General features: G+C 46.9%; 2 protein-coding genes and 1 long non-coding RNA gene across 3 annotated transcripts in view; 2 read left to right on the top strand and 1 right to left on the bottom strand.

Moving 5' to 3' along the window:
* Positions 1-25,508: 25,508 nt before the first annotated feature.
* LOC140387544 (uncharacterized) lies at positions 25,509-30,707 on the top strand. Its single transcript, XR_011933894.1, has 3 exons — positions 25,509-25,640; positions 25,750-25,796; positions 30,571-30,707. It is a non-coding gene; the product is annotated as an uncharacterized lncRNA (long non-coding RNA).
* Positions 30,708-37,178: 6,471 nt separating this feature from the next.
* On the bottom strand, positions 37,179-85,399 carry pdia3 (protein disulfide isomerase family A, member 3). Its single transcript, XM_072470782.1, has 13 exons — positions 85,179-85,399; positions 70,791-70,869; positions 69,016-69,133; positions 66,999-67,106; positions 57,930-58,059; positions 55,956-56,072; positions 44,769-44,894; positions 43,585-43,767; positions 41,983-42,091; positions 40,651-40,779; positions 40,455-40,534; positions 40,309-40,366; positions 37,179-37,563 (listed from the first exon to the last, which is right to left on the bottom strand). The coding sequence occupies exons 1-13, from the start codon at positions 85,313-85,315 to the stop codon at positions 37,444-37,446; spliced, it is 1,494 nt and encodes a 497-aa protein (XP_072326883.1). The 5' UTR covers positions 85,316-85,399; the 3' UTR covers positions 37,179-37,443.
* Positions 85,400-117,476: 32,077 nt separating this feature from the next.
* LOC140387545 (cation channel sperm-associated protein 2-like) overlaps positions 117,477-144,179 on the top strand; it is a 120,420-nt gene continuing 93,717 nt past the window's right edge. Inside the window, exons 1-4 of the mRNA XM_072470783.1 lie at positions 117,477-117,542; positions 118,061-118,220; positions 123,982-124,109; positions 129,605-129,786. Of these exons, the coding sequence (XP_072326884.1) occupies positions 129,615-129,786 (172 nt within the window). The 5' untranslated portion in view covers positions 117,477-117,542; positions 118,061-118,220; positions 123,982-124,109; positions 129,605-129,614. The remainder of the gene's footprint in view (positions 117,543-118,060; positions 118,221-123,981; positions 124,110-129,604; positions 129,787-144,179) is intronic.

Below are 144,179 nucleotides of genomic sequence, written 5' to 3' on the forward strand. Positions count from 1 at the left end.
CCAGCATGCCCCCTCCCCCGCTCTGCTACACGGTGTTACGAAGGACACAGCAGGCCAGCACTATGCTCGAGGGACTCCTGGGGCTTTATTAGAGAACCCCACCAGAGCGGTCCAGGCATCGGAAGTGCATCATGAGCACGCCGATGCAACGGTCAGTGACGCTCCTAGTTGCTGCATGGGCATCAATATGAGTCTCCACATTAGTCTGGACAGGTGTCTTTAGCCATGACTCCGGACAGGTGTCATTAGCCATGACCTCATCAGGTAATCCTTGTCAGCAAGAGCCAACTCCTTACCCAAGGGGGTGCCTCGAAGGTGGCATCAACCACAGAATGTGCCTGGATTTAAGTGTCGTGCACGTTGTCTGGTTATCGGGTGCAGACATGCATGATGTGAAGCTTGTGGTCAAATGCCAACTGCACATTCAGGGAATGGAACCCCTTCCCATTGATGAAGGGCAGCCCCAATAAACTGGTGCCCATAGGGGGCATGAATGCCATCGATCACCCACTGGACCTGGAGCAGACCAGCGATGGTGGCAGATCCTGATGCCCAGGCATCCTGATGTGCCTGGTTCAGACCAAGTTATATAGTCCGCTGCCCGGGCACAGAGGACATCCGTCACATCTGTGTGCGGCGCTCGCGAAATCCTACTCAGGTCCCTGCTCAACTCCTGGAAAAATCCAGAGGCTTAAAAGGTTCAGAGTGACCATCACCTTGACAGCCACCAGCAGTGGGTGTCCTCCTCCAAACCCTCATAGTGCCAGGTGCGCCACCATCAGGCACTGGTGGCACACAGTCTCAGTTAGACAAATTCTTCAGCGGCACAGGCGATATGCCAGCTCCGCGATAGACAGGCGGCAACAGTATACTTGTGCCCTGATGTGGCACCTCCTTCGTACCTCCTCCACGGCCTGTTGAATAGTCACTTGAGCTTCACCAGCTGGCCCCTGCTCTTCTGTGACAGGCCTCCCTGAGCAGACCCTGCTCCATCAGACTCCGCTCATTTCCAACGGCAGCTGCGGCCCGGTAGATAGCGAGCCCAGCTGGCTGTCCTCTGAAATCCTTTATCTGCAGTGGGAAAAGGGAATACATGTTAGCAAGGTGATATTCCCTTGACCATCCAACGTCAACAGTTTACATAGTCACCCTGAGTTATACTGCTGCGCCACCCTCAACACCTCCTCCCCAACCCCACCCCTCACACGGTCCCCTTGATATATTGTCGTCTGCAATGCACCACTGTCCCGATCAGTGATTGGCACCGGGCCTGTGATGTGGGGAGCCTCTATCCTCGCCACCTGTCCCTGTCAAGAGGGGTACCATTGGCTGCAGCAACCCATGTCAGCAATAGGCTCTCTGGCCCCTGTCCTGATTCCTCCAGTGGGTCAACTATGGGTGTCCTCATTGGGTGGACCATGAATTATCCCGCCAGCAGGGTGCCACCTGGTTGTGCGGTGAAGAAGGTCAACTTGTGCCACCAGGATGGATGGGAGCAGGGGTGCAGTGGGCAGGCAGGGCTTGGAGACTGCTGGTGGTCCTGAGGGGTGGGCTAGTCGTAGTGTAACTGTTGACACTTCTGCCTTGAGAGGGACAGTGTGCCAGGGAGGCTGGCAAAGGCCATGGTGCATGTGTCCTTTGTTTGGATGAGCTCTTCTATTCTCCTGGTTCTCCAGTAGTGGGGCTGTGCTGATGAGGGCACTGAAGATGCCTACACCTGATGTGCCAGTGGTTGGGCTTGGCCATGGCCATCCCATTGCTGGGTCAGCTGGGATCTGAGGGTTTCCAGAGGGGTGGCCTGAGTGGATCCCAGATGCCCAGAGGTTCTTTGAACAATTACAGGACACACTGAGCAGTCAGAAGAGTGAACAGGCAGGGGCCTCACCAAAGGGGTGCGTTTAAAACACAGGTTGCAGCAATGGTGGTCTGAGCCAGGCCACCCCAATACTGCGGGGAACACCCCGAGTCCACGGACCTGGCACCAAGTCATTCCCCTGTCCTGGGCAGCCACCCCCAGCAAGAATTCTGGAGAGTTTTAAAAGTTTTCTTACCTTCTCACTCCACTTCAGCAGCCATGGCAACCAGGCCCCACTTGTAAATACTTGCCCCAATTCACGCCCTCATGACTGCCACCTAAGAGGGGTGGAGCATGGAGGAAGGGTGGAGCATACTGTATCCAACCTGCGAATGATAATTAAATTCATGCAAATGAGTTTTGCATGGACCCTCTGGCCCCAGCCAACCCATTAACTGGATGAGCGTGCTTCAACCCAACCAGTGCCATCTTCTTGGCTGGGATAAGGGTCGGCATGCATTGGAATCACACGAGTTCCATGTGGCGCCGGAGCTAGCGCATTAAAGGGAACTGAATTGCTCCGGGACCAACACCGCTTTCATGATCATAGAACACTTGCGATTCAGTCCTGGCATCAGCACTTTAGTCGATCAAACAGAGAAACGCGCCCTTTATCTTCCAGCGCTCCTCATGTGCAGGAACCGTGCCAAAGGACTGGAGAATCACTAATGTCACTCTGTGAATCGAAACAGGATGTAATGATAAAATCTGCAACGACAGTTTAACATTGGTAGTGGGAAAACTTACAGAAACAATAATTTGGGAAAACATTAAGTTGTTTGGCCATTTGTGGCATTAATTAAAGAAACCTGAATGTATTTGTTGGAGGTAAATTGTGTCTGACTAACTTGATTGATTTTTGTTTTGAGGTAACAGAGGGTCGTAAGAGTCATATGGTGGACTTGAACTTACAAAGTGTGTTTGATAAAGTGTCACAGATTACGTGCCCATCAGATAAAAATGACATTAAGCAGCAAATCTATCTGAGTGACAGGAAACAGATACTGGTGCTGGACAATTGTTTTCAGTCTGGAGGAATGTGAAGTTCCCCGGGGATCAAACCTGTAGCATTGTTTTTCTTGATATTCATGACCCGCAATTTGATGTAGAGGCCGGAATTTCACAAGTTCCAGGTGACACAAAACTTGAAAGTATCGTGAATTGTGAGGAGGATAGTGACAGACTTCAAGAGGACATGGACAGCCTGCTGGAAATGCAGATGAAATTCAATGCAGATAATTGAGAAGTGATAGATTTTGTTCAGAAGAACAGGGGAGGCAAGAGTACAATTCTAAAATGGGTGCAGGAACATCGATCCACAAAACTATTTCTGCATGAAAACCAGTGGGATATTGCATTCCAAACAGTCGCCTGGTAGTATTGCTGGAAAAAAAATCTCCCCGTCATGTTTCTAGCGTGAGAATCCAGGAAAAGAAAGCTCCATTAAAAACAAATTTAAACAATAGGTTTGAAAGATACCATGAACTAAAGTAAACATTGTTATCTATTTCTTATTTCCTTATTTCTTATTTCCTTATTCGCTCACCCAACACTGAATTACATATACAACCCCGAACTATTTGAAGTAATGGCATTCTGATGCCATTTTGGCAGAAGGGCTTCAAGGAAGTTTTGTGTACCTTCTATCATTGGTTCGTGGAATGTGGCTCCATTGGCAAATCCAGCATTTATTGACAACCCCTATTTGACCTTCAGAAGTTGGTTTTGAGTTGCTTTCTTGTACAGTGACAGACTGTTGGTGAAGTTGCATCCACAGTGCTGTTAGACATGGAGTCCAGGCTTTTTGATCCAGCAAGGATATACTCCCAAGTCAGGATGGTGTGTGGGTTGGAGAGGAAAATGTAGGTGGGGATAATCCTCAACAGTTGCTGTAATGCATCTTGCAAAAGTACACACTGTTGTCACCATGGGTTGGTGATGAAGGGTGATGGATGGGGTGTCAATCAAGTGGACTACTTCGTCCTTGATAGTGTCAAACCTCTGGTCTGTTGTAGGAGCTGCACTTATTCAGGCAAATGGGACAGAGGACATTCCATCACATTCCTGAATTGTGTTTTCTAGATGGTGGACACGACATCACTGCAGGAGTTCCTCAAGATACTGCCTTAGCTCCAACATCTTCAGCTGCTCCATCAATGACCTTCCTTCCATTCTAAGATCAGAAGTGGGGATGTTCACAGATGACAGCACCATTTGTGACTCCTCAGATACTAAAGCAGCCCATGTTGAAATGCGACAAGTCCTGGACAATACCCAGGCTTGGGACAACAAGTGACAAGTAACTTTCACGCCACACAAGTGCCAGGCAATGACCATCTCCAACAAGAGAGGATCTAACCATCTCCCCTTGACATTCAATGGCATTACCATTGCTGAATCTCCCACAATCAACATCCTGGGGGTTACCATTGACCAAAAACTGAACAGGAATAGCCACATAAATACTGTGGCTACCAATGGAGGTTGTAGCCATCTGGGATGGCCACTTCCAGAATACAAAATGGACCAAGATTGCAGGGAAAAATGGACAATGTTGAGAAAGCAAGCAGGCACAGAACCTATCTGCATATTGGAGCCGCAGCTCCCAGACAAAACTGAAACTGCAGGCCCATTAGCATATGGATGGCCCATCTCCGGGAACAAAGGAAGATACTTAAGTAACCGATCTGGCCCCAGACCTCGCGGCACCAGTTCCCCAAACCGAAAGCAGAAAACAAAGCAAGGCCAACGGCCCAAAGACACGCCCAGCCATCAGGGCACCCACCCCTTTATTGGTCAAGATCAATACGAGTGATCCAGATACGGCCCAGCTCGAGGGGCTGTTTAGCACAGGGCTAAATCGCTGGCTTTGAAAGCAGACCAAGGCAGGCCAGCAGCACGATTCAATTCCCGTAACAGGCACCGGAATGTGGAGACTAGGGGCTTTTCACAGTAACTTCATTTGAAGCCTACTTGTGACAATAAGCGATTTTCATTTCATTTCAATTGATTGGGGCCAAGTTCAAGGCCCGCCCAAAAGTGCGTGAAGCCCCTTCGGGTATAAGAAGATGGCCCCAAGAGAGAATCGCTCTCTTGGACTTTGCTCTCACAGTGGAGAGACCCATCCACCAGCTGCACCAGAGCAAGTAACTCCAAGGTCAACGCTCGCTACCAGACGGACGACCTTAGCTGTTACCCTTCACCACTTCGACCCCAGCAGCCTCAGATCCGAATAACTGCCATTGTTCCTCTGATTGAGAGGGCGCCCGAAGGTAAGTATAGGCTTTAGCAGTAGTGATAGTTTAGATAGTGATATTTTGTGCATGAGTAGATATTACTGTGTGTGTAAATAAATAGTATTGACTTTGAACTAACTAACTGGTGTATTGGCTCTTTGATCAGTATTCGGGTTTGAACCTTGTGGCGGTACCAAAAGATACCTGGTGACTCTAGAGCAAACATAATTAGGATTAAGGAAGGCGACCATATTGACCGCCATATTCAGAGCCAACCAAGGAGAGCAACATTTACTGGCGACTCTGACAGGACTCGACCTAGAAGTGGCCTAGTCACTCCGAGAGAACCCAAATTCGAATTGGAATTCAACTGGAAACAGAAAACCACAAGTGTAAGAATAATACTGATCAAATCTCCAAGATTCGGAAGTGTGTTAATGCATGCGTACTAACAGGGACATAAGGTAAACCTGAGAGATTTTGTTGTGCAAAACTGTCGGGAGTTTTGTAGGACGGAAATTAGCATAAGCCGTACCCGTGTTTACATCACCACTTTATCACGCCCAGTTTCAAATTCAGTAGAGAACCCAGAGATAGAGAAAATGGCAATTAAGGCAATGGAACGCCTTATGAACCCCCAGGAATTCGAGGTCGCAGCGACCAGTAGAGTAGGACAGTGTCCCGTATGGGACAAAAAGATCAGAAAATATCTCAAAGGGAAAGGATGGCCCCTTTGGAGTGAATTCTGTGCCAATGATGAAACAGGTCCCGGAAGTATAGGGCATACTTGGTGGGAGAACCTGACAGAGATTCATAAGAAGAGCTCAGGGAAAGCTCACAAGCCGATGGCAATCGTGTCCTGCTTGGCACAATTGTGAGGCACAGAGGAGATCGTTAGGACGCTCCGTAGAGGGATTGAACAGGAATAGTGAAGGAGATGTGAGCGAATTCGAGAAGGAGAACAGGGAATTGAGAGAGCAGTTAGCGGCGAGGGACAAGGAGGTGGCTGATGCCAAGCTGGCACACCAGCCTTGTCTCGCCCATTTGAGTAGTTTTCAGACCCAATATGATAAGGCCTACCAAGACACGCAACCGAACAACAGGTTGAGCAGTTGCAGAAACAGTGCAATGACTTAAAAGCAGCCCTACGAGCGCTCCACACGTCCACGACGGAACAAAGGTAGAGCTCGGTAGATCACGCAAAGTGCCGGAAGCAAATTGCAGAATTGCAATCTCTGCTTTCCGTTCAGAATGGGTTTCAGAGCACGTTTGGACCCCAGTTAGACCAGGAAAATGGCCCCGATTGGCAGGAGTTAAATGAGACTGCCCATAGATATGTACATGGAACATGTACACAGGACAAACCACAAAAACGAAAAGCACCCCCACCCCCGACTGCACAGGCAGAACACAATCCCATGAACCCTGTCACCACACAGCGCAGGGCCACAACAGAAGGAGACCCAGATTTTCTATACACCACCCCATTAACAGGCACTCAATTACGGGATGCGTGCGATACGATTACACCGTTCCTACCCACATCGGACCCCCACCATTACTTTGCAAGAGTAAAACAGCAGGCGACCATGTACGGCCTGGATGAAAAGGAGCAAGTGAAGCTCAGAGTTTTAAGCCTCGACCTTCAGTTGTGGCAGCCCTTCCAGACCCACAGATTGTAGGAAGAGGCACACTCCAAGAAATGCACACAGCGATCTCAGATGCGATCGGCTATAACAAAGGAGACCCCGTAGAAGGCCTAAACAAATGTAGGCAGAAAAAGACAGAGCACCCCACAGTGTTTGCTGGACGCTTGTGGATTCATTTCACAGCGGTATTTGGAGAGTTAGCCCGCGCCCATTTGTCCCCAGATAATATGGCCAAATGGACCCGCATCCTAGTCTCTCATGCGACAGAGGCAGGGCAGAGAGCTTGCGCAAATTACGACCCCTCAGACGAGGCCCACAACAAAAAGATTGTCCCGCACTTGGGAACAGTTCATCCAAGGCAAAACCGCATTTGTTAAAACAGAGGAAGAACAAGCAGACATGCATCCAGTTAGGACGCACCAGAATCCTGCATGGGTAAATGAAGGCAGGAACAGCCCACAGCAACCCAAATCCCAGGAGTGTTACAATTGTGTACAATTAGGACACTACGCACGAGAGTGCAATGCGCCCCAGAAGCAGCAGAGAAACCAACAGACAGGCACCCTAAACAGGAATAGGGCAAAGCCAATTTACAGCATTAGCGCCCATTCTTAGAACGCAGATATGAACAGCACCGACTGACGGTGTTCGGGCTCCCCAACTTGGGTCTGCGACACCCTGTGGGACAAGTCCGGTAGACCGGTAGTGGCAGGCACAGTCTGGGGACACCCCGTAGAATTCCTTTGGGACACAGGAGGGTCCCGCACCACGCTCAATTCCTCCACGATGTTTCAGCGAGACACGTAGCCCATCACCAACACCATTACACTCAGCGGTTTTACAGGCCATTTACAGCAGGGACTCATCACAGCCCCTGTAGCAATCGAGATAGGGAACATTAAAACAAAACACCCCGTAGTTCTGGTCGATCTACCCCAGACAGCCGAACACATGTTAGGAATTGACTTCATGAGCTCCCACAATCTATCATTTGATCCGGTAAATAAATGTGTATGGAGAATGGCAAAGGCAGCACGAACCCCCGCCACGCTCACAGTTGGAGAGTATGAAAATAGAATCAGCGCAGTAGGAGACTTCTGGTTCGACCCTCGAGCCACTAGTCAGGACAAACAAGTTAGGGAATTCCTGCAGCAACACAAAGCAGCATTTGCACAGCACAAGCACGACTGTGGCAAGATAGCTGGCTTAGTGAACATTACAGGTCCCAACCCCAGACCCCAAAAGCAGTACAGTTTTCCCCAAGAAGCAGAGGGAGAAATCTCAAAGGTAATACAGAGTTTGCTTGATCAAGGCGTACTCCGATCAGTAGCCTCCACGAATAACGCACCAATTTGGCCCGTCAGGAAACCCGATGGATCATGGCAACTGACCATTGATTACCGGGAACTGAACAAAGTAACCCCAGTAGCAGCCCCCACCGTAGCCACGAGTCCCGAGACCATGCTCAAACAGGAACTACAGTCAAAAGAAATTTCAGTTTTGGACATTTGCAACGGCTTTTGGTCCATTCCATTGGATAAAGCGTGCCAATATAAATTTGCATTCACATTCCAGGGACAACAATATACATGGACATGACTTCCAGAACTCCCCCTCCATTTTCCACCGACAGCTGGCAAATGGATTAGCAAAATTTTCCTGACCTGATTGTCTGGTCCAATATGTCGATGATCTGCAGACGGACACAAAGGGAGAGCACATTTCACTTCTCGCCGATCATTTAGGACTCCTACAACAGATTGGATGTAAAGTGAATCCCAAGAAGGCCCAGATTTTACAGGGAAAAGTGATTTACTTAGGTACAGTAATCACACATGGTAAACGCGAGATCAAGCAAAAGAGAATTGACTCGATCGTCAAATTGCCCCTTCCCCAAAATGTAACAGCCCTCCGGTCATTTCTAGGACTGGCTGGCTACTGCCGAAACCATATCGACGGTTTCGCCACAAAAGCAGCACCCCTATCCGAACTTCTCAAGATGCAGGCACCTTGGGAATGGCTTCCACAGCACACGGAAGCTATGAATGCTTTAAAAAGAGCCCTCAGCACATTACAGGTCCCAGATCCACTTTCCCCGTACGCAATTGAAGTTGCAAGCACCGACCGAACCCTTTCGGCTGTGCTCCTCCAAGAACGCCATGACCGATTAGGCCCCGTAGCACACGCCTCACGCGTGTTAGATCTGTCGAGCAAGGATTTTCTGCCTGCGAAAGGCACCTGCTCGCAGTTTTTTGGGCAGTACAATATTTCGCCTACATTACAGGACTCAACCCCATCACCATTCTCACTGAACACACCCCAACACAGCTACTACTAGATGGTCGACTTAAGGATGGTACAGTCAGCCAAATCCGCGCAGCCCATTGGACCCTTCTTTTACAGGGACGGGACATCACAGTTAAGAGAACCAAGACCCACACTTTCCTAGCTGATAACTTACAATATGCAGGTACCCCACATGAGTGTGAGATCATCACCACAAATCATAATACAGGACCCTTTATACCTAAGTCAGCTCCCAGGAAAGCAGGTACTATACCCCAGAGACCCCACCCACAGACACGTGTGCACCCCTTAGAATCTATGTGATGGCTCCTCCATAGTTTTAAATGGGAAAAGAATTACCGGTTGTGGTATTTATGTAGAGGACGCGCAGGGACGCGCCCTAGAAATTTCATTAAAATTGCCAGGACACTTAGGCTCGCAGGCAGCAGAACTGGCAGCCATCGCGTACATTGTAGACCACCCTGACTCGTTTCCGACCCCAGCCGACATATATTCGGACAGTTTATATGTCTGCAACAGTTTAACCGAATTCCTACCCCTGTGGAAAACTAGAGGATTTGTTTCCGCAGACGGAAAGCCCCTACCCTCAGCCCCATTACTCCGGCATATCCTAGAGACAGCTAAAGATAGGAAATATGGCATTATTAAAGTTCGCAGTCGTAATCGTCTTTCCCCCCCGGTAACGTTAAAGCAGACACCCTAGCGAAGGCAGGTTCCAGACATGGTCACTTTTGGAACCCCCCCCGAAAGCGCCCCAGTACACGCAGTTCAGGTCTCAGAGACCAACATTCAAGATTTGTCAAAGGCTCAAAAAGAAGATGAGAAGCTCAGGGAAGTTTTGAAAGGCAGCTTCCCAGCCCCTTATGATAAGTTTAAAAACGTGATAACCACACATGATGGTGTGATTTTAAAAGACGGCATTTATGTAGTCCCCAGCCAGGACAGGAACCAAATTACTTGTCAGTTCCATGACAATCATGGACCAGGGCATTGAACCCACCCTAGCTCACCTCAGACCTCTCTGCTGATGGCCTGATTTAAAAGCCGATGTTACTCATTACATTGAGAATTGCTTAATCTGTGCCCAGAACAATCCGGACAGATATGCAAGACAGGCTCAGCTTAGTCACACCCGCCCCGTTAACAGCCGCTGGATGAATTTGCAAATTGATTATAAAGGTCCCCTACCCCCTTGCAGAAATGGTTTCAAGTATGTGTTGGTGGTCATCGACACCTTCACAAAATGGGTGGAAGCTTTTCCATCCAGAACAAACACTGCCAAAACGACAGCTAAAATCCTAACACAGCACATCTTTACATGATGGGGCCTCCCACGCAGTATATAGTCCGATGGTGATGAAAAACGTCCTCACAATTTTCGGAATAAAGCAAAAGTTTCATATAACATACCACCCCCAATCAAGCGGCATTGTAGAAAGGATGAACAGAACTCTAAAAGCCACCCTCAGGAAAATGGGGCAACAGCACAACAGCACCTGGGACACTGTTCTCCCATTTGCTTTAATGTTCATACGAAACACGGTATCCACATCCCCAGGATACACCCCCCACACCCTCATGATCGGACGCCCCATGAGAGGGACAGAGTATTTATTAGGACTGGATTTGGCCAGCCCCACAGTCACCGCCCTCGCGCATGAAAAAGCAGTACAGCAGATTATTGATAATGTAAAGGCAGCCCAGCTCGCAGTAGCTGTTAGACTTGGGACACGGAAGAAGCAAAGCAAGGCCTGCTTTGATAAAACGGTGCACGCCACCGAGTTTGCAGTAGGGCAGCAAGTGATGCTATCCCTATACAACCCCAGTTCATTCCTTTCCCCAAATTTTCCAGACCGTACTCCATCTCTGACAAAGTCAGCCCCTCTGTATACAAGATCACATATCCCAATGGCAAGTCTGCGTGGTTTCACATAAACCAGTTTAAGGTTTATGGCTCGTAGACCACCATGCACACCACATCTCGCTTGCAGCAGCAGATGAGCACGCCCCGCCCACAAATGACGTATCCCTACCCTCCCCCAACCCATGCAGTCCGTCCTCAGACACGACTTCGACCCCCGCCCCCAGAGGCACGACTCCGCCTTTCCCTTCCTTCAACCAGCAGTGACAGCGACAGCGATAGCGACAGCCCCAGCACACCACACTACGATTACACCCCTCCACCAGGCCCCACTCCCAGCGATTCCGAACGTGATTCCAGCGATCCCTTCGAGATAACGTACATTAAAGCCCCTGACCCAGGCCCACCGCCCGACGATTATGGATTAAAACCTTGCAGCTCCAACCTCGACACAAGATTCTGGCACCGAGACAATTCATTCAGGCTCATCCGGAACGATGAGATGGACCCCAATTCACCCCATGCAGTTTTAGCGCACTTGAAATGAAATGAAAATGAAAATGAAATGAAAATCGCTTATTGTCACAAGTAGGCTTCAAATGAAGTTACTGTGAAAAGCCCATAGTCGCCCCATTCCGGCGCCTGTTACGGGAATTGAACCGTGCTGCTGGCCTGCCTTGGTCTGCTTTCAAAGCCAGCGATTTAGCCCTGTGCTAAACCAGCCCCTTACTCCAGTCAAGAGTATGGCAGCCAGGAGAAGAGGATGACATCGAGTCTGACTCCCACCAAATGAATCCCTTTGCGACTCTGTTTGCTTTAGAGCAAATAGGTGTCCAGATGAATGGTAAAAAGGAACCTATGGAGAGTTACGGTGTCCTTTCTGCTGGAACCTGCACCATGTTTGTAATGAATGTTTGTTTGTTATTGTGATTGTTAAATGTTGTTTGTTCATTTAAAGTTTTTCATGGCCCCACGCCACTACTCTTTTAACACCCACTGGTAGTTAATGGAACAAGTCTGTCGACAGACACCCGTTCAGAGGAACAAGTTTCTCCGCAGACAACCAATCATAACTACTCTCCTGATTTGGAGGTAATCACAAGAGGCAGCCCCCATGACGACCACATATTCGTTCCATTCTTGCCGGTCGCTCAGGCAGTGGAGAAACAGCACTGGCTCCCGCCCTGCCTGAGGACCCCCCTCTGGGCAGCTACGCACGGGTAGAGCACACACGGTACTGATCACCGTCCTACCCGGGGATTCCACTCCACAGCCCATACGCAGCCCATTTTGGCTCTTTAAGTTCAAAACTTTTGTTTGTTTATGACAACCCTTAGGTTGCTTCCAAATGCTATTTACATCCTCGAATGCTGAGATGGTTGATCGCACAGGTTGCGAGACGGCTCGCACTGTGTCAGTTTTTTCTCGCATGTCCTGTCCAAAATATTTGGTTTTTAAAAAAATGAGGTATCACAGATGGTGACCAATTATAATGGGTAATTGGCAATAAGAGGACAGACAGACAGACGTACGAGATCTTAAGCAAGATAATAACAGATATTACGCTTGTGTCCATAGAACTTCGGAACCTCAGGAACCTCAGAAGAAGAAAAGAAGAAGACAGAAAGAAGGAAAGACGAAGACAACCATCATGCTCTACAGTTGGATCTTAGCGGGATCCCTCCAGTTGCGCACGGATGCTACCCCCCGACCCCTACCACGCAGGCTGTGAATGTTTCTCACCCCTGCCATACACTAAACCCCGAGATAGTTACCGATACACTGACCTCGTGTGACCAGTTCATCACCTGATATTCCCTATCCGACATTGTGGAATCACTATTAGTACTTGCGATGCTCTGCAGTGTCGTTCAGACTCTAAGACTGAGGAAATGGCGGAGGAAAGCGTCCCGCACTCGCACTCCGATATACACCCTCAGATCCCTCATAAGTGAATTAAAGTGCATCCGTTTTTTTGTGTGTTTTGTTTGTTCCAATAAAAAGAAATGTAAAACTCTGTGCTTGACTGCCAAGCCAGAGAGACCTGTGTTGCTGCTATTGTACGGCTTAAAATGTTGTAAATTCTTTTGATTGTTTGAGTAAGGATAGTTTAGTTAAGGATAGTTAGAGGTTCCAGTTTTTTTATTTTGTAATGCATGCCTGAATGTCATAGCGCCCCGTAGAATTTTATAATGATGTATGTACATAAATATTTAGGTAAAAGTTGAAATTCATAGGACAGAGCAGTGTAGAGCCTATGAAGTGCTTAAGGGTGCCCAACTTGGGAGGAGAACTAAGACGACGCGGTTATTTGATCCTTTGCGCTTTGCGGTGAGGATCACAAGGAGGAAGTGTAGCCATCTGGGATGGCCACTTCCAGAATACAAAATGGACATTTGCAAAGATTGCAAGGAAAAATGGACAATGTTGAGAAAGCAAGCAGGCACAGAGCCTGTCTGCATATTGGAGCCACAGCTCCCAGACAAAACTGAAACTATAGGCCCATTAGCATATGGATGGCCCATCTCCGGGAACAAAGGAAGATACTTAAGTAACCGATCTGGCCCCAGACCTCGCGGCGCCAGTTCCCCAAACCGAAAGCAGAAAACAAAGCAGGCCAACGGCCACCAAAGACACGCCCAGCCATCAGGGCACCCGCCCCTTTATTGGTCAAGGTCAATACGAGTGATCCAGATACAGCCCAATTGATTGGGGCCAAGTTCAAGGCCCACTCAAAAGCACGCAAAGCCCCTTCGGGCATAAGAAGAAGGCCCCGAGAGAGAATCGTTCTCTTGGACTCAGCTCTCACAGCGGAGCGACCCATCCACCAGCTGCACCAGAAGCAAGTAAGTCCAAGGTCAACGCTCACTACCAGATGGTCGACCTTAGCTGTTCCCCTTCATCACTTCGACCCCAGCCGCCTCAGATCCGAACAACGGCCATTGTTCCTCTGACTGAGTGGGCGCCCGAAGCTAAGTATAGGCCTTAGCAGTAGTGATAGTTTAGTCTGTAGTATTTTGTGCATGAGTAGATATTATCGTGTGTGTAAATAAATAGTATTGACTTTGAACTAACTAACTGGAGTATTGGCTCTTTGATCAGTATTCGGGTTTGAACCTTGTAGTGGTATCGAAAGATACCTGGCGCCTCTAGAGCAAACATAATTAGGATTAAGGAAGGCGACCATATTGACCGCCATATTCAGAGCCAACCAAAGAGAGCAACAAGGTCAAAGGCTAGGAATCCTGCTGTGAGTAACACACTTCATAATCCCTGAACGACTGACCACCATCTACAAGGCACAAGTCAGGAGTGTAATGGAACATTCTCCACTTGCCTGGCAGCTCCAACAACACTCAAGAAGCTTTACACCATCAAGGAAAAAACAGCGTGCTTGATTGGCACCCCATCGCCACCTTAAACATTCACTCCCTCTGCCACTTCACACAGTAACAGCAGTGAGTACCATCTACAAGATACACTGCAGGAATTTTCCAAAGTTCCTTAGCCAATACCTTCCATACCCACGACAAATCTCATCTAGAAGGACAAGGACAGCAGGCACATGGGAAAACCACCAACTGGAAGTTCAAGTCACTAAGCATTCTGACTTGGAAACTTGGACTGCAGTGGTTCAAGTAGGCAAGTCTCCGCCACCTTCTCAAGGGTAATTAGTGATGGGCAATAATTGTTGGTCTTGTCAGTGACAGGCACATCCCCCAAAAATTGACAGTCTCTCTTTTGCCTAGTGATTTAGTTGGCATCATTCTACCTGATGTATGTCTTGGCGTGAAAAATGCTTTCTTTGGTATTAATGATACCTGATATTTGCAGAGTATGGGTTCCATCTATTGGCATCAGATTACATTACCTGCCAGTGCCCTTCTCCCAGAGTTGCCTTTGTATCTGCAAGGAATATGTTCATATCTCACATCTTTCCAGTCATTTACTACCAATACTCAGGCACAATCATCCAACAAGATGGCATTAGGGTCACTGACAGATGGCATTAGGGTCACTGAAACCCAATTTTAAAAAGCCAAAATTACACTTTGTGTGGCACTTTTCATATTCCTCAGGATGCCCCAACTAGTAACTTGTATTTAGAATGTAGTCACTGTTGTTATGTGGACAATTAATATTTGTCAACAAAAACCTGCTTGAGCTTCGTCCAATGATTACCACTATTACAGCTTTCTCGTGTTCTCAGTAATTTGCTTCCTCTAGCTTGTATCAGGGCCTAAACAATGCCAACCTCTCGAAGACTGGTTTATACATTCTACTGTTCTTACCATTGCATTGCTCAGGAATGAGCTAGCCACTCATCGACTGGCAACTGGGTCCCAATTGCTGGTGTATTTTGAAGCTTCCAAACCCATTTTTGGTTTCCATCTGCTGGCAACCTGGATCAGCCAAATCATGAAATTTCTCACACTCCAGAGAAAAAAAGTTAAGAGGTGGTAAACTTGCAAATCATTTTACAGATTGCTGCTTAACTCACCGGTAGAATATTCGAGTGAGACGTTAAGCAGGGTAATGAACCGCATACAGGGAGCACAGTGGGCACAATGGAATGGAAATGACTAACTGAACCATTGAGAAAATACCATTTGGGAAAAAAATAATGCACAATTCAAGCTTATTTTCTGTTTATATTCCTTCAGGTGAAACACAAAGGCAAGGTCACTTCAGGACGATATTTCTCTGCTCAGAAAATGAATGCTCTACTTACCCTGATAAATATGTTGTAGTAACTTCAAATCATGTTTTGAAATCAAGATAAATGCCATAAATATTACAACATTTTCTGCAGCAATATGCTAAGATAACTAGTTGCATCAATTTTGTGATTTATTAATGTTCAAGGTGTGATCCTTGGCTTGTTGGTACCACTCTCGCTTCCAAACCGTGCGGTTGCAAGTTCCACTCCAGGGAGTTGAGCATATAATTCAGGTTGGCACTAAAGTCAGAGGTGCCACCTTCAAATGAAATGCTAAACCGAGAAGTCCATCAGCCCTCTCAGATGTAAGTAAAAGGTCACATGGCACTTATTTATATTAAAATAGTATAGAACCTTGTTTAGACCACACTAGAGTACTGTGAACAGTTCTGGTTTCCATATTATAAAAAGGATATGGAAGCACTGAAGATGATTTAGTGTGCTGATACCAGATCTGAAAGGTTGTGCCTATTGGGAAAGAATGAACAGCACATGGATTTTTTCTTTAGAGGGCTGACCTGATGGAGGCTTGATGTGGCAGACATTCAGAAGATATTTCCACTTGGGGGCAAGACCAGAACCACATTCTCTAAACATAAGCTATTGTCACAATCCCCATAGAGACTGGTAACTTTTAAAAGAAATTTGCAGTGGCTAACTTAAAGTGATTACATGACAAGGTTTCAAGTTTTAAAACTTTTACTGCAACAATATTGATTAAATGCTATTTTAATGCTCATATTTTATACTTCAGAAAAATTCCCTTGTTAATGCTTTAACAGAACTAAATATCACTCTCCATGGTTATACTTTACTCTATTCCTTAAGGAAATACTATTCTCCCGGAACTAGTCCAAATTTATTCTTAGCTCTCAAGGGTTTCCTTCCTTTTTTTTCCTTTTCCAGCCAGATCAATTCTAATCCCTGCAATGGCTTTTATGGTGAGGATTACCCTGTAGGTCACTCCTCTATCCAAAGTTAGATGAATCTTCCAGTCTCATTTAAATTCTTGCTAACTTCAATCTGATCATGAGCTCCCACCCATGTTTTTGTGTGATGAACAAAAGAGACTTGCTGTCTTTAGCTCTCTGCTCTCTCACTCTCTCTTGGATTCTTGCAGACTTGTTGGATCATGTGACTTGTTCTGAATTCTGCCCGACAACAAGCCTGGTTGTTAAAGATTAAGGGGGGGAGGGGGGGGGGGGGGGGTGCCTGTGAAATTCAGTGATGTTTTAGGATAAACTGTAACTTAATTCTACAATGGCTTTCTATGGGCTCTTCCTTTTGCAAAGCCCATCTTCATGTAACATGAATTGCCTGGGCCTTGTATTCAGGTAGAACTGCTAATTAGCAATCCTTTGGACTCACAACTACATTCTATCTTGAAATTAAATATATAGTTTAAAGTGTAAGTACTTACAAAACCTGACCTTACAAAACCAAAATCTGGGCAGCACGGTAGCATAGTGGTTAGTACAATTGCTTCACAGCTCCAGGGTCCCAGGTTTGATTCCCGGCTTGGGTCACGGTCTGTGTGGAGTCTGCACTTTCTCCCCGTGTGTGCATGGGTTTCCTTTGGATGCTCTGGTTTCCTCCCACAGTCCAAAGATGTGCAGGTTAGGTGGATTGGCCATGCTAAATTGCCCTTAGTGTCCAAAATTGCCCTGAGTGTTGGGTGGGGTTACTGGGGATAGGGTGGAGGTGTGGGCTTGGGTCGGGTGTTCTTTCCAAGAGCCGGTGCCGACTCGATGGGCCGAATGCCCTCCTTCTGCACTGTAAATTCTATGATCTATGATCTTTCTATCACCTTCCTGAGACTTGGAGACAGTCTATTCACTGTCAGCATAGCTGCCTTTATCATTGTTTACATAGATGAATATCATGCACCTTCTTCCCAGTAAAACAACCAGACACCTCCCCCCCCCCTTAATCTTTAACAACCAGGCTTGTTGTCAGGCAGAATTCAGAACAAGTCACATGATCCATTCAGTCCTCCATTTTCCCCTGAATTAAAGAGACCGTCCCAAACCATAACAATCTTATAAAATCTTCCATTTGTGACAATATTCACTTAGAAATTAAATCGAGAATTCAGGAGAAACGTCTTTACACAGAGAGTTGTTAGATTATGGAACTCACTACCACTTGGAGGTTATTGAGGTAAATAGGATGGGTGCATTTGAGGGCATTGAGGGCAAATAGGATGGGTGCATTTGAGGGCTGCGTACTTAGCCCCCTACTCTACTCCCTGTACACACACGATTGCGTGGCAAAATTTGGTTCCAACTCCATCTACAAGTTTGCTGACAATACGACCATAGTGGGCCGGATCTTGAATAACAACGAGTCAGAATACAGGAGGGAGATAGAGAAACTTGTGGAGTGTTGCAGCCACAACAATCTCTTCCTCAATGCCGATGTAGCCACTTAAAATGGCCACCACCCAATTCAAAATGGCGAACGGCAAAGGCTGATGGGAAAGTCAGCCAACAAGACAAAAACGAGCAGCTGCAGTTTGGTTGCGTATTTACCTCTGGAAAGGCCAGACACTATCAATACCAGCAACCATCAGCATAACAAAACAACAGCCATCTGCATACTAATGAGCAATCCCCGGGAACAATAAGCAACATTTAGACACACAAAGCAAAACCAGGCTCTTCGGCGCCAGCACAAAAGGAGGAGAACGAGCACCTCAAGACCGCCCATCGATCAGGGAACCGCTCCAGCATTGGAGAAAATCGAACCAAGCGAATGGGACAAAGTTCAATCACTTGGGACCAGGTACAGGGTCCGCCCCGAAAGGCGGGAAGCCCCTGGGGACTATAAGAATTGAGCCCCAAGTTCAAGTCGCTCTCTTCTTCTTCGGCTCTCTTCACTCGCTCTTCACTCTTCAACAGTCGCTCAAAACTGTAAGTCTTACTTCAACACTCACTACGAGATAGGTGCTCCTAGCTACCAATCTGTACCAACTTCGAATCCCGCAGGCTCAGAACCCGAACGAAAGGTCATTTGTTTCCCTGACCTGGTGGGCCAGTTCCAAGTTAAGTATTGGCCTGTTAGCTGTAGAAGTAGCTTAGACGTAGAATTTGTACATGAGTAGTGATTACTGTGTATAATAAATGTGCTTTGATTTAAATCTTACTAAGCGGTGTATTGGGTTATTGATCGTTACTCGGACTTGAACCACGTGGCGGTATCAGAAAGATACCTGGCGACTCAAGAGCAAAGGTGATAAAACAGAGCAATTAAACTAAGGCAAAGTTAGCAACACCAGCAAAACTAAAGAGCTGGTCATTGACTTCAGGAAGCAAAGTACTGTACACATCCCTGTCAGCATCAACGGGGCCGAGGTGGAGATGGTTAGCAGTTTCAAATTCCTAGGGGTGCACATCTCCAAAAATGTGTCCTGGTCCACCCATGTCGACGCTACCACCAAGCAAGCACAACAGCGCCTATACTTCCTCAAGAAACTAAGGAAATTCGGCATGTCCACATTGACTCTTACCAACTTTTACAGATGCACCATAGAAAGCATCCTATCTGGCTGCATCACAGCCTGGTTTGGCAACTGCTCGGCCCAGGACCGCAAGAAACTTCAGAGAGCCGTGAACACCGCCCAGTCCATCACACAAACCTGCCTCCCATCCATTGACTCCATCTACACCTCTCACTGCCTGGGGAAAGCGGGCAGTATAATCAAAGATCCCTCCCACCCGGCTTACTCACTCTTCCAACTTCTTCCATCGGGCAGGAGATACTGAAGTCTGAAAACACGCACGGACAGACTGAAGTCTGAAAACACACACGGACAGACTCAAAAACAGCTTCTTTCCCGATGTTACCAGACTCCTAAATGATCCTCTTATGGACTGACCTCATTAACACTACACCCCTGTATCCTTCATCCGATGCCAGTGCTTATGTAGTTACATTGTATACCTTGTGTTGCCCTATTATGTATTTTCTTTTATTCTCTTTTTTTCCCATGTACTTAATGACCTGTTGAGCCGCTCGCAGAAAAATACTTTTCACTGTACCTTGGTACACGTGACAATAAACAAATCCAATCCAATCGAGCTAGGCAAACATACAAAGCAGAACAAAATTGAAAGATCGGCTGATGTGGTTACATGATGAAGGGTGGGTTCATTGTGGGTTCATCTTTGGAGTTGTTGGCTTCTAGTCCAAGAGAAGATCCATCTGGAGGCAACGGTCCTTTGTTCAGAATCATTTATTCACTTATTGGTGATATAAGACCAAGACACTGCTGGAGCTATTCTGTGAGATGCTTCATACTCAGATATAATTCCTAACATGTTAGAGTTAACTCCTTGGGAGGATGCCAGTATAGAGCATAAATGCCAGCTTGGACCTATTGGGCTAAATGGCCTGTTTCTGTGTGCAAATACTTTGTGATGCTCTAAGTACAAGAGGACTGGAATTCTCTGGTCATTGCGACAGCGCAGCCCTGGCAGCAGGTTTTGCGGCGGTGTGGGAATGTGGGAAATCCCACTGACAAGCGGCGGGAAGAGACAACAGTGGTAACTGGGTGCAGTTTTATTTTTACAGTTGAAAATGCATTTATCATAAAAAATAAATAAGAGGGACCAGGCCATCAGCTGTGTGTTTGTTTGATTGTCAAATAATTAAAAATGACTTTAAAGGGCCTTGAACTATTTATTTTAATTGGTCCGCACTTGTCAGTTTCTTAGCAAATTAAATGATTTTCAATTCTTAAAGACTTCAAAAGTACGTCTGTTGAACATGGTGCAGTCACACCCAAAACACAAACTGCTTCGCTTGAAAAGTCTCCTCAAAGAGGCATGAAGCTGGTCACCCTTATCATCCAGTTTGTGGGCTGGGTAGGCTGAAAATGTCTTAAACTGGCATCAAAGATTGCAGAAATTACGAGTCACACCTGACATCATTTACCTTTAGAATTCAGTCACCTTTTTCAGCCGGAAACCAAGTATCTAATTGGCTGTAATGTGCTTGTGGATAGTCTGGTGCCGCGATTGGTGCTGTATAAATACACGTGCTTAGAAAATATCACAGTACTCTAAGAACCCTTTTAATGGTCTCCATCTCGGGAATAACGGCTATCTTAAATTCCTATCGTGGCATTCAGGGTTGTTCCCCACACAGCAGTGTACCTCATCTTTTTCTCTCCCCAAGCTAAAACAGTGGCAACCCACAGCAGCCTTTCATGACTATAGCTGATCCAGGCAGCTGTTTCAAGTTCAGGCTAATTTACATAGCATCAATATTAATAGAGAGTGATTTTTATTTCGGTATGTATTATTGTGCACAGAAATTTCCCGGATGCTTACATTTTTAAAGCGACTCCTCACACAAGCTTATCACTAGAATACTGGAGGAAAGCCCCTAGTCGCCACATTCCGGCGCCTGTTCGGGGGAGGCTGGTACGGGAATTGAACCGTGCTGCTGGCCTGCCTTGGTCTGCTTTAAAAGCCAGCTAATTAGCCCTGTGCTAAGCCAGCCCTGAATGAGTGAATGATAGGAATTGTTTTTATGTATGTATCTACATACTGTGCAATAAATAAATTAACCTAAGAGACGGAAATTATAAGACAAAACTTTTATGTACTCCTGGATGAGTTGCAAAGTTTCAGCCTGTACATACAACTTTCTGGAACTATTTATCATGTAACTATTACCGCAATGTTTCAAAATGAGCAAGTAGGTGCCTGATGCCAGTAATTATATGGTTATAAATTTCCCCAGCCCCTTGCAGGTAACTGCTGCAGAATAAATTATGTGCTAAATTCAAAGTTCCATATGGGTTTGCCACTTTATCTATCCCGTCGTCTTGATTGACTCATGCTTTGAAGTTCTGTAGCTGCAACTCTTGGTCAGTCAATACATGTTGGTAATAAATGGAGCAGTTTTGGGCTCTTTTGGTTGAATCGTGCCCGGTCAATGCGAGTTACTTCTTAGGGGTCATAGCTTCGCCATATGAAATGGAGGTCTCTTTGACTCCTTGGGTGAAATTTTCCTTCCCGTGGTAGGGGTGAGGATGGGAATGAATGGCCTCTTCTGTGCTGTCAGGGAGGGGGGGAGGGGGAGGGGGGGGGATGGGGGGGGGGGGGGGGAAGGGGGGGGGGGAGGGGGGGAAGGGAGGGGGGGTGAACGGTGGGGGGCTGGGTCAAAGGGGGGTGGGAGTCCCGGTGGGTTAAAATGGAGGAGTCTCATGTAGGGGGTTGGAGTTGAGGCCACTGACAACGTCCCTGCGTCCGATGGCTCCGGGCAAGTATTTGGTGAGTCCTGTGGTGATGGCAACTGTGAAGATCTGGAGGCAGTTGAGACAGCACTTTTAGCTGCGGGCCAGGTCGATTAGGGGGAATCATAGGTTTGTGCCAGAGAGGCTGGGTGCAAGTTTTCGGAAATGAAATGAAAATCGCTTATTGTCACAAGTAGGCTTCAAATTAAGTTACTGTGAAAAGCCCCTAGTCGCCACATTCCAGCGCCTATTCGGGGGAGGCTGGTACGGGAATTGAACCGTGCTGCTGGCCTGCCTTGGTCTGCTTTAAAAGCCAGCTATTTAGCCCTGTGCTAAGCCAGCCCCAGAGGGGGATTAAGGTAATGAAAAATTTGTTCCTGAGGGGGCAATTTGGAAGTTTGGAGGAGCTGGGAGAGAAGTATGGGTTGGCGCAGGAGGAAGGGTTTATTTACCTACAGGTTGGAGACTTTGCGAGGAAGGATTTCCCGACCTTCCCAATAGCATTGGCCCCCTCGCTGATGGAGGCGGTACTGTCGACTGCGGGGGGTTGGAAAAGGGGGTGGTATCAGCGATTTATGGGAAGATTCTGGAGGAAGACAGGGTGTCCATGGAGGGGGTTAAGGTGAAGTGGGAGGAAGTGGGGGGGGGGGGTGGACGATGGTGTAAAGTGCTGTGAAGGGTGAATGCCTCAACCTCATGAGCGAGGTTGGGGCTGATACAATTGAAGGTCGTGTATAGGGCGCACCTCACAAACGCAAGGATGAGTCAACTCTTTGAGGGGTTGGAGGACGCGTGGGAGCGGTGTGGGAGGGGCCCTGCAAACCAAGTGTATATTCTTTTCGTATCTGTCTGGAGCTGGAAAGGTATTGGAGGGAAGTATTTAACATATCTCGGGGGTGTTGCATACGGATTTGGAGCCAGATCCCCTCAAGGTCATTTTCGGGATGTCGGAATGGCCTGAGTTGCAGGCGGGTGCAGAGGCAGACATTTTAGCGTTCATCTTGCCAATCGCTCGTAGGTGGATCCTGTTCGGGTGGAGGTCAGCTTCTCCACCCTGTGCCTCAGCATGGCGGGGGGACCTGCTGGAATCTGTGACTCTGGAGAAGATGATGTTTGAGTTAAGGGGGGTGAAGGAGGAGTTCTACAATTCATGGGGTTTCTTTATAATGCACTTTCGGGAGTTGGTTATAATTGGGTGTGAAGGGTGGGGGGAGGGAGGGGGGTTTCTTTGTTGTTTGATTTTGTTCGGGGCCAACAGCTCTTTCTTCATTTCCTTTTTGAGCTCTTCCACACAGCATTTCAAGAACTCTTGTTGTTCAGGGCCCCATGTTAAACTGCCACCTTCCGACGCCATCTTGGTTTTTGCTTGCCTTCCTTGCCACTGTTCTAAAGGATCCACTGCAATCCGGCCACTTTCTCCTCCTTTTTTTCATCCGTATCCAGGGGGGATTCCCTTCTGGTTTACCGCACAGTGTTTTTAGGCGTCAAAATTGCCGTTGGGGCTCCTATCAAGAGCCCAAAAGTCCGTTTCACCGGGAGCTGCCGAAACGTGCGACTCAGCTGGTCATCGCCGCACCCGGAAGCCTGATTTTGTTAACTTGCGAGTCGATGTGTTGGGTTGTATATTGGTGGGGTTGTTTTGTTGTTGTTTTCCAGTTCCTTTCTGTTTATATGGTGAAAATGATGAAAATATGGCAAAGAAAATGATTTTTTTTAAAAGTGCACCTGTGAGGCATCACAGCCAACACCTGCGCCCTCCACTGGTCCGGAAACACAAACCAGTTTGTTCTAGTGTAGGGAGGGTCTCACACTCTGGTGGTCACTGCACTCACACAGCTGGAGGAGGTAGGGTCAGCCACGCTCAGAGGAAGAGGCTTCTATGAGGTCCAAGTCTGTCAATGGGCCTCTGAAATCGACCTTCCAACTGATGGTGGAGAGAAGGCAAGAGGAGGGGAACATCAAGCAGGTGTTGGGAGGCCCTTGACAGGGTGGTATGTGAGGCGGAGGAAGTTGTCTGCCTGCTAGCGGATGAAGTAGTGCTGAGCTGCGTGTGCATGGAGAATCTAGTCCAGCAGATGCTACTGGAGAAGCGCACAGACCTGCACTCCATCATTGTAGACATGGGTGAGTTTCTGCAATCGCTTTAGAACATAGAACATACAGTGCAGAAGGAGGCCATTTGGCCCATCGAGTCTGCATGGACCCACTTAAGCCCTCATTTGAACATGGACACTAAGGGCAATTTAGCATGGCCAATCCACCTAACCTGCACGTCTTTGGACTGTGGGAAGCAATCGGAGCACCCGGAGGAAACCCGGGAGAACGTGCAGACTCCGCACAGATAATGTCCCAGCGGGGAATCGAACCTGGGACCCTGGCGCTGTGATGCTACCGTGCTGCTTTGTGAGGGGGACAGGGCAACTTAACCTTCCTCCAGATGCCCCTTCCCCTCATTCCTCTCCTCCCCGCCATTTGCACCCTTCCTCCATTCTACACTCACTTGCAACCCAACAGTACCTCCTGCAGCCTTCCACCTGCATATGAAGATCCGTACGCTGGCAGAGGATGATGGTTGAAGATCCAAAAGCTGGATGAAGTTGCTGCACTGAGAAAGCTACCTCCTGGATGCTGCTTTACAGAAAAAATCCATCTGGTTGGTGCTACACCCACCCACAGCGGCATGCAGTGTTCCAGGCTCCAGGCATTCAACGCGAGCTGTCCAAGGCCTTCTTAAGGTAAGTGCCGACTCTTGGACATCATGTTGGTGCAGACATTGGACTGGTATGGTTTACCACAGGCATTGTGGATGATCGGGCATGGGGGCGGCAATTCTGGTCAGGCCATCATCTACATCACATTATTGGGGTGCAAATTGGTTTCACGCTGCCTCTGGCAGGAATTGTGTCCTGCCATTGTGGGGAGAGGGGTGGGAACGATAGCGGAGGTTGCTTAGATTCTTTCTTGCTGGAGCTCATCATTGCCAGGCACCTGTGCAGCATGAATGTTCCTTGCTACTTTTCAGCTCAAGCATGAACATTATCCTGGTCTTCCCGTCTCAAGTTGCCTGCCTCCATAGTGAGAATCTGGCCCTTGGTTTAAATTAAGATACTAGGGCAGCACGGTTGCACAGTGGTAGCACTACAGTCTCACAGCGCCGAGGTCCCAGTTTCGATCCCAGCTCTGGGTCACTGTCCGTGTGGGGTTTGCCATTTCCCCGTGCTTGCATGGGTTTCGCCCCCACAACCCAAAGATGTGCAGGGTAGGTGGATTGAACACGCTAAATTGCCCCTTAATTGGAAAAAATGAATTGGGTACTCTAAATTTTTTTTTTTCTAAAAGGGGAAAAAAATTAAGTTACTTGGCAGTACTGTGGAACGAGTGCAAACTGATGCAGAATTTACCATTCTTTTTCTCCTTTTAAAGAATTGAGTAGAATGGTTTATTTATGGCATGTTACATTTATTTCCTGAAATAAATATTTCAGGTTGCTTCGTGTGAAAGATTAATGGAATTTTCTGGTGCAGATTTGGTTTCCGAAGTCCGGAATCTTCCAGTGTTTATAATGTTCGGGATGTGTCATGCAGCTTGTTCACACCCACCTATTTTTATAAATAGCTGTACTCGATAATAAAAATACTTCCGCAGTGTTCCAGGCTCCAGGCATTCTCCAACTGTGTGGTAGACTGTCATATAAGGGACAACAGAAAATATTGGAGAAAGTCAGGTCTGGCAGCAACTGTGGAGAAAGAAACAGAGCCAACACCTCAGGTCTGTACGATTATGGACTAATCAGACTCGAAATGTTAACTCTGTTTCTCTCCCCACCGATGCTGCCAGACCAGCTGAGTTAATCCAGCATTTTCTGTTTTTGTTTCAGATTTCCAGCATCTCCAGGATTTTGCTCTCATTCTGCCCTTATGTGGGGTATGTGCCGCATGCTTCTCAAAAGATTAAGCACAACTTAATCATCAGCCTGGCTGAGCTGTAGTTTCACATTTGCTTTGTGGGTTCAGCTCTGCTCGAGATCTTGAAGCAAGTCTTGGTTGAGCCTGCCCCGCCAGCAATTTAGGTTTTCAAGGGTGCCCCACACCCCAGAACTCCCTCAGGCATCGGGCCCCCCCCGCCCCCATTCCCACTCCACCCCCCCCCCCCCCAAAAATGTGGAAAATCCTCTTCACAATTAAGTGTATAAAAGCAGATGGATAAAATAGGCTTGAAGGGATATGGAAATAGGCAAGTAATTTCAATTAGAGCTGCTTACTCATGTGGAGAGTAGGCCACATAATTATTTCTGTGTAGTAACCTTTATGTATAACCAAGGCTGGCACTCCAATACAGTGCTAAATCATCAGAGGTTCTGACCTTCAGTTGGGGAGGTTAAACCAAAACCTGTCTATCCCCGCTGATGGTTGAGGTGGATGTTAAAAGTTCAATGATGCTGCTCATGTGCAGTTCCAACAGCAGTGTATTCACCCGTCATCGTGGTCAACATTTCTCTCTCTGAAGTAACATCATCACAAAATGGGTCATTTTTGATGCTTAGATTTACTGCACTCAGCCCTTCAGACCTGTCCTGTCATTCAATTTTATTATGACCGGACTTCCGGGTGCGGCGATGACCAGCTAAGTCGCACGTTTCGGCAGCTCCCGGTGGAACGGACTTTTGGGCTCTTAATTGGAGCCCCAACGGCAATTTTAACGGCTAAAAACACTGTGCGGTAAAAAAGAAGGGAATCCCCCCTGGACACGGATGGAAAAAGGAGAGGAAAGTGGCCGGATTGTGGTGGATCCTCTAGAGCAGCGGCCAGGAAGGCAAGCACAAAGCAAGATGGCGTCTGGGAGCAACATGAGGGGTGCAATTACGCTAGAAAGGGATCTAGCGGGGGGGGGGGGTCGGCGGTTAACTGGGTTGCTGCTGCTGGGGAGAAGGGGGAGCTGGTATGGGGTGGGGTGGTCGGGGCGGGAGGGCGCCGTTGGGGGGAGATACGGCTATGTGGGAACCGGGAGAGGAGCTGGATTGAAAAAGGAGATGGCTAGTCGACAAGGGGGAGGGGGGGGGGGGGGGTAAAGAGCCCCCCAACCCGGCTGATCACGTGGAATGTGAGAGGGCTGAACGGGCCGATTAAGAGGGCACGGGTACCCGCACACCTAAAAAAACTTAAGGCAGATGTGGTTATGCTGCAGGAGACGCATCTCAAACTGATAGACCAGGTCAGACTTCGCAAAGGATGGGTGGGGCAGGTGTTTCATTCAGGGCTAGACGCAAAAAACGGGGGTGGCTATATTAGTGGGGAAGCGGGTAATGTTTGAGGCAAAGACCATAGTGGCGGATAGTGGGGGCAGATACATGATGGTGAGTGGCAGATTGCAAGGGGAGGTGGTGGTTTTAGTGAACGTATATGCCCCGAACTGGGATGATGCCAATTTTATGAGGCGTATGTTGGGACGCATCCCGGACCTAGAGGCGGGAAAGTTGGTAATGGGTGGAGATTTTAATACGGTGCTGGACCCAGGGCTGGACAGATCGAGGTCCAGGACCGGAAGGAGGCCGGCTGCAGCTAGGGTGCTCAAGGACTTTATGGAGCAGATGGGAGGAGTAGACCCCTGGAGATTTAGTAGACCTAGGAGTAAGGAGTTTTCATTTTTCTCCTATGTCCACAAAGTCTATTCAGGGATAGACTTTTTTGTTTTGGGAAGGGCACTGATCCCGAAGGTGACGGGGACGTAGTACACGGCTATAGCTATTTCGGACCACGCTCCACATTGGGTGGACCTGGAGATAGGGGAGGAAAAAGAACAGCATCCACCCTGGAGAATGGACATGGGATTATTGGCAGATGAGGGGGTGTGTTTAAGGGTGAGGGGGTGTATTGAAAGGTACTTGGAACTCAATGACAATGGGGAGGTTCAGGTGGGAGTGGTCTGGGAGGCGTTGAAGGCTGTGGTTCGAGGGGAGCTGATATCTATCAGGGCACATAAAGGAAAGCAGGAGGGTAGGGAAAGGGAGCGGTTGTTGAAAGAACTTTTGAGGGTGGACAGACAATATGCGGAGGCATCAGAGGAGGGACTGTACAGGGAAAGGCAAAGGCTACATGTAGAATTTGACTTGTTGACTACGGGTAATGCAGAGGCACAATGGAAGAAGGCACAGGGTGTACAGTACGAATATGGGGAGAAGTCGAGCAGGTTGCTGGCCCACCAACTGAGGAAAAGGGGAGCAGCGAGGGAGATAGAGGGGGTGAGAGATGAGCAGGGAGAGATGGAGCGGGGAGCGGAGAGTGAATGGAGTGTTCAAGGCATTTTATGAAAGATTATATGAAGCTCAGCCCCCGGAAGGGAAGGAGAGAATGATGTGCTTTCTGGATCAGCTGGAATTTCCTAAGGTGGAGGAGCAGGAGAGGGCAGGACTGGGAGCACAGACTGAGACGGAGGAAGTAGTGAAAGGGATTGGAAGCATGCAGGCGGGGAAGGCCCCGGGACCAGACGGATTCCCAGTGGAATTCTATAGGAAATATATGGACTTGCTGGCCCCGCTACTGATGAGAACCTTTAATGAGGCTAGGGAAAGGGGGCCCCCGACTATGTCAGAGGCAACGATATCGCTCCTCCTAAAGAAGGAAAAAGGACTCGCTGCAATGCGGGTCCTATCGGCCCATTTCCCTCCTGAATGTGGATGCTAAGATTCTGGCCAAGGTAATGGCAACGAGGATAGAGGATTGTGTCCCGGGGGTGGTTCATGAGGACCAAACTGGGCTTGTGAAGGGGAGACAGCTGAACAAAAATATACGGAGGCTGCTAGGGGTAATGATGATGCCCCCACCAGAGGGGGAAGCGGAGATAGTGGTGGCGATGGATGCTGAGAAAGCATTTGATAAGAGTGGAGTGGGATTATTTGTGGGAGGTGCTGAGGAGATTTGGCTTTGGAGATGGGTATATCAGATGGGTACAGTTGCTGTATAGGGCCCCGATGGCGAGCGTGGTCACGAATGGACGGGGGTCTGATTTTCGGCTCCATAGAGGGACGAGGCAGGGATGTCCTCTGTCCCCGTTATTGTTTGCATTGGTGATTGAGCCCCTGGCCATAGCATTGAGGGGTTCCAGGAAGTGGAGGGGAGTACTCCGGGGAGGAGAAGAACACCGGGTATCTCTGTATGCGGATGATTTGTTGTTGTATGTGGCGGACCCGGCGGAGGGGACGCCAGAGATAATGCAGATACTTGGGGGTATAAATTGAATATAGGGAAAAGTGAGTTGTTCGTGGTGCATCCAGGGGAGCAGAGCAGAGAGATAGAGGATTTACCGTTGAGGAAGGTAACAAGGGACTTCCGGTACTTGGGGATCCAGATAGCCAAGATGTGGGGTACATTACACAGGCTTAATTTAACGCGGTTGGTGGAACAGATGGAGGAGGACTTTAAGAGATGGGACACGGTGTCCCTGTCCCACCCAGGTAGGGTGCAGGCGGTTAAAATGGTGGCCCTCCAGAGATTCCTTTTTGTGTTTCAGTGCCTCCCGGTGGTGGTCACGAAGGCTTTTTTCAAGAGAATCGAGAAGAGTATTATGAGTTTTGTGTGGGCCGGGAAGACCCCGAGAGTGAGGAAGGGATTTTTGCAGGGTAGTAGGGACAGGGGACAGGTAGTAGGGACACTACCGAGCCTAAACGACTATTACTGGGCCGCCAATGTTTCAATGGTGTGTAAGTGGATGGGAGAAGGGGAGGGAGCGGCGTGGAAGAGATTGGAGAGGGCGTCCTGCAGGGGGACTAGCCTACAAGCAATGGTGACGGCACCGTTGCCGTTCTCACCGAAGAAATACACCACAAGCCCGGTGGTGGTGGCTACATTGAAAATTTGGGGGCAGTGGAGACGGCATAGGGGAAAGACGGGAGCCTCGGTGCGGTCCCCGATAAGAAATAACCATAGGTTTGTTCCGGGGAGAATGGATGGGGGATTTGGAGCATGGCAAAAAGCTGGGATAGTACAATTGAGAGATCTGTTCGTAGATGGGACGTTTGAGTGTCTGGGTGCGCTGACGGAAAAATATGGGTTGCCCCAAGGGAATGCATTTTGGTTTATGCAACTGAGGGCTTTCGCGAGGCAACAGGTGAGGGAATTCCCGCAGCTCCCGACGCAGGATAGAGTGATCTGAGACATGGGTGGGGGATGGTAAGGTGTCGGACATATATAGGGAAATGAGGGACGAGGGGGAGATCATGGTAGATGAGCTGAAAGGGAAATGGGAAAGAGCTGGGGGAGGAGATTCACCAGGCGGTGGCAAGCGTTCGTCGACTACCTCACAGAAAGATAGAGGGAATGGAAAAGAAGAAGACAACAGCAGCAACCCATGGGGGGGGGGGGGGGAGGAGGAGGGGGGGGGGGGGGCGGGGGAAGGAACCGGACGGACTCTCAGGGATGTCATTGTATATGTATAGACACTTGTTATAGGTAATGTGTATTGGATTGTATCTTTGGAGAGTAACTATTTTTGACAAGGCAGTTGCCACTCAGTTTTGTTTATATGTTATTTATTTATTTGTTTAAAATTGGCCACGGTTATTTATATTGCTTTGTTGTTGTTCAAAAGAAAAACTATGTACTGTTATGTTTGGCCACAAAATTTTGAATAAAATATTTAAATTTTTTTAATTATTATGACCGATCTGCACGTTAACTCCATCCTTTTTCTTACTTAACAATAGAACAAAGAGAATGATAATCTATGTTGGGGACGGCGATAAGTTAACATGCCATGTGACAGGAGGAATTAAAAGTCGGAGTGAGGCAACTAGTGCAAGTGTAAAACCAGACTGAAACCTCGTCCTCAAAAGCATTCCTGAATGAAGTCATCGGTGAGTCTTAAAAATACATTTTTCAAAGTCAATCTCATATTAACTTAAGCTTTGAAATGTATGATCATTAATTTGCCATTGTAGCCAGCATTTTCACTTCCACAGCCAATGTCTTTCTCCTGTTCTCATCACATATTCTTGGAACATTTGACTTATTTTTCAATGTTTGCAGGAGGGGCTGTTTAGCACACAGGGCTAAATCGCTGACTTTGAAAGCAGACCAAGGCAGGCCAGCAGCATGGTTCAATTCCTGTAACAGGCGCCGGAATGTGGTGACTAGGGGCTTTTCACAGTAACTTCGTTGAAGCCTACTTGTGACAATAAGTGATTTTCATTTTCAGAAAGATTTATAAATACTTCAAAAATGTATTAAAGATTGCAGTTACAGGCTGCCTTTCCCCAGAGTAGAGACTAATATAATAGTACATTTAAATCAAGTCAATTCACCCTTTCGGGAGCACCTGTGTCCTATTTATATGCATTGTGAATAACAAAATTCCTTTCTCCTAATCCATTTTTCTGTGTTTTGACATGTTTAAATTTATCGTAAACTCTGGACATTCTCTGTAAACATTTAGCATTTTAAAGTATTCTTGAGAGGAGGGAATTATTTATAATTTAAGTACTTAAACTGTGAAGCCAAAACACAAACCTTTCTGTTGCCATTCAATAAACACAATTTATAAAGATACAACTGAATGGCACCAGAGGAAAAGATTTTTTCACTTATCTACAATCAATGCCACGCAGGAACCAATGATCATGTTAAAATTCTAGTTCACAATTGTAGCCATCGCATTCGCCATGTGAAGGCCTTGCATTCACATTGAGGCAGAAATGAAATCAAAAGCAACAAATCGCAAACGGGAGAGCATGTTTTTTGAATGTGGTGTCAGAGCACTCTCTGCTGGTCAGCCAGTAAAGGTGACTTATTTTGAATGGATATCATGTCACTACTGACCAAGCCTTTTGGACCGTGCATCAATTCATGTGTAGTTGAGATTCAATTAAAATGCCTGTAACAGTCAAAAGGCAGTCAAGGTAAAGGATGTGGCTGAGCTAGAGGCCATTTCAAGACCGCAGCATCAGAGCTAGCGCCAATGGGTTTTTACGAGTGTGCAGTAATCGCCAAGACAGGCTTCCGCAGGGCTAACTAGAGCTCTCTTAACCCGCCACTGAATTTTTCAAGGGCATTCTTCAATGATGAGTCATTGATTGGGGTGCACCATAGCTCCGGGTGACCGGCAAGGCCCCACTTTGGTCAACTAGCTTCACAAAGGCATTAGCCAGTGTGGAAACGGTTGAGGAGTGTCCATTATTCGCGAGCCACTATTCAGGTTGATGCATGGGTGGGGTGTGGGATCTGTGATGAGGAAGCATTTTTTATGGTGGTATGTTGGTTCCAATCCTGCTGCTACATGGCCTCGGCTGTTATTCCTTGACATGGTATTCTTAGCTATGTAGGCTGGCATGATGGGAGACAAGCAGCCAATGGCCTGGTACGGTCATTACAGATTTCATAGAATTTACAGTGCAAAAGGCCACTCGGCTCATTGAGTCTGCACCGGTCCTTGGAAAGGGCTCCCGCCCCAAGCCCACATCTCCAAACCCAGTCACCCCACCTAACCTTTTTGGGACACCAAGGGCAATTTAGCATGGTCAATCCAGCTGACCTGCACACCTTTGGATTATGGTTGATACAGACCTCCTCCAAATTTCTTGTTGCAATCTCCCTCCTTTTGTAAGCAAGTACTATGTTACTCAGGAGCGGGAGCCAGGAGAGTGGAGTTGTTCAATCAAATCAAGACCAAGAAAGCCGGTAATACCTCTTCTACTGAACATTTTGATATAACCAAGATTGGGGCAAGATAGAAAATGTCTACAACCCCCTTTCCCTCAAGCACCAGCGGAGACAAACGTGTTCTTCCTTGCCTATCACACCCAGCTGTCCACATCAGAGATCAATCGCCATCACAAAGACTAGGACTACACAAGAGTTTGACACTTATGCCGAATATTTGTCAATGAGCACTCAAGCATAAAGCAGATTCATTGAGGAACCAGCAGGCATTCGAGAAAGGGATTTTTATGCATTCAATGGCAAAGGGACAACATTCACTCCTGACATTAATAACAGCTGCTCAGAGATTCAGTGGGCTCTGGAGCATCGATTTCCTTTGTTCTGCTTCAACTTGGAATCTTGCGCATGTCACAAAGTGAAGTCATAAAGTAGGCTGATCAGCTAGTTTGAAGAATGCTCACACACAGCAAACCAGGACGTTAAAAAGCACCGATTTATAATTCACTTTTTAATCATTTTACAGAAAGCAAAATTAAGATTGGGGCATGCATATGGGATCATGGCAAGCTTTTAAAAAATAAATGAAAACTATTTTAAAAATCATGGATCTTTTAGAAGTTGAGGGAATGACAAATTAGGTTTCTCGGGGCCAGGAAGGTCATTCAGCAGTAATTATGGCTTAGCGAGAATGCGTTGAAAGCTCAATTTACATCTCATGCAACAAGGTTTCACATTTTCAAAGTTACAAAAAGTTGAAGTTCAAGTCAAATTACTGTTAGTGGACGCTGTCTGGTTCTCTGTTGATTGTATCGGTGAAGACTCCAACAGTACATCCTTGAGAGGGGCAAGTTATTACTGTCAGCAACCTCCAGATTGCCATGTTTAACAACATGTCAGCTGCCAGGTGTTGCTGTCAGTTTTACACAAGAATGACAGAATACATCTGCATTTTTGCTTCATTACACAGCACAGCAAATTCCAGGTTAATAGATCATTTATGTTGAATAAAGGTTACACAGCAGGGGTTTCAGAAAGCTATTTATGGACCATAATCAGAACACCATATTAATATTATTTATACAGAAAGAGGCTCAATAATGAAGTGTAAATTTTCTAAACTTTTTCTGCATTCCCTTTAGAATGGGTAACATTTAGCAGGATCAGGAATTGGAGGAAGCGGACCTTTCTTCCAATTTACAGCACCTTTCTGATCACAAGTCCTGTGGTAAGAACCCTGCAAAATGACACTAAAAAGGCCTAAATATTATGCAAATTTAGAATACCAGCTAAGAATACCCAGGTTTCTCAGAAAATCCCTCTTAGCAATCCACAATGGAAGTCTGTATTTTTAAAATTGTCTGCTGGGCAGCGTTTGTCAACAGTTTCAGATTTAGACTCCTGCTTTTGCAGCATGCCCTGCTTTCAGCCTAGAGTATCGAACAAATCTGTTCCCGCATGTGCAGGGGGGGGGGGGGGTTGATGCAGTAGCTTGAAACATATTGGTTCAGTGTAGGTGCTTCCAACCTTCAGGGAAGATATATTGTACAGACTGAACATATAAATTGTACTGGACAGCAAGGAATGTAAAATATAAGGAAACATGATTTAAGAGTACTAGAGTGAAATCAAATTTAGAACCAAAAGGTGATATTAAATATTTATGCTCAAAGATTGGCAGTCTTCTACATCAGAACCACTGAATCAAGCAAACACCCAGAATACAATATTATAAACCTTCAGCACGCCATGTTCTTTGGCAAGACAGTATTTAATATCTGTATACATTTTAATTCCCAATCAGATTATGTAGATATTCAAGCCAGGTTTATTTATCACCCCACAATTGTTTCTTTACTGGACAATTCCAGGTCAGTGTTTGGATCAAATTCTTTCATGCTTGAAGTTTGTTATTTTAATCATCACAATCTCTACTTCTGCATCCAATCCCAAGTTTGCAATTGTTACTCATTCTACCCAACTTTAAAAAATGACATATCTAATGTCACTTTTTATTTTGCAAATGGAGGAAAGTGTCTTTCTTCATGACTAGTAATTCCCAAAGCCTACACTCTTCTTTGAGCATTGTGACTTAATATTTTGGAAATGTACCAAATATTGCACACATCAATTGAGGAGAGGGGGGAGGTCTCAATATTTGTACAAGTTTACAACAATAATAACTGGAGTCAAATACCATCAAGGTGCATCCTCATAGATTGGCCTTAATGTTTCACTGCATATTTAGCAATTTTGTTTTAATGAACATTCCTACATGTACATATCTCTCATTCCAAAATGCACACTTTTAAATCTATATTAAAAATCCAGGCCAGTCCTTGCAAATCCTTTTTGGCATCAATCTCAGGTTTATAATTTGGTCAAATGGCCTGGGGTTTAAAGCAAGACTATGTTACAAGCATTCTCTTTTAAGTCATCGATATCACTGTCAATATAAAGCATACCCCGAACAAATCCATTGATTTATACCGAAAAGCCAACAATTCTTCCATTTATTATCTTTTAATTTGTATTGCTAAAGTTTTAAAAGTACAGTGAACGTTTCTCTTCAAGTAAATGTCAAATGTAAATGTCGCCACAGTCCCAGAGAACCATAAGCTGCTCTCTCCTTTTGAGAGGGAGCTGACTGGTGGTGATTTAACCGGAGGGTCACCACATCTCAGGAGAAGGGCAAGGTTGAGAAGGAGAGGCCTTCACGAATAATCTCAGCCGGTATGGGAATTGAACCCACGCTTGAATCATGAACCAGCTGTCCAGCCAACTGAGCTAGGTGCTAACCAGTGGTAAAAATGGGCATTTCTGAATAGGAATCCATTCAGTCCCTCAAGCTTTTCTGCCACTCGGGTCTAGGCTCAACTGTGCCTAATCTCCATTTACCAGTCTGATCTATCTCCTCACTCAATACCTCACCCAATAAGAATCCAACTTTTGAATATTTCAATCCTTTTTTGGGGGGGCTGTGGGCCCAGGCTTTCAATCTGTGCTTTCAGATTTCACGCTCGAGTGGTGTGGCTCCAATTCTAAGCTGGTCTTTTATTCTGCATTCCCCTGGCAGAGGTAATATTTTTCTTATTTATCTTAACCCATCATCAGTTTCAACACCTCAACTACACTGCCCCTTAACCACCTGGTTTCTTAGAATCATTGGTCATTTGGTTCATTATGGCGGTGCCAACTCAAGCTTTCTATTGGTCCCACTCACCTGCACTTCATCCTTTTAAAGTAACTTACTGAATCTGCAGCTGCCACCCTTCTAGGCAATGCATTCCAGAAATGTTTTAAAGTTTTAATCTTCCTCCTGGACTTTTTTGACAATTATCTAAATACTTAATTACCAACTGTCCTGAGAGTGGAAAGTTTTTCCTCATCGACACCTCAATTTCGAGCTCCTAATATCCTTTAACCATCTCTGTTCTAAGAACACTGCCGGGTTCTCTAATCTTTCCCCATCACGGGAAAATCATCCCTACATCCTTTCTGAAGGGTAATGCTCCGTGTTGGAGACCGTTATTCCGCTTAAGGTCTAACTAATGATTTATGACTTTTTATCTTAATGATTGAATCCTTCTCTGACCCCCTCCCCACCCCCCCTACAGATTGTGACACCTGACAGCATTCAGATTAAGAAATGTAAGGGAACAAAGTTAAGGGGCCCTGAGGGATTCTGGAGCAGACAATGCATGAATAAAGAGAAGCCAATGCTAAAGTTTTCCTGCTATCAAATACTTGAAAGCAGAACTAAGCAAGTGAAATTGAGAGGTGGGTCAGTGCATCAATAGTTGCAAAAAAGGTCAAGGACAAAGTCACCATATCACTCATAATTTTGGGGCCATACTACTGTTGGAGTGGGAGGGTGGTAACAGCTGGATTGGAGTAATTCAAACAAAGGGAGTTGAAATGTGTATGTTAGTCTGAGAGGTAACGTATTGTAGGATCTTGAAGAAGAAACAATTACCACCCTAACTAGGCTTTACAGACAATACTTAAGTCATTCTCAGGATAGGCAATTATTCACTACCATATATTCACAACAGCAATGGGAATGGTAACAGAACAGAATGATCTATAATCAGCCCCATTGAAGGCAATATAGGCTGCCCAATTGTGAAGATGTACAAAACCATGAAAAATACAGTCAAGGGCAAAAGGCTAAAAACAAAAAATAGGGCATCAGGAAATGTGGCATCCAGGCAAATTCCAAAGTAGCAGCAGCAGTGAGTGACCTGGTCCATTCAGGACATTTTCAGTTCCATTGGGTCATCCACAGACCGTGGGGCCCATGCAGGGGGAGAAATATTTTAACAAGGTTGATAATATACACCTGGAGTTGTCAATACATCTGGGTACTCACCCTTCAGATCAGTCAAGCAGAAAGGAAAACGAACAGGATACCTGTAGTTTTCTCACAAGAGCCGTTACTTTCTTTTATCCCCAGCCTCCCAAAGGTAGGTTAAACTTGATTATTGTAGTTTAGCTCCTCACTTTTACAACTCAAAAGTTTTCAGAAGATTAAAGTGAGCAGTTAAGACTGAACTAAGTATGCCCAATGAAAATACAACCCCTAGATAATGGGAGTAAACTGAAAATAAAATAAATGGAGTGCTACAAATTTGGTGTGCAAATATTGCAGTGCATCTGGTTTGGTTTAAAGGGGTTTATTGTTCCAAAATGTACAAAAACATTCACCAGTACAAAATAAGACCAAAACAAAACCTGAATTTCTGCCCCTTTTGATTCAATAACTCCGATAGTGCATCTTAAAATTGATACAGAAATGGGACCGGTATGGCAGACTGTGAATCCTCTTAGAAAGTGACTATACCACCACCAAATCTCAAACCCAACCCTGGCTCCAATTACTCCTTGCGTATCAACATGTTAGAATTAGAGGTGCTTCTATTAATTTACAGATCTTCCTTGTCCTTCTTCTTCTTCTTTGATTTCTTTTCTTCCACTGGTACAGCCAGAGGGTTTGTAGATTCTTTCTTCAAGTAATTCATGAAGTCATCAACTTCACGACCTCCCTGAAGTAAGAACACAATTATTAGTACACAGGGGGTCAACAGCTATTGTGACAAATCAGGAATTAAGAGACGAGAATCATTTTGCTCAGTATGGACTCAAAGGAAAACTCCCCTCGGTCAAATCCAAATTAAGGTTGGGATGCAAAGATTTTGAACATGCAAACATTACTATGCTCATCATTTCCTTGCTACGAGATAAACGACTAAGCAGCTACTAAAAATAGTACATACAGGAGGGGGACAGACTTTGTTGATAATAGATTCTTCTCAGATGACCCTTAGTTGGCCAATTCATATTGCAGTATTAGTTTGTTCAATCATTTTTTATAGCTGCTTGCACATTCTTGGCCGTGTGCAAGTCTAAACAATAATGCATAGCCTAATTGAGGCTCCAACAAAAATTGGCCAGCAGCTCATTCAAAAAGCATGCTCAAAAGGAAATGGCTGCATCTTTTCCTGCTATTTCTTTTCAAAGAATTTCCAATGTATATTTAAGCATTTGATACTTTCTGTCAATACAAATGGTAACAGAGGGAAGACAACAAGAGGACCAGATGACCGGTGAAGTATACGTGCTGCTAGATGTTGCTCGTCCTCTTTGGTATTTCAATACCCACACAAAAGAGGCAGCTATGCACTACTCCTAACAGCAACATACATTGCATGCGCTACATTGATAGTGTGGCCATTGATAAGGACCTATAAACCATTTGCATTTCTTTATCTTGCAAATCTCTTAAGCAATCTGGCAAAGACAAGACTACTCAATTGTGCCAGGCCCAGGTAGGCACCCAGAGAACTGCATCCTAGTGTTATCTTTTGAACTGTTAGACATCTAAGACTCACCCATGCAAAGCAGTCACAAAAACATAGTCCTTTCACTGTAACAAATGCATCTGTTAAGAGATTGCACATTCAAGCTAGTGTACAATTTGAACCCTTGCCAGATTCAGCTTCCAAGGACATCATACTTCACGCCATTAATATAATCAAAATGCATTGGGACCAATCAGGTTGGCATATCCTCATCATGCTCTCAAACACCAGCAACTCAAGTGTACTTTGTTTTTTATCAAGGTTGAGAGGGTTGTTAAGAAGAAGGCCTATGGTGTGTTAGCTTTTATTGGTAGAGGGATTGAGTTTCGGAGTCATGATCATGTTGCAGCTGTACAAAACTCTGGTGCGGCCGCATTTGGAGTATTGCGTGCAATTCTGGTCGCCGCATTATAGGAAGGATGTGGAAGCATTGGAAAGGGTGCAGAGGAGATTTACCAGGATGTTGCCTGGTACGGAGGGAAGATCTTACGAGGGAAGGCTTGAGGGACAGGAGGCTGTTTTCGTTAAGAGAGAAGGTTAAGAGGTGACTTAAGAGGCATACAAGATGGTCAGAGGATTAGATAGGGTGGACAGTGAGAGCCTTTTTTAGCGGATGATGATGTCTAGCACGAGGGGACATAGCTTTAAATTGAGGGGAGATAGATATAGGACAGATGTCAGAAGTGGGTTCTTTACTCAGATAGTAAGGGCGTGGAATACCCTGCCTGCAACAGTAGTGGACTCGCCAACATTAAGGGCATTTAAATGGTCATTGGATAAACATATGGATGAGAAGGGAATAGTGCAGATGGGCTTTAGAGTGGTTTCACAGGTTGGCGCAACATTGAGGGCCGAAGGGACTGTACTGCGCTGTAATGTTCTATGTTCAAAAGGGTGGTGCAAACAAGCCTCAAAGAAAAGTAAAAACACCACATCACTGATGAGTTTCAAGTGGTAAAATATATCCAAATATTTCTGTCTGTGCCTGTGGGCACATGTGCTTAGTTAATGGCAGCTCGAGGAAGACCATCCGACAGGCAGGTGGTCCTGCCTTTAAAAGTCTTTGAGTAATTCACCCTTCAGGGCAAGCAAGGTCCATTCTCCCAAAAAATATCTAAAGTTTGAAAATTGGGGGTGGGGGGGGGGGGGGGGGGGGGGAAGAGGAGGAGGAGGAGGAGGAAAGAGAGGAGGAGTGCAGTTATGCCCCAAAAAGGGTCACTCCTAAAACAAGTCCCTATACTTGCAAGACATTTTCCATAAAAAAGTGGTATTTTTTCATCTGGTGTGAATCATGTAAAAAGAGACAACTGCTAATTCCTGTTCCCTACATAATCTGAATTGCAATGTGCCTAGTGTTGAGCAGCACGACCTGGAAGAATTTTTTTTAGTCTTAGCGATCCATGTGCCAAGTGAAGGCAAGACTTACTTGTGGGGATTACTGATCTCTTAGCGACAGGGGACACTTCATATTCTTTAATGCAAAGGTTATTTTAGATCATGTAAAAGCTTGAACCCTACTTCGCACTTGGCTGTCTTAGTTTCTCAGATTTTGACTCCAGGTAGGACAAAAGAAAAAGCCAAGATGGATTGCGAAATAAACGGATTTCAAAGTTGGAGAGGCTTTTGCTGCTGTGAGTACAGACATCTAGGCTGAGGAAATAATACAGAATCCTCAGTGGATGGCAGTCTCATGTGATACCCAATTGTTGAAACCACCTTCTCCCCGAGAGTTATCTGGCTGGCATACAGTTCCAATGAAGTTTTCTGCTTGAATGGTGCACCCTTTGCCAACAGACCAAGACCAAATGACAATTTAAGTATCAATAATGCCAGGTTAAATCTTTAGATCATTGGGTTGGGTCTTCATATTTTTGGTACAGAAGCTGATCAACAACCGCCCGGTTGTAAATAGTACAGGATTTTACATACCTCGTATCTCTTTGGACTCTGTTTCTTACCCATCGGGGAGAAATAAAGTGTGGGAAACCTAAATATTAAAAAGAAATTCAGAAGAGTTCCAAATCAGGGAATTAATTTCAACAAACAAATGACAAGTTTCCTCTGTTCTTACTTACCCTTGAACTTCATATGGTGAAGGCACATCATTGGCTGTAGCATCCATCTTGGCAATAACAATGTTAGAATCGCTGCTCAACTAGCAGGGGGGGGGGGGGGGGGGAAAGAGAGAGAGAAACAAAAAGTCAAGAATATTACAGAACAATTTCTCTTTTAAAACCAAGATCCATTTTTACAATCAGGATACAATCTAACCTTTTCTCCAAGTTCCTTATACTTTGGCTCCAGACTCTTGCAGTGGCCACACCATGGAGCATAAAATTCAATCAAGACATCCTTTGTTTCATCATTTACAATGTCATCAAAGTTCTCAGCTACTACAACCTGTTAAAACAAAACGTTTGCATTAGCAATTGAGCAGTCTAAGACAGGAACACGAAAATCTAACGAGGTAACATTCATGACAGCAAGAAAAAGCAAACTTTTTTTTTTGAAAATCATTCATGCTGGAAGTCATTTTTAGCAATTACAAAATACTGTCCCATTTCATTTCTACAACTCATTTTCCTCTCACAGATGTACAAACTGAATTATTTTCCAGATTTAAGTCTATGGCCACTTACACAAATTCAAACACCTGATGCTGAAAAAAGATGATCAGAAACTTTGCCAAGCATAGTCAATTTTTTTTAACCACATGTGTAGTTTAGCATGACATCTCAAGTGTGGCACTCTTGGAAGGAACTGGTGATCATCAACCTACCAATGCAAAGGTTTCACCAGTTTCCTTGCCTCATGTCCAGGTCTATGTTGCCATAATTACTCAGTAATTTCATTATTGTACATTGAGGCTACCTGGATGGTAGGAGTGACTTTATATTAAAAACAAATTACATGTTTCTCTCTCAGAAAACCCACAAAATGGGGCCAAAATAGTACAGAATCACAAGTCTTTTGAGCCAACATTTCCCTCCTAGAATGAAAACGTCAAAAAAAAACACACTGAATAACATTAGCATGATATTATCCCATGTCGCTATACAAAATGCATTAATAGACATTTACGGGGCAGCACGGTAGCAGTGGTTAGCACGGTTGGTTCACAGCGCCAAGGACCTGGGTTTGAATCCCAGCTTGAGTCACTGTCTGTGCAGAGTTTGCACATTCTCCCAGTGCCTGTGTGGGTTTCCTCCGGGTGCTCCGGTTTGCTCCCACAGTCCAAAGATGTGCAAGGTAGGTGGATTGGCCATGCTAAATTGCCCTCAAGTGTCCAACAAAAAAAAAAAAAGGTTGGGCGGGGTCACTGTGTTATGGGATGGGGTTGAGGTGTGGGCTTGGGTGGGTGCTTTTTCCAGAGGCTGGTGCAGACTCAAAGGGCCGAAAGGCATCCTTCTGCACTGTCAAATGCCATGATTCTATGATGTACAATTATTAGAACCCAACACTGACACTTCAGTGAAGACACTTAGCGAATAAAGGAAGGGTTGTGCAATTGCAGCAGAATAATTAGAGTAACGAGCTACTTCAGCCGAAAGTATCTTAGAAAATAGCTCAACAGTAAAGAACAATAATACCCAAGAGACCAACCTTCACAGGACCATCATTGCTCTCTGGAATTGGTTCAGACTTAAGGTAACGTTTCAGTTTCCCTGCGAAATAGTCCTCTAAAAATCGTTCCAGTGCTTTGCCATCACGCCTGGCAACAGAGAAAAAAAATCAGATCCTCAGCAAAGAAAGTAGGTACTTGGAAACAATGGGCAGCCTGAATGAGAAGGAAACAAGTACAACACTTCTGAAGAAAAAAAAGGTTTGGTTAAAAGGACAGAAGTTTTTTTTATTTAAAAAAATCATATTTTTAAACTGTGCCATTACAGTACGTCTCTTTACATAGAGGTTAGTTTTGTACCTGCACCCTGCATTCATGCACAGATCCAAAGTTACTTATCTGAGGTATGCATCACTTAAACAGTCATGAACAACCAAATGGTGAAGTCACATGGGATCAGAGGAGAGCTGGCAAATTAGATACAGAATTGGCTTGGACACAGAAGACAGAGGGTAGCCGTAGAAGGGTGCTTTTCTGAATGGAAGGCTGTGACTAGCGGCGTTGCACAGGGATCAGTTCTGGGACCTTGGTGTTCGTGGTGTATATAAATGATTTGGAAGAAAACGTAGCTGGTCTGATTAGTAAGTTAGAGACAACACAAAAATTGGTGGAGTTGCGACTAGTGAAGAGGATTGTCGGAGGATATAAACTGGTTGGAGAAATGGCAGATGGAATTTAATCTGGACAAGTGCGAGGTAATGCACTTTGGAAGCTCCAATGCATGTAGGAATGACACAATAAATGGTAGAACTCTTGCGAGTACTGACAGGAAGAGATCTGGGCGTGCATGTCCACTGATCACTGAAAGCATGTGGATAAGGTGGTCAAGAAGGCATATGGTATGCTGGTCTTCATCGATCGGGTCACTGAATATAAACATTTGGCAAGTCATGTTGCAGTTGTCCTGGCCCTTTAGTTAGGCCTCATTTGGAATATTGTGTACAATTCTGGTCGCAAAACTACCAGAAGGATGTGGATGCTTTGTAGAGAGGATACAGAAGTGGTTCACTGGGATGTTGCCTGGTATGGAGGGCATTAGCTCAGAGGGGAGGTTAGATAAACTCAGTCTGTTCTCACTGGAACAACAGAGGATGAGAGGCGACCTGATAGAGGTCTACAAGATTATGAGTGGCATGGAGAGAGTCGATCGTCAGGTGCGCTTTCCTACGGTAGGAGAGTCAAGTACGAGGGGACATAGATTTAACGAGCATGGGGAAAAGTTTTGAACAGATGTGCGAGACAAATTTTTTTTTTTTTTTATATACAGAGGGTGGTAAATATATGGAATGCGCTGCCTGGGGAGGTGGTGGGAGCAGCATTTAAGGGGTATCTAGACAAATACATGAATAGGGTGGGAATGGAAGGACTCTAAGTGCATACTGTTTTAGTTTAGGCAGATACCATGGTTGGCACAGGCTTGGAGGGCCCAAGGGCCTATTCCTGTGCTGTTCTTTGTTCTATTCTAATATCATTCCAGTTCACGAGAATACCACAAATACATTTTCTCACCATATTAGTCTCAGTTCCTCTTTTGACAAAGATGCTGGAATGTGCCAAATAAGAGCGACCTTCAAGGTACTTACGAGAACTCTTCCTGCATCACATATTTTTGATCTTTTGCAGTTTTGATAGCGACCACAGGAACTTCACCAGTAGCGGTGTCCAGGCCAAATTCTGAGAGCTCCTGACCGAAGGCTTTGTGGTTCGCAACAGCAAAATGCAGCTTCTCACCAGCATCCACGAATTTCTGAGCAACCTTCATCACTCTGTACAATTAGAAGAATGAACAGAAACAAAAATAGTGAACAGTACGGTTAATAAACAAACGGAAGGAAATACGATGATCAATTTCCAAAGAGTCGGCTTTTAAAAAAGAATTAAATCTCCAGAGCTCACTGGTTCCCCCATAATATTTGGGATAAAGAAACAACTTAGTGGGTACGGGTTACAGATGCTGCCAATTCCTTTCTTGCAGTACATTAACACGTTTACTTGCCGTATTTAGGTAGGTGCACTTCTATTGCTCGTGTGTCCATTTACTTCCATTTCATATTTATTAGAGTGCCCCCAACCAAGCGGGAAATAAAAATATATTTTTTGACTCCAGTGCTCAGTACAACACAGGTAACACAGCCAAGATGTCACGTCATGTTCGAACTGGCCGAGATTCCCAACCAACAGTGTCAAATTGGCCATGGTTACAGAAATTAACAAGTGGACGTCTGCCCTTCATTCAAAGCCGTCAGCTGTGCTGAATTTTGGATACTACTGCACTGAGCATGCGCCTTCAGTAGCATCAAATTAAGACAGTACGTATTAATTTGCTTAGAATTTAAGAGCAGAACACTCGGGACATTTTCCAAGTGTCGCATATATGCTAGATATTGTCACTGATGGCATAATCACAGCTAAACCTAAGCTCCAGCAGCACAGCTACTGAAATACAGATATTGCCACAGAAGGCAAAAACGTGGGGGACAAACCCATGGGATTAAGACTTTAGCCATCAGCAGCCACTGCTGCTATCGTGCTGCTTTGCTATTAATTGCTATCTAACTGATTCGACTAATACAATCAGACTGTTCAAAATTGCCAAGTTGGAATCTTCAATAAACATTTCTACTGTTCTGAAGATGACAGTAGTTTAATAATAATATGCGTGCTGTGCGTGGACCATGCAATAAAATAACACAGAACATTAGACGTTTCAAATATCAAACAAGTCATCATTCATAGCATTTAAATAGTTCCACCATGCAGCCAGTACCTATTTCTCCAGTAGTTCGAACCCTTTGGATTCTTTTCATAATCCACGTCATAGTAAGCTACCAGCAGATCCTTCCCTTTAAACTGGTCTTTATTGTCTTCAGTCATATGGGCACAGATACCAAAGCTGAATAAAAAGAAACAAAGTTACAAAAATTGACCACAATACTTACTACAACATTTTATTAGACAACACTGAGCAGAGACCATTTAAATTGCCCTTGGCTGAAGCCAACTACATGTAGCTAAATACAATTGGGGTGGAGAGGGACCAAGGGGAAGATTGCTGACTAAAACTTGTGCTGCAGCTCAACCACCTTATAGAATCATAGAATCCCTACAGTGGCAGAATGAGGCCATTTGGCCCATCTGGTCTACACCAACCCTCTGAAAGTGCACCCCACCTAGACCTACCCTATCCCCATAACTGAATCGAACCCTTGGTCACTAAGGGGCAATTTAGCATGGCCAATCCACTCAACCATCTTTGGACTGTGGGAAGAAACTGGGGGAAACCCATGCAGACACGGGGAGAATGTGCAAACTCCACATGCGACAGTTACCCGAGGCTGCAATCAAACCTGGGTCCTGGCGCTTGAGGCAGCTGTTCTACCAGTGTGCAACACCCCTTATAGAAAATTAACAAGTTGAAAATTTATCTGTGTGGCACTACACAACAGAATTTTCTATCCCAATTAGTGTCCATCACCCGGTTACAATCCTAGGTGATGATATAACTGGATGGGAAGATTCCAGAGTGGAATCCTGGCTCTAAAGACGTAACATTTTTAATTACAGAGTCACAGGACCGCTAATTAGTTTAAACATCTAGAAAAAAAATTAAACACGAAGAATTAGATGGAACTACAATACTCCATAACTCTCAGCTTAGCTTAAAGACAGATTTAAAGATTAACATGTATTATAAAGTACATCTCAAGCTACAATTGTCTCATTAACACAAAAAAACCATTTCAGCACACAAAATGACTGCGGTCAAATACACGCACATGCTCTGCTCTGAACCGAAGTTAGTGTCTGTGCATGTCTTCTCCAAATCTCCTAAGATGATTTGTCACCGGAGAGTTTCCAACCTCCACACCCAAAAAAAGGCTTTAAAATTCCTTTAAACTTAGTTACAGCAATTGTCTCTAACTCCGAACACTTTGTTTCAACACTTCCTTGTATTGTTCTGAACAATACCCTGGCCTCTGTTCTCAACTCCAGTCGTTTTAAACACTCTTTTCTGCCCCAATTCCCTGGTTATCTGGACTATAACTAGCACTTTAGGAACCCTGCCTCTTTGCAGCTGCCACCCTGTCCAGTCTTTCTTCTGGTGGAGTGGAGAGATGTTCACTCCCCAAGATCCTGTCTCCAACTGCTCTCAAATTACTTCAACTAAAAAGGACCTCTAGTTGCTCAGCAACAGCTACATGTAAAATACCCTTTGGCTCAGTTGGTTAGACAGCTGGTTTGTGACGCAGAGTGAGGCCAGCAGTGCAGGTTCAATTCCCATATCGGCTGAGGTAATTCATGAAGGCCCCACCTTCTCAACCTTGCCCCTCGCCAGAGGTGTGGTGATCCTCAGATTAAATCACCACCAGTCAGCTCTCCCTCTCAAAGGGAAAAGCAGTCTACGATCATCTGGGACTATGGCGAATTTACCGTTACCTTATGCTTCACACTGTCGCCCTCTCGAAGCACATAGAAACATAGCTGGAACTTATCAACCCCCACACGTGCAAACAACTTTATCCAGTACGAGTTAAACTATAGGTTTTACCCTTCCAGGCACAAAAACATAAATTGAACACACCTAACACTATACCTTATTTCTAATGTTTCCCATTACAAACATAAATCCTTTAAAACTACCTTTGTTTCCTTAACACTCCGTAACCTCAATTCTACATTTAAAAACTAAAGACTCCCACTCCAATACCTGAAAAGAACCCCCACCTGCACAGTTCCAACAGGGAACAGGATATAACATAGAACCATAGAATTTACAGTGCAGAAGGAGGCCATTCGGCCCATCAAGTGTGCACTGGTCCTTGGAAAGATCACCCGACTCAAGTCCACACCTCCACCCTTTCCCCGTAACCCAGTACCCCCCACCCATCCTTTCTTTGGACACAACGGGCAATTTAGAATGGCCAACCTGCACATCTTTGGACTGTGAGGAAACCGGAGCATCCGGAGAAAACCCACGCAGACAGAAACAGAACGTGCAGACTCCACACAGACAGTGACCCAAGCCGGGAATCGAACCGGGTCCCTGGAGCTGTGAAGCAACAGTGCTACCGTGCTGCCCTAACATGCGAGAACATCAGTCTCATTACCAATTTAAGTAACTAATTCAAAGGGAAACAGGAATTGCACCAAAGGATTAAACCTGTATTTTATAAGGAGGAAGGAATAAGTCAAATAACTGCAGACTAATTAGCTAAATGCCAATAGCGAGAAGGCGGTTTGCAGCCCACAATAATGAGTAGCATTAGTGAATGCTTAGAAAGCATGGAGCAAGTGTACACAGTCAGTGTGGATTAATAAAGAGCAGGGCAGAATTGGGGAGGCGGTGGCATAGTGGTATTGTCACTGGACTAGTAAATCAGAAACCCTGGGCAATGCTCTGGGGAACTGGGTTCATATCCTACCACTGGACATGGTGAAATTTGAATTCAATAAAAATCTGGAATGAAAAATGTAATGATGACCATGAAACTATTGCCAATTGTCGTAAAAATCCATCTGGTTCACAAATGTCCTTTAGGGAAGGAAATCTGCTGTCCTTACCTGGCCTACATGTGACTCCAGACCCACAGCAATGTGGCTAACTTTTAACTCTCTCTCCCCCCCCCAAAAAAAGAGCAATTAGGGATGGGCAATAAATGCTGGCCCAGCCGGCAACGCCCACGTCCCATGAACAAATTAAGGAAATTACAGAATTTAACCGGACAAGGGACTCAGCATATTTTCACTTCCAAGGTGGCATTAATAAAATGAGACTCGTTAGCTTTAATAGCATGGGTCTTCATTTCAGAGAAGCGTTAATATGAATAATGAGGTATCTTGGATCATTTCCGACTGAAGTGAAGTTGCTGGAATGCCTCAGGGATCACAAAAAAAGTGTTGGAACATCACAAACCCTCTATCCGTAAGTGATTTGGAGAAGGACCTATCAAATTTGCTGACACCACGAAATTGGGCTGGAAAATTAGACTTCAGAACATACCGAATCCTCATCTACGGATGTGTGACTGACAGTTGCACCTTTAAGTGAAATGACTTTCAAGTGAGCCACAGGTTCTCATAAAAATCGATAAAGCCGGGGAGTTAGGCTCCAAAAACCAATGTAGAAATTGAAATACTGTGCATTCCTAGCTGAAATAACTTGCAAAACACAATACATGGGTGGCACGGTAGCACAATGGTTAGTACTGCTGCTTCACAGTGCCAGTGGCCAGGCTTCAATTCTCGGCTTGGGTCACTGTGCGGAGCCTGCACGGGTTTCCTCCCACAAATCCCGAAAGACGTGCTTGTTAGGTGAATTGGACATTCTGAATTCTCCCTACGTGTACCCAAACAGGCGTCAGAGTGCGACGACTAGGGGGATTTTCACAGGAACTTCATTGCAGTGTTAATGCAAGCCTACCTTGTGACACGAAGATTATTAAATACTAAAAACATTCTGTTAAGTACTTTAGAACCTTTCTCAGCAGAAAATGCTAAAGCATTCCTAGAAAAATACATTCATAAGTATAATAACCTTCAAAACAATTTAAATAAAACACAATATAAATGCTATATCAATTACTTGTGTACACAGCCACTCCAGTTTTAGACTGACCAGGCTCCACCTAGTGGCAGAGGTTAATTGGTGCAAGACTACGTGCACTGATCAACTTCTGGCACTAGATGGAGCCCAGCACCTTGGTGTGAATTCAAAGCAGCTGAAAGCAGGCAGACCGTCCAGGCTGAAGATAGAAACTGAGAAGGGGAAGCAAGAAGAGGGATCAAGAGCAAAGGCCGCAGCAGGGGTCATGAAGGATGCAAGGCCAGGAGCAGGAGGCGTAACTGAAGTCCCCAATGGTCACGACAGACACCGAGGACTTTTAAGGTAACAGAGGAAGGGGTGGGAGCTGGGCAAAAGAGAAACTTCAGCACCAAGAGCAGGAGTGGAAGCACTGGGGAAAAGGCCACGTGAGCAGACAGGCCATATAACAGGAAGTGTCTGGCAAACAAAGTTAAAGTGAAACTCACACCGCAAGGACAGCAACTTTAATTGATTACTTACTGTTCACTTCTGATATAGCAGAATTATAGTTAGAAAAATCCATTATGCTGATAATTGAATTTTTGTTTTTTATGTTGAGAAGCATTTAACACAAAGGCAAGGTAATACTTCTACACAGGCATTAGTTAGAATTTCGGCATATAACAGGTAAATCAAAAGGTGTTGTGATTTCCAGATCGTTGAATCTAACTGGTCCATCCCCGTTGGTCACGAGTGGGTTGTAACAACTTAGTTAAGTCAATTGGAATCAGAGGGGAAACTCTCCACTGATTGGGGGCATACACAACACAAAACGAAGTTGGTTGTGGTTGGTGAAGGCCAATCATCTCAGTCCCAGAACATGACTGCAGGAGTTCCTCAGAACAATGTCCATGGCCACCTGAGGAAGGAGCAGCGCTCCGAAAGCTAGTGACATCGAAACAAACCTATTGGACTTTAACCTGGTGTTGTAAGACTTCGTACCATCTCCAACAAGAGAGAGTCTGTCCTTTGATATTCAATGGTATTACCTTTGTTAAATCCCTAACCAACAACATTCCCAGGGCTTGATTTACTATCAACTAGAAACGGAACTGGACTAGCCATATAGATACCGTGGCTACAAGAGCAGGCCAGAGGCTGGCTAACAAGTAACTCACCTTCCATCTCCCCAGAGCCTGTCCACCATCTACAAGGCCTAAGGAGCATGACGGTATACTCTCCACATGCCTGAATGAGTTCAGCTTCAACGCCACTCAAGAAGCTCGATACCCACACCCCCCAGGACAAAGCAGCCAGCAACTATGGCACCAAAATCCAATACACACTTTTACGGTCACCGCAGGCACTCAAATGGTAGCGGTGTATACTATGAAACCCATGACCTCTACCAGCTGGCAGAACAAGGGCAGCAGATGTGGTGTTTCCACCTGCAGGGTCCCCTCCAAGTCACTGACCAAGCGGACTTGTAACTATACCACCATTACTTTATTGTCACCAGGTCAAGATCCTGGAACTCTCTCTCTCCGACAGCACTGTGGGTTCACCTGCACCACCTAGACAGCAGCAGTTCAAGTCGGCAAGTCAAGGCAGCCTTCAAAGACAATTGGGGGTAGAAAATGTTGGCCTTGCCAGTGATGCCTATCCCACGAACAAATAGAAAATCCTTTACAAGACATGAATAATGCCATTTATTTGACATTAATGCATCAGCTCTGAAGTCTGCTAGCATGACCACAAATGTGATTTGAATCATTTGGTTGCCTTAAATTTAATATGCTTACTCTCTTCCCACCCGGAAAGCAGCTTCAAGGAGCACTGTGAAGCATCAAGATCCATATTCAGGAGAGACTTCCGGGTGCGGCTATGCAGAGCTAGGTCGCATATTCGGTAGCTACCGCTTGGGATGGACTTTTGGGCTCTTTTACAGGGCCCCCACGGCATTTGTTTGACATTTCCCGGTGTGGCAAGAAGACTGCAGCATTCCCCTGACAGTGTCACCCAGGAATATTATGTCTTTTGGCTGCCAGACCCGGCAGAAACAGTAAAGGATTTGGCTTTGGCTGCAGGTTTAGAAAAGGGCCTCTTCCAGCATGCAGGCGGGGGAAGGGCAAGCTTAAAGCTGCAATCTGACTTGACTCTATCAAAGGTGAATTCTAGCAGCAGAGGTAACAACTGTGAAAGGATTTACCAGGGCCATTGAAGAAGCAGGGACGAGGCTTCCGGTGGCGGCCATGGAGTAGGTTGCGCATTCGGCAGCTCCCGTCTGGAACTGACTCAGACCCTTTTCAGGAGTTTCCATAGACTTTTTAAACGGACCAGAAGTGTAACGGCCAAAGGAGCGGCGCTGGAGCAACGGGAGAAGCGAGGGAAAGAAAACAAAATGGCGGCGGCCAGGGACAAAGGGGAGCTGCAGGAGTTCATCAAGCGCTGCTTCGAGGAGCAGCGCGAGGAGATGCGCAAGGAGATGCGCAAGGAGATGTTGGCGCCTATGCTTTCGGCAATTGAAGGACTAGGGATCACCCAAAAGGTCCACAAAGCTAAGATCCAGGAGGTACAGAAAAGAGTCAGTCAGAACGAGGACGAGCTCGTGGGCCTGGCGGTGAGAGTGGAGCAGAACGAGGCGCTGCACAAGAGGTGGGCGGGAAGACTCGAAGACCTGGAGAACAGGTCGAGGAGAAAGAATCTGCGAATCCTGGGTCTCCCTGAGGGAGTGGAGGGGGCTGATGCCGGGGCATACGCGAGCACGATGCTTGAGGCGATGATGGGCACGAAGGCCCCTTCGAGGCCGCTGGAGTTGGACGGGGCACATCGGGTGCTGGCGAAGAAGCCCCAGGCAAATGAGCAGCCAAGGGCGATGGTGGTGAGGTTCCACCGGTTCACGGACAGAGAGTGGGTCCTGAGATGGGCCAAGAAGGAGCGGAGCAGTAAGTGGGACAATGCAGAGATCCGAATATACCCGGACTGGAGCACTGAGGTTGCAAAGCGGAGAGCGGGCTTCAACCGGGCCAAAGCGGCGTTGCACCGGAAAGAAGTGAAATTCGGAATGCTGCAGCCAGCGCGACTGTGGGTCACATACAAGGGCCAACACTATTACTTCGAAACGCCTGAAGAGGCGTGGACCTTTGTACAAGCTGAAAAGTTGGACTCTGACTGAGGGTTTGTGAGGGTAGGGGGGATGTTTGAGGTTTGATGTGTGATGGTTGTTGTATATAGGGGGTCAATCACGCGCAAGAAATGTTACATGGGCTGGGGGAGAGAGACAAGGCCGCGACAGGTGGAGCGGGCTTTGGAAAGCGCGGGGTGTTTTCCCGCGCGCGGGAAGAAAGGCGGGAAGGGGAACGAAGGAATGCATATGGATTGGGAGACTCCCACGCGGGGAGGTCAATGGGACAGCGGGGGAAGCCGGGGTCAGCAGGCGTCAGCTGACTTACGGGAGTGACATGGGGGGAGCAAAAAAGCTAGACAGGGGTCTAGCAGGGGGGGGGGGGGGGGGGGGGTTGCTGCTGCACTGGCCAAAAAGGAATGGGACACAGAAGAGGTGGTCGGGACGGGGATCCCCCCTCTGGGGGACTGGAGGGTGAGGGAGGCGTGGACACGGGACTGGCCCAGAACAGGAGATGGCTAGTCAGCGGGGCATGGGGGGGGGGGGGGGTGAGAGCCCCTCCAATCCGGCTGATAACGTGGAACGTGAGGGGCCTGAATGGGCCGGTGAAGAGGGCTCGAGTGTTCACGCACTTAAAGGGACTGAAGGCGGACGTGGCCATGCTCCAAGAAACACCTCTAGGTGGCAGACCAGGTCAGGTTAAGAAAGGGATGGGTAGGACAGGTATTCCACTCGGGACTGGACGCGAAGAATAGAGGGGTGGCAATATTGGTGGGAACGCGGGTGTCATTTGAGGCCAAGACTATTGTAGCGGACAATGGAGGGCGATATGTAATGGTGAGCGGTAGGCTGCAAGGGATGTGGGTGGTGTTGGTAAACGTATACGCCTCGAACTGGGATGATGCAGGATTCATGAAGCGCATGTTGGGGTGCATTCTGGACCTGGAGATAGGAGGCCTGATAATGGGAGGGGACTTCAATACAGTGTTGGATCCAGCACTAGACCGCTCCAAATCAAGGACTGGAAAGAGGCCGGCGGCGGCCAAGGTACTTAGGGGGTTTATGGATCAGATGGGGGGAGTGGACCCATGGCGGTTTGCAAGGCCGCAGGCCAGGGAATTTTCTTTCTTCTCCCATGTACACAAAGCCTACCCCCGGATAGATTTCTTTGTTCTGGGTAGGGAGCTCATCCCGAGGGTGGAGGGGACGGAGTATTCGGCGATAGCCGTTTCGGACCATGCCCCACACTGGGTGGAACTGGAGCTGGGAGAGGAGAGGGACCAACGCCCGTTGTGGCGGCTGGATGTGGGACTGCTGGCGGACGAGGTGGTGTGTGGGAAGGTGAGGGGGTATATCGAAAGGTACTTGGAGGCCAACGACAACGGGGAGGTACAGGTGGGGGTGGTATGGGAGGCGTTGAAGGCGGTGATCAGGGGAGAGCTAATTTCCATTAGGGCTCATAGGGAGAAGACAGAGGGTATGGAAAGGGAGAGGTTAGTGGGGGAGATTTTGAGTGGACAGGAGATACGCAGAGGCCACGGAGGAAAGATTACTTGGGGAAAGACGACGGCTCCAGGAGTTTGACCTGTTGACCACAGGGAAGGTGGAGGCACAGTGGAGGAAAGCGCAGGGGGCGACCTAAGAGTATGGGGAAAAGGCTAGTCGGATGCTGGCACACCAGCTCCGTAAGGGGATGGCAGCGAGGGAAATAGGGGGAGTCAAAGATGGAAGGGGAGCCACGGTTCGGAGTGCGACGAAAATAAACGAGGTATTCAAGGCCTTTTATGAAGAGCTGTACAGATCCCATCCCCCAGCGGGGGAAGAGGGGATGAGAGGATTCCTATATCAGCTGAGATTCCCAAGGGTGGAGGAGCAAGAGGTGGCTGGTTTGGGGCCACCAATTGGGTTGGAGGAGCTGAGCAAGGGTTTGGGGAGCATGTAGGCGGGGAAGGCCCCGGGACCGGACGGATTCCCGGTGGAGTTCTACAGGAAGTACGCAGACCTGTTGGCCCTGCTACTGGTGAGGACCTTTAATGAGGCGAGAGAGGAGGGGACCCTGCCCCCGACAATGTCGGAAGCGACAATTTCTTTGATCCTAAAGCGGGACAAGGACCCACTGCAATGTGGATCGTACAGGCCGATCTCGCTCCTCAATGTGGATGCAAAGTTGCTGGCAAAAATGCTGGCCACGAAGATCGAGGACTGTGTCCAGGGGGTAATCCACGAGGACCAGACGGGATTTGTAAAGGGCAGGCAACTAAACACCAATATGCGGAGGCTCTTAAACGTGATAATGATGCCATCGGAGGAGGGAGAGGCGGAGATAGTGGCAGCTATGGACGCGGAGAAGGCCTTTGACCGAGTAGAGTGGGAGTACCTCTGGGAGGTGATGCGCAGGTTTGGGTTCGGGGTAGGGTTTATCAATTGGGTTAAGCTCCTTTACAGAGCCCCGATGGCAAATGTAGTGACGAACGGGCGGAGGTCGGAGTACTTTCGACTGTACCGAGGGACAAGGCAGGGGTGCACCCTGTTGGTCGCATTGGCGATCGAACCATTGGCCATGTCATTGAGGGAGTCTAATAAATGGAAGGGGTGGTCCGAGGGGGAGAAGAGCATCGGGTGTCGCTATATGTGGATGACCTGTTGCTGTACGTGGCGGATCCAATGGAGGGGATGGTGGAGGTCATGCAGACTCTAAGGGAGTTTTCGGGCTATAAGCTCAATGTAGGGAAGAGTAAGCTCTTTGTATTACAGGCGGGGGACCAAGAAAGAGGGATAGGGGACCTACCGCTGAGGAGGGCGGAGGGGAGCTTTCGATATCTGGGGATCCAGATAGCCAGGAGTTGGGGGACCCTACATAAACTGAATCTGACGAGGTTGGTGGAGCAAATGGAGGAGGATTTCAAAAGATGGGACATGTTACCGCTCTCGCTGGCGGGTAGAGTGCAGTCGGTCAAAATGGTGGTCCTTCCGAGGTTTCTGTTTGTGTTTCAGTGCCTTCCCATCGTGATCACTAAGGCCTGTTTTAAGAGAGTAGGCAGGAGTATTATGGGGTTTGTGTGGGCGAATAAGACCCCGAGAGTAAGGAGAGGGTTCCTGGAACGCAGTAGGGACCGAGGAGGGTTGGCGCTGCCAAACCTGGGGAGCTACTACTGGGCAGCAAATGTGGCGATAATCCGCAAGTGGGTTATGGAGGGAAAGGGGGCGGCATGGAAGAGGATGGAGATGGCGTCCTGTAAAGGAACGAGCCTGGGGGCGTTGGTGACGGCACCACTTCCGCTCTTGCCGACAAAGAATACCACGAGCCCGGTGGTGGCGGCAACGCTAAGGATCTGGGGCCAGTGGAGACGGCATCGGTGTGGTCCCCGATCAGGGGTAACCACCGGTTTGTCCCGGGGAAGATGGACGGGGGGTTCCAGAGCTGGCATCGGGCGGACTCAGCCTGATACAATTTAAGGTGGCCCACAGAGCGCACTTGACGGGGGCGAGGTTGAGTAGGTTCTTTGGGGTAGAAGACAGATGTGGAAGGTGCTCAGGGAGCCCGGCGAACCATGTCCATATGTTTTGGTCATGCCCGGCACTGGAGGGGTTCTGTTCTGGAGAGGAGTGGCGGGAGCAATATCTCAGGTGGTGAAAGTCCGGGTCAAGCCAAGCTGGGGGCTAGCAATATTTGGAGTAGTGGATGAACCGGGAGTGCAGGAGGCGAAAGAGGATGGCATTCTGGCCTTTGCGTCCCTAGTAGCCCGGCGAAGGATCTTGCTAATGTGGAAGGAGGCGAAGCGCCCCAGCCTGGATAAATGATATGGCTGGGTTCATAAAGTTGGAGAGGATTAAGTTCGCCTTGGGAGGGTCGGCGCAGGGATTTTACAGGCGGTGGCAACCGTTCCTAGACTATCTCGCAGAGCGTTAGAGGAAGGTCGGTCAGCAGCAGCAGCAACCTTGGGAAGGGGGGGGGGGGGGGGGGGGGAACGTCCTGGGAGGAGGGGGGGGGGGGGGGGGGTAAGGAAAGAGGAGGGGGGACTGCCTGGGAGGGTGGATGAGCAAGAGATAACATGAAGGGTTGGGGAAACTGGCACGTACGGGTGAGGGCCAGTGTACAAAGCTGTGTAAATAAATCATTTTGCCATGTATATATCTTGCTCTGCGCGATTTCACGTTTTTTTTTGTTAGGGGGGGGTTATTGTTTGTAAGGGAGAAAAATTGTGTTAAAAAACTTCTAATAAATATATATTTTTTAAAAAAGATCCATATTCAAAACACTGAAAAGTCATGTTAGTTATAAAATTTGTCACAGAATCTGCACTTACATGTTGTCTAGAACAAATTTCTTTACTTTCGTATTTGTGAATTTCTCTTCTGTGTACGGTACACTGCTGCTCTCAAACTTGTTTGCCAGTCTTGGAGGTCGGAACAAGATAATGCCCCTATTAAAAATAAAAGCCAGCATTAGGAAAATTGTTAGTAAAAAGGTTCAATTTTAGTCTTCACTGCTTCTCCTGTGTTATATGTTCTCCTATTTCCCCAGAATCAACATTATCTGGGATTAATGCAAACCCATTTGAGATGCTTCAGAATCAGCATTTACTGCACTAATGTTACAGCATGCATTTATCACAGACATTAGCTGCTGGTGTTCCACACAAAGCACATTTCACTGGGCAGATTGCATACGTGCATGATGGGGTCTCTCTCTCTCAACAGGTGCTAGGATAGGCAGGGTTCAGGAGAATTTGGAATCGGTCATTTCCATTTTTAAAAAGTATATGGTCATCAAGCGGCCAATAGGTTTTCATTCTGTAGAATTTAAATCCTAAATGTTAACTCTGTTAAAAGATAGAAAGCTTTAACAAAACTCCCGTGCTATTTCTATTATTCTTGATCAGAGCTGGCACATCCCCAGAAAAGCACTCCGATACATCTGCTTTACCAAACAATGCTGTCAACTGCTTCTCTCATTCTTTCCGTTTCCCTTTTCATAGATCTCGGTGCATGATGAAATGGTGGGAAAATAAGACTTTGTTGCCCATATGGCCAGCAGCATGCTTTTCATGGCAGGTTGCATCTTCCCTTGAGGTAGCTATCCAGAATTACAATTAAGTCGGAAGTCGGTTTCTGTCACCAATAGGGTAAAATTTCAAATACAGTCACTTCCTGCAATAACATAGGAACATGGTGATTGGAGCAGGGGCAGACCAGTGCTCCCTCAAGCTACCTGCACTACTCCAAAAAGATAATGGTTTAAAGTTTACAAACCACTTTCTCACCCACAGTAATTCCATATCCCTCAATTCCCTTAACTCGGTCTTGAGCATACTCAGTGACTTGAGTTTCCACAGCCTCTGGGATAGAGAATTCCAAAGATTCACAAAGCTGCGAATGAAGGAATCTCTCATCACTCCCAAGTGGCTCACCCCTTACCCCAACACCATAACCCCTAGTTCTAGCCGCTGCAGCCTCTCGGCATGCGCTCTGTCAAGTCCTCATGATCCAAGTATGAAGAAAGAATAAACAACCGCTTTTAATGAAATTTTGTCCCAAGTTCAATATCTGTAGAACTGTCCAAATTCTGGCACGGTTTTTAAATGCTTTCCTCAAGATGTCCAGGAAATGGAAAAACTGGATGAATGCTGACTTGGATCAAAGTTACACATGTTTAATCAATATTTCTAGTCTTGGGTGCAGCTTGCATTTATACTTGGAACAGGAAACAACCAAAATATGGAAATGGATTAAAAACTAAGACTGGAGAAATAAGTATAGTTTAAATAGCAATTTGAAAATGACTTGCGAACTTTTCTTTACATAATAAAGCCTCAAACTCATATCATTAGATGTTCAAATACTAAAGTGTTAGTATGGAATTCCCCCGTCTACTCCATAAAACAAAAATATATACCAACTGAGTTAATGTGTCTGCTCCAACTGCAAGTGTTTACATGCCAATATATTGCAGCTTAACAGCACAGCCTTAAATAATTCTTAGCTCATCCATGAAAAGCCACAGTTGAAAACAGAACAATCTACAGAATCAATTTTTAAAATGCAGAGGATAATGCACTATTTTGGAAGTGAAAATGAAAAAAAGGTTTCACGGAGGACAATCTCTTGCTGCAAAAGGATTTATATAAAACAGAAAGGATGGAAAGAGATGGTTGATTTATTGAAGTCCGCTAAGTCAGGAGCCAAACCTCGGCATGATATAAAAGCCCTCATGTATCACTGCTTTGTAGCCAAAAGACAGGGTTAAGACTGGATGGTTCCAAACACGTTTCAGTACATACTTGCTCTTGATGTCATATTTTTCAAGGAGTTCTTCTGTATTGGTGTGTGCAAAACGATAGTTCTCTCTCATTGCACTGGCTGCTTTAAGGAAATCAGCCTGGGGTGTGCTGGCAGAGTCTGCAAAGAAACCTGCACAACATATACAAATCAATTAGTTATTAAACATCTTGGCAAATCAGCTTCAGATGAAAACTCACCCGGAACACAAAGCTGAGAACTCTTCTTTTCCATAGCATTCCCCCTCCATCCCGCCCCCAAAATAATTCAACCTCAGTTCCTGGTCATGAAAAAGCATGTTCAGTTCTGGATGTAACATTTTCAATAAACCTATGCTTTAAAACCCAAGGTCAGAAATATTATAAAGACGATTTGCAATTTACCCAGCAATGTGGAAAATTGCCCAGGTGTGTCCCGTCCACAAAAAGCAGGACAATCCAACCCCGACAACTACATTGGTCCACTATCAATCATCCACAACATGATCAAAGGTGTCGTCAACAATGCAATTGAGTGCCACGTACTATGTAATAAGCTGCTCAGTGACACTCGGTTTTGGTTCCGTCGGGGCCACTCAGCTCACTCCCATTATTGATCCAATCATGGACAAGAGTTGAATTAAAGAGCAGAGGTGAGACATCAAAGCAGCAGTTGAACAAGTATGGCATCAAGGAGCCCTAGCAAAACTGGAGTGGGGGAGAAATACTCTCCGCTGATTGGAGTCATACCTAATGTCTTTGAAATTCAGTCTCTCAGTTCCAGGACAACACTGCAGGAGTTCCTCAGGGTCGTGTCCTAGGCTCAAACATCTTCAGCTGCTTCATCAATGACCTTCCTTCCATCACAAGGTCAGAAGTGGGGACGTGTGCTGATGACTGCGCAATGTTCAGCATCATTTGTAACTTTTGACAGTCAAGCAATTCAAATGTCCATATGCAGCAAGACATGGTTAACATTCAGGCCTGGTCTGATAAGTGGCAAATAACATTTGCATCACCCAAGTGCCACATAATGACCTCCAGCAAGCGAGAATGGATTAGGCAAGTTGCAGCCCTCAGGACACAACAGAGTTCAACAACTTCAGGTGGTGACTTTTCTCGTGCCTCTTGACCCTCCTTTTTAAAAAGTACGCAGAAATTATTGCAGTGCTAAACTACCCCCTTGCTCCATCTCCGGACCATCGGTCACTTGTTCAAGTTTCCACCAAGCATGGCTCTTTACTCTCCCATTAACGCAGTCTAATATCTTACCTGCCACTAACGCTTCCTCGGTCTCATGACCGACACATCTTTGTTGCATCCCAACAGTCACTGAGCTCCAGCTTCTCCACCGCCTAAGTGTAAAATCCATCACATTTCTCCTTCTCTTTTAGCTCCAAGAGTACTTCTCTTTTGCTCCAAGAGTAATCAGTCTCAAAACATTAACTGTTTCTCTCTCCCCAGATGCTGCCAGGCCTGCTGAGTTTTGTTGTGGAACAAAGAATCGAACCAACTCGCCTCGACATTCAATGGCAGTACCATTGCTGAATGCTCCTATCTACATCCACATACTAAGAGACCACCACCACCAACAGATTCCCCTCCCAGTCACTCATCACCCTGACTTGAAACTATACAATCACTACATCAAAATCATGAAACTCCCTTCCCAACAGCACTGACCCCAGCAGTTCAAGATGATGGCTCACCACCACATTCGCATGGCAATTAGGGATGGTAATAAATGCTGCCATCCCCAGGGATTTGGGGGGGGGGGGGGGGGGGGGGGGGGGGGGGGGGGGAAGAGAGAACCGGCCAATTAAAACAGTGGGTGAAGGGAGAGCAGCTTCAGAGTGAGAAACAAGAGAGCAGAGAGGCAGACCCGGCCAATTAGAACAGCGTGGGAAGGGAGCTGTGGGGAGTAGCTCACCATAAAGTGGGAAAAACAGTGACAAATGTCACTGGTTGGTAAGTAACTCCTAATTTGACTACAACCCGTTCTAAATTGCTTTCAGATTAAAGGGAAATTGTAGAAATATTTTACAGATTAAAAAACTGAAGACCAGTCGAAAGTTAAAAATTAAATTAAACAAAATAGGTTGCAGCGCCAGGTGATGTGTTGTACCTGCATGATGTGGGAGCTGGTGGACCCCATTGTTGTTCCTAGCGACTACACCTGTAGCAAGCGTTGGTTGCTCAGGGAACTCCGGCTCAGAGTTGATGAGCTGGAGTCTGAACTTCGGAAACTGCGACACATCAGGGAGGGGGAAGAGTTACCTGGGGAGGCGGTGGCATAATGGTATAGTCACTGGACAAGTAATTCAGAGACCAGGTTTGAATCCCGTCACGGCAGATGATGAAATTTCAATTCAATAAAAATCTGGAATTAAGAGTCTAAGATGACCACAAAAGCATTGCCGATGTTCATAAAAATCCATCTGGTTTACTAATGTCCTTCAGGTAAGGAAATCTGGCATCCTTATCTGGTCTGACCTAGGTGTGACTCCTGGCCCACACAGCAATGCGGATGACTCTTAACTATCCCCCACCTAAATGGCCTAGCAAGCCACTCAGTTCAAGGACAATTAGGAATGGGCAACAAATGCTGGCTCAGCCAGCGCCACCCACATCCAAGAATGAATTTTTAAAATGCTGCATTTCAGGAGACAGTCACGCCCCTTAGATGAACTACCTTGCGTAACTATGAGTGAGGCAGGTGGAGGGGTCTAGAACGCAGGGTTGCAGGAGCCTCATGTTTGACATTCTTGCTCCCTGTGTGGACGAGAACTGGGACTGCAGGGAGGGTGAGCAAACTGTGCTACAGGAAACCATTCAAGTTGGGGGGAGAAAAGTGAAATATAGTTGTATTCGGGGATAGTATAGTCAGGGGCAGACATTGCTCCAGGATAGAGAGCCCGAAGGCTGTATTGCCTACCCAGTGCCAGGATTCCGGATCTCTCATCTGGGCTCCAGAGGAACTTGGGACTGGGTGGGAAAAGATCCAGTTGTCATGGTCCATGTAGGTACCAGCGATATAGGTGGAACAAAGATAGAGGTTCTGCTGAGCAGCTAGGAGCAAAATTAAAAAGTTGAACCAAGAAAGGTAATAATCTCCAGATAGGATTTGGTGGCGATCACAGAGACATGGTTTGGGAGTAACATCCAAGGGTACTTAGTATTTCGGGAGGATAGGCAGGAAGGAAAAGGAGGCGTTGTAGCTTTGTTGGTAAAGGCAGAGATCAGTGCTCTAGTGAGTAATTATATCTGCACTGGAGATCAAGATGTAGATTCAACTCGCTTTAGATGCCAGAGGGTGCGGTTGCTCGGGAGTGGGGGTGGGTCCTTAGGTACAACATTTCTGGTTTGGTGGGGAGGGTGAGAGCTGATCTGGCAGGGTGGGATAGTCTCCCTCTGTCACTGGTGGGTCGGGTGCAGGCAGTTAAAATGAACGTCTTGCCACAATTTCGGTTTATTTTCCAATGCCTGCCGGTTTTCCTGCCAACAGCATTTTTCAGAGACATTGAAGGAGATGACCTCATTCATATGGGGAGGGTAGGTGGCCAGAGGTAGAAAGGTGCTGCTACAGAGGTGAAGGCAGGCAGGAGGTTTGGGTCTTCCGAACCTGATGTATTATTACTGGGCGGCGAATCTGGAGAAGGTGCGGAGCTGGGTCAGAGGGGTTGATTCCCAGTGGGTCAGAATGAAGGAATGTTTGTGTAGGGGGTCGAGATTGAAGGCGCCAGCAACAGTGCCGCTCCCGCTGGCCCGGGGAAATACTCAAGAGTCCGGTAATAATAGCTTCATTGAGAATTTGGAGGCAGTTTCGCCAACACTTTGGGTTGGGGGCAGGGTCAAGGGAAATGTCGATTCGGGGGAACCACAGATTTGATCCAGGGAAGTAGGACGTTAGAGAAGGGGATTAAGACACTAAAAGACTTGTTTCTTGGGGGTAGGTTTGCTGGACTGAAGGAGCTGGGAGACAAGTATGGGCTGGAGCAGGAGGAAATGTTTAGATACATGCAGGTTTGAGATTTTGCCAGGAAGGAGATAGAGCTTCCCGGAGGAGCGGGCCTCCACATTGCTGGAGGAGGTTCTGACGACAGGGGGACTGGAGAAGGGGGTAGTGTCGACGGTTTATCGGGCTATTTTGGAAGAGGAGAAGGGATCAAAGTAAAGTGGGAGGAAGAGTTGGGAGAGGGTATAGAGATGGGGTTCTGTTGTGAGGTGCTCCGGAGAGTGAACGCCTCCACCTTGTGCACGAGGCTGGGGCTGATACAGTTGAAGGTGGTATATACAGCACACCTCACAAGGACAAGGACTAGCCGGCTCTTTGAGGGGGTAGAAGGTGTGTGAACAATGAGGGGCAGGGGGAGCACAAATCACGTTCATTATGTTTTGGTCCTGTCCAAAGCTGGAGGATTGCTGGAAGGAGGTTTTTAGGGTAATCTCTGAAGTGGTGCATGTGAAATTGGACCTGGGCCCTCAGGAGGCCATATCCGGGGCGTTGGACCGGCCGGGGCTGGAAACGGGTGCGGAGCCAGATGTTGTAGCCTTCACCTCGTTGATCGCCCGAAAGTGGATCCTGTTGGGATGGAGAGCAACCTCTCCACCCTGTGGCCTGGTGTGGCGGGGGGACCTATTGGAATTCTTGAATCTTGAGAAGGTTAAGATTGAACTGAGGGGAAGGATGGAGGGGTTCTACAATTAATGGGCGTTATTCATTAAGCACTTTCAAGAATTGGATAACATCGAACATTAGTTGGGGGAACGGACTGTATGTGTTAATGGTGACTGGGTGATTCCGGATTCCCTTTTGTTATTATGTTAACATGCAGGCAGTTGTTTGGGGGTTGGTGGGAGGATGGGATTGTTGTTCTTGATATGGGGATTGACATTTTATTCGTTACTGCTTATTGTTTATGGGTGCAAATTTGGGAGAAAATGTGAAAAAGGGGAATAAAAATATATATATTTTTTAAAATAAAGGATATTTACTATCCGACACTTGCTGGAAGTTTAAATTTTTAAAAAAAGATGTAGATTCAGTCTGGGTAGAAATAGCAAGGGAAAGAAGAACCTAGTGGGGGTAATCCATAAAACAGTAGTTCTGCAGTGGGGTACAGTATAAACTAGGAGGTTCACGGGATTGATTTCAGAGATGAAGAAAGATTGAGCGGTTTAGACCGATATGTTCCAGAGTTTAAAAGAATGAGAGAACTAATTGGGGTGTACAAGATGATAGTCAGGGATAGCCGGCATGGCTTTGTTAAAGGAAGGTCATGCCGTACAAATTTAATTGAATTATTTGAGGAAGTGACCAAGGAGGATTGATGAGGGTAGTGCAGTGGATGTTGTCTACATAGACTTTAGAAAGGCATGTGACAAGATCCCACATGGCAAACAGATCAAGAAGGTAAAAGCCCGTGGGATACAGGGTAATGTGGCTAATTGTGAAGGTGAGTTACTGAGGACACATCTGCATGGGTTACTTAATGCTAGTTTTAATTCCAAATATAACAAACGGGATACCATTTCAAAAAATGTGAATCTACACGCTCTTTTCTGCCACCTATTTCCTTCGCTATCTTCTATTTACAGGTAGTAATAACAAAATTAAAATAGTAAAAACAGACACATCCCATCCCCTTGCCAGAGGAAATGTTTCTCGAAGTATATGGGTAACTAGAAAGGTGAATTTTGGACTAGTTTATATATATTGCATCATGTATCAGAATTAGTTGTAATTAATAGTTACGCAATGTTTTAATTGCTGAGATCTTAACGGGTGGAGTTACCAAGTGTTGGTATATGACTAAAGTGGAAATTAATGAAAGAAATGCAAATTGGGAGCAATTTCTGGCACGCCCAATAGTTGTTTCAAGCTACAAAGTGGCAACCCTTAATCTGAAACTGTTAAGACACTAGCATGGTTTGGCAAAGATAGACTGCATTTAGGCATTAGGTTGGAGAAGTGTATGGTTCCTTTAAGATCCGGAAGAGGTGGTAGTCGTCCCTTATGAACAAGATTACATCGGGGAATGAATCTACTATGACCGCAGAAACTCACGGAAGAACATTTTGAATACCAAACTCGGCTGGAGGCTCAGAACCAGGCGTTCCAGAGGGTGGAGACGATGGTGGGTGAGCGCACGGAGAAGCTCACCTCGATGGCGGCCAAGATGGAGGTGATGCAGGATACTCCGAGGTGGCTGCAGGAGAAGGTGGAGGATTTGGAGAACTGGTCCCAGAGGCAGAACCCGAGGATCGTGGGGCTGCCGGAGGGCAGCGAGGGAGCAGATGCTGGCTCGTACTTGGCTCAGATGTTTGAGAAGTTGCTGGGAGAGGGGGCCTTTGAACCGACCCTTGGAGGTGGACCAGGTATACAGAGTGCCAATGAGGAAGCCGAAGGGGAACGGGCCGCCAATGGCGATGGTGTTTCAGCTGCACTGGCTTTTGGAGAAGGAACAGATCCCGAGGTGGGCTAGGCAGATAAGGCAATGTACCTGTGAGGGCAGCAAATTTTGAGTGTACCAGGACCTGGGTATGCCAAGAGGAGAGCGGGCTTCAACAAGGTGAAGACTGCCCTCTTTAAGAAGGGAATGAAATTTGGAATGCTGCACCCAGTCGTCTCTTGGTGACTTACAATGACTGTGAACTTTATTTTGGGACGCTGGAGGAAGCAATGGACTTTGTGAGGGACAATTGGAGATCTTTGTTTTTGTTCCTTTTGGGTTGTTTGCTCTGGGGGCCATTGTCCTGTGTGCTTCTGTTGATGATGGGTGGTTGCTCTTTTGTTTGTTTTTGGGTTTTGAATGTTGGTGTTGTTGTTTGCACCGGGATAGTGTTCGAGTTGGGGGGGGCGGGGGCCTTAGGAAAGGGTGGGTAGGGCAGGTATTTCTTTTTTGACTGGACTGTAAGACGAGGGGGTACCAGTATTGATAAATAAACAGGTAGCTTTTAAAGTGGGGAGCATAGTGGCGGACTCTGGAGGGAGATATGTTATGGTGAGTGGGAAATTGGAAGGTATGTCGGTGGTATTGGTGAATGTTAATGCCCGAACTGGGATGATGTAGAGTTCATGAGGCGGGTGCGGGGTAGATCCCAGACCTGGACTCGCACCGATTGAGAATGGGGGTAGGGTGCGTGTGTGATTTTAATACAGCTCTGGATCCAAAGTTGGATCGGTCGAGTCCGAGGACGGGGAGAGTATCGGCGGTGGCGAAGGAACTAAGGGGGGCTTATGGAACACATGGCGGGTGGATCCGTGGAGGTTTGACAGGCCAAGGACGAAGGTATTTTTGATTTTTCTTCCACATGCATAGAGTGTGTACTCCCGAATCAACTTTCTTGTGTTATTGGCAGGGGTGGTCAGTTCGGAGTACTGGCCAATTATAGTATCGGACCATGCGCCACACTGGGTGGATTTACAAGTAAATTGGTTTTTGGTGTTGGGGGGGTCCGCCCGCAGCAGAGGTTGGATGTTGGCAGATGAGGAGGTCTGTAAGCAGGTGAGGACTGCCATTTGGGGATATGTGGAGCTGAACGACACAAGTGAGGTTTCGGTTGTGGGAGGCACTAAAGGCAGTAGTAAGGGGGAAGTTTATTTTGATACGGGGACACAGGGATAAAACAGAGCAGGCAGAGATCGCAAGGTTAGTGAAGGAGATTTTGCAGGTGGATAGGAGGTATTCAGAGACCTCAGAGACGGGGGTGTTGAGGGAGCAGCAAATTGCAAATTGAGTTTTGAGTTATTATCTACGGGGAAGGCAATAGGGCAGTTGAGGAAGGCAGCTATGAATATGGGGAGAAGGCGAGTAGGATGTCGGCACATCAACCGAAGAAGCAGGAGGCAGCGAGGGAGATCGGAAAAGTGAAGGATAGGGGAGCGGAAACACGGTCTTGGATCTGGTGGGGGTGATTGAGGTGTTTGGAGATTTTTACAGGAGGCTGTATGAGTCGGATCCCACAGCTGGGGGGAGGGAATGAGGCAATTGAGGGGTTGGAGTTTCCAAGGGTGGAGGAGGACCTGCTGGAGGGGCTGGGAGCCCCCATTGGGCTGGTGGAGGGTCTTGGGGCGAAGGAGACGGGGAATGCCCCGGGCGTAGATGTGTTTCCAGTGGAATTTTTCGAAAACTTTCGGGGGACCTGGGGCCTTTGCTGCTGAGGGCGTTTAATGAGGCGAGGGAGCAGGGGGTGCTCCGGGGTGGGGGGGCTTTCCAGGGGTGATATCATGCGGGGATTGAGCGATTTGGGGATCTGTTCATTGACGCGGCTTTCCTAGCCTGGAGGAGTTGAAGGAGGAATTTGAGCTGCCCATCGGGAATGTGTTCCAGTATTTTCAGGCGAGGGATTTTATTCGGAGGCAGGTACAATCCTTTCCTCATCTGCCGGATAAGATGGTGTCAAAAACAGGGGTTGTGGAGGGGAAGATGTCAGAAATTTAAGAGGAACTGATGGACTGGAAGGAAGCCCTGATAGGGGTAGTGAAGCGCAAGTGGGAGGAAGAGTTGGGTAGGGGGTTTGAGGCTAGGCTGTGCGAGGATGCCTCGAGGAGAGTGAAGCTAGGCTTAGCCTCATCCAGTCTAAGGTGGTCCACAGGGCACATGACTGTGGCCAGGATGAGCAGGTTTTTTGAACGGGTAGAGGAAAGGTGTGCAAGTGGGCCTGCGAATTGTGTTATGTTTTGGGCCTGTCCAAAGCTTGGGGATTCTGGCAGGGGTCTGCTGACGTTATGTCGGAGGTCCTGAAGGTAAAGGTGGTCCCGAGTCCAGATGTAGCCATTTTTGGTGTGTTAGAAGACCAAGGAGTCCAGGGGACAAGAGTGGGCAATGTCTTGGCCTTTGACTCCCTGGTAGCCCAGAGATGTATCTTATTAGAATGGAGGGACTCGTGGGCCCCCAAAACCGGTGGGGTGTGGGTGAGTGACATGGCAGTTTCTCAGGTTAGAAAAAATAAAGTTTGCATTGAGGGGTCCTGTGGATAGAGGTGGCAGCCTTTAGCGACTTCTTCGAGATAAGTTAAGATGTCAGCAGGTTGCGGGGGGGGGGGGGTGAAAATACTTGCGTTCCATTAGTTTTACTGACAGCTACTCACCAACAACTGAAGCATCGGCGTCATTAATGAAGTTCTCCAATTCGTCAGCAGTTTTAATTTCTACGGAGCTTGGTCCTGCTTGTTTCTTCAGCTGGCTGACAATTCCATCTGTGAAAATATAGCAGATGGATGAGTTACTGCAGAACTAAAGACATTCTTACAATCAAGTTAGTGTTCTCAACTCGAGTGACGCCAAGCCAAAACTATACAACAATTATACAGCAGCATCGGATGAGTCAAAGGACATGATACGCAAAACTATTTGTTGTTCAGATAATTGGCAAGTAAGAGGCCAAAGTCAAAGGAAAGCAGAGTTCTGGAGTGGTGGCAGGTGATGCAAGGCTGAAGGCAGTAGAGATGGGGATAGGAGAGGCCATATAAAAATTTGAAATACACGGTTGAAATGGTGGCATTGGGAGATCTGAAGCCAATGTACTGGTAAGCAAGGAGTGTGAGAAATGAGGATTGTGAGCAAGCTGATGCTCTGGAATGGACATCTGGTGGTGATAAGGCACAAGGGGTTTAATGAGCAGAAATTTAGTTATTGGGATGAGTGTGTCACTGCAGCCGACGTGAATTGTCCATTCTTAATTGTCCTTGAAACGTTGATGGGTGAGCAAGTCACCTTCATGACAGTACGTGGCATGGCTGCTTTTTTTCTATAATGGTTTAAAACAACAGAGTGGCTTTCTGTACCACTTCTTGGGCAATTAAGAACTAACCACATTGCTGTGGGACTGAAATCACGTGTAGGCCATATCAGGTAAGGACGACAGATCTTCTTCCCCAAAGGATAACGAACCAGATAGATTTTTACCACAATCCATGTTTCATGACTATTAATGAGATTATTTAATTCCAGATTTTAATTAATTGATTTAAGTTCCCCAAACCGCCATGGTGAGTTTGAACCCATGTCTCCAGAACACGAGTCCAGGCCTCATTACTACTATGCTACCATCACCTGGGCGTGGAGCTGACAGGCAAAATTACTAAGTCTTTTGACAATGATAAGCTGGTAAAGTTCAGGTTGGAGTCAAAAGAGATCAAGGTTTCAAACAGCTTGGCTATACTCAAGATGGTGGCTTGGGCAGCACATGGAATCAATGGAAACGATATGGAGCTTGTGGTAGGGCGGAGCATAATGGTTTCTGTCATCCAAAAATGTTTAACCCTGGCTCATCCAAGATTTGATGTCAGATAAGCAGTGAGACAAAAAGGCAGTTGAGGAATTGAAATCGGTGATGGAAGCATAGAACTGGATTCAAAATACAAATCGCTCCATGTTTGATGATAACACTCAGGAGCAGCATGTCGATGTGGGCCAGGAAGGAGCTACGAATAGATGGGCTTTTGAAGGTCAGCACGGGTAACTATACTGGGACAGGAAGATATGCTCAAGGGGTTATGTGACAGACATGAGCAGAGATAGGGTATTTTCACTAAGCTGAATAACTGAAGGGAGGCTTTAGAGGATAGAGTGGCATTAAAGGCTGCAGCAGATTGAGAAAAGAGTTTTTGTAGGGTTAAGACAACAGGATATGAAACCCATGGATAAAACAGAAGCACACAGGGAGATGAAAGAAATTAGAGAAAGAGGTGACATCAAAATGAAAGCCCGAACAATAGATAAGCTTGATCCTAGGGTTAGCACTGCTGCCTCGCGGCGCCAAGGACCCAGGTTAGATCCCGGCCCTGGTCTCTGTCCTCGTGGAGTTTGCACATTCTCCCAGTGTCTGCTTGGGTCTCACCCCCACAACCCAAAGATGTGCAGGGTAGGTGGATTGGCTAAGCTAAATTGCCCCTTATTTATTAAAAAAAGCTTGATCTAATCCTTAAAGAACTTGATAAGTAAACCTGATTTGTAATAAAGAACTCTCAGACGCTGACAATTTTAAATCCATCAAGGTACAAATAGTGGTCTGAACTACCTCCTCGGTGGTGACATTAGCTGCCAACAAGTATTGTAAACTTATAGCCACTAATGGGGAAGAATTCTCACCATATTAGTTCTTACCTGCGGTTCTAGGACCGTCATAGGAACCAGATTCCTCACCATCACGGAATATCTTCAAAGTTGGGTATCCACTGACTCCATACTTGGTACATATGTTTGTATTTGCAGTGCAGTCAACCTGGTTGAAGAGTTTGCACAAAATATCAGACCAGAATGGCAGCTGACTTCCAGCTACTTCAAAAATACAAATCTTACAACACTTAAGTGGTGTCTCAACTGTTACAAGAAAATGAAAAGGAAATTTAAGTAGTTTTCCTATTTCAAAGACTTTCAGCAGGGTATCTGCAATTTATATTCATGTCAAATAATTAAAAACTGATTTAATACAGGAACACTGCTGTTTTTTGCTTCCATCGGTATTCAATGTTTTATAGGCATTAGTACATGAGAAATGATCCGATTAATAATTTAGGACAAGAACCAGCAGTAGTGATATACAAGTGATTTGCCCAAGTTCTCTTAGTTTCTCATCTCATCACATTTCTGAAGACTGTACTTCCAATGTTTTACTAATCCATGATGAATCAACGGTAAAGTATTATGAGTGTAAAACCACAAAACTTCAACCCAACCACGTAAACCCTTGTAACACTGACACTAAAATGCAGACCGAGTTTGGCATTCAAAATGTTCCTCCGTGTGTTTCCACGGTCATAGTCATACCAAACGAAGATTCATTCCCCGATGTAACCTTGTTCATAAGGGACGACTACCACCTCTTCCGGATCTTAAAGGAACCATACACTTCTCCAACCTAATGCCTAAACGTAGTCTATCTTTGCCAAACAATGCTGGTGTCTTAACAGTTTCAGATAAGGGTTGTCACTTTGTAGCTTGAAACAACTATTTGGGCATGCCAGAAATTGCTCCCAATTTGCATTTCTTTCATTAGTTTCCACTTTAGTCATATACCAACACTTGGTAACTCCACCTGTTAAGATCTCAGCAATTAAAACATTGCGTAACTATTAATTACAACTAATTCTTATACATGATGCAATGTATATAAACTAGTCCGAAATTCACCTTTCTAGTTACCCATATACTTCCGAGAAACATTTCCTCTGGCAAGGGGATGTGTCTGTTTTTACTATTTTAATTTTGTTATCACTACCTGTAAATAGAAGATGTTTACTACTGCAGTGATGTCAGAGTGTGGGTGGAGCTGGGCTGTCTGTCAGCTTTTTACTTTCGTTTTTGCGCAGGCTGTGTTTTAGTTTTGTTTTCAGTGTTGGAGCTGAAGCCAGACCAAGCAGGTATACTGCTCTTCTCTCTGCCATCAAAAGACTATCTCTTTGTACATTCAGAATTATAATTGTTTTCAGTAGTGACTTTAACCTGATGTCTTCTGTTAAAAGGTATTTCTTTTGTAAGTCTTCTGGATGTTAAAAGGACAGCGTAAGCATTACTGAGTGTATTCTTTGGGGGTTGTATTTGAATTGATGGTTGCTAAGATGTTCACTATGTTTCAAAATGGTTAAGGGGAGTTCATAGAATAAACATTGTTTTGCTTTAAAAAATACTTTTCCATTTCGGCTGTACCATACCTGTAGAGTGGGCCGTGTGCTCCCCATACCACAATCTAGTAAAAGTTGAGGGTCAGGTGAACTCCATGATACACTTTGGATTTCTCTAAACCCTGGCCCATAACAGAAGGAAATAGGTGGCAGAAAAGAACGTGCAGATTCACATTTTTGAAATGGTGTCCAGTTTGTTATATTTGGAATTAAAACTAGCATTAAGTAACCCATGCAGATGTGTCCTCAGTAACTCACCTTGGCAAGAGGAACTTTGCCTTTCAACCTAGTGGCAGCAGCTTCATACTCTGGGGCCAACCGCTTACAGTGGCCACACCTGCAGAAAGGCGGACACAAATGATTAGAAAACAGTATGCCAGAGCAGATCTTACAACTATTGCACTAGGCTAGACTGGATTCTTTCACGGCGTGTGGGCGTTGTTGGCTAGGCCAACATTTATTCCCCATCCCTAATTGCCCTCAAAAAGGTAACGAGCCGCCTTCTTAAAATGCTACAATCCATGTGTTGTAGGTACACCGTACTGTTAAGAAAGGAGTTCCAAGATTTTGACTCAGTAATTGTTACTAGGAATGAGGAATTGGTTGCGAAAGAAGAGTCAAGAAATAGTTTTATGTTAAATTAAAACGGAGGAGGGTTAATGATCTGATAGAAGGGGCTGAATTGTCTGCAGCACGACGCCAAAATAGCATTCGCCGCTGGGGCAGAGAATCCAGTTCCACGCACGGAATCGGGACCAGCGTCGGTTCCTCGATTCTCCGGTCCCTGAAAAGCGGCATACCCAGGAATCGCCCACCTGCGGCCATTGCTTGAGGCCCGCACCACTATTCTCCACCCCCGACCGGCCGAAGTCCTGTCGGCGTATTTCTAACATTGCCCCAGCCATTCTGGAAACTCACGAGGCGCCATGGTCAGGCCAATCGGACGGCAGGGGGGGCCTCATAAGAGACTGGGGTATTTTTGAGCGGGCGGTCTGGGCGCGCGGCCGATCGGGAGCACTAATTCCACCATGGTGCACAGTGCGGCCACAGTGTGCATGGGTGGCCCCTGACCCGGACGTGCGGGGTACAATATCTACAGCTGGAGCTGCGAGCTTCACAACGGCTCCCTGCTAGCCCCCTGCAGAGCTGTGAATATGTGGCCTTTTGACGCCAGTTTTTCTGGCGTAAAAGGCCAGAGTTTTCACAACGGCGTGGGGACATAGTCCCTGAAATGGAGAATCCAGCCAAGGTCTCCACAATTACAAGGGTTACGATAGAGTAAATAGTAACACATTGTTTCCACAGGTCAATAAAACAGATCACAAATTTAACATAATTACAAAAATAATTAATAATTTGAGTTAGAAAAGGTCCTTTCATTCAGGGAATTTGCAATTCTATATCACCAACTGTTATAAAAGAATCCACTTCAACTGCTTGGACAGACCAACCAACCACATTACAACATTCTATCTACACACTGCAGTTTATGACGTTTATTGCTGTCTACAGGCATTACATTTTCAGTACCTTGCCACTGTTATAATGCGGCAACCTTATTGCAACATAAAGAATCTTAAATAACTTTGCTGATTTCCACAAGTTATTATACTGATCACTTTACAAAACTAGCTGACGGCGCATGTAACATTTAATCCACTTCCATTATTTGCCACCTGCCATACTGAATTTGTAACTGTTATACCACCATTCAGGTGGTTTCAGCAAAGGTGGAGGAATGCAAGTTGCGACCAATTGCCTGTTAACAATTTTACACCAAGTGGAACTAGACTTGAAATGATTTTTAAAAAAGGACATTTTCCTGTGACTTTCTTCAGCCACTTCACAAGATATCAAACATGTTCACGAGACAAGTAGGCTGAAGAATATCAGTAACTAGTAGGGTAGACATTTCAGTTTCTGTGGCAATTTTATCTGGCATCTGCCTACAAATTTTCCGATTATCAAATTCATTTTCATGGTAGGATTTGAATTCATTACCTCTGGGTTGCTGCTCCAGTGCCATAATTGTACACACTGGTACACAAAAGTTGATTTAAACCAAAAGCCTTCCCCAGTTATATTGTTATACTAATGCAAAGGAATTGAATCACAGCTAAAGAATTCAAGTCAGTAACACAAGGCCTTGAATACAGAGCCTGATATGGGGTTACATTTTTACAATACTGCAAATTTCACAAATTATATCAATCTGTTACTTAAAAGATCAGGGAAAAGACTTCCGGGTGCGGCGATGACCAGCTAAGTCTCACGTTTCGGCAGCTCCCGTCGGAACGGACTTTTGGGCTCTTAATAGGAGCCTCAACGGCAATTTAAACGGCCAAAAATACTGTGCGGTAAACCAGAAGGGAATCCCCCCCGGACACGCATGGATAAGGGAGAGGATAGCGGCCGGATTGCGGAGGATCCTCTGGAGCAGCGACAAGGAAGGGAAGCTCAAAGCAAGATGGCGTCGGAAGGTGGCCGTTTGTTATGGGGCCCGGACCAACAAGAGTTCCTGCGGCGCTGTGTGGAAGAGCTGAAAAAGGAGTTGAAGAAGGAGCTGTTGGCCCCGATATTACAGGCGATTGAAGGGCTAAAGGAGGAGCAGAAGACCCAAGAGCAGGAGCTTCGGGTCGTGAAGGCAAAGGCTGCTGAAAATGAAGACTAAATACAGGGCCTGGTGGTGAAGACAGAGACGCACGAGGCACAGCACAAAAGGTGTGTGGAAAGGCTGGAAGTACTGGAGAATAATTCGAGGAGGAAGAATTTAAGAGTTCTGGGTTTTCCCGAAGGCGCAGAAGGGGCGGACGTCGGGACATATGTGAGCACGATGCTTCACTCGCTAATGGGATCGGAGGTCCCGACGGGCCCTTTGGAGGTGGAGGGAGCTTATCGAGTTTTGGCGCGAAGACCGAAGGCTGGAGAAATACCTCGAGCTACAGTGGTGAGGTTTCTCCGCTGCAATGACAGAGAAACGGTCCTCAGATGGGCGAAGAAAACACGGAGCTGTAGGTGGGAGAACGCGGTGATCCGCGTATACCAGGATTAGAGTGCGGAGGTGGCGAGAAGGAGGGCAAGTTTTAATCGGGCTAAGGCGGTGCTTCACAAAAAGATCCAGTTTGGAATGTTGCAACCGGCGAGATTGTGGGTCACACACCAAGGGAAAGTGTGGTGATTATGTGGGGCGAGGAAAAAAAAGGGGGGGGGGGGGATGATTTTTCAATTTGTTCATTTTGCAATCCTGTAATTTTTCTCTCTTCCCCATGTTTTTGGGGGGTGGGGGGAGTATGAGGAACTGTGGGCGCCGGCCATTAGGGGCGGAGTGGGAAACGCGGGCTTTGTTCCCGCGCTATGGTAATTATGGCGGGAACAGGGACGCAGGAAGGAGGGTGCCTCGCACAGTGGGCGCCGAGGACAAGGGGGGGAAGCCGAGGTCAGCCAGAGTTCGCTGACTTCTGGGAGCAACATGGGGGGTGCAACTACGCTAGAGGTGGATCTAGCGGAGGGGGGGGGGGGGTTTAACTGGATTGTTGCTGCTAAGGAGAAGGTAGAGCTGTTATGGGATGGGGTGGTCGAGGCGGGAGGGCACCATCGGGAACCGGGTGAGGAGCTGGGTTAAAAAAGGGGATGGCTAGTCGACAAGGGGGGGGGGGGGGTGAAGAGCCCCCAACCCGGCTGATCACGTGGAACGTGAGAGGGCTGAACGGGCTGATTAAAAGGGCACGGGTACTCGCACACCTAAAGAAATTAAAGGCAGATGTGGTTATGTTGCAGGAGACGCATCTGAAACTGATAGACCAGGTCAGACTACGTAAAGGATGGGTGGGGCAGGTGTTTCATTCGGGTTTAGATGCGAAGAACAGGGGGGTGGCTATCTTAGTGGGGAAACGGGTACTGTTTGAGGCAAAGACCATAGTGGCGGATAGTGGGGGTAGATATGTGATGGTGAGTGGCAGATTGCAAGGGGAGGCGGTGGTTCTGGTGAACATATACGCCCCGAACTGGGATGATGCAAATTTTATGAGGCGCATGTTGGGACGTATCCCGGACCTGGAGGTGGGAAAGTTGGTAATGAGGGGAGACTTCAATACAGTGCTTGATCCAGGGCTGGACCGGCAGAGGTCCAGGAACGGGAGGAGGCCGGCAGCGGTCAGGGTGCTCAAGGACTTCATGGAGCAGATGGGAGGGGGTAGACCCCTGGAGATTTAGTAGGCCTCGGACTAAGGAGTTCTCATTTTTCTCCCATGTTCACAAAGTATACTCACGGATAGACTTTTTTGTCTTGGGAAGGGCACTGATTCCAAAGGTGACAGGGACGGAATATACGGCCATAGCTATTTCGGACCACGCTCCACATTGGGTAGACCTGGAGGTAGGAGAGGAAAAAGAACAGCACCCACTCTGGAGAATGGATATGGGCTTATTGGCGGATGAGGGGGTATGTTTAAGGGTGAGGGGGTGCATCGAAAGGTACTTGGAGCTTAATGACAATGGAGAGGTTCAGGTGGGAGTGGTCTGGGAGGCGTTGCAGGCAGTGGTTAGAGGGGAACTGATATCCATAAGGGCACATAAAGGAAAGCAAGAGAGTAAAGAAAGGGAGCAATTGCTGAAAGAACTTTTGAGGGTGGACAGGCAATATGCGGAGGCACCGGGGGAGGGACTGTACAGGGAAAGACAAAGGCTACATGTGGAATTTGACCTGCTGACCACGGGTAAGGCAGAGGCACAGTGGAGGAGGGCACAGGGTGTACAGTATGAGTATGGAGAGAAGGCGAGTCAGCTACTGGCCCACCAATTGACAAAGAGGGGAGCAGCGAGGGAGATAGGTGGGGTCAGAGATGAGGGAGAGAGATGGAACAGGGAGCGGAGAGAGTGAACGGGGTGTTCAAGGCATTTTATGAGAGGTTATATAAGGCTCAGCCCCCGGAAGGGAAGGAGGGAATGATGTGTTTCTTGGATCAGCTGGAATTCCCTAAGGTGGAGGAGCAGGAGAGGGCGGGACTGGGAGCAGATTGAGATGGAGGAGGTGGTAAAAGGGATTGGGAGCATGCAGGCGGGGAAGACCCCGGGACCGGACGGATTCCCGGTGGAATTTTATAGGAAGTATATGGTTCCTACTGGCCCCGCTTTTGACGAGAACCTTTAATGAGGCTAGGGAAAGGGGGCAGCTGCCCCCGACTATGTCGGAGGCAACGATATCGCTCCTTTTGAAGAAAGAAAAAGACCCGCTGCAGTGTGGGTCCTACAGGCCCATTTCCCTTTTTAATGTAGATGCTAAGCTCCTGGCGAACAGACAGAGGTCTGATTACTTCCGTCTTCATAGAGGGACGAGGCAGGGGTGTCCCCTGTCTCCGTTACTGTTTGCATTGGCGATTGAGCCCCTGGCCATAGCACTGAGGGGCTCCAGGAAGTGGAGGAGAGTACTCAGGGGAGGAGAAGAACACCGGGTACCCTTGTATGCAGATGATTTATTGCTGTATGTTGCGGACCCAGTGGAGGGGATGCCTGAGATAATGCAGACACTCAGTGAGTTTGGGGAATTTTCGGGGTATAAATTGAATATGGGTAAGAGTGAGTTGTTTGTGGTGCATCCGGGGGAGCAGAGCAGGGGAATAGATGACTTATCGCTGAGGAAGGCAACAAGAGATTTCCGGTACTTAGGGATTCAGATAGCCAGGAGTTGGGGAACCTTACATAGGCTTAATTTAACAAGATTGGTGGAACAGATGGAGGAGGATTTTAAGAGATGGGACATGGTGCCCCTGTCGCTGGTGGGTAGGGTGCAGGCGGTCAAAATGGTAGTCCTCCCGAGATACCTCCTTGTGTTTCAGTGCCTTCCGGTGATGGTCACGAAGGCTTTTTTCGAGAGAATTGAGAAAAGTGTCATGAGTTTTGTGTGGGCCGGGAAGACCCCGAGAGTGAGGAGGGGGTTCTTGCAGCGTAGCAGGGATAGGGGGGGGCTGGCACTACCGAGCCTAAGTGAATACTGCTGGGCCGCCAATATCTCAATGGTGTGTAAGTGGATGGGAGAAGGGGAGGGAGCGGTGTGGAAGAGATTGGAGATGGCGTCCTGCAAGGGAACCAGCATACAAGCAATGGTGACGGCGCCGTTGCCGTTCTCCCCGAAGAAATACATCACAAGTCCAGTGGTGGTGGCAACACTAAAAATTTGGGGTCAGTGGAGACGACATAGGGGAAGGACGGGAGCCTCGGTGCGGTCCCCGATAAGAAATAACCATAGGTTTGTCCCAGGGAGAATGGATGGAGGATTTGGAGCATGGCAGAGAGCTGGGGTTGTGCAACTGAGAGATCTGTTCGTAGACGGGACGTTTGCGAGTCTGGGAGCGCTGACGGAAAAATATGGGTTGCCCCAAGGGAATGAATTTCGATACATGCAACTGAGGGCTTTTGCGAGGCAGCAGGTGAGGGAATTCCCGCAGCTCCGGATGCAGGAGATTCAAGATAGAGTGATCTCAGGGACATGGGTGGGGGATGGTAGGGTGTCGGATATATACAGGGAAATGAGGGACGAGGGGTAGATCATGGTGGATGAGCTGAAGGGGAAATGGGAAGAAGAGCTGGGGGAAGAGATTGAGGGGCTGTGGGCTGATGCCCCACGTAGGGTAAACTCGTTGTCCTTGTGCGCCAGGCTAAGCCTGATACAATTCAAGGTTTTACACAGGGCGCATATGACCGGAGCAAGGCTCAGTAAATTTTTCGGGGCAGAGGATAGGTGTGGGAGATGCTCGAGAAGCCCAGCAAACCACACCCACATGTTTTAGTCATGTCCGGCACTGCAGGGGTTCTGGGTGAGGGTGGCAAAGGTGATTTCGAAGGTGGTGGGGGTCCGGGTCGAGCCAGGCTGGGGGTTGGCTATATTTGGGGTTGCAGAAGAGCCGGGAGTGCAGGAGGCGAAAGAGGCTGACGTCTTGGCCTTTGAGTCCCTAGTAGCCCGGCGAAGGATATTGCTGATGTGGAAGGAAGCCAAACCCCCGGGCGTGGAGACCTGGATAAATGACATGGCAGGGTTTATAAAACTAGAACGGATAAAGTTCGCACTAAGGGGTTCGGCTCAAAGGTTCACCAGGCGGTGGCAACCGTTCATTGACTACCGCGCAGAACGATAAAGGAAATGGGAAGGTAACAGCAGCAACCCAGGGGGGAGGGAGGGCCCAGGCAGGTCCTCAAGGATGTTTGTGTATAGATATTTGTACTAGGTTATGTATATTGGATTGTTTGATTTTATTTTTGGAGAGTTATTATTTTTGATATCGCAGTTGCCATTTAGTTTATATATTATTTATTTATTTGTTAAAACGGCCACTGTTATTTATACTGTTTTATTGTTGTAAAAAGGAAAACCTTTGTATTGTTTTGTTTGGCCAAAAAATTTTGAATAAAATATATATTTTTAAAAAAGATCAGGGAAAAGAAGCATATTACATTTTCAAATGTCTAAGTGAGTTACTGAAAGTTTAGAAACACGATATCAATGAGAAAACTTGAACATATCGAATTAACCTAGAAATATTTTGAATTTTAGCAGTATAAATACTGTAGGTCTAAGAAATTCCAAAGCAAACTAAATTGGTAAGTTACAGGACAGGGACTTACCCCCCATGCCAGTGTTGGATGCAACCCTATGGCGGAACGGTAGCACAGTTGCTTCACAGCTCCAGGGTCCCAGGTTCGATTCCCGGCTTGGGTCACTGTCTGTGCGGAGTCTGCACCTTCTCCCCTGCGTCTGCTCGGTTTCTTCCCACAGTCCAAAGATGTGCAGGTTAGGTGCATTGGGCATGCTAAATTGCCCTTAGTGTCCAAAAAGGGTAGGTGGGGTTACTGGGCTAAGGTGGAGGCATGGGCTTAAGTAGGGTGCTCTTTGCAAGGGCCAGTGCAGACTCGATGGACCGAATGGCCTCCTTCTGTACTGTAAATTCTATAATCCATGGCTGTTCATTCACATTTAATTTAAACTTTAAAAATATTAGTACAGATATTTCTCAGATAATAGTTACAGATTAACTGAAACGACACACGTGCCAAGAGTGCCCTGAAAGATGGACCAAAGTTATGCTGCTATCAAGATCAGGGTACCTTCACAACGGCTTTAGTCTCCAAGTGAGCCAAGTACTTTTACTCGCTTGAGGCAATTTAATAAAGGGAACAAAGATGAAACATTTACATTTGAATAAGGTTCACATTTAATTTCAACTCAGTTTTTAAGTACAAATTGAAAGACAAGTCATACTGGCCATGCCTATAATACATCATTAATAAAATGATTTGCAATATTGTTGCAGTGCTGTCATTGTTAGCTTCCAGTAACTTAAATTAACTATTATATGATACAGCATTTGCTCCATTGCTTTGGGTTTCCTACTAGAAAGCAATCAATACAGCTGATCACAGACACCAATGCTGCACTGAACCCATCTGCCAGGAACAGCTCAAAGTCACTCTCTACAGACTTTTTTTTACTGCTCATTGTCACTTGTAGTGATCTGAGAAGAGGCTCATATCTCCATTATTCTTCACTGTGATTCCCACATACAAATTTACACCCTAAAGCTACTGTATCCCTTGTCCTAATCCACCTGATATCAGAGCCAAAGTAAATACTGCCATTTTGTGCTTTCCCTTCAAACTCTTACACCCAATATCCTTATAGATAATTACCATTTTTCTATTGACTCTCCTTTCCACAGCAAACATAAAGAACATTCCATGGACCATCACAGTGGCATTACTGTATAAAACAAAACATGACTCTGGGCTGTACAAGAAAATATTAAGTCAGATGACCAAAAACTTGGTCAAAGATGTAGGTATTCAAAAGTGTCCTAAAGGAGAAAAGCATAGCAGAGAGTTGCAGGGAGAGGGGGGGGGGCGGGCTCCCTGTGAAGCCATGTAGGTCAGCAAGCACAGGAGTGACAGGGACTGAGACTTGGTTCAAAGTTAGGGAGGCTGCCAGTAAAGCAATGTAGGCCAGCAAGCACAGGAGTGACAGGGGCTGGGATCATCCAAGCCGCAATCACGCTCGGCGCGGAGAATGGGACGCCAGACCTGCGATCGGCCATGTAGGCAGAGTTCCCGCCAGCGTGGTTCACGTATGGTTCCACCCGGCGGGAGCTAAGAGTTGCGGCTGCAGTGGCTGTCCTGGTGGGGGCAGGGGAGAGAGGCCACCAATCGGCACGTGATCGGGGGGGGGGGGGGGGGTGCTACTTCTTCAGCGCCAGCCCACTATGTGGGTCCGCCATGTTGCGTGAGGCAGCCACGCGCACGTGCGGCCCCGCGGCCGGAAGTGCAGGGCCCCGTATCGGCAGCCGGAGCTGCGAGCAGCACTTCGGGGCCCTGCTACCTCCCTTAAAAACAGAGAATCACTCCGGACTTCCTCGAAAAAGGTCCAGAGTGATTTACACCCATTTTCTCGCGGGCTTGATGACATAGCCCCATTATTGGAGAATCCCGCCCAGGCACTTGGTTCAAAGTTAGGGGTCTCCCAGAAAAGCCATGTGGGCTCCCAGAAAAGCCATGTAGGCCAGCAAGCACAGGAGTGACAGGGACTTGGTTCAAAGTTGGTGGAGGGGGGTGCAAGAGTTTTGGATGACATCAAATTTACAGTTTGTAGAATACTCAAGACCAGAAAGATGAGCACATGAATAGTTAAGACCAGAGGTACTAGGGACATGAATGAGGGTCTCAGCGGCAGATGAACTGAGACAGATATGGTGTTACGGAGGTGGAAATAGGTGACCGTGTGATGCCGGTCTGATAATTTGGCAACAGTGGAGAAGTCAATGAGGTGGCAGTGAGATAGAGCTGTGGGTCATCGGTGCACAAGTATGCCATTGGATGATGTTACTAAGTGGCAAAATATCCATAAGGTGTAAGAGGAGACCAAGGATAGATCCTTGGGGGACACCAAGGGAACTGAGCAAGAGCAGGAAACAACGGATACTCTCGGTATGACGAGAACAAAACCAGGCAAGAGCAGTCCCTCCCATTAGCAGAGGACGGTGTGGTCAAACATGCAAAAGCTGTAGGCAGGTCAAGAAGGACAAAGAGAGAAAGTTTACCTTTGTTACAGTTACATAGGTAAAAGCTGTTTTAGTACTGGGAAGGGGCAGAAAGCTGACCTGTGGGATTCAAACATGGAGTTCCGGGAATGATGGGCACAGATTTGAGTGGCAACGACATGTTCAAGGACTTGAGGGAAGGAGTTTGGAGATGGATGGCAGTTTTCTAAGGACAATAGGTCAAGCATTTTTTTTTAATTTTTTTTCGAGAAGCGCATTGACAGCAGATCTAAAAGAGTGGGACACAACACCTGAAGTGAACTGCTATCAGCCAACATGGGAGACCAGAGGGAGGAGGTTGAGAGGCAATAGGGTTAAGGGAACAGAAAGTAGATCTCATGGACAAGATGACCTGAGGAGACATTGGAGAAAAACTAAAGGTTGCGAGTTCAGGGTTAGGGCAGGAAAAGCTTTAAAGTGGGTGAGTGGAAAGGAGGGAGATGCTGGCAGCTGATGGGGTGGTTTCCATTTTCCTCTGGCATTGTTATTTATTTCAACTGTTAAGCCTTGGCTTCGGGAAAATTGGAAAGGTGGTTAGCTGAACTCAAACTGGTAGCATCGTTAATCAAAGGCACTAGCTCCCACATGATTTCAAACCTTGTAATCCACCCAACACAATGATTGCATGAGACAGGAATTCACCACTTATTCTGCATTGAATCAGAGCTGCATAGTCTGCCTGAATCCAGAACCCCTTCATGGATAAGTATTTGGTTTAGCCCAGTGGGCTAGGCAGCTGATGTCATGCAGAACAAGGCCGGCAGCGTGGGTTCAATTTCCGTACCAGCTTACCTGAACAGGTGCCGGAATGTGGCGACTAAGGGCTTTTCCCAGAAACTTCATACTTGTGACAACAAAAGATTATTATTAGTGTTTCTTTGGTGGCCTTATTAGGAGAGGGCACTGTGCCAGAGCATTTGCAACTTGGTCTGGCGTAACTTACACTGGTGCTGCCCCCCACTATCAGAGTTGAGAATGAGTTGCTCACTTTCCATCTCTATTCTCACCTGATTTACATTTTTACACAGTTCCACGGGACGGTTTAAAGTGTATTGTATATTTTGTCCCAGTTCATTTTCGAATGAGTCACCGTCATAAAAAGAAGCGCCGAGATTTCAAAGGAGTTGGTTTAAAGGCTCTTGCAAAAAAGCTGGCTGTACTCTGTACTCAAGTAAGTGCTGACCAGGGACAAAATTTAGTTTGAAATCCCACAGCCCAACATATCCGTTATTATCACATGCAATGAGGAATCCAATAAATATACTCTCTGTTGGATTAGCAGCAAAAAATTAAGAGCACTGTAAAAGAAATGCATGACTGACACCTGAAATATATCAAGTGTCATAACAACTGCCAAAATAAATATTTAGTTATCTATATTAGACATACAGGAAATATCATGCCAGCAATCAGATTAATCCATTTGTAGGACATACAGTAAATGTTTTCCTCGACTCTGCATCAAGTACTGTTGCTCAAATAAGGTTTATGTTCCGACCACATCACTGGGTGAGAATAGTTTGCTCATTTGTAAATTACCACTCATGATGCAAGATATTAAAATCAATTACTGTATCATATCATCTAATTGCAGTCTTTATATTTGAAAAGTAAACATGTAAAATCCAAAAAAAGCTGCATATGCCACAGGCTTCTTCAAATCTCAGAAGACAAGTTTCAGTTTCACAATTATTCTGCATTTGACTGTTCAGGAAATGTTGATTATCTGATAGCATAGTATCAGCTGAGTCCAGTTAGAGCATCTAACCCAAGTCAGAAGGTTGCCTGTACACCCCATTGCAGAACTACCAAATCATCTGCGCTGATACTCAAGTACAGCATCTTTCTGATCATTGTTTTTCTCTTATGAACATTACATAGTAAAAACATTAGTAACCTGGATGTGAGGATTGAATCATGAACTGCAATTACACAAATTGGGCATGTTTGCATCGGAAAAACAGAAGGCTGAGAGGGACGTGCTTTATTTGTAGCATTTTAAAATGACCAAAAACAGGCCGTGACAAGTTGCATTACCTCACCCAGCATATTCAAAGCCGGCACTTCGTGGTGTTGGAAAGAGAGAAGCTTAAAGCCAATCTAAAAAATCTCAAGTGAGAAAACGGGAATGGAATCATAGAATTTACAGTGCAGAAGGAGGCCATTGAGTCCACACCAACCCTCCAAAGGAGCACGTCACTGTTCCCGTAACCCCACCTAACCTTTTTTTTGGACACTAAGGGGCAATTTAGCATGGCCAATTCACCTAACATGCACATCTTTGGACTGTGGGAGGAAACTGGAGCAGGAGGAAGCCCACGCAGACACTGGAAGGATGTGAAAACTCCACAGATAGTCACCCAAGACCAGAATGGAACCTAGCTGTGCCAAAGTTGATTTATTCAAATGCAAACAAGATAGAATGATAGATTTTTCAGACAATATTTTGGGACACTATGAATAACCAGAGCCAGAATTGGGTGGACCTCTCCCACACCTCTCGCAAGTATCCTCCACAACCTCAAACAGGCATCTTATCCTTGACCTCGTCGGGTGCACCACCTTTAACTGTATTAACCCCAGGGCCAGCACGGTGGTTAGCACCGCTGCCTCACGGCACTAAGGACCCGGGTGTGATCCCAGCCCCAGGTCACTGCCATGTGGAGTTTGCACATTCGCCCCGTGTCTGTGTGGGTCTCACCCCCACAACCCAACGATGTGCAGGTTAGGTGGATTGGCCATGCTAAATTGCCTAATTGGGAAAAAAATTGGGTACTCTTAAATTTATTTTAAAAAACTATTGGATGCTTTAAAGGACTATATAACTTGGCTTCCCAAAGCTTGCCATCATTGACAGTTTCACCACCTCATGTTTGGATCTGCTGTAATATAGAGATTGACTGCAATGACATCTCCATAATTTTTGTTTTACATGACCATTGAAATGATAGAAAGTGAACTAGATAGGTTGTAGCCTCTTTGATGAGCAATTTCAACATTATGTGAAGGGAAGTTCTGTAAAATGTGTTTCTACTAGATGCACAATTAAATGAATCTCTTGAACTTCCCCATATCATTTAAGATACAGAGTTTGGGGATTTAAATTGGACTCAGTTCATACTCCTCCCACACATGGTCCACAAAGAGATAGAGTAAACTTGTTCACCCAATCATCTGACCTGAAACCACCTCTCCATTTCAGAGTCAAAATCCTGAAACTCCTTCCCAAACAGCATTGTAGATATACTTTCAGCAGTTCAGCACCCTCTCAAGGTTGAGTATGGACTGGCATTAAATGCTGGTCATGCTTCATGAACAAATTAAAACAAACCAAGGATAAGTAGTTCTGGTTTAGATGTGTGATCAGATGTAATGATAAACAATGACTATAATCTGCTTGTTCAACTGGATGTAATAGTTATGTCACAACATTATCCATACAAGACCGAGTCAACCTGATGGGAAAGCCTTTGGGATGCAAAGAAATAAAAAATATGCTTTTAGTTACTAGCAGCTAATGGTTAAGATCACTAATCACAGGAGCATAACTATGTCATTGAGCACATCGGGTCCACTCAACCATTCAATGAGATCATGGCTGATCTGATTCACACCTTATTCCCATGACCTTTGATTCCCGTACTAATTTAAAATGTCTATATCAGCCTTGAACATCCTTAACGACCCAGTCTCTACAGTAAAGAATTCCACAGATTCACTTCCCTCTTGAGAAAATAAATCTCCCCCCTCATCTTGGTCTTAAATGGGCGACCCCGTACTTTGAGAGGTTATGCCCTCTGGTCCCATAAAGGGAAACACCCTCTCAGCATCCACCCAGTCAAACAAGTGGCAAACATATCCTGGGATCTGCAAGCTCCCCTTCAAGCCACACAACATCCCGACTTGGAACAATGTCACAGTTCCTTCATTGCCACTGTGTCAACATCCTACAACTCCCTCCCTACATGATAACTTCCCTTTGTTTCTGATTCCGGGTGCTTGTTGTTTACCCACTGTCAGCAATGCACAACTAGGTAACATTTCAGCAGTTGCTATGGGCTCAGGCTGATCCATCCCAAGCACAGGCCTGGCACCAGGCATCATCACGTGCGGTGTAGGAGCGACAGTGGGCCAATCAGCGCCGGCCACCGGTTCCTCGGGAGCCAATCGGCCGGGGCCACGGGGCGCGTGCCCACCATTTCCGCTTCCGATCGCACAGGGAAAGGCACCATGGGAGTTGTAGTCCCGTCCAAGGTGGCGTAAACGGAGGAGGAGGGGCAAAGACTACAAGACCCGGAGAACCCTGCGCGCCCAGCCGCAAGAGTCCCATCAAAATCATCAGGTCGGCTAATAAATTGGCCAGGTTTTGGGGGGGGTGCGCTGGACATCTCAACTCGCCGCACCCTCCCCCCACCCAACAACCCAACCCAAGTCAGTGCGCCATCGGCACCCGGGACTCGGTCGAGCTCTTTCGCGGGGGCCGGCCAGGCTTATTTAACGCCGCGCGCTGTGGGCAAAAGGGCGGCCTCGGTCTCCAGTTGGAAGCTACGTGGGGATGGGCACTCACCAGGGGGCGAAAAACTCCACCAGGACCATATCGTGTTCCCCGACCCGATCCTCGAAATCGTCGTCCGTCAGCTCAAGCACGTCGCTGGCCGACGCCACGGCGACAGTGCAGGCAGCGAGGAGCAGGAGTCGAATCATGGCTGGGTGGGTCGGGGGGGGACTTTGACGCTGCGCTCCGGGCCGCCGCTCACTCCGGCTGTTCTGGGGCGAAACGGCGAAGTGGAAAGAGCCAAAGCCAGAGCCGGAGCCGAGCCGCCCGAGTGTGGCGCCCGGCCATTGGACGGCGCTCGCCTCACGTGGGCGACCACCTGCCAATCAGGGCCGCTGGCGGCTGGGCACCTGGACCAATCGCGGCGGCGATCGGGATTCTGCGCAGTCAGGCCGGAGGTTAAAGCTGCCCCGTCAATGCGACTTGTGCAATGCTGCAGGTTGTCTTGGTCACCACCACCCACCAATACCTGAGACTGAAAGCAACACTTAGAAAAGTTTTGTTGCAAATAGAAAAGACCCTTCTGGTGCATGGAAGTAGGTTTAAAATAAACTTCGATTTGGCAATCATCCAATATTAATTCCTGGCAGGTGAAAATAGCTTTATTATTTCTTGCAACTGTCCATGTAAAAAGGTGCAGATTTTTAAAACGGCTGCCATTAATTGTTCACCCTGCCGAAAAATATTTTAAAATTGCAAAGCGACACAAAACTGGCAGAACCCCCCATTCGTTATAATCAGCAAAAAATTAACAAACTAATAAAATCATCTTGATTTATTACATCAGCAAATAGCTTACTGGCAGTCGAAAGTTGAAAAGTGCTCTGCAGCGAAGAGCGAAACTGATCAGAATTAATTTTATTACTTTCCGTGTTATGATGATGACTCCAAGCTCCTGACCTGGGTTCGATTCCGGCCTTGGTGGCTGTGTGGAATTTGCATGTTCTCCCCTTGTCTGCATGGGTTTCCTCCGGATGCTCCGGTTTCCCCTCCGAGTCCAAAGACAGTCCACTGTTAGATGGATCACCCAAGATAAAACTGCCCATGGGGTCCAAATATGTGCAGGTTAGGTGGGCATACAAGGTTGCGGAGATGGCATAAAGGAGTAGGCCCAGGTAGGGTGTTCTTTCGGAGGGTTGATGCAGGCTCGATGGGCTGAATGGCCTCCTGCACTGTTGGGATTCTTGGAACTCTGCCCCATAGCAGCAAACCTGTTTTCCATCTTTGAATTTTTAAAAATTCATTCATGGTATGTGGGCATAGGTCGCAAGGTCAGTATTTGTTACCCATCCCTAACTGCCCTTGAGAAGGTGATGGTGAGCTGCAGTCCGAAACTGCTGCAGTCCTTGTGGTATAAGTACACCAACAATGTTGTCAGGGAAGGAATTCCAGAATTATGACTGAAGGAACAGCATTATATTTCCAAGTCAGGATGGTGAGTGAGTTGGAAGGAAATTCCAGGCGGTGGTGTTCCCGTGGGTCTGCTGCCCTTGTGCCTGCTGCCCTTGTCCTTCCAGATGATTGCAGTTGTGAGTTTGGAAGGTGCTGCCAAAGGAACTATGGTGAATTACTGTAGTGCATCTTGTAGATGGTCCACTCTGCTGCCCTTGTGTGTCATTGGTGGAGGGAGTGAATGTTTCTGGATGGGGCGCCAGTCAAGCAGGCTTCTTTGTCCTGGATGGTGTCGAGCTTCTGGTGTTGTTGGAGCTGCACTCATCCAGGCACGATTTCTGACTTGTGCCTTGTAACTGGTGGACAGGCGTTGGGGAGTGAGTTACTCGCCACAGGCCTCCTGACCTCTGATCTGCCCTCATAACCACAATGTCACAAATTCCATTAAAACTTGCAGGAAAGTATTGATTCTCAATATGGTGCGGCTTGAAAAAACAATTACCAATTATGGGATCTGCAACATTGGCATTTCAGACGCTGGAATCTATATTTTCATATATAGAAGCCTTGAGTGTTAATTCTATTTGAATTGCGTATATATCTGTGGTCCACAAGTGATTGAAGCCTGGACATAAGCTTCATAAAAGGCCTGATTACAGCACTAATAAGGGAATCATCTAATAAATTCTGTTCCTGACAATCCCAAAAGGCAACCCATGGTGCATTAGTTGGGTACTTGCTAATGGTGTCTCTTAGCAATTCACTCTTTGACTCTTTTCCAATTACGATGACCCAGGTGTCATCAATCAAAATTAACTTGACAAAAGTGCCCCTTTTTAAAGGGACACCAGCTATAAAAATACAGGAAGCTGATGAAATCATGCCATTAACATGATTTTTACAATTGCAGTTCATCTACAGTCCATCAGACCTAAAATAACTTTACAAGCACTGAATTAAAATCCATTGGCATTTGCTATGTCAGTTGAGCAGAGGGAGATGGTGATGTTGAATCTAGATTGATCCGAAATGAGAGAGAATTATCCAGAATTATTATCAGCCCTCCAATGTTAACACTTAATAAAATGTCAGTTGATAGACCAATTTGATTAATACTTGAAATATCTAGATAGAATATTTTCCCTGGATCTCAGAGGTGCCTTCATGCTTTTGGGCGGCACGATAGCACAGTGGTTAGCACTGTTTCTTCACAGCGCCAGGATCCCAGGTTCGATTCCCGGCTTGGGTCACTGTTTGTGCAGAGTCTGCACATTCTCCCGGTATCTGCTTGGGTTTCCTCCGGGTGCTCTCGTTTCCTCCCACAAGTCCTGAAAGACATGCTGTTCAGTGATTTGGACATTCTGAATTCTCCCTCTGTGTACCCAAATAGGTGCTGGAATGTGGCGACAATGGGCTTTTCACAGTAACTTCATTGCAGTGTTAATGTAAGCCTACTTGTGACAATAACGATTTTTATTATATTATTATTATTCCCTCTGCCTATACCTCGGTCATTCTGGTGCCCATCAGTCATGAAAGGCCTCAAAACATTCTAGCAGTCACCACATCTATCCAGAACGACTTAGGGGCTACAGGATAAGGTGATGTCCAAAACGGGTCGGGGAGGGGAGGGTCTCGGAAATATACAAGGAACTGATGGAGTGGGAAGGGGTCCCAATCGGGGAGGGGAAGAGGAAGTGGGAGGAAGAGCTGGGAGTGGAGTTGGAAGTCGGATTATGGGAGAAGGCCCTGAGGAGAGTCAATGCATCCTCGTCGTGTGCCAGGCTTAGCTTGATCCAGTTCAAGGTGGTCCACAGGGCTCATATGACAGTGGCCCTGATGAATAGGCTTTTTGAGGAGGTGGAGGACAGGTGTGGGGGGAGTCCTGCAAACCATGCACATATGTTCTGGGTGTATCCGAGGCTGAGGGAATTCTGGCAGGGATTTTCAGATGTCATGTCAGAGGTCCTGGAAGGGAGGTGACTCCGAGTCCAGAGATGGCAATATTTGGAGTGTCGGAAGATCTGGGAGCCCAGGGAGGGGAAGAGAGGCCGACATTTTGGCCTTTGCCTCCCTGGTGGCCCGGAGAAGGATTTTGCTGGGATGGAGGATCTCGGAGCCTCCAAAGTCGTGGGTGTGGGTCAGTGACATGGCAGGGTTTCTTAAACTAGAGAAAATTAAGTTCGCCTTAAGGCGTTCGCTCGGAGGCAGCAGCCGTTCATTGACTTCTTCAAGGAAAATTGACCGTTGGGAGGGGGGGAATGGGAGGCATGGAGGGGTCGGATAAGGGCAAGAATCTAATGTCTGGGTAGTTGAGGTTTAGGGATGGGGGGAGTTGGGTGTGTGAGAAACACCGCTCACTTGATAATAATTTACACTTAGCCAAATTCTGAAGAATTCAATCGATCTTGCAAGAACGGGTGCCGCCTGTCAACATTAGCAGACACACAGAATTAACACAGCATTGTTTTTTATATACAATCTCTGAGAAACACGCCCCACTCTCTGCCTTGATGGCAGTTTCCTTATCAGTGATTCCTTATTTGGACTTGTTATGTTCATTTTGGCTTCCACCTTGCTTTGCCTAGCAGTGGTTTCTGTTAGCTCCTGGTACATCCTTGAACCGTCAATTAAAATGATGTAGAATGAGGCCCCCATCTGCACCTGCATCCTGTTATTGTACGTCCTGTTCATTCCCGACGGTCAGTCACGTACACAATTACAACAACTTGGGCACTGCAGCTTACACAAAACTCCACTTGACATCTTATTTCCCATCAAGCACTATTGTTGACAGCTTATTTGTGAACCAGAGTTATTCATGTAAAAGCAACATGTAAAAACAACATAAAATGCTCATTTCTCATAGGTGTGTTATTGCGGGGTTCTTGTGTGTGTTGGATCTCTGTTTAAAATGTTAAATATGTAAAATTATAAGTGCCTCAATAAAATATTTTCTATCCAGCACGACTTGAGCATAGATCCAGCCGAGAAAGAGAACCACTCAGCCAGAGGAAACAGGCCACTTCCAGCCAATCTAACTGTTCACATTCCACATGTACACTGACAATACACAGCCACTACACATGACCACCTCTCTCAACACACCAGGATGTCTGCAAGTCTGACATCCTGACCTCGAATAGAGATTTCCTGGAAATAACTATTGGGAAGACCTGAAACATTACTCTTGTTTCTCTGCACTGAGGCTGCCTGACTCGCTGAGTGTTTCTAAAATTGTCTGTTTTAATTTAAAATTGCCATCATTCGCTATTGGCAGGGATGAAGAAATCTGAATATTCAGCGGGGGTCATTTCTGACCATGCCCCACGTTGGATGGACCTAGAGTTGGGGGTAGGCAGGAGTATTGAAAGAGGTGGCGGATAGATTTGGGTCTGTTAGTGGACATTATGTTCTCAGACGCTATCCAGGATAACATTTTGAACAATGACAATGGGGAGGATTCTCCCTCATCACTATGGGAAGCGCTGAAGGTTGTAATTACAAAGAACAAAGAAAAGTACAGCACAGGAACAGGCCCTTCGGCCCTCCAAGCCTGTGCCGACCATGCTGCCCGTCTAAACTAAAATCTTCTACACTTCCTGGGTCCGTATCCCTCTATTCCCATCCTATTCATGTATTTGTCAAGATGCCCCTTAAATGTCACTATCGTCCCTGCTTCCACCACCTCCTCCAGGCACCCACTACCCTCTGTAAAAAATTTGCCTCGCACATCTCCTCTAAACCTTACCACTCGCACCTTAAACCTTGCCCCCTAGTAATTGACCCCTCTACCCTGGGAAAAAGCCTCTGACTATCCACTCTGTCCATGCCCCTCATAATTTTGTAGATCTCTATCAGGTCACCCCTCAACCTCCGTCGTTCTAGTGAGAACAAACCAAGTTTATTCAACCGCTCCTCATAGCTAATGCCCTCCATACCAGGCAACATCCTGGTAAATCTCTTCTGCACCCTCTCTAAAGTCTCCACATCCTTCTGGTAGTGTGGCGACCAGAATTGAACACTATACTCCAAGTGTGGCCTAACTAAGGTTCTACACAGCTGCAACATGACTTGCCAATTCTTCTACTCAATGCCATGGCCAATGAAGGCCAATTAGGGGGGTAAACTATATCTTTCAAGAGTCATGTAGAGGCAAGGAGTGGGAAAAGCTAGCAGACAATATTATGGAGGTAGATTGTATAAATGCGGACAGTCCATACCCAGAACTATTAGCGGAGAGGAAAAAACTGCAAACGCAGTTTAATCTGATCACTGCAGGTAGAGCGGTACGACAGCTGAGGCGAGCTATAGGGACTCTTTCCGAATATGGGGAGAAAGCAAGTCAGCTCCTGGCATTTCAACTGAGGAAACAGGAGGCTGAGAGGGAGATTGCCCAGATTAGGGGATGGGAGGCTGGTCTCGGATCAGGTAAAGATAAATGAGGTATTTAAGACCTTTTACCAAAATCTGTACAGAACCGAGAATCCATGGGATGGAAAAGATATGTTGGAATTCCTGGGTGAGTTGGAGTTTCCCAAGGTGGAGGAGGAGTTACGAGAGGACCTTTAAACTCTGCTGGAGTTGGATGAGATCAAGCAGGCACTGAAATTGATGCAGTGGGGGAAGGCACCGGGGCCTGATGGATTCCCAGTGGAATTCTATAAAACATTTATAGACCTATTAGCCCCTGCATAGTTAAGGAAGTTCAGGGACTCCTTTGAAAGTGTCTTCAATTTCCCAGCTGAAAAAAGACAAAGACCCCTTAGACTATGAGTCATATCGACCGATCTCCATGTTAAATGTGGACGCGAAGCTGTTAGCTAAGGTGTTGGCATTAATACTGGAACCTTGTCTGCCGAGGTAAGGTAAGAACGGTAGCATAGTGGTTAGCACAGTTGCACTTTAGTAATATGATCAGCTCCATTTCTTAAAGGTACATTGTTTAAACATCCATTTCTTAAGGGTACTCTCACATGACACCTCCCCCCAAGAAAAAAAAACCCATCAACTTCAAGATGGTTTCATTTTTCACCTTTGCACCATCAATTAAGAAATACACACAGTAAAAACACTTTACCAGTTCAAAAAAACAACATGCAAACAGGTATAATAATATATTCCCAAAAGAATTTCCATTCTTCTTCCTCCAACCGAAATCCTTTTCGATTGACAGTCTCTTTGAACAAGAAAGTTTCTGCACGATCCATCCATTCCTCTACGCCTCGGCATTTCTCTTTAAAGTTAGCTATTTCAGTTCAATCTGATCACAGATTCCCTTCCTCCAATAGAGGAGCATCGGTTACCACAGCTTTCAGGCAGTCAAATGCATGTTGAAACTCCGCTGTCCATTGAAATTTTTGACATTTCATCAGCAAGTCCATCAGTGGGGCAACCACGCTACAAATCTTTTGCACAAAGGTTCGATCAAATCCACTCATGCCAAGAAATCACATTATTTCCCTTTGTCTTGAGGAAACTCCTCAAGGAAAGTGATTTGGGCTTTTCCAAACCCGCCACCTGAAGTCGATCGAATAACTCCATTAGATGATGTAAATGTTCTTTCCATGTCTGGCTGAAAACTACCAGATCGTCGATATATACCGCACAATTGGGTAATCCTGAAACAACTTTATTAGTTAACCGTGGAAATGTAGCTGGGGCGTTTTTCATGCCAAATGGCATAACTTTGAATTGGTATATACCATCTGGAGTCACAAAAGCTGAAATCTCCTTCGCCCTTTCGGATAAAGGTACCTGCCAGTAACCTTGAAGTAAATCCAATTTGGAAATAAAAGCGGATTGTCCCACTTTCTCAATGCAATCTTCCAAACGTGGGATAGGATAAGAGTCTGTTCTTGTAACTGCATTCACCTTTCTATACACAACCGTTGGGTACCATCTGGTTTAGGTACCATCACTATGGGTGAGCTCCATTGGCTGCAACCCTCTTCAATTATGCCATTTGTTTTTTAACAAACAATTTTATTGAGGTATTTATGGCATTGTAAACAGTTACAGATAACTGAAATGTGCAAACATCAATATAAAACCAATACTTCAATCAAACCATACTGCACATGCCTGCTCCTCTCCCATAGACACTACCCGCCTATTTATCCCTCCTACTCTACTCTAATCTCCCCCCCTTCCTCCCCCCCGCCCCCCCTGTTGATGTTCACTCTCCCGCGAAGAAGTCGATGAATGGTTGCCACCTTCGGGCGAACCCCAGTACAGATCCCCTCAAGGCGAACTTAATTTTTCCATACCCAGAACACTTGACAAGTCCGAAAGCCATAGTTCGGTCTTCGGGGGTTTTGAGTCCCTCCATGCCAGCAGTATTCGCCACCGGGCTATTAGGGAAGCAAAGGCCAGAACAGCTGCCTCTTTCTCCCCCTGGACTCGATTTCGGCGGCGTGAGAGCAGCTGGTTAGTCAGTTTCAGCGGGAGCATTGCGGAAGGAGGGTGCTGGGAGGTAAGTCAACCTTTAAAAGCACTTCTCTTTGCAGGGGCAGGCCAGTCGATTTCGGCGGCGTGAGAGCAGCTGGTTAGTCAGTTTCAGCGGGAGCATTGCGGAAGGAGGGTGCTGGGAGGTAAGTCAACCTTTAAAAGCACTTCTCTTTGCAGGGGCAGGCCAGTCGATTTCGGCGGCGTGAGAGCAGCTGGTTAGTCAGTTTCAGCGGGAGCATTGCGGAAGGAGGGTGCTGGGAGGTAAGTCAACCTTTAAAAGCACTTCTCTTTGCAGGGGCAGGCCAGTCGATTTCGGCGGCGTGAGAGCAGCTGGTTAGTCAGTTTCAGCGGGAGCATTGCGGAAGGAGGGTGCTGGGAGGTAAGTCAACCTTTAAAAGCACTTCTCTTTGCAGGGGCAGGCCAGTCGATTTCGGCGGCGTGAGAGCAGCTGGTTAGTCAGTTTCAGCGGGAGCATTGCGGAAGGAGGGTGCTGGGAGGTAAGTCAACCTTTAAAAGCACTTCTCTTTGCAGGGGCAGGCCAGTCGATTTCGGCGGCGTGAGAGCAGCTGGTTAGTCAGTTTCAGCGGGAGCATTGCGGAAGGAGGGTGCTGGGAGGTAAGTCAACCTTTAAAAGCACTTCTCTTTGCAGGGGCAGGCCAGTCGATTTCGGCGGCGTGAGAGCAGCTGGTTAGTCAGTTTCAGCGGGAGCATTGCGGAAGGAGGGTGCTGGGAGGTAAGTCAACCTTTAAAAGCACTTCTCTTTGCAGGGGCAGGCCAGTCGATTTCGGCGGCGTGAGAGCAGCTGGTTAGTCAGTTTCAGCGGGAGCATTGCGGAAGGAGGGTGCTGGGAGGTAAGTCAACCTTTAAAAGCACTTCTCTTTGCAGGGGCAGGCCAGTCGATTTCGGCGGCGTGAGAGCAGCTGGTTAGTCAGTTTCAGCGGGAGCATTGCGGAAGGAGGGTGCTGGGAGGTAAGTCAACCTTTAAAAGCACTTCTCTTTGCAGGGGCAGGCCAGTCGATTTCGGCGGCGTGAGAGCAGCTGGTTAGTCAGTTTCAGCGGGAGCATTGCGGAAGGAGGGTGCTGGGAGGTAAGTCAACCTTTAAAAGCACTTCTCTTTGCAGGGGCAGGCCAGTCGATTTCGGCGGCGTGAGAGCAGCTGGTTAGTCAGTTTCAGCGGGAGCATTGCGGAAGGAGGGTGCTGGGAGGTAAGTCAACCTTTAAAAGCACTTCTCTTTGCAGGGGCAGGCCAGTCGATTTCGGCGGCGTGAGAGCAGCTGGTTAGTCAGTTTCAGCGGGAGCATTGCGGAAGGAGGGTGCTGGGAGGTAAGTCAACCTTTAAAAGCACTTCTCTTTGCAGGGGCAGGCCAGTCGATTTCGGCGGCGTGAGAGCAGCTGGTTAGTCAGTTTCAGCGGGAGCATTGCGGAAGGAGGGTGCTGGGAGGTAAGTCAACCTTTAAAAGCACTTCTCTTTGCAGGGGCAGGCCAGTCGATTTCGGCGGCGTGAGAGCAGCTGGTGAGTGGTGAGTCAGTTTCAGCAGGAGCTGAGACTTTTTCTCTTTTCTTTAAATTAGTTTTTTAGGCGGGTTCAGGAAGTCGACCCGCGGACGTCTGGGAAGACCCTCACCAATAAATTCTGGTGGAGAGGAAACCCGAGACACTACACGTGTAGTGTCTCCCACCCGCCCTCCTCCTCTAACCTAATAATAAAACCCATTGGTCTGAGGTAAGTACCATATTTTTATTATATTATTATTATTTTTTATAAAAATTTAATTTAGTTGTTAGCCAGATCTTGGTAGAAAGTTAGAGGAATGGCAGGGAAGGGAGTACAATGTTCCTCCTGCAGGATGTTTGAGGTGAGGGATGCAGTTAGTGTCCCTGCTGATTTTACCTGCAGGAAGTGCTGCCATCTCCAGCTCCTCCAAGACCGAGTTAGGGAACTGGAGCTGGAGTTGGAAGAACTTCGGATCATTCGGGAGGCAGAAGGGGTCATAGATAGCAGCTTCAGGGAATTAGTTACACCAAAGATTGGAGATAGGTGGGTAACTGTAAGAGGGACTGGGAAAAAACAGTCTGTGCAGGGATCCCCTGCGGTCGTTCCCCTGAGAAACAAGTATACCGCTTTGGATACTTGTGGGGGGGGGGACTTACCAGGGGTAAGCCATGGGGTACGGGCCTCTGGCACGGAGTCTGTCCCTGTTGCTCAGAAGGGAAGGGGGGAGAGGAGCAGAGCATTAGTAATTGGGGACTCTTTAGTCAGGGGCACAGATAGGAGATTTTGTGGGAGCGTGAGAGACTCACGTTTGGTATGTTGCCTCCCAGGTGCAAGGGTACGTGATGTCTCGGATCGTGTTTTCCGGGTCCTTAGGGGGAGGGGGAGCAGCCCCAAGTCGTGGTCCACATTGGCACCAACGACATAGGTAGGAAAGGGGACAAGGATGTCAGGCAGGCTTTCAGGGAGCTAGGATGGAAGCTCAGAACTAGAACAAACAGAGTTGTTATCTCTGGGTTGTTGCCCGTGCCACGTGATAGTGAGATGAGGAATAGGGAGAGAGAGCATTTAAACACGTGGCTACAGGGATGGTGCAGGCGGGAGGGTTTCAGATTTTTGGATAACTGGGGCTCTTTCTGGGGAAGGTGGGACCTCTACAGACAGGATGGTCTACATCTGAACCTGAGGGGCACAAATATCCTGGGGGGGAGATTTGTTAGTGCTCTTTGGGGGGGTTTAAACTAATGCAGCAGGGGCATGGGAACCTGGATTGTAGTTTTAGGGTAAGGGAGAATGAGAGTATAGAGGTCAGGAGCACAGATTTGACGTCGCAGGAGGGGGCCAGCGTTCAGGTAGGTGGTTTGAAGTGTGTCTACTTCAATGCCAGGAGTATACGAAACAAGGTAGGGGAACTGGCAGCGTGGGTTGGTACCTGGGACTTCGATGTTGTGGCCATTTCGGAGACATGGATAGAGCAGGGACAGGAATGGATGTTGCAGGTTCCGGGGTTTAGGTGTTTTAGTAAGCTCAGAGAAGGAGGCAAAAGAGGGGGAGGTGTGGCGCTGCTAGTCAAGAGCAGTATTACGGTGGCGGAGAGGATGCTAGATGGGGACTCTTCTTCCGAGGTAGTATTGGCTGAAGTTAGAAACAGGAAAGGAGAGGTCACCCTGTTGGGAGTTTTTTATAGGCCTCCTAATAGTTCTAGGGATGTAGAGGAAAGGATGGCGAAGATGATTCTGGATATGAGCGAAAGTAACAGGGTAGTTATTATGGGAGACTTTAACTTTCCAAATATTGACTGGAAAAGATATAGTTCGAGTACAATAGATGGGTCGTTTTTTGTACAGTGTGTGCAGGAGGGTTTCCTGAAACAATATGTTGACAGGCCAACAAGAGGCGAGGCCACGTTGGATTTGGTTTTGGGTAATGAACCAGGCCAGGTGTTGGATTTGGAGGTAGGAGAGCACTTTGGGGACAGTGACCACAATTCGGTGACGTTTACGTTAATGATGGAAAGGGATAAGTATACACCGCAGGGCAAGAGTTATAGCTGGGGGAAGGGCAATTATGATGCCATTAGACGTGACTTGGGGGGGATAAGGTGGAGAAGTAGGCTGCAAGTGTTGGGCACACTGGATAAGTGGGGCTTGTTCAAGGATCAGCTACTGCGTGTTCTTGATAAGTATGTACCGGTCAGACAGGGAGGAAGGCGTCGAGCGAGGGAACCGTGGTTTACCAGGGAAGTGGAATCTCTTGTTAAGAGGAAGAAGGAGGCCTATGTGAAGATGAAGTGTGAAGTTTCGGTTGGGGCGATGGATAGTTACAAGGTAGCGAGGAAGGATCTAAAGAGAGAGCTAAGACGAGCAAGGAGGGGACATGAGAAGTATTTGGCAGGAAGGATCAAGGAAAACCCAAAAACTTTCTATAGGTATGTCAGGAATAAGCGAATGACTAGGGAAAGAGTAGGACCAGTCAAGGACAGGGATGGGAAATTGTGTGTGGAGTCTGAAGAGATAGGCGAGATACTAAATGAATATTTTTCGTCAGTATTCACTCAGGAAAAAGATAATGTTGTGGAGGAGAATGCTGAGCCCCAGGCTAATAGAATAGATGGCATTGAGGTACGTAGGGAAGAGGTGTTGGCAATTCTGGACAGGCTGAAAATAGATAAGTCCCCGGGACCTGATGGGATTTATCCTAGGATTCTATGGGAGGCCAGGGAAGAGATTGCTGGACCTTTGGCTTTGATTTTTATGTCATCATTGGCTACAGGAATAGTGCCAGAGGACTGGAGGACAGCAAATGTGGTCCCTTTGTTCAAAAAGGGGAGCAGAGACAACCCCGGCAACTATAGACCGGTGAGCCTCACGTCTGTAGTGGGTAAAGTCTTGGAGGGGATTATAAGGGACAAGATTTATAATCATCTAGATAGGAATGATATGATCAGGGATAGTCAGCATGGCTTTGTGAAGGGTAGGTCATGCCTCACAAACCTTATTGAGTTCTTTGAGAAGGTGACTGAACAGGTAGACGAGGGTAGAGCAGTTGATGTGGTGTATATGGATTTCAGCAAAGCGTTTGATAAGGTTCCCCACGGTAGGCTATTGCAAAAAATACGGAGGCTGGGGATTAAGGGTGATTTAGAGATGTGGATCAGAAATTGGCTAGCTGAAAGAAGACAGAGGGTGGTGGTTGATGGGAAATGTTCAGAATGGAGTACAGTCACAAGTGGAGTACCACAAGGATCTGTTCTGGGGCCGTTGCTGTTTGTCATTTTTATCAATGACCTAGAGGAAGGCACAGAAGGGTGGGTGAGTAAATTTGCAGATGATACTAAAGTCGGTGGTGTTGTCGATAGTGTGGAAGGATGTAGCAGGTTACAGAGGGATATAGATAAGCTGCAGGGCTGGGCTGAGAGGTGGCAAATGGAGTTTAATGTAGAGAAGTGTGAGGTGATTCACTTTGGAAGGAATAACAGGAATGCGGAATATTTGGCTAATGGTAAAGTTCTTGAAAGTGTGGCTGAGCAGAGGGATCTAGGTGTCCATGTACATAGATCCCTGAAAGTTGCCACCCAGGTTGATAGGGTTGTGAAGAAGGCCTATGGAGTGTTGGCCTTTATTGGTAGAGGGATTGAGTTCCGGAGTCAGGAGGTCATGTTGCAGCTGTACAGAACTCTGGTCCGGCCGCATTTGGAGTATTGCGTACAGTTCTGGTCACTGCATTATAGGAAGGACGTGGAGGCTTTGGAGCGGGTGCAGAGGAGATTTACCAGGATGTTGCCTGGTATGGAGGGAAAATCTTATGAGGAAAGGCTGACGGACTTGAGGTTGTTTTCGTTGGAGAGAAGAAGGTTAAGAGGAGACTTAATAGAGGCATACAAAATGATCAGGGGGTTGGATAGGGTGGACAGTGAGAGCCTTCTCCCACGGATGGATATGGCTGGCACGAGGGGACATAACTTTAAACTGAGGGGTAATAGATATAGGACAGAGGTCAGAGGTAGGTTCTTTACGCAAAGAGTAGTGAGGCCGTGGAATGCCCTACCTGCTACAGTAGTGAACTCGCCAACATTGAGGGCATTTAAAAGTTTATTGGATAAACATATGGATGATAATGGCATAGTGTAGGTTAGATGGCTTTTGTTTCGGTGCAACATCGTGGGCCGAAGGGCCTGTACTGCGCTGTATTGTTCTATGTTCTATGTTCTATGACTCCCGGGTCTTCCGAAACCTCGAAAATTGCCACACCTGGACTCATCACCACCCTTGTTTTCAGCACCCGGGACATGACACCCCCAAATCCCTTCCAGTAACCCCTAAGTTTAGGACATGCCCAAAACATGTGAACGTGGTTCGCTGGTCCTCCCGCGCATCTAGCACACTTGCCCTCTATCCCAAAGAATTTGCTCATCCGAGTCATATGGACCCGGTGAACGACCTTAAATTGAATCAGGCCGAGCCTGGCACATGTTGCGGTTGAGTTTACCCTACTAAGGGCTTCGGCCCACAACCCATCCTCCATCCCGCCGCCAAGCTCCTCCTCCCATTTGAGTTTCAGTTCCTCCATCTGGGACTCTTCCCCCTTCATGAGCACCTTGTAGATGTCCGAGACTCTACCCTCTCCTCCTTTTCCTTTGGAGACTATTCTGTCCTGGATTCCTATTGGCGGAGGCGTGGGACGGATGGGACCTGGCTGTGTACAAAGTCCCGCATATGTAAGTACCTAAAGTCATTTCCCCTTACCAGCCCAAATTTCTCCTCCAAGCCCCTCAAACTCACAAAGCTCCCCTCCAGGAACATATCGACCACCCTCCCCACCCCCGCCCGCCGCCATGTTCGAAACCCTCCATCCATGTTCCCGGGGTCGAATCGATGGTTATCACATATTGGAGCCCAGACAGACGCACTCACCTCCCCTACATGCCTCTTCCACTGGCCCTATATCCGCAGGGCCGCCCCCACTACCGGGCTGGTGGAGTACCTGGCCGGCGACAGCGGTAGGGGAGCCGTGACCAGGGCTGCCAAACTGGTGCCCCTGCATGAAGCCGCCTCCACTCATCGCAGATAGACTCCATACCCACCATCCACTTCCTTATCATGCCTATGTTAGCCGCCCAGTAGTAGTTGATCAGACTCGGCAATGCCTGTCCCCCTCGCTGCTGCTCCTTTCAAGCATCGCCTTCTTCACCCGCGGGGATTTTCCCGCCCAGACAAAGCTCATGAAGATTTTGCCTGTCCTTTTGAAGAAGGACCGTGGGATAAAGATTGGGAGGCACTGGAAGATGAACAGAAATCTAGGGAGGATTGTCATCTTTACAGTCTGCACCCTCCCCGCCAGTGACAGCGGGAGTGCATCCCATCTCCGAAACTCCCTCTTCATTTGTTCCACCACTCTAGTCAAATTTAACTTATGCAACCTGCCCCAGTCTCGTGCCACTTGTATCCCCAAGTACCGGAAACTTTCCTCCACCAGCCTAAATGGCAGCTCCTTCAGTCTATTCTCCTGGCCCCTTGCCTGCACCACAAACATCTCACTCTTGGCCATATTTAATTTGTACCCTGAAAACCGGCCGAACTTCCTCAATGTTTCCAGTATATTTTCCGTCCCCGCCAGTGGGTCTGACACGCACAGGAGCAGGTCGTCCGCATAGAGAGAAACCCTATGTTCCACCCCTCCCCTAGTCATTCCCTTCCACCCCTTTGCAGCTCTCAACGCAATCGCCAACGGCTCTATGGCCAACGCAAACAGCAATGGGGAGAGTGGGCACCGCTGTCTGGTCCCGCGATGTAGTCTGAAATAATCTGACATTATCAATTATGCCATTTTTAAGCATACTCTCAATCTCTTTGTTAAATTTGCCAATTTTAAAGGATTACGTCTATATGGATGTGGTTTGATAGGAACAGCATTTCCCACATCTGCATCATGTATAGCCATTTTAGTACTTCCCAATTTATCTCCACAAACTTGCCCATGTGATATCAATAACTCTTTCAGGTCAGTTCATTTTTCCTCTGGAAGATAACTCAACAATTTTCCCAATTTTTAAGAACATCCTCATTTTCCACTTTAACTTGAGGTATGTCAAATTCACAGTCACCTGGATTTGGTTTGTCACTTTGAGTTAGAATCATTAAAACATCATCCTTTTTCTCTCCTTCCCTTTCAAAGTACCCTTTAAGCATATTCACATGACACACTCGGTGAATCTTCCTTCTATCTTGTGTTTTTACCATATAATTCACCTCACTTAATTTCCTTTCAATCTGATAAGATACACAAAACCTAGCTTTTAAAGGTTCACCTACCACTGGTAATAACACTAAAACTTTACCTCCACTGGCAAAACTACGAACTTTGGATTTCTTGTCCGCTACCTGTTTCATCACCTTTTGTGCAACTTTCAAATGTTGCCTAGCCAATTCTCCTGCTCTACTTAATCGTTCCCTAAAATTTGACACGTAATCCAATAGTGTACTTTCCGATTTCTCACCCACCAATTTTTCTTTAATCAATTTAAGTGGTCCTCTTACCTCATGACCAAAAATTAGTTCAAAAGGCCTAAATTTGGTTGACTCATTAGGTGCATCCCTAATTGCAAACAGTACGAATGGAATTATTTTATCCCAATCCTCTGGATAATCCTGACAATAAGCCCTCAACATTGTCTTTAATGTCTGATGCCACCTTTCTAACGCTCCCTGCGATTCTGGATGGTATGCAGTTGATTTAAATTGTTTTATTCCTAAACTATCCATAACTTCTTTGAATAACTTTGAGGTAAAATCTGATCCTTGATCCGATTGAATTTCTGTGGGTAATCCATATCTAGTAAAGAATTTAAGTAACTCCTCCACAATCTTTTTAGCTGTAATATTACGTACTGGAATGGCCTCTGGAAACCTAGTAGACACATCCATTATAGTCAAAAGATATTGATTCCCACTTTTTGTTTCAGGAAGCGGTCCTACACAATCAATTAGGACCCTTGTAAAAGGTTCCACAAATGCTGGAATGGGTATTAAGGACGCTGGTTTTATCACTGCTTGAGGTTTCTCTATCACTTGACATGTGTGACGTGATTGACAAAATTTAACTACATCTTTATGTAGTCCAGGCCAATAAAAATGTTTCTGGATTTTAGCTTGAGTTTTCCTTATCCCCAAATGACCTCCCACTGGTACCTCATGTGCCACTCGCAACCCTACCGGCAATACTACTTGATGAACTTCTGCCCACTTTTCATCCGCCTGCATATGTACAGGTGTCCATTTTCTCATCAAGACATCACTTTTACGGTAATAACACTCTGGTATACTCTCAGACTCCTCTTCCGTATATGCTTTCTGATATATCCGTTTTATTTCTACATCTTTCTGTTGTAACTCCGCCAATTTTCCTGAACTAAAAATATCCGCCTCATCCTCCACCTGTTCTTGTTCTTTTTCAACCATCTGATCAAAAATCGTTTCTGATAATTGCACTTCAACTTCATCTTCACTCTTTGATTTGTCCTCTTGTCTTAACCTGTGACTTTGCGATCTTGTTACTACACAATCCGGAAAAATCCCAGGATATTTGTCCTTCAACACTTCAGTTGTCTGATTTTCCACTGGCTTATCAACCACAGTAGGCATCACTCCCACCTGCGATCCAGCTATATCATTACCCAAGATAAACTGTATTCCTGGACAAGATAGTTTCTCTATTACTCCTACTACCACTTCACCACTCTTCACTGGACTTTCCAACTTTTGCCATTTCCAATGGATCAAACTGTATCTCAGGCAACTTTAAATGCTTAACCACCGCCATAATTACCTCATCTTTTCGTATTTTGTCAGGTAATGTTAACTGCAATGTTTTGCCAAATCTAACAGTCTGCTTTTAGTCTCTGTCCATAAGGTACTGCATGTGACCGTCTCCACCCCCAAAAATTTCTGAGCCTCTGAAAGAGCCAATGTCCACAACACACTCCCCACTTAAACTAAAATACCACACGTGAAAAGCAACCACAATGTGCTCACCCCTCACTGTCTTTAAGTTGACTAAGCCAATCCAATAGATAGACTTTTATCCCCCTCGAGCCCCCAATTGTTGTGGGTCCGGGTTGACAGAAGACCAAAGTGTTTCATGGAGTTCAACCGACCCACAACTTTTAATAAATTGTGGTGTGGGAAGCACACGGTGTACTCTCCAGGTGTGATACAGCAATTATGGACAAATGGTTTTTAAAACAAAACAATGTTTATTCTATGAACTCAAGTTAACCTTTTAAAAACAAACATTGAATATCTTAACCCCCATTACTTCAAAGATAACCCCAAAAGACTACAACACTAAATAATCCTTCAAACTGTTCCTTTAAACATCCAAAAGACTTCAAACCTTCAAAAACAGACATGAGGTTACATTCAATATATGTATAGTCCTTGGATTGCAGACATCAACAGACCAGCTCTGTGTTTCTTCCTGCAGCTCTCAGCAAAAACACACAAACACTCCCAGCTGCCTTCTCAAACTGAAAACTCAGAAAAGCAGAAGTGAGCTCAGCTCCCCCCACCCTCTGACATCACTTCAGTAATATGATCAGCTCCATTTCTTAAAGGTACATTGTTTAAACATCCATTTCTTAAAGGTACTCTCACATGATACTATTCTTGCGGCATCTGTAAATTTGGCTATAGAACCTTCTTTCCCTGTATCCAAGCTATTAATATAGATTGTAAATAGCTGGGGCCCAAGAACCGAACCCTGTGGCACCCCACTAGTTACATCTTGTCATCCAGAAAAAGACCCCTTGATCCTGACTCTGTCTCCTGTCCATCAGCCAGTCTTCTATCCAAGCTACTAAATGACCCCTAACCCGATGTGGTCTCACCTTGTGAATTAACATTCTGTGCGGCACCTTATCAAACTCCTTCTGAAATTCCAGATATACTACATCTACAGGATCCCCATTATCCACTTTTCTTGTTACATCTTCAAAGAACTGTAGCAAATTAGTCAAACATGATTTGCCCTTCATAACGGCATGCTGACTATGATGGATAGCACTTTGGCTTTCCAAACGTCCTGATATTACGTCCTTGATAATTGATTCTAACAATTTTCCAACAGTAGATGTTAAACTAACTGGTGTGTAATTTCCCACATTCTGCCTCTCCCTTTTTAAATGAGGGCACTATATTAGCATTTTTCCAATCCACTGGAACCTTTCCCATGTCCAGTGAATTTTGAAATATTATAACCAATGGATCCACTATCTCCGCTGCCACTTCCTTTAACACCCTAGGGTGTAGGCCATCAGGCCCAGGGACTTATCTGCCCTCAATCCCAAGAGTTTGTTGAGTACCGTTTCCCTATTGATGATGATCAAGTTCCACCCTTTCTATTATCTCTGAATTACCCGTTCCTCTTGGCAAAGTATTGATTCAGCATCTTTGCCATTTCTGTGTTCCCACTATTACCTCGCCGGTTTCATCTTCCAAGAGACCAACATTCACCTGAGCGACTCTCTTCCCTTTTATGTTCCTGTCGAAGCTTTTGCTATCCTTTTTGAAATCTGTGCTAATTTTTTTTTCATAATTTACCTTAGCTCTTTTTATTATGTTTTTAGCATCTCTTTGTTTATGTTTGAAGGTTTTCCCATCTTCCAGCCTGCCACTGGCTTTTGCAATATGATATATCTTAATTTTTGTCTTTATAATGTTCTTGACTTCCTTGTTCAGCCATGGATGTTTTTTTTTAACCAATATTACCATCTTTCTTCCTCACTGGGCTATATTTTAGTTGTGAGGAATTGAGTATCTCCTTAAACAACTGCTACTGCTCATCAGCTATCCTACCTTTACGCCTTCCTGCCAAGTCTTTGGCCCAAATCTGTCCTCATACCTATGTAATTTGCTTTGTTTAATTCCAGAACACTAGTGTGGGCCTCCACTTTCTCGCTCCCAAACTGAATCTTGAATTCTACCATACTATGGTCACTACTCCCCGGTGAATCCTTAACTATGAGATAATTAATTAATCCCTCCACATTACACCATACCAAATCCAGAGTAGCCTGCTCCCTGGTTAGATCCCCAACATACTGCTCCAGGAAACAATCTCTAATGCATTCAATGAACTCTGCCTCCAGGCGACCGTTGCCAATTTGATTCCTCCAGTCTATGTGCATATTAAAATCACCCATTATTATTGCCATACATATCTTGTAAGCCCCCAGTATTTCCTGGTTTATACTGTGCCCCACTGTAGAACTACTGTCTGTGGACCTATAGATGACTCCTAACAAGGACTTCTCCCCTTTGTTATTTTTTATTTCTACCCAGACTGATTCCACATCTTGATCTCCAAGGCTTATGTCATTTCTCATTACAGCACTGATCCCTTTCCTCACCAGCTATCTATCTCCTTTCCCTTTCAGCCTATCTTTCCGAAATACTGCATACCCGTGGATATTCAATTCCCAGACCTGGTTTCCCTGTAACCACGTTTCAGTAATACCCACCAAATCATAACCTTTTATTTTTATTTGCACCGCTAACTCATTAAGTGTCTTATGAATACTTCTTGAATTTAGATACAAAGCTTTAAATTTGTTATAGTGTTAAATTTCCAACTCTTCTATAATTCCTTGGGGCATAAAGACATTCACCTGTTCAGTCCCGCACTTTTATTCTCCGGTAACCATCTGCCACATTGTTAACCTGCACTCTTACCTCATCCTTTTAATTGGGGTTTATATTTTCCCCTACAACTGAACTCCCCCCCCCCCCACTTATTTATTTTAAAGCCCTACCTACAGCCCTAGTTACGCGATTCGCAAGGACTCTGATCCCAGCATGATTCAGAAGAAGACCGTCCCTTCGGAACAGGTCCCTCTGTAGTGATCTCTCTTTATGTTAATACATGTTAATACATGATTAGTTAATATGCAGTCAGTACAGTCAGATGATCACTAGATGGCAACACTAACAGGAACTATATAAGGAGTTTCCCGCTCTTTCTTAGCTGGTGTGTTAGTGTGTGTATTGCAGCTAGAGGATAGAAGTGACCAGTTCAGAGTGTAGTGTATTATATTAATTGTTAGTTTAATCTAATCTTAGTTCATTCTATTACTAGTTAAAGTATTAAAGTATAAAAACTCACAAGTATATTATTTTGTTACTCAATAAATAATTTGTCATCAACTGGAAGACTTTGACTGTTTATCATCAAGTTAAATACAACTCGGCAAGACAAATGAGTAATATGTATATATTACATCTCTGTAATATAACGTGGTACCAGGTAAAAAAGGTTTTAAGAACAGCTAGTAGTAAGATTAGGAAAGAAAAGAAAAAGTTCCGATACCAGCTTTGACTGTGGAAGTCCTCGCAGCAAACGGATCCCCGACAACAAATCGATTCAATGGACCACGTTCAAGCTCCATGGCAGCTGAAAACTACCGGTAACTTAAACTATTTGGAAGCTCATGACTTAAATACAGCTTCTGAATAGCACTGCTACTGTCAATGACAGGTCAGCAAGCTATAGAAATATATAATTCATTTATATACGCCAAAGGCGAAGACAAAAAAAAATTTGGAGTGATTGTTGCAAAGTTTGATGACTACTGCAAGATGCAGACAAATTAAATACGCGAGCGTTTCAGGTTTCATAAGAGGTTACAGAAAAACGGCAACCTTTTTTGCCGGTCCCTCAGCATCCCCACCTCCATCTCCACCGCTGTCTGCTGTTCCTCCTGTTCAGCTAGCGCCTTCTCCGGTTTCTGGATCGTCTGGTCCTGGGCATCTAGCCTTCGCTCCATCCTCAAACGCCTTCTCCGCATTCATTGCCACCACTACCTCCACCTCCTTTCCCTCTGGGGCATCATGATCACATTGAGAAATCTTCTTATATTTGCCACCAGTTGCTTACCTTTAACGAACTCTGTTTGACCCTCCCTAATAAGACTCGGCACACAATCCTCAATCCTAGTGGCCAAAACCTTTGCCAGCAGTTTAGCATCCACGTTAAGAAGGGAGATCGGCCTATAAGACCCACACGACTCCGGGTTCTTGTCCCGTTTTAAAATCAAGGAGATGGTAGCCTGCGACATCGTCTGGGGCAGCACCCCTCTGTTCCTTGCCTCATTAAAAACCTTGAACAGCAGCGGCCCCAATATCCTGGAGAACGTTTTATAAAATTCTACCGGGTACCCATCCGGCCCCGAGGCTTTACCTGATTGCATGGCCTTTAAGCCCTCAAATATCTCCTCAGCTTTGATTGGGGCGCCCAGCCCTTCTACTAGCTCCCTACCCACTTTTGGGAATGTCAGGCCGTCTAAGAAGCGTCTCATCCCCACCAGCCCCACGGGGGGCTCCGAGCTATAGAGTTTGCTATAAAAGTCCCTGAAAGCCCTGTCGCATGCCCTACCAAGTTACCGCCTCCATCCACCACTTTACCTATTGCCCTAGCCGCCTCCCTCTTTCTGAGCTGCTGAGCCAGCATCCTGCTGGCTTTCTCTCCGTGTTCATATACCGCACCCCTCGCCTTTCTGAGCTTCTCCACTGCCTTACCCGCATACCTCTTGTCAATCTGCAGGATCTCCGCGAACAGTTGGTCCATTTCTGCCCTGTCCATCTTGTCCCTGTGAACCCGGATTGAAATCATCTCCCCTCTCACCATTGCCTTGAGCGCCTCCCACACCACCGCTGCTGAGACGTCCCCCATATCGTTGACCTGCAGGTAGTTTTGTACACACTTCCTCACCCTCTCGCACACCCCTTCGTCTGCCAGCAGTCCCACATCCAGCCTCAACTGCGGGCGCTGGAAGCTCTCTTCACTCACCTGTAGCTCGACCCAATGCGGAGCATGGTCAGAAACGGCAATTGCCGAATACTGCACATCCACCACCCCTGTCAGTAGATCCCTACTCAGTATAAAAAAACCCTATGGACGTGCGAGAAAAAGGAGAACTCCTTGCCTGTTGGCCTTCTAAACCTCCACAGGACGACCCCCCCACCTGCTCCATGAACTCACTCAGCTCTTTTCCCATTGCTGACACTCTGCCCGTTTTTGAGCCACGACCGGTCCAGACCTGGATCAATAACTGTATTGAAGCCCCCTCCCATAACCAGTTGTGGGAATCCAGGTCAGGTATCTTCCCCAGCACCCTCTTTATGAAATCCGCATCATCCCAGTTTGGCACGTATATGTTGACCAGGACCACCTTCCTCCCTTCCAGCTTATCGCTAACCATAATGTAGCGACCTCCCCCATCCGAAACAATACTCCCCACCTCAAAACTGCACCCGCTTGTTCACCAGAATCGCGACTCCCCTGGCCTTAGTATTGTTGCTTGTTTTAGCCTTAGTTTAATTGCTCTTGTTCTATCACCTTTGCTCTTGAGTCGCCAGGTATCTTTCTGATACCGCCACGTGGTTCAAGTCCGAGTAATGATCAATAATCCAACACACCACTTAGTAAGAGTTAAATCAACGCACATTTATTATATACAGCAGTCAATACTTATACATTAATTCTACTTCTAAGCTACTTCCTACAACTAACGGGCCAATACTTAACTTTGGAAATGGCCCACCAGGTCAGGGAAACGAATGGCCTTTCGTATGGGTTCTGAGCCTGCGGGATTCAAAGCTGGTACAGGTCGATAGTCAGGAGTGCCTATCTCGTAGCGAGCGTTGGCGTAAGACTTACTGTTTCTTGCGGCTGTTGTAGAGGGTCAGCAGAAGGGTCTCGAAGGGTGCGGAGAGGAGAAGAAGGGTGAAGAAGGGTCGATTTGAACTTGGCCCCTATTCTTATAGTCCCCAGGGGCTTCCCGCCTTTCGGGGCGGACCTTGTACCTGGTTCCAAGTGATTGGACTTGGTCCCAATCACTTGGTTCGATATTCTCCAAAGCTGGAGCGATTCCTTGATAGAGGGGTGGTCATTTACCTCTCTTTGTGTAAGCTCCTACTGGCGCCGAAAAGTCTGGGCCGGCTTTGTGTTACTAATTTGTAGCATATTGTCCCCGGGATTGCTACTTACTATGCAGATGGCTGGTGTGTTGTTGTGTTGATGGCTGCAGGTATTGATTCTGTCTGGCCTCCCCAGAGGCGAATACACAGTTTTACCTGCAGCTGTCTGTTTGAGTCCTGTTGGCTGATTTTCCCATCAGCCTCTTCCATTCGCCATTTTAAATCAGGGTTTGGCCATTCTAATCGGGAGTTAGCCATTTTACATAGCTACAATATCTAGCCCTGAGTGAAATACCTGACTAACCTAGCTCTTCCTCAACCTAATCTGGTCCTCTACCTTCAGGTGCGTCTCCTGCAACATTATCACGTCCACCTTTGGAGCCCTAAGATGCGCGAACACGTTTGCCCTCTTCACCAGCCCATTTAGCCCTCTAATGTTCCACGTGACCAGCCTAGTTGGGGGGCACCCCCCCCCCACCCCCTTTGCCGGTCAGCCATCCCCTTTCCTGGGCCTGCCACCAGCCCCTGCCCCGCGCCTCTGTAGCCCCGCCTCCTGGCAGCGCCCATCCCCGACCTCTTCTCCACTTCTAAAATCAAATCCCTCCCTCGTCAGCCGAACAACCTCCCCTCTCCCCCCTAGCAACAACACTCTGTAACCTAACCCCACCCCTAATCTGATTATATACACCCCTCCCACTGTGCTTCCGCAGACTAGTTCACCCAGCTAGCCTGGTGGCCCACGGCTCCGGCGCCAGCATGCCTCATGCCTCCCACCTATTGTTACCTACCTGCCCTCCCCCCGCCCATCGAAACCATCGCCCTCATCAACCCAGCCCCGACAAGCGCCCACTTTAAGAAACAGACACCAACCAAAGTCAGTATAAAAAAAAACAAAGCCAAACTCTCGCCATAATACAGATCAAATAATACTACTCAAAATAATACAAAGTCAAAAATCCTCAACACCATCCCCCTCACAACTCAGAAAACCCACTGAAATTGAATAATTTTTAAAAACTACTTTCCCCTTCTTAAGCAGAACTCAATTATCGGAGAGAAAAGCCAAGAACAAAACGAACGAACGAGTAAATCAGTGCAAACAGCATTTAACATGAACAGGAAAAACAGTTTCTCAAATTTAGAGCAGAGTGTTCTCAAGTTGGCACCAGTCCTTTCCTCCTGGCGAACTCCATAGCATGTTCTCACCGTGTCTATGTGGGTTTCCTCCTGGTGCTCCGGTTTCCTCCCACAAGTCCAGAAAGTCGTGCTTGTTACGTGAATTGGACATTCTGAATTCTCCCTCAATGTACCCGAACAGGCGCCGGAGTGTGGCCTCTAGGGGATTTTCACAGTAACTTCATTGCAGTGTTAATGTAAGCCTACTTGTGACACTTCTAAAGATTATTATTATTAACCCCATGAATATGAGTTATCAAGCAGAGTTTAATAGGCTAAACCATTATTTCAATACCTTACACTTCCATAAAAGAACAGTCACCACTGCATTCCCAAACTCTTGACTCATTAAATATTGATCCAATTGAGCCCAATTCCAATATTGCTGTATCATTCTGTTCCAATGGCTTTCACTTACCTCACGTCAAAACAACTGGCAGGGTAATTGTTATAACCTCTTTGAGGACCACAGGGAAACCATACTGATATCCCCATGGGATTCGTGGTGTACAGATAAGGGGCGGAGGCCACCCGCTTGGGTCTTGTTATGTACTAATATAAAAGCAGGCCCAAAACAGGGCCTGGGGTGGCTACTTATCCCAGCAAGGGCTGCACTGTGAGCGACAGGCTACTTTGAGAAAAACTCTGAAAATAGTTAATAAACTAATGTGCATTTATCACCAGCAGCTTCAAATTGCTAAGTTGGGGACGAGGATTAATGGAAACTCCGGACTCGCTCGTTTCACCTGATGGCCAGAAGTTGCTGAAATGTATGTAACATCGTAACTATTTAAGATGCCATTCGGAAAGTTGGAGGCCTTTGATACCAGATTGGAACCAGTATGCGGAGCCATGAGGTACTTTTTCCAGGCAAATGTGATTTGGCGGAAGACTGACAGAAGGTCCTCCTACTGACCGCTTGCGGGGCCAGGCATTTGGGATCATAAAGAGTTGGACATTTCCAGCAATGCCAGACTAATGAGCTGGTCACATTGGTTTGGGAACACTATGACCGCAAACTTTCAGTAATTATGCAGCGGTATCATTTTAACACAGCAGTGTGGTCTCTGGGCAAATCAATTACAGACTTCTTGAGCCATTTAAGACGTCTGGCTGAACATTGTGAGTTTGGGCTGTCCCTCTCTGAGATGCACATTCATTTATTAACTATTTACAGAGTTATGCTCAAATCAGATTGTTGAGTCCCTATGTGATAGCAATCACAAAAAGGTTATCCAAGATAGTCAGTACAAACTGCTGTAGATTGGAGAACAGAAGGGTCACCTTCTGCACATCACATCTCTTGCAAATCTAAATTTGCTCCTCCTGTTCCACATTCTTCATCTTCAACTCACATGTGCGTTTTCAGTAAGATACATCTTGAAGCAACTTTGTATGGCAAGGTATTTGTTTAATTGCATTAAATGCTGCATAACTACTTGTGTAAGGGAGTGAATGAAACAGGAAAGAAAAATTGAAAAGTAAGGTATACAAGCCTTTGGGTAGGCTTCCGGATTCAATATTCCCCACTTCCTCCGTAGCCTCCGTGATCATAAACTCTTTGCTGTCTTCACCTAACCAGTTTAATATTGTAGCATTAATGATCACACACTCTCCTCATCTTGTCTTCATATGCTGGCCACTGTTATGTGAAGACTTCTCCCTGCAAACTTTTAAAGAAGGGTTTTATGTTGGAAAAGAAATAAGAGAGGTATGCTAGCCAAGTATGCAGAACGCTATCCACTTTATGTGGGTATTCAGAAATACAACTTCAAAGCATCTTGTTGGGACATTTACCCAGATTTTAGACACAACAGAGACCCTTTCCATCATGGTGACAATGGTGGATAAACCTGGAAATCCTAAATCTCGGCGTTGAATATGGCTCTCCCTATTTTTGTGGGCCTTGTGTTGGGCCGGGGTTAGCCCATGCTCGCTTTACGGAGGAAGCTGACGATTTAAATGATCAGCTGCTTCCACTGAAGTGGGATTTGGTAGACCAGAAGTGTGACACCTGATGTTTACAGATTAGACCAGCAGAGAGCTACTCTGAACTTGGTAGATTCAATTGGATAGCCAGGGTACCCCTCTAGAGAGGTACGGTTCCAACAAAGAACAAAGAAATGTACAGCACAGGAACAGGCCCTTCGGCCCTCCAAGCCCGTGCCGACCATGCTGCCCGACTAAACTACAATCTTCTACACTTCCTGGGTCCGTATCCCTCTATTCCCATCCTATTCATATATTTGTCAAGATGCCCCTTAAATGTCACTATCGTCCCTGCTTCCACCACCACCTCCGGTAGCGAGTTCCAGGCACCCACTACCCTCTGCGTAAAAAACTTGCCTCGTACATCTACTCTGAACCTTGCCCCTCTCACCTTAAACCTATGCCCCCTAGTAATTGACCTCTCTACCCCGGGGAAAAGCCTCTGACTATCCACTCTGTCTATGCCCCTCATAATTTTGTAGACCTCTATCAGGTCGCTACTCAACCTCCTTCGTTCCAGTGAGAACAAACCAACTTTATTCAACCGCTCCTCATAGCTAATGCCCTCCATACCAGGCAACATTCTGGTAAATCTCTTCTGCACCCTCTCTAAAGCCTCCACATCCTTCTGGTAGTGTGGCGACCAGAATTGAACACTATACTCCAAGTGTGGCCTAACTAAGGTTCTATACAGCTGCAACATGACTTGCCAATTCTTATACTCAATGCCCCGGCCAATTAAGGCAAGCATGCCATATGCCTTCTTGACTACCTTCTCCACCTGTGTTGCCCCTTTCAGTGACCTATGGACCTGTACTCCTAGATCTCTTTGACTTTCAATACTCTTGAGGGTTCTACCATTCACTGTATATTCCCTACCTGCATTAGACCTTCCAAAATGCATTACCTCACATTTGTCCAGATTAAACTCCATCTGCCATCTCTCCGCCCAAGTCTCCAAACAATCTAAATCCTGCTGTATCCTCTGACAGTCCTCATCGCTATCCGCAATTCCACCAACCTTTGTGTCGTCTGCAAACTTACTAATCAGACCAGTTACATATTCCTCCAAATCATTTATATATACTACAAAGAGCAAAGGTCCCAGCACTGATCCCTGTGGAACACCACTGGTCACAGCCCTCCAATTAGAAAAGCATCCTTCCATTGCTACTCTCTGCCTTCTATGACCTAGCCAGTTCTGTATCCACCTTGCCAGTTCACCCCTGATCCCGTGTGACTTCACCTTTTGTACTAGTCTACCATGAGGGACCTTGTCAAAGGCCTTACTGAAGTCCATATAGTCAACATCCACTGCCCTACCTGCATCAATCATCTTAGTGACCTCCTCGAAAAACTCTATCAAGCTAGTGAGGCACGACCTCCCCTTCACAAAACCATGCTGCCTCTCACTAATACGTCCATTTGCTTCCAAATGGGAGTAGATCCTGTCTCGAAGAATTCTCTCCAGTAATTTCCCTACCACTGAAGTAAGGCTCACCGGCCTGTAGTTCCCTGGATTATCCTTGCTACCCTTCTTAAACAGAGGAACAACATTGGCTATTCTCCAGTCCTCCGGGACATCACCTGAAGACAGTGAGGATCCAAAGATTTCTGTCAAGGCCTCAGCAATTTCCTCTCCAGCCTCCTTCAGTATTCTGGGGTAGATCCCATCAGGCCCTGGGGACTTATCTACCTTAATATTTTTCAATATATTCTCAGGACACCTTTGGGAGAAGTAAAACGCCTTTTGCGATTGTTAAAAGGAAACAAGATTGTGCATAAAAGGTGCATAAATTCATTTAAATGTCAAAGAACGGTCAGAGATGTCAAGTAACGGTCAGGATGTCAAAAACGAATTGGAACTGTCAAAACTCATTGGAACTGTCAAAGCTTACATTGGATTTAACTGTGCTTGGCTTTAAATTAAGACAAAACAATCTGGCGGGAAGAAAAGTTCAAAGCTTAATATTTCATTCTGACTGGACATAAGCCTGCGGATTATAATAGGATTTCTCCTGCAATGGCTGACTAATTTTACAAACCAACATTATCAAATGAAGTGTCTGTTTAGTGAACAGGTTGATTATAGAATGACCAGTGGTTAAAGAACAGAAATGTTTGTTTTAACAAGGGATCACTTGAAGGAATTTCTATGCATTGCAAGTTTTTTTAAGATCAATGAGTGTATTTTTGTTTAAAAGAGTGATGTCATCAATAGACAAATAACTCTCTTTGTGTCAGCATGGTTCCTGAGGTTTTCCTGTGGTGGATGCTAGATGAGTTGGCATGGATTGGATAAGGGAAAAGGGTGGTAGATGGGGGTGGGAGGGGCATGGTTTGGCACAAGTGGCCACTCAATTGACATGAGGGTTCTTAAGGGCCACAGGGATGTTTTTTTTTAAATTTGTTCAAGGGATGTGAGCATCGCTAGCTAGGGCAATATTTATTGCCAATCCCTGAGGGCATTTAGAGTCAACCACATTTCTGTGGATCTGGAGTCACATGCAGGCCAGACCAGGTAAAGACGACAGATTTCCTTCCCTAAAGGACATTAATGAACCAAATTTTTTTAGTTTAATGACAATTGACAATGGTTTCATGGTCATCATGACTTGGCATAGGAGGTATGAGGGACCATCAGACAGAGTGTCATGTGGGGGAATGAAGTGGCATAGGTAGTTTTGCGTAGGGCATGAGAAGTATGTAGGTCATTGCGGGATTTAATACTTTTTTACTTAACTCAACAAAGTACCGAAGCACAGAAGCAGGCCTTCCACCCAGCCTGCCTCAGCAATGGGGAATCTGTTCTGGGGGTAGCGGGCCCAACTTTTAATCCAGCCCGCCCCTCCCCCGCACCCACAGAACAAAATAGCAACTGTGGGCTGCCATTTTTAAAGGCCAGTTCACAGAACCATTAATTCTCTCGTCTCTGCGCTCCCAACCCAGGAGTGAAAGGCTGTGCCATTGTATTTGGTGCTCGTTACTTGGCAAATATAGTGAGTGATGTGGCCTGCAAATTACATGCTAACCTTACATGATGTTGTGAAAGAATAACAGCCATTTAAAAAGGCTGAGTGCACTGCATTCTCTGGCAACACCTTTAAATATTTAAATTAGTTGCCCTTGCATTGAATAGAACATACAGTGCAGAAGGAGGCCATTTGGCCCATCGAGTCTGCACCGACCCACTTAAGCCCTCACTTCCACCCTATCCCCGTAACCCAATAACCCCTCCTAACCTTTTTGGACACTAATGGCAATTTAGCATGGCCAATCCACCGAACCTGCACATCTTTGGACTGTGGGAGGAAACCGGAGCACACGGAGGAAACCCACACAGACACGGGGAGAACGTGCAGACTCTGCACAGACAGTGACCCAGCAGGGAATCGAACCTGGGACCTTGGAGCTGTGAAGCCACAGTGCTAACCACTTGTGCTACCGTGCTGCCCTATGGAGAATTAGCTATTAATCCCACAAACATGGCAGTAATAATTCCACGAGGTACAGGCTAAAAGACAAAGCAGGTTAATTCTCCAATACAGCGTACAAAACAAATGTCCTAGCCTGTGACTAGCGGGAATTGCCGGACCAGACCTGGGCGACAATATTTAAGGCCCTGTTGCTGAGCCCCTTCCTACTCAATATGGGAACTCATATTCTACGAATCCCATGTTGAGACCTATCAGCTATCCGCCTGTGGTCCTCGTGAGGATTTTACCAATGGCCATAGGTCATTCAATGACTAGTGAGCTACCAATGAAAAATTAATGGGTCTGAGGAGTAAGAAGAGAAGTGAGGTAGAATGTTGAAGGACTTCTACAATAAGTTACTGGGAAAGACAATCAGCACTGGTCAAAAGATAGATAAATCTGTTTCCACAGAAATAATAGGCTGACAGATGTAAAGAGAAGAAGGTGAGTCGGGTTGGTTTCTGAAGAAATCAGTCTTCAAGAAATGAGTGTGTTAGCCAGGGTTGAGTTGGAAGTGGCTCCAGCATTTGAACATAAAAACTGCCAGGGGGTGGCACAGTGGCGCAGTGGTTAGCACTGCTGCTTTAGGGCGCCGAGGACCCGGGATCGATCCTGGCCCCGGATCACTGTCCATTTGGAGTTTGCACATTCTCCCTGTTTCTGAGTGGGTCTCACCCCCACAATACAAAGATGTGCAGGGTAGGTGGATTGGCGACACTATATTGCCCCTTATTGGGAAAACAAAGAATTGGGTACTCTAAATTTATTTTAAAAATGTTTGGAAGAGCCATTTTTCAATGAGACATTAAGCCAAGGTCCCTTATGTCCTGTCAGGGGGATGTAAAAGCCCCCATGACATTATTTCAAAGTAGTTATTCCTGGGTCTGGCCACATTTGTGCCTCAATCAAAGGCTGCATTTTATGTGTCCCTGCTGGGTATGTTTTCAGTAGGACGGGCACATAAAATAGGGCAGGAGCCTACCCTATCACTTTCCCACCACCTCACCCTTTTATTCCGGGGGTGGGAAGTGAGGTGGACAGGTGCCAAAATTGGCAACCTGCCCGTCACATTTAAATAGATAATCAAATGTCCATTGGGCTTGTTAGCAAGCCAGTTGATCCTGATAATACACTTCCCATTCCATAAAATGTTTGGCTTAGGAGGTTGCGCAGGAGATGGCAGTCAAATGTTTAAAATAAATTCTTCGAAGGGTGGGTAGAAAGCAAGGGTTCTATCTTTGAGTGCCGGCTCTTGCCAATTGGGGAGTAGCCCCCTCATCCCTCCCTTTTCATCCTACCCACCCAAACCCTTAAACCCACTTCCCTGCTGACCATCCCCCTTCCCTGACATGTCCAAACCAACCCCTTCCTCGTACCCTCCACATCCAAGGCCCCCAATATCCCTGGCTCTGGGAACCATGGCCACCTTCGTCCTCCTCTTGCAGTCCCAGCAGCACCCATTAACAGGTTCTCGGCGCTGCTAGAACTGCTGAAGCTGCTGTTCAATTGGATTGGCAGGCACGTACCAAGGGCGGGACTGGATCACAAATTGGCTAGCTGGAAGAAGACAAAGGGTGGTGGTTGATGGGAAATGTTCAGACTGGAATCCAGTTACTAGTGGTGTTCCACAAGGATCTGTTTTGGGGCCACTGCTGTTTGTCATTTTTATAAATGACCTGGAGGAGGGCGTAGAAGGATGGGTGAGTAGATTTGCAGATGCCACTAAAGTCGACATATGGACGATAAGGGAATAGTGTAGATGGGCTTTAGCGTGGTTTCACAGGTCGGCGCAACATCGAGGGCCGAAGGGCCTGTACTGCGCTGTAATGTTCTATGTTCTATGCCCCGGAAGTCTCACTTGGCCCTTGTTTAGCCCACTCACAGCGTGTTAGGGCAGGCTGGAATGAAATGGGTTGGCTCCACACAGACTTCACTTCCCAGATGGTAGGGTGCAATCCGCCCACCCCCATAATATTGAACCGAATGTCAGTACAAAAAACAGATGATCTGGTCATTATCACTGATATTTATGGGAGCTTGTATGTGAAAAATGGTGACTGTGTTTACTGCAAAAGTGAATGCATTTCAAAGTTACTTCCAATGCACCCTGCAGCATGAAAGGCCCTATGTAAATACAAGTGTTTCTTTTACCTATTGGGCAAAGTGGACTTTTTCTGAGAGGTGTTATATTCATGCCAATTGGTTCGGAATTCTACATACTATTCACATTTATGTTGCTTTATGATGTCGTCTACAAGTTACTGTGACATCAGAAAAGTAATCATGATATCATGAATAAAGTGTGGATAGTGAAGCATAATTCACTCCAAAACAACCTCTCTTCTTACATATGGAAAGGACCCTGGCAGTGGTGGTAATTCAGAGAGAGAACTCTGCTTCTCTTCAAAGGAAATTTGTTGTCAGGATATTGGTAAGCAGATAAAACAAACATTTAAAAAACATTTTTTTTCAAGAGTTCGCAATTCTTTTTTCCAATTAAGGGCAATTTAATGTGACCAATTCACCTACCCTGCACATCTTTTGGGGTTGTGGGGGTGAAGCGCACGCAGACACGGGGAGAATGTGCAAACTCCACAAGGACAGTGACCCTGGGGCCGGGATCGAACCAGGGTCCTTGGTGCTGTGAGGCAGCAGTGTTAACCACTGCACCACCGTGTTGCCCATGTAAAACAAAAATTACCTGAACCACTACCTGTAGGCCAAAGGAATCTAGGGTCAGGAGGATTATAATACCTTTTTTAAAATTCATTTTTAATGGGGTGTGGGCTTCGCTGGCTAGACCAGCATTTGTTGCCCATCTCTAATTGCGCTTGAGAAGGTGGTGGTGCGCTGCCTTCTTGAACCAATAAGTGAACTGAATTTTTCCTATCATCCAGCTTGTACATTAACTATATTTTTCTCACATACTTTTCTCCCCTCAACCCAAAGATATAATGAGTTGGGCTTTTGTGGTCAGAGGTGGAGCAGCTGACCTTGAAGAAAGCAGCCCCCAGAGATTTAGTGATCTCTGTTTTATGGATTTTCCTTCCTCGTCTGCAGTTTAAAGCTGGTGCCAAGTCAAGGGGATTTTCATGTGTCTGCAGGCAGGGTAAGAAGCCAGATTCATTGGATTATTTTTACAGAGAACAAACCAGCAAGTTAAAAGCACTAAATCCCTTCACCTTCATATGTAATATTTCATGTAATGGAATAAATGATGAGGATTGGATTAAGATAGAAACTAAAATACCACAAGCAGATATATTAAAATCATGTGGAATTTTTGTATCATAATGGATTATACAGCAAGTACAAAATAAGCCTTTTAGGGTCAGGGAAGATGTTTAATGGTAATTATGAGTTTATAGTGGCATGTGTCCGTCTGTCTTGGGAGATGATGGACTTCGCCCAGGGTGTATATCAGATCTGTATTGAACATTGCGTGTTGTGCAGCTGGCACAAATGAATAGCATTGGCCTCAGGTCAATTGATGTGTTTTCCTTCTGGCAGAATCTCTTTTCTGCCATCTGGTCATTTATTTTGCCCTCTGCTTTTCCAGACCCTTCCGGATTGCCTGTCTCCAGGCACTCTGGTCAGCAGCAAGAATTTCCCATGCATTGACCCCGATGCCGGTCTCCTTGAAGTCTCGCTTGCAGACATGCTTGCATCACAAATGTCTCATGCCAATAGCAAGCTTGCCAGAGAGCATATCTTCAGGGGATGGGGCCATGATCCATTTTGCTTACATGACCCAGCCAATGGAGTCACCACTGACTCGAGGGCATGCATGCTGGGGATCCCTGCACTTTGGTATACTTCCATATTCAGCACTCTGTCTTGCCAGGGGATTTGTCTGAGGCAGAGGAGGGGTAAGCTGTTCAGCCGCTTTCCTCGGCTTGCATAAGTTGTCCAACTGTAACACAGTAAAGGAGGCTGCTGAGAACGCAAACCTGGTACACATGGAGCTCTGCATTTTTGGTGGTCTGCTGTTGGTCCACGCTCGACTTTCAAATTTCACATGACAGCTATGGCCTGGGAACCCTCGTGCTGATTTCTGCATCGAGGGGCAGGCTGCTGGTAATTGTTGATCTAAGGTACATGAAGCTGTCAACGGCCTCCAGAGAAAGGTTGTCAATGCTGATGAAAGGGAAAGCGTCAAAGTCCTAACCCAGAACTTTGGTCTTCCTGATGATGATTGTCAGTGCTAACTCTTTGAAAGCTGATCTACAAGTTGTTGCTCGTGAACTTCATGATGGGATGCCAGTGTGGCAGCATCAACAACCAGCAACTCCCAAACTAGGACATTACACATTTTAGTCTTGACACGTAGTCTTTCCAAGTTGAAAATTTTGCAGTCGGCTCTGGCATGCAGGTAAACACTGTAGTATAATGCAAATGCAAATTACTGCGGATGCTGGAATCTGAAATAAAATTGGAAAATGCTAGAAAGCCTAACAGCATCTGTGGAGAGAGAACAGAGTTAACATTTTGAGTCTGGATGACTCTCAAAACTAGATAGAACTGGAAATAGGATGAGAGTTATATTGTTGTGGTGGGAGGAGGGGGAATGGAGCTAAAGGGCTGGATAGAGGGGCAGGATGGAGAGCGATTGAGAGATGTCGTGGACAAAAAGACAAAGTGAATGTAAATGGTGGTGATCATGGCTAAGAAGGGTGCTGCTGGTGGCACATTAAGAGATCAGGATGTGTTAATGGCAGAATAATGGTAAGCAATGTGTCAGTGGACATCTGGAACAGGGAACAGATGGCCCTAGTGGGGTGGGGAGGGGAGATGATGGTAAGAGAAAACCAAGATGGAAAGCAGGGTGAAAGGGGGATGAAAGAAGTAAAATAAATTGATAGAAATAAAAATGGTGTGAAGGTGGAGGAGAGAGTTCACAGACTGAAGTTGTTGAACTTCAGAAGGCTGTAATGTGCCTAATTGGAAGATGAGGGACTGTTCCTCCAGTTTGCAATGGGCTTCACTGGAACATTGTAGCAGGCCAAGAATGGACATGAGGACCTGACAGCTGGACAGTGTGTTAAAATATCAAGTGACAGGAAGGTCTCAGTCCTGCTAGTGGGCGGACCAAAGGTGTTCTGCAGAACAGTCACCCAATCTGCGTTTACTCTCCACTGTAGAGGAGACCGCATTGGGAGCAGCGAATGCAATGGACCAGATTGAAGGAGGCGCACATGAAGCACTGCTTCACCTGAAAAGAGCGTTATACGTAAGGGTCTGGCACATACAGGGTTAATATGCGACTATGTGTATAGTACCCATCCACACAGTGATGCAAGAAGACACATGACCCAGATATTGGGTCAGTGTGCTGTTGAGCAGAGGCATGCTAAGAGCTAGACAGGGAGATAGCTACTTGCCTGTACCATTTATTGTATATATGTATATGTAATCAGTAAGGACTTGATGTTAATGTACAGAAGACTAGAAAGACTTCTGTAGCAGGCACGTTTTCTTACCAACGCCATCCAACATGGTGGCAGTTTGGGATCAAAAACCCTCAACCTCACAGAAATGCTGAAAGACTAAGAAAAAACCTTCAACGAAAATTCTGACCTGAAAGAAGCTCCCAACTGAAGCAGAAGGCTCTATGAAAATTCACCAGAATAATCTCCAGAGAAATGAACCTTGAAGCTGAAGGCAAAATTTTGCTGCAGCAAAAGACTCCACAGAACCTCCCTTGGAAGTCTAGTTTCAGCACGTAGAATCCAGAGTCTGCAAGGGTGAACTAAATCTTTTTAAGTTCTAGGCTGCAGCATGTCCTGAGAACCCCTTTTACTCATCCTGAGTCAGATGTGCCATTTGACAAAAACATGTTGCTAAACCCAATTCCAAGCCTCAACAGCTAGCCTCCGAATTGAAAAAGAGAAAAAATCATTAACTAAACAATTCAGCATCTTAGGAACATCGTGGCTGTCTGATTCATAATACAGAAAGCCTGCAATAAATTTGAATGCCTCACTCCTCACAACAGTACATCACTGAATGGAATAAGTCAGCAGACAGCCAAGACATGCATCCATTGTTCAGAGAGTTCCTGCCAAAGCTGGCGAACATGGTCAATTCTTTTTACTGCAGTGAACAACAACGCCATCTTGAAAGCCTTCAAGCTCTTAATGCTGTACCAACACTTTAAGCATCTTTAACATGGACCACCATTCCACAATTCCAGCTCCACTTGGACTCACGCAAGGCCCAGAGCAGTCACAAAATTGGGATCTCTGGAGAAAAAGATTTTTAAGATATGGCATCACTTCTGTTTTAAATAAAAAGCCAGAAAAGAGCACGTAAACACACTTCTTTACTTAAAGGGCCAACTGCAGATGATATCATTGCATAACAGGAGATTAATGAGTCATCTACCAAACTTGATGAGGTTCTAAAACCTTTTGCCATTTATTTCAACTTGTCATCCAGCAAAATATTGGAGAGAGCCAAATTCAATAAGAGAGCCCAACGTCCTGGAGAACCTGTCAATTCCTTCATAAATGGACAAGTACGGTAGCACAGTGGTTGGCACAGTTGCTTCACAGCGCCAGGTTCGATTCCCGCTTGGGTCACTGTCTGTGTGGAGTCTGTATGTTCTCCCCGTGTCTGCGTGGATTTCCTCTGGGTGCTCCGGTTTCCCCCCACAATCTTGAAAGACGTGCTGTTAGGTGAATTGGATACTCCCTTTGTGTACCCGAACAGGTGCCTGAGTGTGGCGACTAGGGACTTTTCACAGTAACTTCATTGCAGTGTTAATGTAAGTCTACTTGTGACAATAAAGATTATTTTTAAAAATTAAAATAAATGATCGCTACAGGATTACAGAGAGGTGTGAATCTGGAGATTTAAAGTCATTAGAGACAGAATAGTGGTGGGTGTGGCCGACAATTCACTCTCTTACCTCCTACAAAGAAAAGATGATCTAACCCTGGACAAGGCAGTCCAGATAGTTAAACTGCCTGAGCCACGTGAGCAACATGAGACAGTCCCAAGGGGAGAGAATACAACATGGGGCACAAGCTAATCCCCAGTCCATCTTATCAGGTCGCAAAGGCACAGGGACAATACAAGTCAGGGAAAAGAATACCACCCAGGAGAGCGACATTCCCTGCACTGAGGGTGGTGAGCCTGTGGGATTCGCTACCACAGAAACTGGTTGAAGCCAGAACATTGTATGTTTTCAAGAAGGAATTAGATATCGCTCTTGGGACAAATGGAATAAAAGAATATGGGAGGAAGGTAAGAGCAGGCTATTGAGTTGGATGATCAGCCATGATCATAATGAATTGCGGAGCAGGCTTGAAGAGTGAATGGCTTTCTCCTGCTTCTATTTTCCATGTTTCTATGTTACTAGTGTTCCAGTTCATGGGCTGAATTTATTGTTAACAAGATGAATCTTGCCTATTGGCTGGAGGAAGCCCAGTGTAGTCTCTGTTGGGAAAGCCTGCCAAAATGAGGTGCCCATTAGGCACTTAACTGGCCAGTGACAAGCCACGAATCGGCCAGCAATTCTCCATTGCCCATCAGTGCTACCAGCGACTGTATCACCTAATGATAGTGTTCCCTCGTGATCCAGGCCACAAGTGAGTGACAGTGTAATGGGAGTGCAAGTGAGGGGGTGGCTTTCTATAGGTGGGAGTGTGGTGGTTAGAATAAAGGGAAGGCGGTGGCTTTTAGCAGGAACCAGATGCCTGGAAGCCTACATCAGGCTTCGCTCATGTAAATTCCCCCGCCCAACTCTGCTTGAACACCAGTGGTGGTGGTGCGCGTGTGTGAAGGGGTGGGGGGTGGCGTTTAATTTTCCACTCAAGGGTCTCAATTATCATTTGCACTGATGCGCCTTCGGGGGGAGGCGGGGACCCCACCTCGCACTCTCCTACCCCATTAAATGGTTCCCGCCTCCAAACCTGCGACTGGGCTGAGGGGGATGGGGCATTAGATTATGCCCAATATTTCTTTCTTCATCAGAGCACCAAAAAGCAGATTTTGTTTTTATTGGTTCATGGGATGTGGGCTAATTGCTCTTGAGGGGCAGTTAAGAGTCAACCACATTACTGTTGGTCTGGAGTCACATATAGGCCAGATTGATTGATTGATATTTATTGTCACATGTACCGAAGTACAGTGAAAATTATTTTTCTGTGGCCAAGGGAACGTACACAGTGCATACATAATAGACAAAAGAATAATCGACAGAGTACATCGACAAATGGTACATCAACAAATACAAGAACAGGATAAGCAGCAAAGGGCGTCATGAATAGTGTTCTTACAGGGATCAGGTCAGCCGAGGGAGAGTGGTTGAGGAGTCTAGTAGCTGTGGGGAAGAAGCTGTTCCTGTGTCTTGATGTGCGGGTCTTCAGACTTCTGTATCTTCTGCCTGATGGAAGGGGTCTGGAAGAGAGCAAAGCCTGCTCGTGAGGGGTCTCTGACAATGCTGTCTGCCTTCATGAGGCAGCGGGAGACCAGATAAGGATGGCAGGTATCCTTCCCTGACGGACGTTAGTGAACCGGATGGGCTTTTACAACAATCGACAATGGTTTCATGGTCATCGCAAGACTTTTAATTCCAAATTTTTATTGAATTCAAATTTCACCATCTGCAGTGACGGGATTTGAACCTGGGACTCCAGAGTACTCTGGATTACTAGTTCAGCGACAATACCACTGTGCCATCACCTCCCCTAACTACTCTATCATTATCTTTGCTGTTTGTGGGATTTTGCAAAAATCGGATGCTACCCACATAGAAGTGAATGCACTTGAAAAAGTAATTAATTAAGCTTCAATAATGATAAGGACCAACATAAATGAAAGTCCTCTCTTTGTACTGATTTCTTTTTTTTTGTGTTTCTTTTCAGCCTTCAAGCCACATGGAAATATTGTGGGTTTTTGATTGACAGAAGAGTTGTTCTTTTACACTGGATTATTTATCATCTAGTGATAATTTTACATTAGCTTTTTGCAAACAGCAGATTGCTGTTATTTGGTAAGTATTTACGATTTCCTGACACAGGGTTTGACAGGATGGAAAATCTTTTACATCACTGGACTAAAAATTTAGTTAATCTCTAAGTAGAGGGACAGCTTTGGTTAACACTAGCCATGATGCATTTCTGAACAGTTGAGTAACACAAAATTATCGTGCAGCATGTGGTAATCACCACTGTTGTACATATTAGAAGATGTGTGGTAAGACCCTGTACTACAGGTACGGTGGTAGTCCTGCCTACTGGCTCCGCCCAGTAGGCGGAGTATAAATATGTGTGACCCTATACAGCAGCCATTTTGCCAGCTGCTGTAGGAGGCCACACATCTTTGAGTAATAAAGTCTCAGTTGTATTCAACTCTCAAGTCTGTGCAATTGATCGTGCATCAATTTATTACTCTAAGATTTTCAGAAGATGGACCTCCGCATCAAGCCGGATCGCCTGCAGCTGGATCCGCAGTCAAGCAACGCCAGAAAGGACTTTCAACACTGGCTAGCTTGTTTCGAAGCTTACATCAGGTCTGCACCAGAAGCTCAGAAGATCCAGATACTCTACTCGTGGCTGAGCACCAACGGTTTTCCGCTTATCCAGGACGCGCCGACCTATGACGAAGCCATGGCACTACTGAAAGAGAATTACGCCCAGCAGACAAACACGCTCTTCGCCAGACACGTACTCTCTACTCGCAGTCAACTCCCTGGTGAGTCCGTAGGAGATTTCTGGCGTGCTTTAATTCCTCTGGTCAGAGCCGACTGTCAGGCCGTCACGGCCATGGAACATTCGAACCTCCTCATGCCTTCATGCCTTTGTTACAGGGATAGGGTCAGACCTCATACACCAGTGACTTTTAGAGGGGGCCACGCTGGACCTCGCAGCAACAAGAAAACTGGCGCTATCGATGACGGTCGCCTCGCTCAATATTCAGGCCTACACCTCCAGCCGTGCGGCCCACCGTTCCTACACATCGTGGACTCCGCTGACGGCCGCCCCACCGGGGGCCTCACACAGCCAATACGCCTGTGCCATGCACCAGCCAGCCAACCCCGGGGGCCCCCGATGTTACTTCTGCGGGCAACAGAAACACCCCCGCCAACAGTGCCCGGCCCGCACCACCCTTTGCAAGGCCTGCGGCATGAAGGGGCACTTCGCTGCAGTGTGCCAGGCCCGCTCAGTCGCCACTATTGCCCAGACCTTCCTTGCGTATGGACAATGGGCGCCGCCATCTTCACCTCCCCAGACCACGCACGGCCAGTGGGCGCCGCCATCTTCTCCCCCTCAGACCACGCGCGGCCAATGGGCACTGCCATCTTCTCCCTCTCAGACCACGCGCGGCCAGTGGGCGCCGCCATCTTCCCCTTCTCGGACCACGTGCGGCCCATGGACGCTGCCAGCTTTTTCAACCCCCGCCACGTGCGGCCCGTGGGCGCCGCCATCTTGTCCACCCCAAGATCATCAGGCGCTGCCATCTTGTCTTCCCCACGGCACATGGGCACCACCATTGTTTCAGGACCCGTGCCCCCGGGCACCCCATCATTCGACACCAGCGACATCCAGCCACGACTCGCCTCGATCACCATCGACCAGTCTTGCCTGCACAATCTAGCCACCGCCTCGACAAGCGTGAAGATCGATGGGCACGAGTTCTCTTGCCTGCTGGATTCCGGGAGCACCGAAAGCTTCATCCATCCAGATACAATAAGGCACTGCTCCCTTTCGGTACACCCCGCCAATCAAAGAATCTCCCTGGCCTCCGGATCCCACTCCGTGGTGATCCGGTGGTACTGCATCGCCACCCTCACCATCCAGGGCATAGAGTTCAGCGGCTTCCGGCTCTACGTCCTCCCCAACCTCTGTGCTGTCTTGCTACTCGGCCTGGATTCCAGTGCAACCTCCAGAGCCTAACCTTGAAATTCGGCGGGCCCCTACCACCCCTTATTGTTTGCGGCCTCGCAACCCGAAAGGTCGACCCACCTTCCTTATTCGCAAACCTAACCCCGGATTGCAAACCCGTCGCCACCAGGAGCAGACGGTACAGCACCCAGGACAGGACCTTCATCAGGTCCGAGGTCCAGCGACTGCTTCGGGAAGGTATCATCGAGGCCAGCAACAGCCCCTGGAGAGCCCAAGTGGCAGTGGTGAAAACTGGGGAGAAACACAGAATGGTCGTGGACTACAGCCAGACCATCAATAGGTACACGCAGCTTGACGCGTACCACCTCCCACGCATATCTGATATGGTCAATCAGATTGCACAGTACCAGGTCTTCTCAACAGTAGACATCAAATCCGCCTACCACCAGCTCCCCATCCGTAAGGCGGACCGCCCATACACTGCCTTCGAGGCAGATGGCCGCCTTTACCATTTCCTCAGGGTTCCCTTCGGCGTCACCAACGGGGTCGCGGTCTTCCAAAGGGAGATGGACCGAATGGTCGACCGGTACGGGTTGCGGGCCACCTTCCTGTACCTAGACAATGTCACTATCTGCGGCCACGATCAGCAGGACCACGATGCCAACCTTGCCAAATTTCTCCACACCGCTACTCTCCTAAACCTCACCTATCACAAGGAGAAGTGCGTATTAAGCATGAACCGCTGAGCCATCCTCGGCTATGTGGTCCAGAATGGAGTTCTGGGGCCCGATCCCGACCGCATGCGCCCCCTCATGGAGCTCCCCCTTCCCCACTGCCCCAAGGCCCTCAAACGCTGCCTGGGGTTCTTTTCATACTACGCCCAGTGGGTCCCAAACTATGCGGACAAGGCCCGCCCACTCATCCAGTCCACCCTTTCCCCCCTGACGGCTGAGGCTCAACATGCCTTCAACCGTATTAGAGCCGATATCGCCAAGGTTGCGACGCACGCAGTAGACGAGACGCTGCCCTTTCAAGTGGAGAGCGATGCATCAGACGTCGCCCTAGCCGCCACACTCAATCAGACAGGCAGGCCCGTGGCATTCTTTTCACAAACCCTTCATGCCTCCAAAATTCGGCACTCCTCCGTTGAAAAAAAGGCCCAAGCCACCGTTGAAGCGTGCGGCATTGGAGGCATTACCTGGCCGGCAGGAGATTCACTCTCCTCACTGACCAACGGTCGGTAGCCTTCATGTTCAATAACACACAGCGGGTAAGATCAAAAATGATAAAATCTTGAGGTGGAAGATCGATCTCTCCACCTACAACTACGAGATTTTGTATCGCCCCGGCAAGCTCAACGAACCCCCAAATGCCGTCTCCCGAGGTACATGTGCCAGCGCATAAGTAGACCGACTCCGGACCCTGCACGACAACCCGGGAGACACATGGTTGTACCATTTCATAAAGGCCCGCAATCTGCCCTACTCCGTTGAGGAAGTCAGGGCAATCACCAGAAACTGCCAGGTTTGTGCGCAGTGCAAACCGCACTTCTACGAGCCGGACCGCGCGTGCCTGGTGAAGGCCTCCCGCCCCTTTGAACGCCTCAGCGTGGATTTCAAAGGGCCCCTCCCCTCCACCGACCGTAACATGTATTTCCTCAGTGTGGTCGATGAATACTCCAGATTCCCCTTCGCCATCCCATGCCCCGACATCTGCCACTGTCACAAAGCCTTCAACACAATCTTCGCTCTGTTCGGCTTTCCAGCCTACATCCACAGTGACAGGGGATCCTCATTCATGCGTGATGAGCTGCGTCAGTTCCTGCTCAGCAGGGGTATCGCCTCCAGCAGAACGACCAGCTATACCCCCGGGGAAACGTGCAGGTGGAGAAGGAGAACGGGACGGTCTGGAGGGCCGTCCAACTGGCCCTACGGTCCAGAAATCTCCCAGCCTCCCGCTGGCAGGAGGTCCTCCCCGATGCATTGCACTCCATTTGGTCGCTACTATGCACCGCCACTAACGACACACCCCATGAACGTCTCTTTGCCTTCCCCAGGAAGTCCACATCCGGGGTGTCGCTCCCGACCTGGCTCTCAGCTCCAGGATCTGTACTCCTCCGTAGGCACGTCCGACTCCACAAGGTTGAAAGAGTGCAGTTACTCCATGCTAACCACCAGTATGCCTACGTAGCGTACGCCGACGGCCGCCAGGATACTGTCTCCCTCAGGGACCTGGCACCAGCAGGTTCCACACACACACACCAGCTCCACCCCTCCCTCCCCCGGCGCACCCAGCAGCAACTCCCCCAGGACCATCCGTCCTCCCCCTGCCCACGCCCGAGGATGAAGAGGATTTTGGCATGCTCCCGGAGTCACCGAGGACCAGAATCGCTGCCACCACTGCGTCGCTCCCAACGCCACAGCAAGGCCCCGGACTGGCTAAATCTATAATTGGTTCGGGACTATCAAACCACCTTGTACTGGACTTCAGAAAGATATATTTTTTTATCGCTTCTGTATATTAAACTTGCTCTGTATATAGTTCTCCACCACACCCGCCGGACTCAATTTTAATAGGGGGTGAATGTGGTAATCACCACTGTTGTACATATTAGAAGATGTGTGGTAAGACCCTGTACTACAGGTACGGTGGTAGTCCCTGCCTGCTGGCTCCGCCCAGTAGGCGGAGTATAAATATGTGTGCTGTCTACACAGCAGCCATTTCGCCAGCTGCTGCCTGAGGCTACACACCTTAGAGTAATAAAGCCTCAGTTGTATTCAACTGTCGTCTCTGTGCAATTGAACGTGCATCACAACAATAGTACTGGACTTCTCAGAATCTGAAAAATAATATCCTGCCCCATATACTCAGAAGCTTTATACATTGAAAAGACACATTTGCTATGTCATCTATGTAAGATGGATGATCTTACCTGCTTTGCTTGTTTTATTAGCTACAGATATTTACTTGAGAACACAATGATATGCATGTTTTTAACAACAATAAATTGTATTTATATAGGCACCTTTAAAATCACAAGGCCCTTCACATGAGCAACATTAAACATATTAACGCCAAGCCATGTGAAGGAATATTAAGATAGGGGCAAAGAAGTAGGTTTTCAGGAGCATAGAATCATAGAATCCCTACAGTGCAAAAGGAGGCCATTTGGCCCATTGGGTCTGCACCGAACCTCCAAAAGAGCACCCTCCCTAGGCCCAAACCCTGCCCTAGCCCTGTAACCCCACCTAATCTTTAGATACTAAGGGGTAATTTAGCGTGGCCAACCCACCTAACCTGTACATCTTTGGACAGTAGGAGGAAACCAGAGCACCCAGAGGAAACCCATGCAGACACGGGGAGAATGTGCAAACTCTACACAGACAGTCGCCCTCGGTCGGAATCGAACCTGGGTGCCTGACGTTGTGAGACAGCAGTGCTAACCACTGTGCTACGTGTTAAGGGTGGAGAGTTTTAAGGATGGAATTCAAGAGGTTATGGCCTAGGTAGCAGAAGGTACAGCCATCAATGATAGAGCAATTAAAATCAGGGATGGCAGATATTTTGGAGGGTGGTAGAGCTGGAGAAAGTTACAGATTGAAAGCTGGCAGAATCAATTACACACTTTCTTTTTATCGACTAGCTTCTGACCAATGGATCAATTGAAAATAAATCAAGATAGAAAAGGATTTGCCCAGATCCACTCAAAGGAAAACCCCCGAGCAGAAATTATCCGAACAAAACTAATTCAGGACTTTAATCTGTTGGATCATTTACAAGGATTGGTCATCAATGATCCCAAATATAACATGAATGATATTAAAGGTACTGTCGATTGACAACGTTTACTTTGTTTTTTTAAAACACAAAGCAAAAGAAAAATGCTCAAAAGTATGAGGTGTGAACAAAACACTTGGTTAAATGGGAAAATTAATTTAAGGGGTGTTGTCTTTTCAGCCAGACCACAGTCAACATGTACAAAGTGCAGGATGCAGATGTTTACCCATGCAATGCAAATATAATATTACACAACATGGGTAAATACACTAACAAAAACACCTTTCAATTCAGTTATCTTTCCGGCTTTATTATTTTGAAATCGGAAATTGAATGCACCTTCATTTTTGCAAGAGTATAATTTAAAAATATATATATATGTACTTAAATGGGGAGTTGTAACTTAAATCTGGTTAGGTAAACTTTCCTCCATTGGGATAGCTAGATTCACAGACAATATAATGATGATATCATGATCTGTGTCCAATGAGCTTAGTTATTTGGAATTACGACTGCCTGAATTGGAAATGAGGGACAATGTGCTGGTTTGTATCAATATGCAGCTACATTCTACGCAAAGATGAAATGGTAAATCTAAATAGACAGCAGAATTAACACAATTGAAAGGAACCTTCAAACAAGAAATAATGAAAGGGATATATACAGGCTACCAAATTACCTGGAAATAATTGGATTGGGATATTCAAATGATTTTTTAAAAATAAATTTACAGTACCCAATTCATTTTTTCCAATTAAGAGGCAATTTAGCGTGGCCAATCCACCTACCCCGCACATCTTTGGGTTGTGGGGGCGAAACCCACGCAAACACGGGGAGAATGTGCAAACTCCACACGGACAGTGACCCAGAGCCGGGATCAAACCTGGGACCTCGGCGCCGTGAGGCAGCAGTGCTAACCACTGCGCCACCGTGCTGGCCTGGGATATTTAAATGATGAGGACAAAGCTTGCATATTTTATAACTATTCTGAACTTCAAGAATGAAATCCTCCTCCTTCAGGTACCATACCCTAGGAGAGTAATTGGCAGCCGTGGGCTTCCATTGGGTTGACCAGGAAACCCTCTCGCTCTTCCTAATTACCTTCAGCATACTGGAAGGATTTACAGGCTGATTATCAACCCGTATGGCCATATTATGAAAGGCCTTCTCAGTCTTTTGGCTAAGATCAAGCGTAGGGTCAAGCCCAAGATCAAGTGTCATGACTGCCTTTGTAATCTTGGATTTACTATGTCTCTCTTCTGGCATCCATGAATTGGATTCAGTTTGAGCTTGAATTGGTTTTTGCAGCAAGCAAGGAGATGGATTAAGGGCTTGCCCCATCCATTCAGCGCAGTGGCTTTGTAACTCTGAGAAAGGAAGAACATTTTTTTAAAAATGCACCTTCCATAGCAATTAAATCCTGAACCAGGACTTGAACCCAGAAGTCGGGATGCTATCACTGTGCCACAAGACCTCCCAAGAATAGACTACCATGTAAAAATTATTGACATTGTTTTATGATATATTGGATGTTCTCAAAAGATATTTGTATTGCTGTTAGTCTACTCAACACTGTTTGCAGATTCAAGCCTATTTAATGCGTCCAGCCTTTGGTTCACTCAGTTCTGTCGGAGTCAAAGTTGTGCATAATTCTAAAGTTGTGTCATCTCCCAGTCTTTTTCCTACTTCATGGGGGTGGAAGCAGAGCCAGACAGAATGAGATGAGTGCAATCACACTTGATTTTTGTCAGTTGACTAATTTAAGTAGTATTACTAAACTACAGGATCATAAAAATATGTTCATGTAAACAAAAACTAGGGGACTCCTTTGGTTGCAGTGTGTTACATGGAACTGGAAGATTTCCTCTCATTAGTACAATAGAAAACGTGTTCTCTCAGAAGACGTCATCCAACCATTTTATATCACTAAGACATCACGGCCAGAGGAAACCATGCTACTGTCTGCACATCCTCCCGGTGTCTGCGTGGGTTTCCTTCGGGGGCTCCGGTTTCCTCCCACAGTCCAAAGATGTGCAGGTTAGGTGGATTGGCCATGATAAATTGTCCTTCGTGTCCCCCAAAAAATGGTTAGGTGGGGTTACTGGTTACAGGAATAGGATGGAGGCTTGGGCTTAAGTAGGGTGCTCTTTCAAAGGGCCGGTGCTGATCCGATTGGCTGAATGGCCTCCTTCTGCTCTGTAAGTTCTAAAAAAAAAGAAACCCGATCTCAAGACTTTTACTAATATTGATACATGTGGAATTGGAAGCACTGTTTTGTTTTCTCCTTATTTTTAAATTGGAGGCAAGTATCATGAGGCAATGGCTGGATACATCATGCAATTGGTAACTTGATCCAAAAAAAAGATCAATGACAATGCTATGTGATTATTGTTTGCTTCGAAGTTTGTAAAATGTGAGATAGACCCCAGTAAATATCCGGTGAGATAGTTTTCTGTAACCTGTGCCTTATAACTCAATCCCCATATGTCAATTATATGCCAATCCCGGTATCAATAACAACGATCCCATCCTCCCACCAAACCCCCAAACATAAGTCTGCATGTTAACACAAACAAATGACAAAAAGGAATCAGCAATCACCCATAGTCACCAGTAACACATACAGTCCCGCTTCCCCCAACCCTCCCAGCCCGCCCCCTAATGTTCGATGTAACCCAATTCTCGAAAGTGCATAATGAATAACGTCCATGAATTGTAGAACCCCTCCATCCTTCCCCCTCAGTTCAAATTTGACCTTCTCAAGAGTCAAGAATTCCAGCAGGTCCCCCCGCCATGCCAGGGCACTGGTTCGAGAGGTTGATCTCCACCCTAACAGGATCTGCCTTCTGGGGATCAACGAGGTGAAGGCTAACATCTGCCTCTGCACCCGTTTCCAACCCCGGCTGGTCCGACACCCCAAATATGGCCTCCCGAGGGCCTGGGTCCAGTTTCACGTGCACCACTTTAGAGATTACCCAAAAAATCTCCTTCCAGTAATCCTCCAGCTTTGGACAGGACCAAAATATATGAATGTGGTTTGTGGGCCCCCCCCCCCCACAATGTTCACACACATCTTCTACCCCCTCAAAGAGCCGGCTCATCCTCGCCCTTGAAAGGTGTGCTCTATATACCACCTTCAGCTGTATCAGCCCCAACCTCACACACGAGGTGGAAGCGTTCACCCTCCGGAGCACCTCACACCAGAACCCCTCCTCCGTACCCTCTCCCAACTCTTCCTCCCACCTTGCCTTGATCCCTTCCAGCAATGCCTTCTCCTCCTCCAAAATAGCTCTGTAAACCGCTGATACTAACCCTTCTCCAGTCCCCCTGACGTCAGCAACTCGTCCAGCAATGTGGAAGCCGGCTCTGCTGAGAAGCTCTGTATCTCCTTCCTGGTAAAATCTAAAAACCTGCATGGATCTAAACATTCCCCCTGCTCCAGCCCATACTTCGTTCCCAGCTTCAATCCTGCAAACCGATCCCCAAGAAACAAATCTTTTAGTGCCTTAATCCCCTTCTCCTCCCATTTCCGAAAATTTCCATCCCACTTCCCTGGCTCAAATCTATGGTTCCCCCGAACCGGCATTTCCCTCGACCCTGCTCCCAACCCAAAGTGCTGGTGAAATGCCTCCAAATTCTCAACAGAGCTATTACTACCGGACGCCCTGAGTATCTTCCCGGGGCAGTCGGTAGCAGCGCTGTTGCTAGCGCCTTCAATCCCAACCCCCTACACAAACTCTTCTCCATTCTGACCAATTGGGAGTCAACCCCTCTGACCCAGCTCCGCATCTTCTCCACATTCGCCGCCCAGTAATAATACAACAGGTTCGGAAGACCCAACCCCCTGCCTGTCTTCCTCTCTGTAGTAGCACCTTTCTAATTCTGGCCACCTTCCCTCCCCATATGAACGAGGTAATCATCCCTTCAATCTCTCTAAAAAATGCCTGTGGCAGGAAAATCGGCAGGCATTGGAAAATAAACAGAAATCGTGGCAACATATTCATTTTAACCGCCTGTACCCGACCCGCCAGTGACAGAGGGAGACCATCCCACCTTGCCAGATCAGCTTTCACCCTCCCCGCCAAACTAGAAATGTTGTACCTACGGAGCCCCCCCCAATCCCGAGCAATCTGCACCCCCAGGTATTTAAAGTGAGTCCCTCCCTATGGAATGGCAGCCCCACCACTCCTGCCCCCACCCCCGGCTGAGGCACACAAAATATTCACTTTTGTCTAGATTTAATTTGTACCCTAAGAAGGACCCAAACACCCGAAGCAGCTCCAGTATTCCCCCTATTGACACACTCGGTTCCGACACATATAATAACAAGTCATCGGTATATAAGGACACCCTATGCTCTATCCCTCCCCGCACTATTCCTTTCCATACCCCCGAACTTCTTAACACGATGGCCAATGGCTCAATGGCTCTAAGTGGTTATCAGCAGGGGGGACATAGGACATCTCTGCCTAGTCCCACGGTGGAGAGGAAAGTATTTCGAGCTGATGTTATTTGTGCGGTCGCTGGCCCTCAGCTCCTTATATAATTGCTTTACCCAGTCCACAAATCTTGGTCCAATCCCAAACCGCTCCAGAACTGCCATCAAGTACCCCCATTCTATCCGGTCAAACGCTTTCTCGGCGTCCAATGCCACAACCACCTCTGTTTCCTTCCCTTCCGCCGGTGCCATAACGACGTTCAATACCTTCCTAATGTTGGAAAAGAGCTGCCTCCCTCTCACAAATCCCGTCTGAGCTTCACCTATCACCTTCGGCAGGCAGTCGTCTAGCCTACCTGCCAGTATCTTCGCCAATATCTTTGATTGCACGTTTAAAAGTGATATGGGCCTATACGACCCACACTCCATCGGATCCTTATCTTTTTAAAAAATATATATATTTTATTCAAGATTTTTTGGCCAAACATAACAGTACATAGTTTTTCTTTTAAACAACAATAAAGCAATATAAATAACAGTGGCCAGTTTTAAACAAGTAAATAAATAATATATAAACAGAAACAAAAACAAAACTAAATGGCAACTGCCTTGTCAAAAATAATTACTCTCCAAAGATACAATCCAGCAGTCCAATATACATTACCTATAACAAATGTCTATACATATACAATGACATCCCTAAGAGCCTGCCTGGATCCCCCCCCCCCGGGTTGCTGCTGTTGTCTTTCTTTCTTTTCATTCCCTCTATCGTTCTGTGAGGTAGTTGATGAACGGTTGCCACCGCCTGGTGAACCCTTGAGCCGAACCCCTTAATACGAACTTGATCCGTTCTAACTTTATAAACCCTGCCATGTCGTTTATCCAGGTCTCCACGCCCGGGGGTTTGGCTTCCTTCCACATAAGCAATATTCTGCGCCGGGCTACGAGGGACGCAAAGGCCAAAACATCAGCCTCTCTCGCCTCCTGCACTCCCGGCTCTTCTACAACCCCGAATATAGCCAACCCCCAGCTTGGCTCGACCCGGACCCCCACCACCTTCGAAAGCACCTTCGCCACCCCCACCCAGAACCCCTGTAATGCCGGACATGACCAGAACATGTGGGTGTGATTCGCTGGGCTTCTCGAGCATCTCCCACACCTATCCTCTACCCCGAAAAATTTACTGAACCGTGCTCCAGTCATATGTGCCCTGTGTAGAACCTTGAATTGTATCAGGCTTAGCCTGGCACACGAGGACGACGAGTTTACCCGACATAGGGCATCAGCCCACAGTCCCTCCTCAATCTCCTCCCCCAGCTCTTCTTCCCATTTCCCTTTCAGCTCATCTACCATGATCTCCCCCTCGTCCCCCATTTCCCTGTATATGTCCGACACCCTACCATCCCCCACCCATGTCTCTGAGATCACTCTATCCTGCACCTCCTGCGTCGGGAGCTGCGGGAATTCCCTCACCTGTTGCCTCGCAAAAGCCCTCAGTTGCATATACCGAAATGCATTCCCTTGGGGCAACCCATATTTTTCCATCAGCGCTCCCAGACTCGCAAACGTCCCATCTACGAACAGATCTCTCAATTGTACTACCCCAGCTCTTTGCCATGCTCCAAATCCCCCATCCATTCTCCCCGGAACAAACCTATGGTTATTTCTTATCGGGGACCGCACCGAGGCTCCCGTCCTTCCCCCATGCCGTCTCCACTGCCCCCAAATTTTTAATGTTGCCACCACCACCGGGCTTGTAGTGTATTTCTTCGGTGAAAACGACAACGGTGCCGTCACCATAGCTTGTAAGCTGGTCCCCGTGCAGGATGCCCTCTCCAATCTCTTCCACGCCGCTCCCTCCCCTTCTCCCATCCATTTACATACCATTGAAATATTGGCGGCCCAGTAATAATTATTTAGGCTCGGTAGTGCCAACCCCCCCCTTTCCCTACTATGCTGCAAGAACCCCCTCCTCACTCTCGGGGTCTTCCCGGCCCACACAAAACTCATAATGCTTTTCTCAATTCTCTTAAAAAAAGCCTTCATGACCATCACCGGGAGGCACTGAAGCACAAAGAGGAATCTCGGGAGAACCACCATTTTAACCACCTGCACCCTACCCGCCAGTGACAGGGACACCATGTCCCATCTCTTGAAGTCCTCCTCCATCTCCACCAATCGTGTTAAATTAAGCCGGTGCAAGGTTCCCCAATTCTTGGCTATCTGAATCCCCAAGTATCGGAAGTCTCTTGTTACCTTCCTCAACGGTAAATCCTCTATTTCCCTGCTCTGCTCCCCCGGATGCACCACAAACAACTCACTTTTCCCCATGTTCAATTTATACCCCGAAAAATCCCCAAACTCCCCAAGTATCCGCATTATCTCTGGCATCCCCTCCACCGGGTCCGCCACATACAACAACAAATCATCCGCATACAGAGATACCCGGTGTTCTTCTCCTCCCCTAAACACTCCCCTCCACTTCCTGGAACCCCTCAGTGCCATGGCCAGGGGCTCAATCGCCAGTGCAAACAATAACGGAGACAGGGGACATCCCTGCCTCGTCCCTCTGTAAAGCCGGAAATAGTCAGACCCCCGTCCATTCGTAACCACACTCGCCATCGGTGCCCTATACAGCAGCTGTACCCATCCGATATATCCACCTCCAAAGCCAAATCTCCTCAGCACCTCCCACAGATAATCCCATTCCACTCTATCAAATGCTTTCTCGGCATCCATCGCCACCACTATCTCCGCTTCCCCCTCTGGCGGGGGCATCATCATTACCCCTAGCAACCTCCGTATGTTCGTGTTCAGCTGTCTCTCCTTCACAAACCCAGTATGGTCCTCATGTACCACCCCCGGGACACAGTCCTCTATCCTCGTCGCCATTACCTTGGCCAGAATCTTAGCATCCACATTTAAAAGAGAAATGGGCCTATAGGACCCGCATTGCAGCGGGTCTTTTTCCTTCTTTAGGAGGAGCGATATCTTTGCCTCTGACATAGTCGGGGGCAGCTGCCCCCTTTCCCTAGCCTCATTAAAGGTTCTCGTCAGAAGCGGGGCCAGCAAGTCCATATACTTCCTATAAAATTCCACCGGGAATCCGTCTGGTCCCGGGGCCTTCCCCGCCTGCATGCTCCCAATCCCTTTCACTACCTCCTCCATCTCAATCTGTGCTCCCAGTCCCGCCCTCTCCTGCTCCTCCACCTTAGGGAATTCCAGCTGATCCAGAAAGCACATCATTCTCTCCTTCCCTTCCGGGGGCTGAGCTTTATATAATCTTTCGTAGAATACCTTGAACACCCCATTCACTCTCTCCGCTCCCCGCTCCATCTCTCCCTCCTCGCCTCTCACCCCCCCTATCTCCCTCGCTGCTCCCCTCTTCCTCAGTTGGTGGGCCAGCAACCGGCTCGCCTTCTCCCCATATTCATACTGTACACCTTGTGCCTTCCTCCATTGTGCCTCTGCATTACCCGTGGTCAACAAGTCAAATTCTACATGTAGCCTTTGCCTTTCCCTGTACAGTCCCTCCTCTGGTGCCTCCGCATATTGTCTGTCCACCCTCAAAAGTTCTTTCAACAACCGCTCCCTTTCCCTACCCTCCTGCTTTCCTTTATGTGCCCTAATAGATATCAGCTCCCCTCTAACCACTGCCTTCAACGCCTCCCAGACCACTCCCACCTGAACTGCCCCATTGTCATTAAGCTCCAAGTACCTTTCAATACACCCCCTCACCCTTAAACATACCCCCTCATCTGCCAATAGTCCCATGTCCATTCTCCAGGGCGGGTGCTGTTCTTTTTCCTCCCCTATCTCCAGGTCCACCCAATGTGGAGCGTGGTCCGAGATAGCTATTGCCGTGTACTCCGTCCCTGTCACCTTCGGGATCAGCGCCCTTCCCAATACAAAAAAGTCTATCCGTGAATATACTTTATGGACATAGGAGAAAAACGAGAACTCCTTACTCCTAGGCCTGCTAAATCTCCAGGGGGATCCTTATCTTTCTTAAGTAACAGGGTAATCAATGCCTGCCCCAAAGTTTGTGGTAACACCACCTTCCCTATTGCCTCCTCAAACATCCCCACCATCTGCGGTACCAGCTTATCTTTGAATTTTTTAATAATATTCCACCGGAAACCCATCCGGTCTGGCCACCTTCCCCCGACTGCATCCTCCCAATCGCATCTTTTATCTCCTGCTCCACTATTGCCCCCTCTAATGTAGCTCTGTCCTCCTCCTCTAACCTCGGATATTGCAACCCAACTAGAAATTCCTGCATCTCCCGGTCTCCCCCAGGTGGCTCTGACCTGTACAACCTTTCATAGAATTCCTTAATGACCTTGTTAATCTGATCCGGAGCTACCACTAACTTCCCTGCCTGTCCCGCACCTGGACAATTTCCCTTGCCGCAGCCTCCCTACGGAGATGACCCGCCAACATATACCCCGCCTTCTCTCCATGCTCGTAAACTGCACCCCTTGCTCGCCTCAATTGGCGTACCGCCTTCCTGCTAGATAGTCGGTCAAAGCTCGCCTGGAGGTCCTTCCTTTTTTCCAACTTCGCTGGGTCCCCATCTTCTGAATACCTCTTATCTACCTCCAGCATTCCATCTATTACCCTCTGATGCTCCAACCTCTCCTCTTTGTCTCGCCTAGACTTGAATGAGATCACCTCACCCCTCACCACCGCCTTTAAAGCCTCTCAGACAACCACTTTCGACACCCCGTGCGTAATGGAGTGGCGGGAACCACTCCGCACCTTTAGGGGCCAAGCCCTCACCTTGAGGGGCTAGGCCCGCGCCGGAGTGGTTTGTGCTCCACCGGCTGGCGGGAAAGGCCTTTGGTGCCACGCCAGCTGGGGCCGAAAGGTCTTCGCCGGGCGACGCAGGTCGGCGCATGCGCGGGAGCGTCAGCGGCTGCTGACATCATCCCCGCGCATGCGCAGGAGAGGGGGTCTCTTCCGCCTCTGCCATAGTGAAGACCATGGCGAAGGCGGAAGAAAAAGAGTGCCCCCACGGCACAGGCCCGCCCGCTGATCGGTGGGCCCCGATCGCGGGCCAGGCCACCGTGGGGGCAGCCCCCGAGGCCAGATCGCCCCGTGCCCCTCCCAGGACCCCGGAGCCTGCCCGTGCCGCCTAGTCCCGCCGTTCAAAAGGTGGTTTAATCCACGCTGGTGGGACAGGCATTCCAGCAGTGGGACTTCGGCCCATCGCGGACTGGAGTATCGGCGGGGGTGGGCCAGCTGACCGGCGCGGTGCGATTCCCGCCCCCGCCGACAGGCACGGTGCGATTCCTGCCCCCGCCGAATCTCTGGTGGCGGAGACTGCGGGACATGGCGGGGGCGGGATTCACGCCAGCCCCCGGCGATTCTCTGACCCGGCGTGGGGTCGGAGAATCCCGCTACTGGTCCTTCACCCACAAGTGGTTCTCCTGCAACAGCACCATATCTGCTCTCAAACTCTTCAAATGCAAGAAAACTCTCAACCGCTTTACCGGTCCACCCAAACCTGTACATTCCACTTTACCATTTGGACTGGGGTCTCTCAGCCCCCCTTCTATCAGCCTTGACCACAGCCACCTACCCCGCCCTACGGGTGGGATCAGGCCCCACCCCTAGTCACTGTCAGTCAGCTAATCCTCCCCCTCGCCTTCCCAGAAACTCCCAACCACGTCCTCTCAAAACCACTTGTCTCTGCATTCTCCCCCACACCGTCCCCCCCTTCCATTCACATCTCCCAGGCCCAATTCAAGTTTGCCAGTGAGGTGGCCCCTGCCAGAACACCCTCTCTCCACATACCTAGTACAAAACCCAACAGAAATCCCCCCTCCCACACCCAGCCCTTCTAAACAACCAAACATGATAAACTCCAAACAAAGGGGGGAAACCCCAACACATTATCCCACCATCCCCAAACCATCCCCTCCCAACCACAACATACAAAAACAAAGTCCAAACTCAGTTCAGTCCCAATCCGTCAGCCCTCACGAACACCTCCGCCTTCTCCACTGTCTCAAAGTAATAGTCATTGGAGTTATGCTTAACTCTCAACTTCGCTGGGTCGACCACCCTGAACAGCACATTCGCCCTGTTAAAGGCCACCCGCCGTCTTGTGAGCTCCACCTTGACGTCCTCAGATATTCGAATACTACTGCCTTCCCACCTCACCTCTCGATTCTGCTTGGCCATCTCAGCACTTTCTCCTTCATCTGATAGCTGTAGAAACAGACTATCACAGCTCTCAGTGGCGCATTCATCTCAGAGCAACCGGATGAGCTCCATCCATCTCAAAGAGGGTGTTGTTCCCCTCCTCCCCTAACAACTTGCTGAACATTTCCGAAAAGTACTCCGTCGGCCCCCGGCTCTCCAGCCCCTTTTACAGATCCACGATCAGCAAATTCTGCCCCTGTGACCTGTTCTCCAGGTCCTCCACTTTGGCTCTCAGTCCTTTATTACTCTCCTCCACCTTCTGCAGCTCCTCTTTCATCAAGGTGAGCCGGTCGCTGTGCCGCGACAATGCCTCCTCCACCTCCTTCAACACCTCTCCTTGCTCCCGCACCGCCGTCGACATATTTCCAAGAGCCTCCTTTATCGGGGTAAACGTATAGTCCACCATCTGCTGGAGCATTCCCATCATCTTCTTCCCATGCTGCTCAAAAAGCTTGGCAAATTCCGCCGTTCAAACTCCACCGCCATCACCTCGGCCAGCGTGTTCACCATAATGGTTGCAGCCCCACCGGCGAGCTTGCTCCCACCTTTTTTATTCCCACATAACTTCACACCAAACTCAAGGGCCGGGATTCTCCGAAATCCCGGCCCAAGGGAATGGGAACCGGATTTGTAGTCCAGCAACTAAGGTAGCCGATATTCAGGACGCCAAAGCGTGTAGTGAGGCAGTGGGGAAGGGAACACTGACAAAGGAGAGTACTTGCAGGCACGGAGATGGGTTGAAGTGTGTAGACTTCAACGCACGAAGCATCAGGAATAAGGTGGGTGAACTTAAGGCCTGGATTGGTACTTGGGACTACGATGTGGTGGCCATCACGGGAACTTGGGTAGAAGAGGGGCAGAAATGGTTGTTGGAGGTCCCTGGTTAAAGATGTTTCAATAAGATTAACAGCTGCAGAAAGGCAGTTTGAGGAGTATCTGCCTACTGAGGTAATATGGGTTGAAGTCAGAAATAGGAAAGGAGCAGTCACCTTGTTAGGAGTTTTCTATAGGCCCCCCAATAGCAGCAGAGTTGTGGAGGAACAGATTGGGAAACAGATTTTGGAAAGGTGCAGAAGTCACAGGGTAGTAGTCATGGGTGACTTCAACTTCCCAAACATTGAGTGGAAACTCTTTAGATCAAATAGTTTGGATGGGGTGATGTTTGTGCAGTGTGTCCAGGAAGCTTTTCTAACACAGTATGTAGATTGTCCGACCAGAGGGGAGGCAATATTGGATTTGGTACTTGGTAATGAACCAGGGCAAGTGATAGATTTGTTAGTGGGGGAGCATTTTGGAGATAGTGACCACAATTCTGTGACTTTCACTTTAGTAATGGAGAGGGATAGGTGCGTGCAACAGGGCAAGGTTTACAATTGGGGGAAGGGTAAATACGATGTTGTCAGACAAGAATTGAAGTGCATAAGTTGGGAACATAGGCTGTCAGGGAAGGACACAAGTGAAATGTGGAACTTGTTCAAGGAACAGGTACTACGTGTCCTTGATATGTATGTCCCTGTCAGGCAGGGAAGAGATGGTCGAGTGAGGGAACCATGGTTGACAAGAGAGGTTGAATGTCTTGTTAAGAGGAAAAAGGAGACTTATGTAAGGCTGAGGAAACAAGGTTCAGACAGGGCGCTGGAGGGATACAAGATAGCCAGGAGGGAACTAAAGAAAGGGATTAGGAGAGCTAAGAGAGGGCATGAACAATCTTTGGTGGGTAGGATCAAGGAAAACCCCAAGGCCTTTTACACATATGCGAGAAATATGAGAATGACTAGAGCGAGGGTAGGTCCGATCAAGGACAGTAGCGGGAGATTGTGTATTGAGTCTGAAGAGATAGGAGAGGTCTTGAACGAGTACTTTTCTTCTGTATTTACAAATGAGAGGGGCCATATTGTTGGAAAGGACAGTGTGAAACAGACTGGTAAGCTCGAGGAAATACTTGTTAGGAAGGAAGATGTGTTGGGCATTTTGAAAAACATGACGGGATATATCCTAGGATTCTATGGGAAGCAAGAGATGAAATTGCAGAGCCGTTGGCAATGATCTTTTCGTCCTCACTGTCAACAGGGGTGGTACCAGGAATTGGAGAGTGGCGAATGTCGTGCCCCTGTTCAAAAAAGGGACGAGGGATAACCCTGGGAATTACAGGCCAGTTAGTCTTACTTCGTTGTAGGCAAAGTAATGGAAAGAGTACTGAAGGACCTGATTTCTGAGCATCTGGAAAGACACTGCTTGATTAGGGATGGTCAGCACGGATTTGTGAAGGGTAGGTCTTGCCTTACAAGTCTTATTGAATTCTTTGAGGAGGTGACCAAGCCTGTGGATGAAGGTAAAGCAGCGGATGTAGTGTTCATGGATTTTAGTAAGGCATTTGATAAGGTTCCCCATGGTAGGCTTATGCAGAAAGTAAGGAGGCATGTGATAGTGGGAAATTTGGCCAGTTGGATAACGAACTGGCTAACCGATAGAAGTGGATGGCAAATATTCAGCCTGGATCCCAGTTACCAGTGGCGTACCGCAGGGATCAGTTCTGGGTCCTCTGCTGTTTGTGATTTTCATTAATGACTTGGATGAGGGAGTTGAAGGGTGGGTTAGTAAACTTGCAGACGATACGAAGATTGGTGGAGTTGTGGATAGTGAGGAGGGCTGTTGTTGGCTGCAAAGAGACATAGATAGGATGCAGAGCTGGGCTGAGAAGTGGCAGATGGAGTTTAACCCTGAAAAGTGTGAGGTTGTCCATTTTGGAAGGACAAATATGAATGCGGAATACAGGGTTAACGGTAGAGTTCTTGGCAATGTGGAGGAGCAGAGAGATCTTGGGGTCTTTGTTCATACATCTTTGAAAGTTGCCACTCAAGTGGATAGAGCTGTGAAGGAGGCCTATGGTGTGCTAGTGTTTATTAACAGAGGGATTGAATTTAAGAGCCGTGAGGTGATGATGCAGCTGTACAAAACTTTGGTAAGGCCACATTTGGAGTACTGTGTACAGTTCTGGTCGCCTCATTTTCGGAAGGATGTGGAAGCTTTGGAAAAGGTGCAAAGGAGATTTACCAGGATGTTGCCTGGATTGGAGAGTAGGTCTTACGAGGAAAGGTTGAGGGTGCTAGGCCTTTTCTCATTAGAACGGAGAAGGATGAGGGGTGACTTGATAGAGGTTTATAAGATGATCAGGGGAATAGATAGAGTAGACAGTCAGAGACTTTTTCCCCGGGTGGAACAAACCATTACAAGGGGACATAAATTTAAGGTGAACGGTGGAAGATATAGGGGGGATGTCAGAGGTAGGTTCTTTACCCAGAGAGTAGTGGGGGCATGGAATGCACTGCCTGTGGAAGTAGTTGAGTTAGAAACATTAGGGACCTTCAAGCAGCTATTGGATAGGTACATGGATCATGGTAGAATGATATTGTGTAGATTAATTTGTTCTTAAGGGCAGCACGGTAGCATTGTGGATAGCACAATTGCTTCACAGCTCCAGGGTCCCAGGTTCGATTCCGGCTTGGGTCACTGTCTGTGCAGAGTCTGCACATCCTCCCCGTGTGTGCGTGGGTTTCCTCCGGGTGCTCCGGTTTCCTCCCACAGTCCAAAGATGTGCAGGTTAGGTGGATTGGCCATGATAAATTGCCCTTAGTGTCCAGAATTGCCCTTAGTGTTGGGTGGAGGTGTTGACCTTGGGTGGGGTGCTCTTTCCAAGAGCCGGTGCAGACTCAATGGGCCGAATGGCCTCCTTCTGCACTGTAAGTTCTATGATAATCTATGATTCATCTAGGACAAAGGTTCGGCACAACAT

This window comes from Scyliorhinus torazame, chromosome 12 (assembly GCF_047496885.1).
Source record: "Scyliorhinus torazame isolate Kashiwa2021f chromosome 12, sScyTor2.1, whole genome shotgun sequence".
Lineage (NCBI taxonomy): Eukaryota > Metazoa > Chordata > Chondrichthyes > Carcharhiniformes > Scyliorhinidae > Scyliorhinus > Scyliorhinus torazame.

Bases quoted from the DNA above. Each gene is read 5' to 3' on its own strand.
- pdia3 (XM_072470782.1), bottom strand. From the start codon at position 85,315: ATGATTCGACTCCTGCTCCTCGCTGCCTGCACTGTCGCCGTGGCGTCG. The intron at 40,367-40,454 runs GTAAGTAAGAAC...TTTAATATTTAG, and splicing joins TCACCATATGAAGTTCAAGG to GTTTCCCACACTTTATTTCT. The intron at 37,564-40,308 runs GTATGTAAAATC...TTCTTACTTCAG, and splicing joins AGAGTCCAAAGAGATACGAG to GGAGGTCGTGAAGTTGATGA.